Genomic DNA, 144179 nt, shown 5'->3' with positions numbered 1-144179 from the left:
CAAGCACTTAAAGGCAGCATTTGACCACAGTATTACTTAATCTGAAACCTCTGGCTTTGCAATTAACATCCCAGCCACAATAATACTTTGGAAGAGACAAACTTTCAGTTTGCTGGCTTCACCTAGTAATGAGATGGAAGTAATTTGCTGGAAATCATTTATCATTCTTAAGCTTCAGTGAGGCTGAGAGAAGGAATCCTCCTCATTTTCACATATGCTGTAACTTTATTACATCTACTCCTCCATGAGGTCCTCAGGCTTCTTGCCCTCATGAAAGCATGCTTTTCAGTATGTGACTTACAGGCTGCATTGGGTGATTACATGCATCTCACGAGATCTTTTTTCTATCTGGAGAAAAGAGAAGTACCTCACTATTTTAAGCCAGAGATTAATTGCTGACTATTGTTATACAGAAACCTTAGCACCATTGCTACATATGAAGGGGGTGTGGCAGTTTCTAATAACTACTACCCAAAAGTGGGTAGATGTGGAAGCAAGATGTGGAAAAAGCACCTGGGACTGCCAGGACTCAATAGGGTTGTGAATATATTTTTCAGTCTGGTGTGACACAATACCATAGCCTTAGCACAACTCCACATCAGTAAGATCTAGGATAGCCTGCACAGCAACATTCACAGTAAAGACAGCACGATACAGCACCACAGCTTATAGTGTTGTTGTCAGAAAGGGATTCAAAGTGTGTTTCCTGAAGATTTGTAACTTGAGGACAGAGAGGAAAAAATAAATCATTTAGTAAACATAGCTGAAGGATTTTCAAAGAGCAGCCAGTGTCTATTGTTTCTTGCTATGGCTATGACTACTAAGACAGCTTGGGATTCCATGTTGGCTATGACTGGAAAGACTCATTTACGCTGAAAATTAAGATATTCATGGAGTACATGCCACCTCTTTAAAATTATAAAAAAAATAGACAAACCAACTCCATTTTACAGGTATTATGTATCAGTGAAATAAGGTGGAAAAAGGATGAGGCTTTGGGTGAAACTCCAAGCCACCTGAAAGCTTCCACTGACTTAATAAAGCCAAGTATTTCCTTATTTCCAATTTTATTTTCTACTTCCCTTTGAGCACACAAAACTAATAAATGTGTTTTTATCACAGAGAAATAAGGTAGCACTGATGAAATCTGAAAGAGCAAATGGGCATGGAAATGCCTTTTTTCTTTAATAAAAGTTTTAATAAAGAGGTATATAGAAGCCTTGTAGCTCTTCAATAAGAGCCTGAGCCTGCATGTTGCTTATAGACCTCAACTTCCCCTGAAGTCAGTGCACTATTTTACAGGAAACAATCTTGTGCTGGCCCCAAGGCAATGAACAATATTATCTAATATATCTTTTCCATCTTGAGCCTCCACGATTAGGTTTTTAATTATATCAGTTGGGGAACGCCTATGAACACAGGAGAGCAGATACGCAGATCCCAGCTATTTGCTCTCCTGGTGCAAGATGGGGTACACGCTCCCTCCCAGCCTTGCACAGCGAGTGTTGGAAGGAGAGAAAGCTCTCGTGCTCCCCAGCCGCTCTGTCCCACCACAGCCCCAGAGCCAGCCTGAGCCCATGCAGCAACACATCAATTGCTGGCTCCGTTATAGGAATATGGCAGACAAGGCCCTGAGGGCCAACAGGTCTTACTGCTACCAGTGGTGCTAAGACCCAGAAGTCATACAATCATTTACGTTGGAAAAGACCTTTAAGATCATTGAGTCCAACTGTAAACCTAACACTGCCAAGTCCACCACTAAATCACATCCCTAAGCACAACGTATACACATCTTTTGAACACCTCCAGGGATGGTCACTTAACCACTTCCCTGGGCAGCCTGTTCCAGTGCTTGACAACCCTTTCAGTGAAGAATTTTTTCCTAATATCCCATCTAAACCTCCCTGACGCAACTTGAGACCATTTCCTCTCATTATCACTTGTTACCTGGGAAAAGAGACCAACACCCACCTCATTACAACCTCCTTTCAGGAGCGATAAGGTCTCCTCTCAGCCTCCTTTTCTCCAGACACCACCAAGTCCAACACCATGATAGCTAGCAAGTTTTTCATCAAAAATCGCAGCCTACAGGAGATGACAGTGTTTGACACCCTTGCATGCAGTAAGCAATGAGGACATTTTAGGAGGAACATTGCAAAAATAATTTTGGAGCCAGTAATTAAAAATTTTTCAAAGTAAAAGATAAATTAAGTTGATTAATACTGGTAACAAGTTTTCTGTTTCAAAAAGGGAGATTTGATAATTTGGAAGTACCAGTTAATGGAATGAACTAGGCTAGTTAGCTAGACAGAGAAACCTTGGGATCTGAATGCCTGCTTGCTATTTCTCCAAGGTCATAAGAGGCACATAAACTCATAAATTCACAGCAACTTTATAAAAGGCTTTATAAAACATGGTGCCTGCGAAAGCAAGAAAAGTGAGCTGCTGTGTGATTCCAGCAGACTTATCCTCCTCCCATTCCCCAAACAGTCCTTCATGATCCAGCCTCTTGAAGTGCATTCTCAAACCTCCTTGGTGTCCAACCACAAGCCCAAGCAGCTTGGGCACAGGTATCCCCAGCACGAGGAGCAATTCTGGCTTCAGGCCAGAGGAAAAGTTGGAATAAAATTTGGTCCCCTGTTTATGACTTCCACACATGCTCTGCTCAAAATGTAACACTAGAAGATTCAACTTGCGTTAGGAATTTTTTTGAAGCATCTTATTTGTGTTTGTACTCAAAAATGTGCTCAGAGTTGATTTACTCTGTAATAAAAAAATATCATTCCTTTGGCAAATATTACAACTATTTAGATATTCCACTGAGAGAATTGCTTTAGAGAAAACAACAACAGTAAGAAAAACAGATAAACAAACAATTTTCTCTGCCTGTTGAACTGTGACAACTACTTTGCCTCCTATCCACCCCCTTTAACAGTGGAAATAGCTTTCCCCAACAAGTATTTGTAATAAAAGCTGTAGGCAGTTCCAAGTTTGTGGAGATTAACACTTTGAATTTAATTGCAGATGTTTTCAGATGCATTTTAATAAAAAAAGTAAAAATTAAAAGTTGAGTGCTACAGGATGCATCCATTTAAAGATTAGACCAGACCAGCTATTTACCAGCAGAAGGACTGATTCCGTTGTAAGTCTAAGCCACATTTAACACCAGCATAAATAGTACATCACGCAGACTTACAGATCTAGAAGGGCAGGCAGGAAGCATGAAATGGAAACAGCAATTGACAGGAGATGGAATGGAGACACACCAAAAAAAAGGTAAAGAAAAGAAAGAGGAGTAAACTCTAGCTGTCATGTTATTTTTTCCTAGTAGTCTCTGACAAGACAGTTTTACTGACTGCCCTTTTCTCGAGCTGCAGGAGCAGTTGGAGGAGCAGGGCTGTTAGCACATGAGACAGAGAATGATGAAAATGTCTTTTAGTAGCAAGCCAGCCCAGACAGCTGCTGCTGTGTCACTCGTTCAAAGAGCCACGACAAAACAGGTACACTTTGGTTCAGGTGTGACACAGAAACCTGAAAATCTGTAGTTAGATATCCTATGATGTATCACTGTTACAGCTTGATTAAGGCATGGGAGAAGTTACAGAGACTTTAATTTCCAAGACTCAGATACATAACATGTAACAACACATATTTCCCACTTTCTCTCTTGTGTCTCAGGCTTACCATTACTACCAGGTAACCAAAATAGCTAAAACTGCACAGGGAACCCAGAACAGTTTTTATTAGCCTCTCCTTCTCCAACCTGACCAGTTTTTCAGACTCAGAGTTAATTCTCTCTTTTGATACCTTGCATCATATAACACAGGAATTGAGCAAGAGACGCCCTCTTCAGAACACCGGGCAACAGGGTAGAAGACACAAAACCAAGAAGTCTCTCAATTCACCAACTCGTTAGTATCTGTGCTTTAAAGCCCAATAGGTGAAATTACAGACAAGAAAATGAAAAGCATTGAAACACAAAAGCTCTGGCCAGAAAATATCATGCCATCACTATATAAATGACATCATGAATAGCCACACCAATCAGTGCACGAGAACTACAGAAAAGACTATTTGCAGATATGATACTGTAACTTACTTATCTTTTTAAAACCCAGGTTGCATGCAAAGAAATCAGAGTATTACATTTGGTGGTGATAACTCTAAGTGTTAATGATAAATGTTCTCTTAACGTTAGCCTACATTTTACATAAGCCTATTGCAACAGATTGTACATAACAAAACACAGATACGTTTAGCTACAGGGCTTTGGAACAGGGAAAACCACTCATCGTTAACTAGAAAAATAGCTGCCTATATATTCTATCTTGCCTGAGCTATGCACCAATTAAAAGACTTATCTACTGTCCAGTATAAGCTGAAAAGGCTGGTCTACTTTCTGATTACAGAATTTTTGCAACAAGAGTTGCAAAACCTCACCATCTAGGACATCCACAATACCCAGTTCATGCATGGGAGAATATTTGGGTCGCTTGTTGCTGTTTTTTTTTTTTTAAACACAATAAGCCAGCACACAGTATAGGAAAGGTACAGCAATTTTAGAAACTGTTATTGGAGGAGAAAAAAAGATTTAAAAGGCTACTTAACTGAATTGTCACCATCCTGGTGAGGCAAGCAGCCCCCACTGTCCCTGACCAGCCTTAGCCCCCAAGACCAGCCCCCTTTCTTACACCCCATGCTTAAATGGGCAGGGGTGTAAGAAAGGCCTCGGGTGAGGCTGGTCAGAGCCATTAAGACTTATTTGTGCCTACAGGACCCTGACCTAAATATCTCAGATAACCAGTCCTCCCACCATGTGGCATATCCTAAGATAACTGCAAAGGAACAAGTAGTGTATTCCCTCGTATTTCTGAAGTACAAAATCCACGCTGTATTACAACAGAGAAGTCCCTGTGTTCTCCTGATGTAGGCGTTTACTTGAGTGTCATAGTTAGAAAATAACACATTTTCACTTGTGTTGTGTGAAAAAACAGCCGTGATGATATACTTTTTCAGCTCCGGTGACTCACAGCAACAGGGACCGCAAGTGACGCACATGCTTAGATAATTTGGATCTTCAGAGCCACAGCAGCCAAATGAAAGGAAAATGATGCCCACTGGAGACCCAGTCCAGTAATTAATCTTTAGAAAACATTCGACATTTCAAGTCAATTTGATCTAGAAAGTGACTAATTTCTCAGGTGTTTGCAGAAGTGCAAGGACAGAGGAGAACAAGAACATGCCAGAAAAGAGGAGAAGTTGCTGGCTGCTTTGAGCAGAAAGACAAGAGAGGTCTTGGTCTCCCCATGACTTGACTTCCCCAAGCATGGACCTCCTCTGTCAGAGCCAGCCTCATAACATGGCCATCTCCCTGCTGCTATTTTTCAAATTTATATATGCCAGAGTCCCTGCCCTTAAGAGCTTATAACTGGAAAGGAGAAAACAATAGCAACAGGCAAAAGAGAAAAAGAACAACAACAAAACAAAACTGGGGTATCCAGTTCTGGCACTGCTGCTTTTAATTAAATCAGTGGAAAAGCTTATGACACAGACAGATTTCCATTGTGGGTAGGAACAGAAGACTGACTCCATGATCAAAGCCTCTGTTTGATGCCACGCAACATATACTTTTTTTTAACTGTGTTTCATTATAAAGCTAAAAGAAGCAGCGCGGGAGTCCAGGGCAGCAAAGGTGAAGGAGCAAACTGGGTGGGAGACGAGCGCGACTACCAGGAGAAGCGAAGTGAGAGGAGGTGGGCAGTGGGGGGAGAGGGCAGCGAGGGGCTGCCGCGGTAAGACAGCTGTAATAGGGCTAACGGGGACGGACCGCAAGTGCAGGCGAGAGAGAGTCTAATTCCTGAGGTCAGTGTCTAATCCCGCCAACTGACAAGCTCTTCACGGCTGGTTCGGATGCCCCCTTGAGAAATCCTCCGCATAGGAAGGTCCTTTGGCTGAAAGACCTTCTTTTTCATTTGTAGCGGTGGCAGCTTTCGAAAAGGCTTCTCCCAGCAATGAAGCCACACGTCTCGTGGGACGTGAAACAAGGGAAAGAGCCACACAGAGCTGTGGGGCCAGCCGCTGCCTGCAGGCAACACCCTACACAAGGGTCGTCAGATTTGAGTCTGGTATTTATACAAAATGGTGAAGACGACAAGACAGAGAAACATCCTGCACCTAGTCAGTAACAAATTAAACTAATACTTCATTCAGCGCCTGGTACAGTTCCCTCAACAATTACAGACTGCACCTCCCGCAGATTGCTGTTACTTAATAGAGAGCGTAGAATCGCAGATAGGAGATCATTCTGTGTTACTTTTCTGTGTAATCTTCACAACAGTCTGTAATGAAGAGCATTAAGCAAAAGAAAGAATCGACAGGAAAAAATGATGCTAATACCCCAGGTGAAAGTAGCCTATTGTAAGTGGCAAGAAAAAGGTTTGTATTCCTAGCATCAAGGAAGGACCCTGATCACAAAATTCATTTAGAGTCAACCCTACCCTGAAATTAAATTTGAATAGGCTTGGGAGAACCCTCCTGTGTAAAAGGGAAATGCTTTGAATGGACACTACAAGCTGAGCTGTAGTATCATGGATCTAGAGGTGAAGAAAGACTCTTACCGACTCCAGCTAGTTAAAAAAAATTTTCTCCCTCTTCTTCCTTACCCACCTACCACACCGACAGTCATCACCTCTGCAAATAGCTGATGGCTGAGTTGGGTAGCATGATCGAAGTTATCATCATCAGAAATGAAAATGCACAGATTTTTTTCTACTCTCGGTGAGTCTGACTGTAGCCTGAAAAGATTTGGACCAGACTTTAAAAAAAACAAACAAACAAACAAACAAAAAACACGCAATATATGCATGCTGGCATATATTATGTGTTCTTACAGGAATGCTGGAGAAACCTGGCGTGGCTTTCAAAGGAGAGACGTTAGCATTAGAGGAATCATTCTGAAGTTGACCATTGTATGTAAGGCAGACTATATATATATTACAAAACCATACTTTATGCAGTCGGATCAAAGAACATACGGATGAGCTGAGACAGAAAATCTGTGACATGGCAAGAATTTGAAAACAGTAAGACCACCAGAACAATAGGAAAGGAAGATAAGAAAAAGGCAGTTTCAAAAATTTCCATAAATTAAAAAAACAAAGTCTTCCTTTGTATGTATATTTTCATGTGACTATGAGTCCTCTAACCAGGCTATGAAAGTCAGTGAAGTGGAAAATGTAATAATGTATACTACAGGTAAGTTACATCAGCAGAATAATAAGCACAGTTGCAGTGATGTGGTCAATATTTCAGAATCACTTTAAAAGGGCCTCTGTTTCCAAAATGACATGCTAGTCTGATTAGCACACCTCACTGTATGTATGTTTTCCAGCATGTACAACAAAACTCTTGGAAGCAGTCAAGTATTTTATGTCAGCTCAGTTTCCAATTTGATCGTGCATGTCAAATTAGCAATCCATTTTGTTTGTAAATCAGCAGCATGCAAGAAATTAATTCCACACATAAACTCAACTAGTGTGACATAAAAGAGACAGTATAAGAAAGCTTTAATGCAACTGCATCCAGTGTTTGGGGAAACTAATTACAGAAAAGGCAGACAAGCTTCTTCACAAGAATTCAGCAAAACAGCACTTGTAACACTCTGACAGAATGTGAAGAACAGTATAATCTTCCTTCAGCTTGCTGGAGTGCAAACCAGCAGCATTTATTTTTCAGTTGTTAGAATTTCAGCAGCTGATAGTAAAGAGGCCTGGAAGTGATTTTATTTTTTTAGAATGGTAGAAGTTGTTAATAGCGAAATGGGAGTTTGATGAGAATGCTAGTGTCGAGGAAGTTACTGTCTCCACAACCAAGGCAAGAGCATATAAGAAAAGCCATCACAGAGCTCTGTAGTGCCATCCTGCAGCAGCAGCTCACGAGACAAGTTCTTCTCAGCTCTGCCAGATCTCAAACACACAACTGAGATGTCCCATTCAGGTGGCTCTACTGAGTGTCAGGGAGATCAGCAAGTCACCATAGAGTTCTAAATATTCCAATTACTTGCAGTAGATATACTCTGCTTATGACTTATAGTTTTTTTCCCCTCAAGATACACATGAAGCGATCAAGCAAATAGCTTCTCTCTCACAAAACAATCTTTTCCTTTGGAATTCCTAGAGTGAATGGGAGAAAGATAATTACCCTTTTAATAACAGAAGTGTATTTTTAAGATGTAGTGATTGTAGATACAATATTCAAAACCTGACAACGATGACCTACTGTTATTCAGAGGGGACAGTTTCCTTCAATAGCTAACATTTTCTCACTGATTTTTAGAAAAATTCTCACTTGATACCGGTAGTTACTTCTGCTGGAAAAAAAAAAGTTACCATGTATAATGGTTAGAAATAAACATGCCAAATCTCTTTTCCTTATTTGAAGGCACTACAACGAGAAAAAAATATGCTTCATTCTATATAGTTAATTCAGTGAAAAAAATCAGTACAAATTAAAATCTGTGTGGTTTTTATGTGAGCTATTTAGTTAGGATAAAATCTATAAAGGACATGAGAGTTTATATTGACTCCTTGACTGAAATGAAAACTGCCATCTGATCTGCATTAGGATTCTACCACCCAGTCATTCTGAAGTTATTTTTTTCATTAGCAAATCCACTGCCAAAGGGTTTTTCTCTCTCTCTGCTGTAATCTGCTTTACTTTGTCTCTGCCAAGGCTGTCAAACAGCTAATGATTGGTACATTTGTGTGTATGCTTTAGTTCAGCTCATCATTGCAACTGAACTGACACCTATTCACTTTTTGAACTAGCTGTTGGAAAAAAAAGACCAAAAAATTTACTGAGTTTGAAAACTGTCCTCAAATCAACTTTAAATTAATAGTTTTTACTCCCTCCCTGGCATGTTGCTCAATTTTATTTGCATGTCTTTGGATTGTTTCAAAAAGATAGGCTCTTGTAATCTCCCCAGTAATACAAGCCATGCATCCCCGTATCTACTCCAGCTTGATTCCACTTGGACTCCACCTTTCTAAACATGGGTGACTAAATGTGTACATAGTGTTTCAGGTAAGGACTTGCTGTGCTTTTTAATCGCATTAACACTCCCCCAGTCTTTAATGAAAATACCTGACCCAACACATCACAACTTTTATTTAAAGCCAAAATGTATCAGTGAGCACAGGCCGTGCAGCAGAACACTTGAGATAGTGAAGCTTAATATTCTCCTTTGAAGCACTTTTACATTTAGAGAAAAGGTATTGAAGCCTAATCCAATCTTTATTTTTTATAATATTCCTTCCAAAGTTTTCCTAGGAAAAAGTCGAATTGCACCAGAGGGGGTTGGCACATTATGGACATCAATACAGGCACCATCAATATAGCACTATGTTTCTGCGTGTTGAGATGCACAGGTGGAGAGAGAAGTTTAAAGGACAGAACTGCCGCAGAACCGGGCTGGTTTGAGCCATCTTTGATGCTACAGTCAACAAGTAAGCTAAATTTCTGGGCCTGATTCAAAGTGTACTCAATGTAGTGGAAGCATTTGCCCTGATTTTCATAGGGTTTCAATCAAGCCCAGGGAGAACTAAAACTTAGCCTCAGATAAGCCTTATAACAAATGCAATGCAGGTGTTTAGGAGCTGTTGTATTTCAGCTTCAGACACCTGTGAAGCTGTTTTTCAAGTAGTATTTCACAGAACATCTGGATTCTAAAGTTAAACAAAAATGAATGTTTTGAAAAATATTATTATAGCTTTGACGAGAAACCCTGCTTAAGACTTTTTTTTTTATTTGGTGAGGATCTGTATATCCTGATATTATTAAAATGTGTAGACTTGTTGTGTGTCAGAAACACCTTACAAGGATTTCAACTTCTCTTTATAAGGAGTTATTAGTTCACTTAAAAACATAGCCAGACAACTGTTCTGCATTTAGAGAAGACAAACTCTTTCATTCTTTCTCTCCATGTCTATCTTTAGAGATAAATCAGGAGTTTGGTCCTTCTCTACACTCAGTTCTTTTCTGCAGAAAGAACCAATATATTTTGATGCAAGATGATGCCTTCTTGAATGAGAACTTTTCTAAAGCTCTCATCTGTATTTGCAAAGAACTGCAAAAAGATAATGACTGGATGATTATCACAAACCCAGCATAAAATGTTCCCCCAAAATGCCTTATTTTTATGGCATGTGTGTTGAGTTCCCCAAAAAACCTGAGGCTGGGGAATACATTTACCTGTGCTTAGACAGGTCATTGTAGGAATCTTATCCCAGAATGACCTGGAAGCTCACTCTGCGGGTCACTTGATGTATCTAATCTGAAGTTAATGAAAGGATTTCAGGTTTATAGAGCTTTCAACATAATTTCTTTCACAAACAATAAAAGCTGTTTTCAAAAAAAAAGAAAAAAGAAGGATGTAGCAGACTTCTGTTTCTTTAATATTAAAAGATAATGAAACTGAAGGCTCCTAGAAACCTGGTGACTTATTAGTACCATTTGAAAGCCAGAAGATAATCACAGCAGCTACGCCAAAGAGAAGAGACAATCCTGCCTTGAATTGGACACCTTCACCTCTAAAATACATCAGCTGATCTCCTTTACCTTTGTGAAACCATGAGGAGATAGCAAAGTGGCAAAACAAGACTGTTTAAGGACAGGGGGAAGGAAGGGAAGGAAGGAAGGGAGGGAAGGGAGGGAAGGAAGGGAGGAAGGAAGGGAGGGAGGAAGGAAGGAAGGGAGGGAGGGAGGGAGGGAGGGAGGGAGGAAGGGAGGGAGGGAGGGAGGAAGGAAGGAAGGAAGGAAGGAAGGAAGGAAGGAAGGAAGGAAGGAAGGAAGGAAGGAAGGAAGGAAGGAAGGAAGGAAGGAAGGAAGGAAGGAAGGAAGGAAGGAAGGAAGGAAGGAAGGAAGGAAGGAAGGAAGGAAGGAAGGAAGGAAGGAAGGAAGGAAGGAAGGAAGGAAGGAAGGAAGGAAGGAAGGAAGGAAGGAAGGAAACTCCAGATCCATAGGAGGCAACTGGAGATCCCTAAACGCACCTCTGCCCTCCCTCTCTTCAGTCACATTTGGGCTGTACCAAAACTCTGAGCTATGGACCTGGAGAAGCTGACCTATTTCTATCAGCTTTCCATAGGCCTTTCTGCCTTGCAAGACAAAGACGGCTGTGTGTGCCTGCCCTCCAGTGTGTGCGCGTCAGAGCCTGGAAACGATGGTCCCCTGTTCCGCTCTCTAACGTAGAAACTGTACGTGCACCAGCGAATCTTCAAAAGACATCACAACTTCTTTGATAAAAGGTTAAATCACTGGTATCATGTCCCTTGCCCTAGTAGGTATTAGATTGTTAAAGGAAAATAAAAGGTGGCCAAAATTCATTCTCATATGGAAGACAACCGTCTAGAAAGGTGAAGGGAGTATTTGCTTCCTGCTGTTTAAGACAGTGTCCTGTTTGCTAAGAGAAATTAAGTGAAAATCCAGTGTAATTTAAAAGAAAAATCTTCCATCTCTCACTCTAACCATATGCTGATTTTGCAGATTGCAGGGTCTTGGTTGGAATCTAACCTGGTTTTGCCTAACCATAAAATATTAGAATTTCTGTCACTTCTCATTCAGAAAAATGCCACCTTTAAAATGTATTCTCTCAGCCATCTAATCCTTTCAGTTTATCCAGTGGTCATGGCATATTGCACAGGCTCTTCTTGCCATTATCAGAGCCAGACTTTTTTTCTAGACCAGCTATTCCTGAATGCGGAGCCCGTGTGCAACTGCCCCTCTTCAAGGAGCCGGCACTTTACAAGCAGCGGTTGCATACGGGAAGGAAATGGCTTTACGCTGGATTTTACTGCCTGTAAGAAGCGACATTTATCTGCGTAAATAAAAGAGCCCATATGCAGTGCCGAGTAGCGTGTAGAGGAGGGAAGACGCAAAAGCTAAAGAGCTCTTAACAATGTCAGTTATCAGAGAAACGCAGCATTTAAAACCCTGTCCAGATCTTGTGTTTTAACACCTGCCAGCCGGGATCCCAGAGGCATTGCCCTGCCCTCCCTGCGCCCGGGGGAGTTTGTGCCCAAATCCAGTTCTGGAAACGAACTTCATCGCTTAGGGGCTTCTCTGCATCGTTATAAACTATGCAGGTGAGGAATCTGTTAAAAACCTAAGGAGCCCCATCATACTCCCGTTTTAGTCAATGGGTTTTTAAAAAAAATGAGTTTAACAATCCACAGTGCTACGTGTCTGTGCTTACAGCTGCCTTTAATAACACATTAATAACATTAATAACTGCGCCAGTGGCAGCAGCACCTGTCTGACCATAAGGCTGTCTTTGCAGCGCCCTTCGCTGTCTATTCTCCTTCATAAACAGATGTAAACCTGAAACAATGGCTGTTCTATCAAATGGTAAATTCGTTGCAAGAACAGCACTCAAAGTACCAGAAACTTTGCTGCTTTTGAAAATCATTTCTTGTAATAAGAGCTTCGTTGCTTACATAATTAAGTCCCTTGGAGGCAGCATGCTCGGAATGGATTGCAAATTAAGACCTTTATTTTCCTCCGCATTTCTTCAGCAATCCTTCATACATCTATTTATATTTCAAAATTCTTATTTATCTCTGTTACTAATCCCATGTTTGATGGGCGTCGGGTTGCCAAATTTATATGAAGCTCCATCAGTCTCTTTATTAAAATGATAAGTCTTTAATACAGAAATGAAAGAATCAAAAACATCAGCAAAAAGGACTAAAATTAATGTGTTTTTTTCCTCCTGGCAAGGCCCTCCATCAATTCTCATGCCCTAGGATACGTGGGAAATAAAATTAACGCTGCAGCCATATTTCTAAAAATGTCAGCTGATAATACAGGACATTACGATAATTGGAAACAATAAATTGTCCTACATACAGAAAAGATTTCCCAAGGGGAAGATAATCCCTGTGGATTTCTTCTTACCACTATGAGCTTAATAAAGTGTTAGTTAATACACTGTTGCAATAATCTCACATTGAACTTCTCCACTCAGGCCAGGCTGTCCTTAAAATGAAGTCCTGGCGCTGCATCCAGCTGGGGTACCAGCACCCCACTGCCCCTGCCTGCCCCACCAGCGCCGTGAGCGGGTCCACGCCGGGCTGCCGCGCTGCACCAGTCCCTGCCCACCAGCCGTCCCTGCCACCCGCACCAGGGGCACAAACCAAAAGAAATGCTTTGCCGCTCAGGGAGGTGATTCTCCTACAGCCTCAGCCCAGCACGTAAATATTTTATTCTTCATAATTTGTAGCTTCGTCCTAGGCCGTATATAGGCTCTCTCATGTACTCCCCTATGTCTGCCATTAATGAACAAGGAAGTCTGCAAAATAATTCCCTGGTCCTAAGGCCTCTATTGCCTAACGTGTCATGGATTGCAATGAGCTGTATCATTAGTGTTTAGTCCCAGACATTGCCTTGTGTCACATGCCCCTTTGAGTAACTGCACGTTATCACAGCTGGGAGCCCTCAGCTTTCCAATCCTAGGAGGAAGCCACCACACTGCACAGAGAGTAGGCAGCCGCCCATACCTCTTTCTCTAAATTATTCAAATATAAATATCACTGGTTTATAAGAAAGCTGCAGATGGGTACATAATAGGCCCCAAGCCCTTAACCTTTCATTTGTGAAGAGTAAGACTCCTCTTCCCTACAAATTCATACCACTGAGGCTGAGTTCTTTCTAGCAGATCCACATATTGTGGTTCTTGGATACAAAGAATACAAGAAGATTATCATTATGATGTTAATGCAGCTCTTACAATATCCTAATAATAAGAAGTTATCCTAATAATATCTTTAAATCAAGAATCTTCTTTACAATTAATCATTTTCATCTTTAAAAACTGCATGTACACACTTAGTCAAAGTTGTTAAAATCGTCGGATACAAATTATACCATGCTAAGTGACTATTTTTGAAACTTCTGGCCAAAATGACCAGATAAGTATTGGAGGCAACTATCCTTCTAGTTTGTGCTTCTCACATCAACTCATAGTTTTCTAAGAAAAAATTTTGTTAGGTCTCAGACAGGTAAATAATCCTTTGCACGTAACAAATTGTTTCTCAGTCCTTAAAACAGGAGATGAAACACACCATCAAGTATGTGTTTCACCCTTATTCAATAAAGCTCTAAAATACCTCTTAACTGCTTTCCACAGGACACAAGACAAACAGAGACATCAAACTGTTAACTGAATATATTGTGTAAAAGACACAAAAAAAAGTCTATCCTCTTCTCCCAACATTTTGCCGTTAAAATCAGTTTGTGCAGCTGCATCCCTTAAATGCAATGGCTCAGCTTCTGCTGTGTTTCAGTAGGATCAGAAAGAGCCTCAAGGAGCATTTTCTATTCTCTGTGGGATCACCATCATCCACAGCCACACGGAACATGAGGAACTGTGCTGGGCCTTAGTATAAGGATACCCATTTTGCCTTTTGACATCCATGTTGATTTTTTTCCATCACCCCAAAGATGACCTATAAGCCAGTCACTGCAAAAGAAGTTTTTGCTACAACAAGAAAAAGAATGTAACTTGCTTAAAAAAACAACAACAACAACAGCAAAAACCAAACGGAAATCTCTCCTTGACCAAACACAGAAACCCAAATTTAAGTGCCCGTTCATTCCTACACAAAAGATCATCACCTAAATCTTACCAATCTGAACAGTATATGCAACCATATTGTAAGCCAACCCTTTCAAAGCTGGAATGGAGCCAACTATAAGGTAAAAAACAAAAACAAGCAAACAGCAAAAAAAACCCCTTATTATGAAAATGGAAATTTAGACAAGTTAAACAGCTATTACCACCATACTCTTAAAAACTTTACTGCACCTCCCTTGCCAGTTTTTTTAAGTCTGAGGGTTCTTTTTCCTAATAATACTGCTCTAATTGAATGGTAGCTAAGCATGGGGCCTGGTTTGCAGAAGGGAATGGCTTTTTTTCATAGTAGATAAGCTTTATCCCAGAAACTCCAATACTTTAAAAGTATTGGCTAATAGCCTAATCATCGGCTTCACACTTTCTCACATTGAAGACCTCTGCTAAATCAGTGAAAATCAATGAAATGAAATCCTAACAATGTCTCAGATGTTTTATTCTGTTATTCCATGTATTGTCAGGATCATGTGAAAATAAAATGTGTAGCCAAAGACATGTAGTTGGGCAATTACCTCCACTGTGTTCGTGGTGTGAATGAAACAGCTTAGAGATGGAAGCAAGCATTCAAACAGAAGTACTTAGCCAGAAGAAATACAGACATTAAAATAAAAGGCTGAAGAGAAAGAAGAAAAATATAGATGATGCAGAGGAAATTATATTATTAGGGAAAGAGATAAGATGACAAGAGACCAAATAGCGCTAGGCTAGAGAGAATGGCTCAGGCACTAGGCTTAGACATCGAAGAATGAAAGACTTCGGAAAATGAAATGGCAGCAGCTCTGCTTGCAACAATAAATGCTTTTATCTCCCTTTTTTCCTACCATTAAGTTTCTAGCAAAGATCTTGATGCTGGTGAAGTGTTCCTACAAGTTACCAGAGAAGCAAAACATATGAGAATGAAGGAGTAGTTCAGCATCTTCTAAGCCATGTTACATGGAGATTTTGCACCCTCTGCAGATTCAGGAAGGTATAAACTACAAATACACCCATCCTGTAATAAATTACAGTATCTGCAGGCATAGTTTCCACTTCCAGTAACAGTGGATTTTGTGGGATTTTTGAATGTGGTATTTATGGGTGCTGTATTTATGGAGGAATGGCTGTTTTCCCCCTTTCAGACCTTCCCGAGTGCTCACCTTCAAGAATCAAGCCACCTATAACATTTATTTTCCCTCCTCTGACAGAGTACAGAGCACTGCCCTGCTAGCTGGGCTCAGGGCTCTTGCAGTGACCACAAGCTTTCTTTAGACAAAGTCCTTTTGTTCACTGCTTGGAAATATTAGAAGAAAGGGGTTTTAAATGACCAAAACCTACAACATTTTTAGCCTCACCTAAACATAATAACCTTGTGCTTCGCTATATATTAGGTTAGACACTCTTTCTTCTTCATGTACTAGTTCATATTCTTTCTACTTCTCTGCATGAGAAGTTTTTGACCATACACAGTAAGACTGAAAAAACAGCAGCAATCATACAATTTCTTGTAGACACAAGATGATTTCAGGTAAAGCACACCTTTCCCAGTGCCGCTTTGGAAGCATTCAACAAAAGGATGTTCTGTATTCTAAAAAAAGGGAATATTGGAATTTAACAAATATATCAATGTAATCATGCAATAAAAATTCACTGTGTGAAAATCATTCAACATAATACGCTAGCACAAAAATCAATATAAACATATATACAAAATCAAATCAATGGAATTTTAACTTTATTTCCACAAAAGAGAGTTGTCCTCTAAAATATTGAAAGAGAAAAATCTTGACGGTGGCTGACAAAAGAGCAAAATAAATAATATTGTATTTAAGATGAAAGTGAGTTTGATGGATTTGATAAAACCAGTTATATATTACAATGCACCCTTATCTGATACATCTGCCCTACTACATGTTACACTGCAGAAAATATAAACAAAGTCACTGACTGATGATGAAAATTTGCGATGAAAAGACATGTTGGACTAGTATCAAGTGTATTGCAGGGAAAGACTGTATACTTCTTCTGATGACTTCAATGTGTATTTAAAACCGACAGCTGCTTTCAATTGATTTTGAAACCTCCATTGACGTCAATAAGAAAAGAATGTCAGCAAAAGATCTATGATAAAATACGATGAGCTTTAAGAGCAACTGCGTTTTTGGTTATTTATTTTTAAAGTACTTTGTTGCTTTCAGTGGGACTCAGATGAAAAACACATTTGCATTTGAAAACATGACCACCCTACTTTCCCTACCTTTCTCTTTTCTCTCTGCATCTCTCATTTTACATGTCTAATCTCATACCCTTCGCCTCCTACACAGAAGCCATTCCTAAGTGCTCCCCTGGTTTCCCCACCAGTTACGCTTCCACTTTCTTCCCAATTTATTGAAGATCAGCAATAAAGTCATTCTCTAAAAGCATTGTTATCAGGCTTTATAGAATACCTGACTAAGGAAGAATTCATTATTTATGCCTTTCAGGTACATAAAACTTAGAAGATAATATGGACTAGGTGTAAACATTGCAATTTAATTTTCATAACCAAAAGATCTAGAAGTACAATACTTTCTTTTTAAAAGTTCACTGTTAACATCCAGGTAATCCTAATATTCTATAGGGGCCACATAAATACATTAGGAAGGTCTGAACATTTCTTCATCTAAAGAAATCGCTTTAAGATCAAGAATAATTTATGCCAAAATTGAAGGAAGAAGGGCAGAACTTTCTGCCAACAATCTAGGGAAAGGTAGGACCTGTGATCTTCATTCCTTCATAACACCAGAGAGTTTTTCAAGCTTTCTTATACTGCTAACATAGAAAAGAAGCATAAAGCCACTCAAAATGACCAAGTAAAATAATTTCCTTGGAAAAAAAAATCCCAAATTCTCTCTCTTTACTTAAAACATGGTGAAGTTGGCTGTTCTTCCTAAAGCTATTTAAAAGATGGATTCAGTGTAATGGGATTTTTAGCATAGTCCAGTTCTGTTAATAATTTTATTTCTCGAATAAAGGAAAATAAAATTGTCATTATTCCATCCTGAATTGACTCCAGCATATGGTTATCTTCTCTTGCCAAATGAGGTTGTAAAATTACAGTTGGAAGATGATCTGCAGAGAGTCACAGGACCCTTCCTCTTTATCCATAAACACCAACCAAATTTAAGATTCTAGAAAAGTCTGATGTAAAAAAAAGTCTGTAGATGAAAAACAAAAATGTAAATTAAGAGTGTAACAGTGTAATGAAAGCAAATAACTCTGGTAACATAAACGTGGTTAACTTGTCATTTCCAAGTATACCCCCTTCTTGACAAAAATGGATCTATTTTAATAAGGCTTTAAATAAAAGACTGTCAGTTCTTTTGTAGCAGCAATGACAGCAATAAACCATCATCTAAGCCACTGAAAAAGAAATTATTTCCAGTTATTAAATGTAAGTATCTTCTCAGGCAATTTGTTGGATGCCACCCAGGCATATCTGATTTTTCATATTCAGAAATAAGCGCATGAGGCTGAAAGGACAGGTATCTGACAATCACTATCATCACTTCAGAGTGCGAAGAGCTGGATCGCTGCCACAACAGTACATCTCCTCACAGACCACAACTGTCCTACGCTCTCCTCCATGACCAGCCACCACCGTTCCCTTCATACTACTTAGCTCAGGCAATCAGAGCTGTCAATATATTTACCTGGATCAAAGATGCTGTCTCGGTTCTTTTCTAAACTGAAGTGCAATGGAAGATCTCCAATATTTAAAGGAGGAAAGGAAGAGGGAGAGGGCCCTAAAAGCAAGGAATACGCAGCGATCAGACTGCACAATTGTTGAACTGAAGAAAGCCTTCACAGGATTTAACCCAAGGTTCTTCTCTACACAATTAAAGTACATGCTTCTGGAGAAACATGACATACTTGTCTTGGGATTTGGTGGAGCTCTGGTGATTCAGGCCCAATGAATTTCTAACCCTGGCCTTGGTGTTTTGGTGAAAAGTTTCACTTCAGTGTTGGTAAAATTAGTGTCTTGCAACAACCACCCCAAAGTAAGTGAGTACTGAAAATCCATGACATGCTGCTAAATTTGTGTACTGTCCATTCCACTCAAGGAGGCGAGACTCAATCAAAGCATTTTAGATACGTCTGTCTCACATACCCAACTTTCATCGCCACTAATGTACCACTTCATACAGACATTGCCAGATCCATAAACGTGACATAGTGCAAATAAGACCAGTGGAAGTAGTTCTGTCTCAGTTATGAGCAGACATTTCCTGCTACACATTATTTGGGTTTGTTTACTTTTGTTTTTAAGGAAAGGCTGAGAGTATACAACAATTCAAAAACATACTGAAGACTGGGAGTGTCAGCGTGTAACACAGAAGAGCAATACTTTGGTTTCACTGACTGCCACCCTCATCCTACAGGAAGGCCACCAACAAATCAGTTGCTGGTGAACCCCCAGCAACGTGACAGCCACTCTTTGAACACCACTGCAAGAGAGGCAGCAGACATGGCTCAATCTTCACCCATACTGAGCATTGGAAAAAACCCTCAAGGCTTGTAGAGTCCCATAAAAAGCAGGTTTTATTAGGATATTTACAACAATATTTATTTTCTTCTATAGGGATAAGGGAATTAGGTAGAAAGGAAGTGTAAAGGCTTTATAAACAAGTTTGTGCCACTCCCTGCTAGCTCAGTACCTTTCTGAATTACATTAGATTTTGCGCCTTCATCCCTAGGAAGCACTTTCCACCATCCGCAAGGCCTGGCTGGCTGCTGGCCAGACCTTGCTTCTCTCCAGAGACGTGTCTTGCCACAATATAGAATCACAGAATCATAGAATAGTTTGGGTTGGAAGGGATCTTTAAATGTCAGGTAGTCCAACCCTCTTGCCATGAGCAGGGACATCTTCAACTATGTCACATCGCTCAGAGCCCTGTCCAACCTGACCTCGACTGTTTCCAGGGATGGGGGATCTACCACCTCTCTGGGCAACCTGTGCCAGTGTTTCATCACTCTCATTGTGAAAAATTTCTTCCTTATATTTAGCCTAAAGCCACCCTCTTTTAGTTTAAAACCATTACCCCTTGTCCTATCACAACAGGCCCTACTAAAAAGTCTGTCCCCATCTTTCTTATAAGCCTCCTTTAAGTACTGAAAGGTTGCAATAAAGTCATCCCCAGCAATGGTGCCCAATGCATTCCTGCAGCCCTTTTAGCCTGCCCCAGCTGAGCAGCCACCAAACCACCATCAGGGACAGATCAGCTCCACCTGCCTCCTCACAGCTCAGGCTCTTCTTAAAGCAATGCAACAGATAATCACCCAGAGAATCTTCACCATGGTCAACGGCTGACCTCCTTCAGGTCTCTCTGAATGCACACCAGAAATAGATTTATCTTACATGGGGAGAGGATAGAAAGAACTACTCTCTAGTTATTGCTTTCTGGATATCCTCCATACACTCCAAAACACCTCAGAGCTTGCATCACAAAGCTGCTCAAAATAAGCCCCCAACACACACTGCGAAGGGCTCAGCACTTTTACAGCGCCTATGCAGGTAACATGGCCAGAGAACAGCAGAAAGAACCATGCTCCCAAGGTCCGTGTCTGCTCCTCCCCATGGTCATTGCTTTAGTACCAAAGGCTTGGCCAGGACACAACTGGTCCAAATATTAAACAAGCAGGAGGAAGAGAGAGTTACTCCTATCTGGTACCATCTGTATCTGTGGGCACAGTGGAATCTTAAGAAGAAAGTGCACAAACAGGTATGATGAAACGCATTAGTTAAGGAAAGCAGCAAATTGGACTTTTTCCTGCTGGCTATGGGTGTCTTATGGGGTGAAACAGGGCTCACAGCAACAAGTTGTTGATGGCAGCTTTAACCACTCAGCCCCTCTCAAGGAACACAAGTTTGTTGCAAGCGCATCCATCTGCTGGATCCTTTCTGTTTTGGAGGCCTGGGATCCAGGTAGCTCCTAATGGCCACCTCTGTCTTGAGCAAACCCTCAGCTGCAGCCTGCACTATAAACAACCTCCCAGGGAGAAGTCCCTGCAGTTCATTCACCTTGTAGCTCTGAAACCAATGGTCCAACCTCCTCCTTTCCTCAGGCTACTTTGACATACACTTTTTGCAGGGCCCCTCTACAGGCCCCTCAGGCGAGCATTGGCTTTCGGGTCAGGAGGGCACTTTGAGGTGATTCAGGTGATCACCACCACTTGCGATGCCTCATCTCCCACCACCATGGAGCTGCCTTGCCATGCCCAAATTGGATCCCTTCAACTGAAATGAAACCAAAGGCTATTTGCTGCAGCAGATATGCAGCACCGTTTCTTAGCATGGCTTTAACCTGAGCCTCCATTAAATGGGCACCAACAAATAGTCAAAAGATTGTACAGGAGAATAAAAGACATTTGAAAAATACCAACAGCCTTGACTACTTTCGCACATCTCCTACCTGATCAACACTTGGTCCTTTAAATGCTTCAAAAGACTTTGCTTGAGATCCTGAAGGGTAAGGCGAAACATCATTCCTGCCACCCATGGTGCAGGTTTAGGAAGAAGGGATGGGTAAAATAGTTACAAAATAGGTATGATCCAAACTAAAAACTGAGCACGAACTCAAAGACTCCCAGCTCCACAGGGGCACGCGACACTCCTGCTACCTCATCTCCCATCTCACCTGGAAACCTCAGCTGAGCAAAGAAACACACAGAGCGGCACACTGGCAACCCAAAGCATCTCAGACCAGGAGTCCATGCAGTGGGCAGGTCTCTCAGAAGCCACCAAACCAGCAGAAAAGACATTGATCAAAAAGCCTCCCCCTGCTTCATTATGAACCCAGGAAAACTGGCAGATCTCTCAGCTTCATTCCGGAAAACAGGGATGGCCTGGCACGTCTCACCGCAACGTTCCCAACCCAGAGAACAGTCGAACGCAGCGGAGCGTGACTTGATATGGGGTGCCATGTCTACACCCACCCACAAAGGCCCCGAGGAGCCACTGCTGAGACAGCTTTCTGCCTGTCACAGAGAAAGAGCTTTGCAGCTGGAGCAGGGATTTGCAACGGGCCACTCCTTGTCAGTTTAGCAAAACTCATTCGTTGTTTTCAAACGAGCACAGAGAGTAAGGCTGCCGAACGCACAGCTGCAATGCCAGCCATGAGGCTGTGGCAGCCATTCTCCAGGAGAACAAGCTCAAAGCTCATTGCTGGTGATCACCTCTTGAAGTGACAGCCACGCTCTGAACACCGCTGGCATGTTTGCCGTTCCTGCAGGTAAGCCCCCGCTTGCACCCAGACGCTGCGGTGGGTGAGCGGGGCCGGCTGCCCTGGGAGGGCTGCCGGGCTGCCCAGGGCGCGACGGGGACGTGACTCGGCTAAAGCACAGAGGCGGATTGAGGTGAGCATTTAGGGACTCGAGCATCTCTCCTATTAGGAGAGGCTGAGAGAGCTGGAGGCTCTTTAGCCTGGAGAAAAGAAGGTTGAGAGGGATCTTGTCGATGTATATAGATACCTGAAGGGAAGGTACAAAGAGGACAGAGCCAGGCTCTTTTCAGCAGTGCCCAGTGACAGGAGGTGGGTCAATGGGCACAAACTGAAACAGAGGAAGGTTCCTCTGAACATCAGGAGACACTTTTCTACTGTGAGGGTGACCAAGCAGTGGCACAGGTTGCTCAGAAAGGTTCTGCTCTCTCCCTCCTGGGAGATAATCAGAAGCCACCTGGACACCGTTCTGGGCAACCTGCTCTAGGTGGCCCTGCTTGAGCAGGGGAGTTGGACAAGATGACTTCTAGAGGTCCCTTCCAACCTCACCCTTCTGTGATTCTGTGATTCTGTGATTCTGTGGGTATGTCTCAATCTTCACCCATATTGAATTCTGCAAAGATGCCTGGTAGGCTTTTAGAGTCACAGAAAAAAAACCCACCAGGTTTTATTAAAATATATATGGCAATTCTTACCGTCCTACTATTCATTATTTCATATTTGTAATTTCATTATTTTGGCAGTCAATACATTGCAAAGGAGAGTGTTGGACCACCTTTTACATTTCTCTCCGACACAATTGACTCTTCACATCTTAAAAAAAAAAAAAATCCACATCCTGAACACATTTTTTATCCCCTTCCTTTATTGCATGTGGCTGCTGACTTGTCAACTCTGCAGGAAGAGGCATTTGTGAAAGGCTCCTTAGTATTAGTTCAGGAAAATAACGCACATTCTGTGTCATCAGCAAACTGGCTGAGGCTGCACTCAATCCCACTGTCCACATTGCCGACAAAGATGTTAAACAGTGCCAGTACCAATACCAACTGCTGATGAATGCCACTTGTCACTGGTCTCCACTTGGACATCGAGCCACTGACTGCAACTCTTTGAGCGTGATCATCCAGCCAATTCCTTATCCACTGAGTGATCCATCTGTCAAATCCACATCTCTCCAATTTAGAGACAAGGATATAATGTGGGACAGTGTTAAATGCTTTGTACAAGTCCAGGTAGATGATGTCAGTCACTCCTCCGTTATTCACCAACAGTGTAACTCCATCATAGAAGGCCACCAAATTAGTCAGGCACAATTTGCCCTTTGTGAAGCTATGGTGGCTATGACAAATCACGTCCTTATTTTCCATGTGCCTTAGCATAGTTTCCAGGAGGATCTGCTCCATGATCTTGCCAGGCACAGAGGTGAGACTGACTGGCCTGTACTTCCCCAGGTCTTCCTTTTTTCCCTTTTTAAAAATGGGGGTTATGCTTCCCCTTTCCCAGTCAGTGGTAACTTCACTGGACTGACACAACTTCTCAAATAGGATGGACAGTGGCTTAGCAACTTCAGCTGCAAGTTCCCTCAGGACTCACAGATGCATCTCATCAGGTCCCATGAACTTGTGCACCTTTGGGTTCCTTAGATGGTCTTGAACCTGATCTTCTCCTACAGTGGGCGGTTCTTCATTGTCCCAGTCCCTGTCTTTGCCTTCTGCAGCTTGGGTGGTGTGGCTTGAGCACTTGCTGGTAAAGACTGAGGCAAAAAAGTCATTGAGTACCTCAGTCTTCTCTGTATCACAGGTAACCAGGTCTCCCATTTCCTTCCTGAGAGGACTCACATTTTCCCTAGTCTTCCTTTTATCACCAACATGCCTATAGACACTTTTTTTTTTGCCCTTGATGTCCCTGGCCAGATGTAATTCTATCAGGTCTTTAGCTTTCCTAATCTGATCCTTGACTGCTTGAACAATTTCTCTGTGTTCCTCCCAGGCTACCTGTCCTTGCTTCCATCCTCTGTAGGCTTCCTTTCTGTGTTTGTCCAGGAGTTTTGAGTTGGCCCAGGAGCTCCTTGTTCATCCATGCAGGACTTCCTGGTGCATGCCTGACTTCCTCTTTGTTAGGATGCATTGCAGCTGAGCTTGGAGGAGGTGGTCCTTAAATATTAACCAGCTTTCTTGGGCCCCTCTTCCCTCCAGGAATTTATCCCATGGTACTCTACCAAGCAGGTCCCTGAAGAGACCAAAGTCTGCTCTCCTGAAGTCCAGGGTAGTAAGCTTGCTGTGAGCCCTCCTTGCTGCCTGAATGATCTTGAACTCCACCATTTCATGGTCACTGCAGCATATACACACATATGTATCATATACCTAAAAATTTGATCAAAGAGAAAGAATGGTTTAGTCTGACAGATAATACTTAGGGCAAATCAGGATTTCATCTGCTTCAACTGATCTAAAATGCCAGACTGGCTAAGTGTGTAAAGGCTCAGAGCACATTTGCACAGAGAGGGCTGGCTTGAACATAAAATGAAGCATCCAAATTATAAATAATTTTTAATTGATCCAAACCAGTCATCACTTACCTTCTCCCACCAGTTACTACTTTTACAGAAGTAAATTATTAAAAAATGTTAGTTTGGAAACCTCAGGTATTAGAATAAAGATTTAGAGGAAGGAAAAGTATTGAAAGCTCTGTCTAGACACCTGGTTCAAAAAAAAAGGGCGGGACAATTATGTTTGGTCTTATTCCTTTCAGACCAGGATTTGATGTAAATAAAGGTAAGTTGTAGCTCAATCCCAACATTTTCTAGTCTGTTCTTTACATGGTTTCAGTCAGCTTCTATTGTTGTATGACCTAAGCAACTTTAAAAATAAATTAAGCAATAAGTGTATGTAATAGGCTTGGTGTAAGAGTTTGTCAATGTAATCAGAAGTCAGTGCGGAAGAGTAGTGTGGTCTTTTCTGGCCTTAAAATCAATGTACCATTACTGATTTTATAAAATCTCTACAGATTTGTTTCTGTCTTTTTTCTGTAGATCTTGGTCTCTCTTTTCTGCCAAATTCCTCACATCTCTTGCAGTAGCTTTGTTTTTTTCTTTTTTGGGACTTGGTTTGTTTGGGGGGTTTTTTTTCATATTTGTTTTCAGTAGAAGAGACCTCTGTCCACTGTTGTGGTTTGAGCATATTGGAGTTGTCATATCAGTTTGAAAATGTTGTTTCCCTGCCTACATTTTGCCTCTCTCTCTCTACTTTATATCTATTTCATATCCTTTTCATTCTGTAAAGTGTGATGACATTCAAGGCAACAGAAAGATGACAATAAAACTTGGTTAAGCCAATGGGTTGGAAACCAGACCAAGAAGAGCAGGAAGAGATTTTGTTCAAATATAAACCCAGAACATGAATCTGCCATCAACTGAAAATACTATTCTGTAAAAGCAGATTAAATAATGCAAGTGCACAAAAATTTTAATGACATCAAATATGGTGGTTAGAATGCACTAGTGGCACAATAATTCACAGTTGCCTCTATATTTTGATAGGCAAATGTTACCAGTCCAAGCATAAAATATTTCATTCTCCCTCACGCACTGTACAACTCACAAGAAGACACCAGTGGAACTTGCACAACATATAAACTGGTAGTCAAGGGTCAACAAGGACCAAGAAGGAGTTTATAGCAATATAAGCAAAAGCAAAAAGAAGACTCAAGAAGCAGAGAATCCCTACTTTGATAAAAACAAAGCCTAGGATCTGGGAGGTGTGAGATGCCTAAGGTAGGGTGTTGAAATTACATCATATTTTTAGTACTTTCCATCGGGATCCATGTGCTTCCTGTAAAAATAACAATAAAAACAATATTTTGAAAAGGCACAGGGCAGTAATATCAGCCTTTTGAACTAGACAGACGGATAAAGCTGTCAATATCTAATGAGACAGGCTCTAGAAAAGGTTAGGAGGGAATGGGGTTGGAGAGGAAAAGGGATGTTACTGCCATGATTACCCAGCCTCGCAGCAGCTGTGAGTGGGGAGGGGATGCAGAGCACCACGGACGCCTTGCTGCTGGGGCGTCACAGAGCAAGGAAGAAGCCGGGCGAGGGGCAGCGCCTGAGAGCATACAGTCAGCATTATCCCTGCAAGTCTCATGCTCCATGCCTGAGACCTGAGTTGCCTTTTTAATCGCCCCAGGAGACCTCCCTGAACCTTTTCCAGAGAAAAGATTTGTCCGGTATCTGCATCCATGTCTGCTTCTGTCCTTGTCTGAACTGGGATTGTTACAGAAATAAATAAATAAATAGATTGATTGATTGAAGTAACTTACACTGATGAGACACTGGTCTCTGTAATCGTGTCAACATACGCAGAATAGAAATGTGAGAAAGTGGGAGGAACTTAATATATAATGTAGAATTATGGCTGGTGTTGTTTAGAAGCTACAGCAAAATTGCATGCGATTTTAAAGGTGATCAGAAAAACTGTTTCGATAAACAAGATAAAGTTACAGTTAAGTTGCGCACCGAAAGCCCCGAGAGCGCGAGGGGCAGGCGGCCTCCTGTAGCCACAGGGAGCTAAAACCCACTGCAAAATGGGACCACAGCTTTGATGTTTAACATCAGGTCTCTGAACCCGTATTAACGTACTTAAACAATTGACGTCACTCTTGGAAGAGCTCAGCACTCGTACTGCCTATTGAGAGACATTCAGATACCACAGTGACAAGCACAGTACTGAAAACCTACCTAGCTGGAGTCATAAAAGTGAGAGTCAGGGTGAGTTGTTCACTCCTGTAGCAACCCTCCCATTGAGTTTGACGGCCTGGATTTTCACCTCAGCTTCCTAATGTGAAGCACCTTTTTCCATGAGATGGCTGTCAGCTAAGTAGCCCAGCCCCCCCAGGCTCTTGATTTCTGAGGCACTCCGTTCATGTGAAGTTTTCCTGCAGCCTTTAAACATCAGCCCTCTGAATGCATTTTGACCCTACATAAAAAGCACAGGGTTTATTCGGGCTAAAACACTGCCTGTAAGCAAGCTGTGATCACAAATCCCTTTTGCAGCCTCTGACACGCTACTGATGCTGGATGACATTTTAATTGAGCACAGGGAACCGGTGCCTTCACGCGGACAGACTGACAAAATGGTCCTAACGGGGAGCACGAGGGGAGCCCGCGCCTCCGCGAAGGCAGGGAATGCAGAATCTATGTAAAGGTAAGACCACATTCCCTTTTAATTAATTCCTCTGCAAACAGAGGGTGAACCTAGTATTTTTTCTAGGATAAAAGATGGACTTTTCGGTCCATTTGTCACCACTTGAGAGTAACTGAGAAAATCCTTCAACGGCCCGGGCACCCATTGCCCCACGCAGCAAGTCTCCTGGCTCCCGTCAGGCTCTCTCCACCGCAGAAGAACGAGCGCCAAGTCCATCGCTAAGGCATTTGCTTTTAGTTTGTTCAATGCAAAAACAAACAAACAAACAAACAAACAAACAAGCAATCTCCTCTCAACAAACAAACAAGCAAGCAATCTCCTCTCAACGTCAGGCTCCGGTAGCCAACCCAAATCTCAAAATCACGGGCGTCTGTTGCCTCACATCTAAGGAAGCCCCGGCAGGGGCGGGGCGGGGCGGGGCGGCGGGCGGGGGCCGAGGCGGGGCCGCCCCACGGCTTTCGAGCGCCGTCGGTGGGGCCGCGGTTGGGCACGCACAGACAGACGGACACCCACAGAAGCCATGGCGAGCCCCTGCGTGGAGCTGAGCAACAAGATGAAGATGCCTACCCTGGGGCTGGGCACCTGGCAGGTACCGGGGCGGGCAGGAGGACGTTGGTCCGGCGGACGCTGCGAAGATGAGAAGAAAGAAAAAAAGAAGAACTACGACCCAAAAAGGGGCTCCCGCCGTGCGGCGCAGGCGGCTCGGAACCCACGTCCCTGAGGGAGGGGGGGGCGGGCCGAGAGTCGGTCTCGTCGCCCGCGATCGCGGCCGCTTGTGTAACGGGGCGGGCTGCCAGGCGGCGGCGAAGGGGGGCGCGGGGGGGCGGGTAGAAAAGGGCTCGGAAAGGGCAAAAAGCAAAGGAAAAAAAGGCAAAAAATAAAATAGGAGCCGAAGAAGGTGGAGGGAGGCAAAAGAAAGAGGAGGGGAAGCAAAAGAAGGAACCAACCATAAAGAACCAAACGCAGATTGCAAAGGCAGCCTGGGTCGGCGCTGGCAGCTCCCAGCCCTGGGCGGGGGTCCCTGGCGGCGGGGAGCCCTGCGCCACGCAGCTGCCTTCGCGGGGAAGGTACTCCCAAAAACTGGTCGGGCAACGCCGAGAGCAAATAAGGGGAAATGATAGCGGGCATTACGCTGCTGGAAATGACAGAGTCAAAATGTCTCGCAGAAATGAAGTCCTTTCTGCTCTGTGCCCTTTCCCTACCAAAAGGCTGTTTGCCTGGAAAGTCGAAACTCGGTTTTATATGCAGGTGACAAGGAAACTCCAGCAGCAGCTGGAAAGGGAGAATTCACGGAGCTAACGCAGCAGCAAGTGCTGGCAGAAGGCCATGGAAGAGCTCATGGTTTGATTGTGTTTGCTTTCAGGCGCCTCCGGGAAAGGTGGAAGAGGTGGTGAAGTTTGCTATTGATACAGGCTACCGCCTCTTTGACTGTGCCTATTTCTACCAGAACGAAAAGGAAATAGGGAATGCAGTCCAGCAGAAGATCAAGGAGGGGACTGTGAAACGAGAAGACCTCTTCATTGTCACTAAGGTACAAGGATGGAGGATTACATTTAGCTTTGCTCGAAGAGAAAACCTTGTTCCATCTGTAAAGTAACCTAAGGTCTTATTCCTTCTACAATATTAATTTCATGGTTATCTTGTTGTGCACTATGAATTCCATCCTTCATTTGCATGCACCCTAGAAAGATCAGGAAAAAAGACAAGACAGATGTCTAAATTCAGAGGTACTGTGCAAAACATTTGAAAGTGGTGTCATGTACAAAATGTAAGCCTGAAAGGGAATAGAAATTAAAGTATGTGACTTCAATCTGAAGTATTTTCCATGTATTTACTCCATTCCTGCATCTCATCCACTTGTCTCAGCAATGTTCTTTACCAAAAGGTAAGAACACTTCAACTAAAGAATTTATGACTTGGGGTTTTCACCAGCAAAACCATAAAACACTGAGCAAAACTAAGCTTTTCCACATACTCTTAATTTTTTTTTAAAGAACAGGTTTTAATTTGAATAATACTTGCAAGTTCTTCTATTTAAATGACTTGAATTTTCATTTCAAAATTGACGTAAAATTGACAACAGTTCTCATGGTGGCCAGAGAAACGAGACAGAAGGAAGGTAGCTGATCTGCTCAAGACTCAAGAATAAAAAATCACTAACAGCTTTGCTGTGTCAGGTACACCTGGCAGTGTTACATTCAGTTCTGAGATTCTCTTTTCATAAGTAGGAGTACTGATTGTCCACCTTCACTATTGACTGCCTTATTTGTGGTATGTTTCTCTTCCCTTACATTAAAATATTGGCACCCATTAGATTGGCATCCATTCAGGGTGCGCTGGGTAAGTAGGGAGGGAGTTGTTCTCCCAGACCACCAAGGGGGAAGCTTCTGTCCCTTGGGCTGGACTGTGGAAGCTGTAGAGTCACGGTCAGGCTTTGTTTCTTCCCGCAGTTGTGGAACACGTTTCACGAGAGGTCACTGGTTAAGGTAGCATGCAAGAAGAGCCTCGCTGCACTGCAACTGGACTACCTTGACCTCTACCTGATACACTTCCCTATGGGATTCAAGGTAGTCCTGCTCTACGTTCCTTTTCTCCTTACCTGCCTAGAAACATGGTGCATTCTCTCACCTATGCTGTGACCACCTCCGTTATGCAGCTGGGATATGCTATGGTTCATTTGTCTGTTCCCTGACCCTGGTGGTAGCAAGCAGTCAGTCGCTAACTAGGTAGTGGTATGTTTTGGCACATGGGTCTGCCTTTCCACACCTGTTGGAGCGAGACAGGTGTGGGTACGAGCACTGCTGATGTGCCCCTCGGTCTTCAGGGAAACTGTAACCAGCACAGGATAGTGCACCTTGGGACTGTGGCATTCCGCTGGGCCAGAATGCTGTGAACATCTCAGGTCTTGGAGATGTTGGCTTCATCCGGAGTAACAAACAGTGAAAAATGAAGCACAGTGCAGAAAGAATGTGCTGCTTTTTTTCCCCAGTCTACACCTGTGTAAAATAAATAAAAACTCTAGAACAAGGGTGTGGGGATGTCTGCCTAATTCACTCACATAATTGCTACTAATCCTCACTCTTTGTATGCAAAGATTGATTTGTAGAATTATGTCCCTCATCCAAAAGAGAATAGTGATGAACATGTATAATTTTTAGTTATGCAATATGTTTAAATAACCTGCTAATTTGCTGCCTATAATTCCAGTCAGAAGTGTTAGTAAACAGTAGGAAATTAAACTCTTAAAAAAATATTCTATGTATTATCTGCATTGAAATAACAGGCCGGTGAAGAACTGCATCCTGTGGATAACAGGGGTATGAGTATCCCCAGTGATACTGATTTTCTGGACACGTGGGAGGTAAGTTAACGTTTGCTCTTTTGAGCAGGTGTCAGCACTAAAGATGGAGCAGAGATCTGCCTGCACGATGAAATTAAGGGATAGGTCTGGGTACGGCGGATAGTCACACAAAATTGTATTTCATGACCAGAAGGAACAGAGCTGCTGCTACCCCTTGTTTTGAGGAAGAAGAGGGGGATGTCTTTAATAAGACTAAAGAGTAGGAAACTATCAGCACTGTAGGTGCTGTCCCTAAAAGAATATTTGAATACACACAACGGTAGAACTGAAGCGTGGATTGATCCAGGTGTGGCTGTTAATTTACTGGGTGTTTCATACAGACAGGGAATTCTCACTTCAGTGTTGGGCATCAGCTTCTCATGCTGTCCTTCAACCCTCCTTGCCTCGTGGACTGAGAGGATTCAGGGTCTGCTCCTGTTGCCTGCACCTCTGTGATGCTACAGCTCAGGGAATTAATGGTTTTCTCTACAATAGCAGATTAGAGTTGCAAGAAAGTGTTTTGAGCTAACTGAGTTTAAGCTAACATCCTCCCTGCCGTGTTCTGCAAACTCAGAGGTAGTGTGCTTGCATGGGAGGAGGTGGAGGGGTCTCCCTTGCTTTTTTAGCTCTGGTAAAAAGACCCCCAAAGAAGCCAAAGCAAAAGATTTTGCTTCCCATTACAAAAGGTTTGGCCAAGCTGTTCTTTTTATATTACTTTCCCATCTGCAATAGGACATAAAGCATACAGATAATACAAGGTGGAAAGATTTTTTTTTTTTTGAGATTCTATTATTTAATGTAGTGTGGGTGATTTGTTGGTTTGTCACTAGCTTTAGGGAAATAAAATAGTGTAGCTGACAGTAATGCCAGCTCATAAACAACATTGGTTGTCCTTACTCATTAGGCCATGGAAGAGCTAGTGGACTGTGGTCTGGTAAAAGCCATTGGTATCTCCAACTTTAACCATGAGCAGATTGAAAGAATCTTGAACAAGCCAGGACTAAAATACAGGCCGGTAAATAACCAGGTAAGATTTTTATTTCCATTGATGTCAGCTAATCTTGCAATATTCCTAAATATATTCTTGCTACACTTCAGCTCTAAAACTGGCTTTTGCCATGACCTTTAAATAGTTTTGGTGCCATGGAAAGATCTTACAAAGCACTAGGTACCTCTGATTGTCTGAAAGTCCCTTCAAGTCAGTACTGCCTGCAATATGCAAAGCTTTGGTATAGTGTCAGTATTGATGGTTTTTAGCTGGCAGGGATCTCAACAGAAAACTTTCATTATATTATATATTATATAAATAAAATAATAATTATATATTATTATTATATACACTTAATGTGTATATAATGCAGTGGAGATTTGAGAACAATACCATACAAAACAGTATGGATTATTCATATCAAAGTAACGGGACAGACGAGAATATTTCATTTTTAGACATTGGAAAAAAGTTAAAATACCCCTTGCCTTGTATAAGACCTTGCAACTTTCTGCTACACATCCTCTTTCATACTCCCAGTGTCACAGCCCAAGTTGTCACAGGCACATTTCTGCCAGCCCTGGGATAGCCAGCAAGATCCCCCCTGCAAGCCACTGCACAGGCACGGGAATGTACAGGAATGCTCTAACTCATTCACTGGATTTATTTATTTTTCAACATAAAATAAACCATCTCACTAAACCTCGTTATAAAAAAGAGGGTTGAGTATACAATTATATAACAAATTCTCGCCATGTACCTCATAAATGAAATCAAAGGACAGCATCAGGACCTTCTGACTTTCTTCCATACGCGACTTCTTTGCACTCAGCTGAGAGTGACGAATGCCCATCTCCGCTGTCTTGGGGACAGCCAGGGAAATCCCTGCTCCGGGTCCCGTGCAGGCACGGTGCTGCCTGTGCTGTTGCGCTGGGCTTGGGGCTAGCGTGTACACCAGCCAGGCTTCGCACAACAGGGACACAGCACTTGGAAAGATTTTACTGAGGGTTACAAAGTTCTGGTGGGGATGGACCCAACTACCCCCATGTTAAAAGCTGCACCAACTTTGACCCTTTAAAGAACTTGGACTCCAGTTTGCTTCTCCATGGGTGTGCCTCTGCCACACACTGTCGTTACAGTCTGTAACTAGTCTAGCTCAGGGCTAAATAAACTACTGTACATGGATTTCATGTCCCCATGCCTGGTAGCAAAGCTATAGCATCTAGAAATAGCTGGGTATGTGCATGATGCCACGTTACGCAGTGTAGACATGCCCTCTCATCATACTATGGTTTGTGGCAAGTTGAGCAGCATCCCTGTGTAGGCTCCTGTTGTTTCCGTTTAAAGAACCCCTTGCCTGAATGGCTGGTTGCAACATGATCTGAGCTAACCTACGGAAGCTCATCTCCCCAAGCTTCTTCGGGAGTCAGGGAGACTCCTTGAGGAGAGGTTGGGTGACTCAGAGCAGAAACTTCAGGTGTTCTGAGCTGTCCCTCTGAAGATGCAGTCCTGCTCTCCAGTGGTCCAGGAAGACTGATTTCCCTGATTCCTGACACAGACAGCATTTTCACTCTTCTTATTTATTTCTCACTATCTTTGCATAATACGTAGCATGAGGAAGCCCCGTTCTCTGTGCCAAGCCTCTAGATATTGCTGTGACATGAATAACTTTTTTTTTATAAGACAGATTTTAATCATAATATTGGAAGTCTTGTCTTTACATTTTCTGTGACCCAAGAGGAATTCAAATGTTACTTATGCTCTGGAGCTCAGTGCAGTCTGCCTCTGTGTCAACCACTATATTTCTGTGCTTGCAGATTGAATGTCATCCATACCTAACCCAGGAAAAGTTGATCAAGTACTGTAAATCCAAAGGAATTGCTGTGACTGCTTACAGCCCCCTTGGCTCCCCTAACCGCCCATGGTAAGAAAGCACTGCAGCCTTTCTCTACATAAAATACATTCACAACTTGAATCTTTGAGAAAAATTATGTAAATAATGCAGGTATAATAATGAGAAAACTAATGTTGCTTTGTGGCAGATTATTTACACAAAACATCAGGCTTCCTGCAGGGAAGCTAATGCCTTTCTACCATCAATATCCTGGCTTTTATTTTTAATAGGGCTAAGCCAGGGGAACCTGTGCTGCTGGACGATCCCAACATTAAAGAGATTGCAGTTAGACACCATAAGACTCCTGCCCAGGTAAGTGGGGTTTTCAGGGAAAACTATTCCTCCTCCTCAGACAATTTTAGAAGCTGATGGCCAGTCTTAGCAGATACTGCCTTCTCTAGAGATACAGTATAATGGGGTTGAGCTGCACTTGGTTCTTCATACTGTCCCAGTTCTTACCAGCACTCATACAAATCATCAGCTATTTTCTGAGAGGTCTTGAGTGGTGAGCTTTGGGAAGGAGCTGATCAGCAGTGGTAAGTACTTACTTCAGGTGTCCTCCTTCCAAAAGAGATTTCTTCTGCTCCTGGAGAGAAGTGCTCGATACTTGAGAACCCCTTTCCTCTGAGATTTACTTACAAATCTTCAAGCCAACTCATTACTCCTCTCTCCAGCTAAGTTACCTAAGTGATTCTTCAGAGAAGCCCGGTAATTTCCAGACTCATTTGATTGCTCCCTGTTTGCTCGTGTTTACAAAGAATCATTGAGACCTGCTTGATTATTCAAGATGAATTTTTTGCTCTGTAAGTTGCTAGTCACATAAATGAGTTCTTGGCCAGGGTGTGCAGGAATTGCACTTCAAAAAAATCCACATGTTCACAAGCTATCAACCGTAGTCGTATTTTAAGACAGGCAGAGCAGGACAAAAATTTGCATGCAACAGTCCTCTTTTGAGGGGATGAAAACTTTTGAAATCTATAAAAATTGTTTTTCTTTTAAGGACTTCAAAAAACTTAACCTAAGTGAGGTACTTACTTGTGAGCCCAAAATAATCTGCAGTAGCACTATGCTTATTTGGTGGGAGCACCCATGTAACATAAGCCAAAGCATCATCGGTTTTCTCTCCCCCTCCCACCCTTAATGAAAACAAAACAAGTCCTGGAGAAGCTGGGGTGTAGAAACAATATAGGCGACAAACAATTATAGTTTGTCAGTAGACTGCAAGCAAACATCAAACTGGTAGAGTCTTCCAAAGAGTGAACGTGGTTGTAGAAAAAGGAATTGGTCTGTGCGCGGGGGAAAAAAAAAAAGGTAAGAGATAATACAAAATGCATTTTAACAGATTTCTTGGTACCCCTGTGTTCATGCTCCCCCTTGCCCTTTCCTAGGTTCTGATCCGGTTTCTTATCCAGAGAGACGTGATCGTCATTCCCAAGTCTGACAAACCACAGCGCGTTGAGGAAAACATCAAGGTGAAGTTTCTGTTCAGACTGCTGCCACCTTTTTAGACAGGGTAGGCACCCACACCCAGCTCCTCTGTCTTTCCAAGCAGCACCTAAGGCATTGGAAGGGGAGCACAGACATGTAAAGACCGGGGCTCAGCACTGCCTGACCATTCGCACTGTTTCTCTGGGGAAAAGCGTTTTGTTCCTGCCAGGGGAAAAATGTGTTATACCAGAGTGGTCCGAGCTCCGCTGCCCTGGAAAGGGAATCCCAGTTTTGTGCTTACCCTCTGGGAGATGCTGCGTGAGCCCCTCTTTAGGGTGTAAAGGAAGAGATTGTCAACACCAGCCTGTTACCGTTCGTATCTCACTTTGAGGCTGTTGTTTCCCTTGGCAGCCGGGTGCTCGCTCATAAAGCCTGGCGTCTTAGGTAATATTTCTGTGTTATTTTCAGTTCATGCTGCTAAATTCTGGACTTATTTCTCCTATGAACCCCCAGCAAGAATTCTTAGATGATTGATTACCTGCGAGACAACAATTTTCAGCTGGTACCCAGTAGCCCTCTGCTGTAGCAGAAATATTTACTGCTAGTTCCAGTATTTGTGACACGTTCGGTAATCCATCCTTGGCACCTTCAGTTTTCTGTCTGTGCATCACCGCTCAAACCGCAGTGGCGTTTGCATACCCAGAGCTGTAAGACATCGCCATGAACAGCACCTCAGAGAGAAAAGGACTATCTTGATTACTTCAAGGGTAAATTGATATTTGGCTGAGAAACAAGAGGATTTCTTAACTATGCTTAGTGTAGATGCAGTATCTTCCTCCTTCAAGTCAGAAATGCATGAAGGACACTTAGTAGCTAACTACTCATGAACCTAAGTAAAAAGGGCTTGCTTTTTTTGTTTTCCCCTGCTAGGTGTTTGACTTTGAACTGTCTGAAAAGGAGATGGACGTCATCCTCAGCTTTAACAGGAACTGGAGGGCAGTTCCAGCGCTCCAGTATGTTCCTTATTATCCTTATTACCCACTAGACCTATCTCTATGTGTCTTTTCATCCCCTATATCTTGAAAACATACACGATCAAAACCAGGGAGAGCTCATATCTTAAACGCTGGTCCCCAGGTAACGAGACATGGCCCAGAACTGATCTTAGGAGGGAGATTCATTCAGGGCATTCCCTTCAGCACCGTGGCGTTCCATGTGCTTGCTCACGAGCCTGTGTTCAAATTAACAGCAGCAAAACTTGAGTACGTTGGCAGTGGGGGAGGCAGACTGCAGTACAGAAATGCTGCTGAAGATACTTTCTACAATACTTAAATAACCAGTTGTTTTCTCTTCTCAGAGCTGTCAATCACAAGGATTACCCATTCAAAGCAGAATATTAACGCTAGTGGTTTCTGCAAGACCTCCGTCTAACTCCTTCCAGTTTAGAAGATGTACGCTGTAGCTTGGTCTTGATTTCTTCTTCTGTACTTGGCAATCATTACAAGCAGTTACTTGTCTTCCTTTTTTAGGAGACCACTAGCTGGTGTGAGAATGCACCAGTAGGGATGGATCTTTTGTAAAGCTGGTTAGCAGAAATTTGGTTTTGATTAATAGTAAAAAGACAACATCTCTTCATTTCCTTTTTCCCTTGTCTTCCTTAATTAAAGACATGTTTAACAAACCCCTCTGGTTACTTACACTGTTTTTCATGTTATTTCCAGTGCGGTCAGTCATACTGGTTCGTGAGTTGTTGTCAAGGAATGCTCCCTTTAATTACTTTGCTTTTTACATAGTTGTGATTTTTATAGTGTGAATCTCTAATGCTTTAAAAATTTATATGAATAAAGTTTGAATTACAACAAAACTTAATCAGTGTACTGCTTAAATTGTTTCCTACGATTAGTTATAAAAACATGCCTGGTCAGTTTTTTTTTTTTTTAATTTTAATACAGATAGAAATGAGCTTCTATAATTCCTGTACAAGGACAATACATAGAGATTACTTTGCAGCTTATGCATCAAATAGGCTTGTGCTCTAGCTAGAACCTAAAGAACAAAGTTGTACCTATTCATGTAGCCCTCCCTCTGAACTCTTAGAAATTGAACTCTTGTGTGATTAGTGATGAAAAGTTGAAGACAACATCATATGTAGTGATAACACACATCAAAATACAAAATCAGATGGACTTGCTCTGAAAGTCTCAAACACAAAATTAGATTTTTGCAACTCTGCTGGGAGCATTCAGAACAATATATCCAGATAAGGGTTGGCTTTATTTAAGGAACACGTAAAAAAACTTTTCATTAAAAACACCAAAGCAAACCCTGAGGTAGACTCACAATTTTCAGGTAGATAATGCTAGGCCAAAGCAAAGGCAGGCTTGAAAAAGGCTGTTTTGTGGCATTCTGCACAGTGACAAGAGAAAGTCTGGCTGGGATGCCAAGTAAGCTGCAGGAAAGCATCATCAGTAACTAAGGTGACAATTTGGTATTGTCTGAAAAATCATCACCTCATGACGGTACCAAAATGCCAAAAACACTTGTAGTGGTGCCAGCTGGTGGGAACAAACCATGACCACACCACATTACAGCATTTCCTAAAAATAAAGCCGATTGTGCAACATGCTTCCACTCTCTCAGAAAAGGCAATAACCAGGAGCAGAAGAAACATATCTACATCAACAAGGAAAAGCATCACTTCAGCACAGCTTGCAGAGAAACGTAGCAATGCAGTTGGGCAGTATGAGGCAGGAGAACAGGCACGCTTGCAAGCTTGCAAGCCTACAAGCTCTTTTCAGGTTAAATTAGGCAGCATCTGATTATTTCCCCCCTAGCAGTTCAGAAAGCTGTGCTTGCTGCAGCCTTCCCATTGCTTCCCGTGGAGCCGGCAGCGGCCGGGGGGGCCTCTTTTGGATGACCATGACCTGGTTAGAGCAGGGCGTTACATGCTGTGCTGCCCTTAGAGCAAAAATGAAGGGGATAGGAGGACGACAGGAGAGCCAGCGGCTCCCCAGGCTTGGTCCCGGCGATCACCCAAGCCTGGAAGCACATCCCACCGAGGCTAGCAGAAGAAACACAACAGCTCTCACACAGAAAACACTTTTCAAAGCAGGAAAGCAGACGCTGTACCGCTCGCTGAGCACGCTGACGTCTGGGCGATGCACAGCTCCCGTCTTGTACTGACAGGCACGACAATTCAGATTTCTCCCCCCGCCCCCCCAAAGAATATGTCAGTTAAAGCTGCTGATTTTGTGAGTTGGCTGTCTGCTGTAGAACAGTACATCAGGAGAGGCATCCTTTGAACTTCTTCGCGATGATACCGTATCTTACACCGCCTTAGCACGATTCCGATCCCCGTTACAACGGGTGGCTCATTCCTACTCATTAACAAACAGGGGGCTGCTGATGGAAATATTCCATTTATTGTGGATGCAGTTGCAGAATACATTGTTTGAACAAATCATTTTTATTGCAGCTATTGGATGTATTTAAAAGACTCAGAGGAGTGTTTACAAAACCCCCAAACAAAAAACATGACAATTCACAGACAATGTCAGGCACAGTTTCACCCCCTGCAGATAACTACGTGCATCTCTATATGTAAACAAGATGTTTCAGCCAAGCAGGGGAGCTCATCTTTGGGTTGAAATTTAACGTTATTCTTCTTTAGGAAGAAGTGAGATACTGTAAGAGATGGAAGCGGTGAAAAGGGAGATCCTGGCAGTTCCGATGAACAACAAAGCTGTTAACAACGTGCTCAGGGGCTACTTCGGTTGCTCAGTTTATGCCACCCATACACTGTAGAATGTAAATGCTAAACTGTATGGCATGTAAATTCAAACCAAGCTGACGTCTTATAGCCATGTGTTTACTATATACAAATGAAAACATCTGTAAATAAGATATTCTGGAGAGAGAGTTAAAAAGAAGCACTATAAAGATAGAGGTTTACTTCATTTTAGGTGGACTTAGTGTACGGCACTGATGGATGGCAAGATTTAGTGTACAGTCATTTGAAACAAGCTCCAACTGTGTTTAGGGTTTTTTTCTTTTTAATTATGGTAGTTTTATATAAATTAAACTACAATGTTTTATACAAGTGACCTATTTTTGACCCTCTATACCCTTACCTTTTCCTCTTTTAAAAACTATACTTTCTTTTTAATTACCCATCACTGGGCAACTGACATTTAAAATTTTTTAATACTTATCTCACCATACCTCTAATGGCAATTATGAAATCTTACTATAGAAAAGTGTGTGATTTTGTCTTTAATTTTTAAGCTGTGATATTGGCTAATTATGTCTGTTTATTACTAAATATAATACTCTAGCACGTATTAAAGCATTCTACCATTAGTAGTGCCTTCAGGCTAAACTTCGTAAAGCTATGTGTGTATATATTCTAAATTGCATTCAGTTACTAGTCACTAACATCAAAAAGGAATATCAGTACCGCTGTCAGCTAACATAGTCATCCAAATTTAGGTATTAACTTAAACTAGAATGGAAAAATTGATACTTAAAAAAAGTATAAAACAAAAAAAAAATTAAAACATGTTATTGATGCAGTATTTCTCATGACATGGGCAACTTACAGAAAATATTACATTGTCAACTAAAGATATTTCTTCCATGCCTTAGTCTAAAGTGCAGAAAGAAAGACTTCCGTATTCCAAAAGTAACCATTGTTTTTATCGGTTTACTGCACACCCTGCTTAAGCAACTTCACTTTACACGCATTTTGGGTTGACCTCTTATGCCAGCTGAAATCACTGTTCAGATACATAGTTAGTTACGCCTATCAGTAGGAGAGTCTATATATTTCACAGCATGGGTTTCTTTAGGAATAAAGGCTCTTGTGCAAAGGCAGTACTATTATGATGAATGTCTAGACTGATTATTAAATACAGTGCTAATATACATGGTTTTAACTGGGATAATGCAAAAAGACATTTTGGTAAATAAACATAAATATAAAAAGAACAATTTAGCACTTTTTCCTTTTTTTTTCCCCCAACCGATTGGTCCAGCGTCATTAGTAGCCTTCTACGGTTCTTTCTCAAATTGTCTCAAACCTGCTGAGAAAGAGAAAGATTAAAGATGGCTTGAAATAACCTGAATGCATCTCTCAAATAGAGAGGGCATGGCCCTAAGTTAACACACAGCATGTAAGAAGGCAGGACACAAGCTGGCTGCTGCTGTGCCTGCCTCCTGGGATCACTCAGAGGTGATACCCAACAGGATGAGCAGGATTTCACCACAAGACCGCTCTCAGCTCCGACAGCCCCAGGAAGCAGCTCAGGGAGAGCTCAAGAGCCTCCCACCCAGAAACGCGGGGGGTGTTGCACCCAGCGCTCCCTTGCCTTGCTGCCCCGCTGCCGCGCCAAAGCAGGCTCTGCCGCAGCGCCCGGCGCACGCGCCCCAAGTCCACGGCAAGACTGAGAGGCGCCTGCCGAGAGCCTCCTGCTGTGACCCCTCTGCTGAAGCCCTCAGCTCACTCGGTCTTAGAGAAGAAGCTCAGTGGTGTCCAAACCGCTCAGTGGGGGTTGGTCCTGGGGGCAACGAGTGTGACCCCTAACACCTTCCACGGGAGAGGAGCTGTGCCAATGCTGAGCAAGTCTGAAAGTCCCTCTCCTAACAGTTCAGTTTAAAAAAGGAGAGGAGGAGGAAGACAATTTCATTTTGCATAACTTTAAACTGGTAAGTCTACAGGCATACCATAACTCCGGCTTCAGATACAAATATGAAGAAGAATGTGTACACACTTCAATGTGTAGAAAACCAAAAGTTTTTGTGTATTTGATCATTTCATTCCTAGTGAACAGTCAAGGGATGTTGCAAGGCATCTTAAAGCTATTAAATTGATCAGTGAATTTCCATTCTGCCCCACTGGTCCTTAGGCACATATTTCCTTTAACTGGTTTTACTTGGAATGTTTAAATTAAAGTTAAAATAAAAAAAAAAGCTAGGAGGGTAATTTTGCTGATTTCTTTCTGTATTACTAGGTTGTGTTTCCCAAACTAGTAGTTTCAAAATGGTAGTAGTAAGACTCCTTTTGCCTTGACAAGTCACCAATGCACAGCTCCAGCAAAAGCAGTACTGCTGCTGAGTGTGTTTGAACACCAGTCCAGTCTGGGTATGCAGAAGCACATGAGACAACCAGCCAGAGGAATTGTTTTTAAAAACTAGAACTGCTGAATTTTTATCAGGCTTCACCATTACCCAGTGGCAGTGTTTAAAATCAGATGCAGGGCTCATTCTCAGTAGTACTGAAATCTTCCTTTTCTGCTCAAATACTGTTGCTGCAATAGCCTTGCTTTTTGGGTTCCCCTCTCTGCTCATGAAAGGCATATCCGTTGCCACTGCAGCCTTTAAAAGAGCCTATCGCAGATGCCTTGCATTTGCTGTAATTAGTTAAATGACCATCTCATTCCTTGGACATCACATAGTTTAATGATACTTTCCAGCTACAGCAAACAGCCTACACGTGTACACTCTAAATCCAGTTGGTGACCAGTCACAAGCGGTGTTCCCCAGGGCTCAGTTCTGGGGCCAGTCCTGTTTAATATCTTTATCAATGATCTGGATGAGGGGATCGAGTGCTCCCTCAGTAAGTTAGCAGATGACACCAAGTTGGGTGGGAGTGTTGATCTGCTGGAGGGTAGAAAGGCTCTGCAGAGGGATCTGGACAGGCTGGATCAATGGGCTGAGGTCAACTGTATGAGATTTAATAAGGTCAAGTGCCGGGTCCTGCACTTGGGTCACAACAACCCCATGCAACGCTACAGGCTTGGGGACGAGTGGCTGGAGAGCTGCTTGGCCAAAAAGGACCTGGGGATGCTGGTTGACAGCCGGCTGAACACGAGCCAGCAGTGTGCCCAGGTGGCCAAGGCGGCCAACAGCATCCTGGCCTGTATCAGCAATAGTGTGGCCAGCAGGAGCAGGGAAGTGATTGTGCCCCTGTACTCGGCACTGGTGAGGCCGCACCTCGAATCCTGTGTTCAGTTTTGGGCCCCTCACTACAAGAAGGATGTTGAGTTGCTGGAGCGTGTCCAGCAAAGGGCAACGAAGCTGGTGAGGGGTCTGGAGAACAAGTCTTATGAGGAGTGGCTGAGGGAGCTGGGGTTGTTTAGTCTGGAGAAGAGGAGGCTGAGGGGAGACCTTATCGCTCTCTACAACCACCTGAAAGGGGGTTGTGGCGAGGTGAGTGTTGGTCTCTTCTCCCAACTAACTAGTGACAGAACAAGAGGAAATGTCCTCAAGTTGTGCCAGGGGAGGTTTACACTGGACATTAGGAAAAATTTCTTTACTGAGGGAGTGGTCAAACATTGGAACAGGCTGCCTAAGGATGAGTCACCATCTAGTGAGTCACCATCCCTGGAAGTGTTCAAAAAACAAGATGTGGCACTTCAGGGTATGGTTTAGTGGGCATGGTGGTGGTGGGTTGATGGTTGGACTTGATGATCCTAAGGGTCTTTTCCAGCCTTAATGATTCTGTGATTCTGTGTCACTTGAACAAGGCTTTGCAAACATGGCTGGAGCACTGCTAGTCCTCAGTCCTCCTAGAAAGATGATTTAGGTTTATTTCTCAAATATTCATGTTTTGATGATTTTGCAATGGACCTTTTGAAAGGCAAAAGAAAAAAGGGGGTTTTTTTTGCATCAACATTAACAGCTGTAGAATCTTAAAAAACAGATATGCCTGTACAAAAATGTGGCAAAGTTACTGTTTAATATGCAGGTATATTATTAGAATTACTTACCATTAGTCTCTGATTTTTTCCCCATAGCTGATACCTGTTTGAAAAAGTAATAAACCATTACTAAAGTTGACTGTGGGAAAATATATCTGTTTATAGCAGGAAAGAAATCAACTCCATGCAAAGGACAGATTTCTACATGCAACACAGCCCTGCCAAATAAGAATATAAAAGTTACATGCTGCCCGTGGCTTTCTGCACCTCATTGTACTTTCTTTTATAGATAAAAAGGCAGGTTAGTGACACAAGACATGTAGAGGCTTAACTCCAACAGAGAGACCGTATGAAGGCAAATGGCACCTTCCCCCTAGAAAGCCTCCCACAGAGATAATATTTTTTTAACAATGCACTGAAGTGTTACCTTAGAAGAAGAAGCAGCTGACTTTTCAACTGACTGCTTCTCCCAGAGATTACGTTTGCCAGATACGTCTCCTGGTTTTAAATCCTGCATTTTTAGATTAATGTCAGAGAACAGAAACCAACATTAGTTCAGGTTTATTTTAATTTGTTAGAGAAAAAGTTAGAATGCAACTTTCTTGTAAGAAAGGTTGAGGAGCATCCACCAGTGGTAAATATTACATTGACTATCAATTATAAAGCTATTCAGAATGACACTTCACATAATCACTCCACACATATACATGCCTTTCAACAAAAAACAGTCCTGCTACATCTATTTAGCATTGCACAGAATGGACATAACTTATTGTGTTCATCCTAACAATACAGTGAAAAGTTACTGCACCATTGTGTTTTTAAGAAAGACAATTCCACTTTTTGCAGAATTTCTTTTTTCTTCAGAAATAGTATTTGTATTAGGGAAGAATTCAAAAGTAGCTTGTCTCAGTTATTTTAGATCAGAATCAAAATATTTAATTAAAAACTGTGGAAAAAATAGAGTAGGACTTCTAATACAAAAGAAAAACAGATCTTCCTCTGCATTCTGAAATACAGTTTTCAGGATTTAACACTGTAGTCCTTCATATCATAGAATCATAGAATCCTTGGGTTGGAAGGGACCTTTAAGGTCATGTAGTCCAACCCCCCTCCAGTGAGCAGGGACATCTTCAACTAGATCAAGTTCATCAGAGCCTCATCCAGTATGAACTTGAATGTTTCCAGGGATGGGGCATCTACCACCTTTCTGGGCAACCTGTGACAGTGTTTCACCACCCTCATTGTGAAAAATTTCTTTGCATTCTTAAAACCTTAGCATGTACTAATCACTAGCCTGACAGAAAAAAAAAAAAGGTGAGGTATAGTCATTAAAAAGTAATCATATTCTCTGAAAATTAGTGTATATGGAAAATTTAAGCAAAACAATAAAAATGTCAAGCTGCTTCTTGGGGAAAAGCAGGGCTACAAATCATGTTGACATATGCTAGACTAGTAGCAATGCACCTGCTTAAGGACAGCTGGATTGGTATCTACCTCTGTGGTTGGCAAACAAAAGACTCTTGAAACAATTTTGGACATAAGTATTCTCCTTTTCAAATGTGTTCAGGTCCTGCATGGTTTCCAGAATCTTATTCTTGCCATCCATAGATAGGTAGTTTTCCGCACAAGAGAATTTCTAATTTGGGATAGAAAAATGTCCAGTGATGAATGGAAATGTGATTTCTGCAAGAGGTATTTGCACCCAACAGAGATGCTCTAGAATTGATCATAATTTATAGCCAAAGAAGGTTTCTGATGGTTAAGGCTTTAAGTCAATTCTGTACTTCAGAAAGCGATTTTGGCAGTAACAGAGGAAGGAAGAAAACAGCGAAATTGCAGTGGACCTTATCAGAAAACCACTTGTGGTAGATGTTATCACAAAACCACTTCCATAATCCTGAAATAATTTGGGATCTGTGATTTAGGTCCACCATAAAACTAATTGAGATCTTTGCTCCCTCTACTTTTAAGTGACTATTGCTCCAAAAACCACAAGAATCTTGATGGTCACAAAAGGTTCAAACAATTCTTTTTTTTGGTGGAATGTGATGGGGGTAGGAAGTTATTTGCTAACTAAGAAATTCTAGGTTTCCCTTTGATTTATACTGGTTTAAAAAAAAAAAAAAAAAGGAAAAATCACACATTACAGATGCATTATAAAGAGGTTTACCTGACCAACTTAGCAAACAGACACCCAAAGAAGAAGAATGGGAGGAGGGCAGGTTCCTTCAAGCAGAGACATTGAAAGAAGAAAGAACAATCTATTGAGAAAGAGGGAAATGAAGACATAGATAGGAGTAGTTGGCTGAGGGGAAAACTAAGAGGTTAGTTTTATGCTGTCTGAAAGAGGTAACTTAGAATGAAAGGAAAATCTAGAGGCAGATTCTGTGCTGTTTTTCAGCAGCTGTGATTAAATACAGTGACCACAATGACTTCTTTTGGTTTTATATTCAGGATCATAAGGACACAATCTCTATGTAGCTACCATTAAATACTGACATTAGGGACTAACACTGCAAATTTCAAGCTCCTCTTTCAGACAAATAGGAGTGTGAATTGAGAAAAAGTTTGTCAGGCTGCATCTTTTGTAAAGGGCAAAGAGACTGGCAGAAAAATGTTACATGAGGATATGGGAAGAAACCAGTTCTTTAATAAAATCCCAAAGTTGAATCAATAACACCACGAGTGATGCCCTGCCATTCTCCAATACGGACACCTACAGCTCCAGTTCCTCATTCCTACCCTACCCCACCTCACAATTACCTGTTTCTGTTCCTTCCCACATCCCCACATCTGCTTCTCATATTCCCAGCTTATTACGTTTATGCATTTTCTGCTCTGATTCTTGCTGAAGTTATGGGCATGCTAAAGGGCCTTCAGTAGAAATTACATTTAGGCTCTTAAAGGATTAAAATATTTCAGTTTTGTTTAAAAATATACTTGGAAGATTTTTGTAGGGTAAGGACTAAAGCACAAGTGTTTCTTCCAAGGTCTATGGCTGTTAATTTCTAAATTAATGACAGGCCTTTCACAGGTGGTAAATTAATGTCCTTTTCTACCAGAGAAGTGTTTCTCTGACCACTGTCTTTTTAAAGCACCCCTAAGCTTTAAGGTGAGAACTTCCCTGTTTCATCTCTCTCTTTTCGGACTACCCAGGAGTTAGCAGCCAGAGGACCTCTGTGAACCTCCAAGAGAGGACATGCAGTAAGGCTCCTCCAAAGACCATCAGCTGGTTGAGGAAGCACCATCACCACCCTCTACCCCAGGAGAGAACCCACCTAACAGAAGAGATGGTTGTTGCAGGTTTACTTACAGAAGGTTTTGGAGCGGGTGATTTGTTGCTCTCTGGGGTCTTGGTTAACCACTCATTGATACGACTGGAGACACCAACCTTCAGGCCAGCAGTTTCCTGCAAAATAATAAAATCTAATCAGAATATTTTCAAAATAGCTTTTGCTATGTTTTCCATGGTTTAAATTTAAAAACAAAGCCAAGCCCAAGTTTAATAGAGAGGTCCTCACTGAGACTATGACTAGCTAAGAGTCGTCCTATGTGCTCTGAAGATATTGTCCCTATAAACTACACAGTACTATTAATCCAGGAATAAATGTTAGACATAAATCTGCTGTTTCTGTCATAACCCCAAACTCCAAGGAAAAAAATATTTAGCCTAAAAGAAGAAGAGACACCAGTCTAAGACTACATTTTTGTTTTGTTAACTCCTCTATTATATGCTTTTTTGAAAAAAAAAAGTTTAAGTGGCCTAAAATTTAAATCATTAAAATAAATCTTTAAAAGGTTAGAACAAATTACTGAAATTTCATGGCTATCTGTAATAAACCCCTTCAATCCCTGGCTCAGTTTTTTGGCTATGATGAATGCTCACCAACTCTCATCAATTTATAGAAAAGGAATGTCAATTTATAGAAAAGAAAGAAATGTTTCTTTATAGAAAAGAAATGTTGCCTTAAGTCTTTACATTGAAAACATAAAGATCTCAAAAATGCTTCTATGCATTATCTGTAAAACGTCATTATCTTGCCTATTTAATCCCCCTCTGCCCTGTCAAAAGAATCTTTCCCAATGCAAAGAATTTCTTTGTACTCCGCTTGAACTACCCAGATATATTTATCTAAGATATCTGATGTGGCTCTGGAATGTCTCATAACTTAGCTCAGTATGTCACTAAATTCTTCCATTATACTCAGTATTGCAGCCACACAATTCTGTGGGTTTCTGAGGACCTCAGGATCCTTTGGGATATTCTTCACCAGTGATGGCAACAGGAGCAGCCAGGCTTACTCATGGGAAGACAAATGGCAAGGTCAGGTCCATAACATAATTCTTTATAATCACTGTATAAAATTAAACACATACCTTATTTGGTGTTCCTGTCCCAGAGGGTGATGAAAAAACATTCCCCTTCTCCCACATGCTCTTGATATTACGGACACCCTCGACTGGAACAGGAAGGTCGGAGGCTGCTGGCTTAGCTGGTCTTGCTGCCTTTGTGCCCTGCAGAAGAATTGAGGCCAGTTGGTGTTTGGCAGTAAGTGCTGGAGTTGCAGGGTGGTTTGACCCTGGGGCAATGCTGGGGAATGCAGCAGCTGTAAGTGGTTCTAGCGATGATCATGCAAAGATGTAAAGGAGTACCCAGCTCAAGAGATGCCACTGAGAATCTTCCCCTTTTGATTTGCAATTGCACCCTTGACACAACCGGCTATGAAAACTGCAATCACTTAGATTTTTGCATCTGTTCCGTTTCTAAAGCCCATGGCAAGCCATAGCTCTGCACACAAGTGTTCTAAGGCTTTCATTTGTGCTCTTTCAAGTTTTAGCTTCTGCATCCAGGTCAGGCTTGCCAATGTGACACCCGTCTACAAGAAAGGCCGGAAGGAGGATCCTGGGAACTACAGGCCTGTCAGCCTGACCTCTGTTCCAGGGAAGATTATGGAGCGGTTGGTTTTGAGAGTGCTCACAGGGCATCTGCAGAACAGCCAAAGGATCAGGCCCAGCCAGCATGGGTTCATGAAAGGCAGGTCCTGCTTGACCAACCTGATCTCCTTCTATGACCAGGTGACCCGCCTAGTGGATGAGGGAAAGGCTGTGGACGTTGTCTACCTGGACTTTAGTAAAGCCTTTGACAGCGTCTCCCACAGCATTCTCCTGGAGAAACTGGCGGCTCGAGGCTTAGACGGGTTTACTCTTCGCTGGGTGAGGAACTGGCTGGATGGCCGAGCCCAGAGAGTTGTGGTGAATGGCGTTAAATCCGGCTGGCGGCCGGTCACGAGTGGTGTTCCCCAGGGCTCGGTTCTGGGACCAGTCTTGTTCAATATCTTTATAGATGATCTGGATGAGGGAATCGAGTGCTCCCTCAGTAAGTTTGCAGATGACACCAAGCTGAGTGGGAGTGTTGATCTGCTGGAGGGTAGGAGGGCTCTGCAGAGGGATCTGGACAGGCTGGATCGATGGGCAGAGGCCAACTGTATGAGGTTTAATAAGGCCAAGTGCAGGGTCCTGCACTTTGGCCACAACAACCCCATGCAATGCTACAGGCTTGGGGAGGAGTGGCTGGAGAGCAGCCCGGCGGAAAGGGACCTGGGGGTGCTGGTTGACAGCCGGCTGAATATGAGCCGGCAGTGTGCCCAGGTGGCCAAGAAGGCCAACAGCGTCCTGGCCTGTATCAGGAATAGTGTGGCCAGCAGGAGCAGGGAAGTGATTGTGCCCCTGTACTCGGCACTGGTGAGGCCGCACCTTGAATACTGTGTTCAGTTTTGGGCCCCTCACTACAAGAAGGATGTTGAGGTGCTGGAGCGTGTCCAGAGAAGGGCAACGAAGCTGGTGAGGGGTCTGGAGCACATGTCTTATGAGGAGCGGCTGAGGGAACTGGGGTTGTTTAGTCTGGAGAAGAGGAGGCTGAGGGGAGACCTTATCGCTCTCTACAACTACCTGAAAGGGGGTTGTGGCGATGAGGGTGTTGGTCTCTTCTCCCAAGTAACTAGTGATAGGACAAGAGGAAATGGCCTCAAGTTGCGCCAGGGGAGGTTTAGATTGGATATTAGGAAAAATTTCTTCACTGAGAGGGTGGTCAGGCATTGGAACAGGCTGCCCAGGGAGGTGGTGGAGTCGCCATCCCTGGAAGTGTTCAAAAAACGTGTGGATGTGGCGCTTCAGGACATGGTTTAGGGGACATGGTGGTTCTGGATTAATGGTTGGACTTGATGATCTTAAAGGTCCTTTCCAACCTAGTGATTCTGTGATTCTGTGATCCTGTAAGCATAGCTCTTTCAGAGACACTACTAAGGAAATCTTTATGCAGAGGAAGGGGAGAAAGGCTGCTCTGTCATCCATCAGAGCATCATACTCTGCTCCATCTGTCCCAGACAACTTAACCTCACAACTCAGGATTCTAGGGGTAAATTTCAGCAATTACAGTATATTTGGAATGAGGTATTTTTTAAAGAGTAGGGGGGTTGGAGGATTGGGATTTTTTTGGCAGTGTGTCTTTTGCATGGTTACCAAAAACACTGGACCAAACTACTCCTGTTCCTTCTTTTCAAAGTTCTTGTACATTTTACACAACACAGACCTGAGGAGAACAAGAACCTGTACGAGTTGAGGCTTTGCCTCTCTAGTTGCAAAGCAAGTCAGATTTGACAACTTTTGAAAAAATCAGAAACTCAGCAGAGGAATAATTTCAGGGCCGAGGGGAGCTGTATATGGCTGTGAAGCTGCACTGCCTGCCCCTTGCTGTAGAGTTATACTTTTTAATATCTAAACGGAGCATAAAAACTCAGGACCTTAACACAGCCCTACTGAAAATACTGGAGAACCTAATTAAGCTGGTGGGTGGGATGGTCCAGTGTTTATGGGTTGACAAACCCTGACTTCACTATGACATAAATTTCTTATGACAGAGTGAGCTTTAGCTCCAACCTGTCCACTCTCCTTAAGGGGTTTAACACCAAACCCCAGTGCCAAATTAAAGCCCTTGGTCACTCTAGGGTGCCTCACCCAGAAAAGGCGCAGACTGAAGTGGAAGGACAGAAGCTGTATGCTCCTATTTTGATGATATGGGGACTACTGGGTGCCTTGCTGACATTCAGCCCTGATGGAAGGGTTAGAGCTACCTTCAGCTTGGCATAGGTGCTGGTGGCAAGCCTGAACATTCAGCGCTGCCATGCCTGCACTTTTTTCTTCGGGAACTGACACATAGTATAAAACTGTCCAGCACTGATAGGTTTCCTAACAGAAAGGTTAAACAGACAGCAGTCACAGAAAAAAGACTTTGTTAATTGATCTTTAATTACTCAAGTTTCCTTTAAGTAAAAAGATAATAAAGCCTAACCAATTAATACCTTAATGGAATACCATGCTTAGACTCTATATGTGAACAAGAGGAGAAAAAAAATCCAGCAGGGAAAGAAGTAGTGCTAGACCTCAATCACAGCTATCAACATAATATCCCTTTTTTATACTATTCTATTCCCATGACACTTACCAACCCAGTCCAGTTGGCCTGCTATATTAACCAGTAGCTTTCACATCGCCTGTACTCACTGATTTATAAAAACAGCTAAAAAAAGCCGACAAAACAACAAAACAAAAAAACCCAAACACCTATTTTTCCTTGGACTATGAAAAGAAAAAGCCCTCAATTCTGGCTTCAAGGAACATTATTAGCCACTACTTGTCAAAATCACCTGGGGTCAAATTCTGCATTTTATTTTGATTCTGTTTTTCTTTTGTCACTACTTCACTCCCTGGTTCACTAAAGTGTCTTTCTTTGCCAGGGAACTTCACTCTGAAGTGGCAGCCAGCAACACAGGCTCAGTTCCTTGCTCTTCTAAATAAGCTGCTAAATCAGCTTTGCTAAGGATGATTATCAGCTCTCTGCTGATAGTACTCTCATCAGCCAAGAGGAGGATGCAACTGTCACTCAAGAGATGCTGACTGAGTCCTTCAAGAGCTGCTCCAAGCTTACAAAGCAGAGTAAATTGTAGCATGAAAGGGAAGACATGAACCCAAGGTTTTGTTTAGCTCTATATCTAGATGTTGGTTATAGGTGTGCCTTAAGCATTTTGTTCTTGAAGTCACATTGAAAAAGAGTTTGTGACCAAAAAATCCTGCAATTCTTGAACAGTAAAACAAAGGCTGATTAAAGTCCAAAAAGCCATTAGTAATTAGAGCCATCATGACCTTGAATTAACGTACCTCGATTGCACTAGTGTATTGCTCAAGTCTACTGTCAATCTTTGAGACGACTGCTGTCGTGTGGGTGGGTTTCATACCACTGTAGGAAGTCAAAAAAACAGAGAAAGAAATTATTAATCCCTCCAATTAAACACTGCTGTTTTGACTCAACATATTGTTTTATTGCTTTACCTCTTCTGAGCGGATTTGTTCAAAAATTCTGCTCGCTCCTCTATCTAGAAAAGAGAGAAATAAGACCTGTAAGTTTAAAGTTAATAAAAGCGCAACCTGTACAAGGCCAGACTAAAATGTCATTTTAAATGTCAAAAGGTCAATCTGAAAGAGATGCATTCCGACAGAAATCACCACAGACACACAGAGAGATTTTATAGTTAGAAGTCTATTACACTACAGATTCATAAGATGGATATATTTTCTGCATTTATGTTTGCATCCTGCTTATTTCTTCTGTGCCTCATTTGTAGTAAGAGAATAAACCACCAATATAGAAAGGAGAAAAGGGGGGAAGTTTGTCTTATGAAAGGGTTGATATTCACAAAATTTATGTCAAATTTCCTCCTATCTCCCACATAAGAGCAAGTATGTATCTCTTGAGACAGACGGCAAATTTAATAAAGTTCTTCTGAGTTGAGGCATCAGATTAGGCCAGGTTTGGAGTTCAGCCACATACCCTCTCTCATTTTTTGCAGGGCACTGACAATTTAATTTGAGCTCCAAAAAACCAATCAGACTGTAGTCTGCTCATGTTCAGCAGGGTCACTGCTGAGTCAATATCTACCAGCTGTTATTATAGAAACTGGTATCTTACAATTCATCATTATTTTCTACTCTGTGTAGGAAAATATTATAATGTTTCCAGGGAAAAAGAATCATGAAGGTCTCATAAGACTTATGCTAAATCTCTCTATAATTTGAAAACAAAAAGGCTCCATCGCTGAATAAAGTTTTAAAACATTTCACAATAGCAGGGTGTCTATTTGCATTCTGGGTCAAGAAATACTTTAAACTTCCTCATGTCTCTTCCACATTGCATTGTTCCACTTCTTATCCCAAACTTTACAGTTTCACCCGAGAGTAAAATATACACAAGCAGCTCCAGGGTATAGAAATGACTACTAATCAGCCTGGCTGGATTGCTGGAGATTCCCCGGTCTCCATGTGGGTTGTCAGTTTTCAAGCTACTTTAACAGTGACTGCTGTTGCATTCATGCCTTTAAAATAAGGCAATGACAGCCATTCCTTTAGACAGTTCTCCTCGGTGTCCTTAGCATCCAGGCTGTACCAGAATACTAAATCCCACAGTAATCCCATCAAAGGGCATGCATGTTTTATTTCTCAAGCCCAAATAAACAAAAACTCAGGCAGTTCACTTCAGTGCAGAATTTTACAAACAAGCTCACTGGAAGAACTCTGGCTAGCATCAATCCAGCTCAAAGGCACCTCTGAAGCTCTAAAAATATATATATATACAATATACAGAGTAATTTACATTGACAGTTTTAGTTGCCAATATATGATCTACACTGAGTTGCTGGAGCATGTCCAAAGAAGGGCAACTAAGCTGGTGAAGGGTCTGGAGAACAAGTCTTATGAGGAGTGGCTGAGGGAATTGGGGTTGTTCAGTCTGGAGAAGAGGAGGCTGAGGGGAGACCTCATCACTCTCTACAACCACCTGAAAGGAGGTTGTGGTAAGGTGAGTGTTGGTCTCTTCTCCCAGGTAACTAGCAATAGAATAAGAGGAAATGGCCTCAAGTTCGGCCAGGAGAGGTTTACACTAGATATTAGGGAAAATTTCTTTACTGAGAAAGTGGTCAAACATTGGAACAGACTGCCCAGGGGTGTGGTGGAATCACCATCACTGGAAATATTCAAAAAACGTGTGGACGTGGCACTTTGGGACATGGTTTAGTGGGCATGGTGGTGTTGGGTTAACGGTTGGACTTGATGATCTTAAAGGTCTTTTCCAACCTTAATGATTCTGTGATTCTGTAAATACCGTCCTAAAGGAAAAGATGGGCTTTGCTCGTCTATGTACCAACTGTTTCAACGCACTCTTGTCACAAGGTGGCAGCAATACACCAGGCAGGAGCTGAAGAGCCATGCGCATCCATACTGGTCTGGAGCTGCGGCTCTTCCTTGCCCAGCCTTTACGCTTAGTTTCTCACACAGAGGAAATACAGTCGGCATTGCCATAAAACGAGCAAATAAATCATTTGATTAAAAGTGACTAAACAGATCTATCACTGTAACTTTAAACACATCACCTCACCTCGACTATGGTATAGTAGAAGTTTCCCACCATGCTGATTTCTGGGTCATAACCCGCAATACATCAAAATGATGAGTTAGACCAACAAGAGCTGCTGGCTTCTTCCCTGCTCTGCATCAACTGGTAATTCCCCGACTGCATCAGTGAAACCCTGGCTGGCACCAAGGACAAACAATACAGGCTATCTCAAAGAACCGGGACTCAAGGTAACCATCTAATAATTAATTTACAGTACCTTCTAGTTCAGATGAACTGAGATTCTACTTGAATTCTTACAAAAGGGGCAGATCTTAAAAGATGCTTAAAAGATGCTAACAGTAGCATCTTTATAGTCTTCCTATGTTCAGGAAGGAGAGATGTTTCTACACAGCAGGAAAACTTGGCTTCAGTAGGCACTGGTGTAAGAGAGGGATAGGTTGGGGGGAAGAGGGACATGCATTCTTGGGGTAAAAAGACATGGAGTCAGTCTTTACCTGTTGGAAACAGTGGTTGTCGGAGGACCTGCTGTGGTATCAGGAATAAGTCAGGGATTGTTCAGAACAGGAGAGTGAGGAAGCAAACCAGAAAAAAAGTTAAACAGGAAAGCAGACTTAGGAAGCAGCCCTCAGAGCTGAACATGGTCCTCTTCCCAAGTAAGCAGGTGCCTTGTGTGGATGGATAACACATTTCCTGCACATTTATATGAGAATTTGTTCTAGAGCATCTTCCTCAAAACACAGTATGCATGGAACAGAAGCATACGTTGAATACACTTAGAGTACAGACACGTATATTCAACTTATAGGTCAAATACATTTAGACTGCACAGCAACATCTAAAGTTCATTTATCCACTGCACACCACACAAACTCCATGCAAAGAATTTAGAATGTTTGGCACATACAGTAAACAGTATTACAAAATAGATCTGTAAGAGAAATAGGCAAAGCAAGGTGGTTAGCACAAAATCCAAGATATTACCTCAGTTTGGGACCAAGAAATAAGAATAATCTTTTGCTGCATTCATCATAATGGGATCTTATTAAATAGCTCGGGAATATGTTTTGCCACCATGGAATACTTTCCAAAGCCTCTGACACAGAACACACAAGTACTACAAAGTCAACCTGCCAGCGTCTAATTAAACTATGAGCAGAGAGAAAGAACATGGGATCGCAGGCTGCATCTCTCCCACCTAACCTCAGTTGCTTGGAAGTTCAGCATTTAGTCCAAACTACTCATTTTGGTTCCCTCTATAGTCAGTGGAGAGACAGAGGAGCTCACTTCACCCTAGGAAAGGTGGGATTGCTTGTCCACTGAGGGTGGCTCTCACTCTCTCTAGTAACTACCGAAGCAGCTTAGATTGTACAACAAAGTGCTTAGATGTGCACCTACCCTTCTGCTGGTAAAGTCAGATGAAATGAAATCAATGGACATAAATCAAAACCATGTGGAGTCTCATACCTGATTAGGGCCTTACTCAACGGAGCCAGCACATACATTTGGCGAGGAATAAATTAAGCAAGATGTTATACGAAGATATATGTATGCATTTATCCACATTCAATACTATATAGACATGTTTTGTTCACTGAATGTGCAGGAAGTTTCTTGCCTACTAAAAATGCAGTTAAAGTGTGGGCGTCAAAGCACACTTTCTTCCATCTGGACATCATCCAAGAACAGAAACAGAATGGAAGAGGAATGAGTTAACATACAATTTGAGCCAATGACTTGGGAAACAAAAAACATCTGGATATTCCCAGCAAAACCTGTTTCATACAAAGGTATTAAATGATTCTTAGGAATTTTAAGTTGTGTATTAGATACTATGCAACTGAAAGTATTGCAAACCGAGATATAGAAAAACTCTTCTGAAAAAATGGATCAAGGAGGAAAGGGAATAAGAAATGCATGCACAAAACAGAAATCCCTGTATTAAAATTTTGCCTCATATCCAACAGGTGGAAGAACCTGTTGGAAATCCCTTTTGAGTGGTAGTCCCTGGGAGTGAAGTAGCTTCTCCTATCTTCCCTGAGTGGCTCATGCGCTCTTTTGCTTCATTAAGCACAGTTAGGGTTTTTCCTGCTTCAGCAGCATCTGTGCAAAGTACACTAATTTACTCCAGTTTACCTGCCAGACAAATCCTGTTCTTGCCACTCTGTCTCCCCTCTGCTGCAGAAGTAACTCATCTAGAAAGAACTGATTGTGTGGAGTCTAATCCTGTCCATCACTGTTCCAGCTGTCAGGTATTAAGAGCAATAATAAGATAGGACAGGACAGGTCTTTAAGGAAAGAAAAAAAAAAAATCTCAAGCCCTGAAAAGTTCTATCTTCTGGCTTAGCTATCAGCATTGCCTTGCAGAGAGTGCATGTTGCCACATCAGCCCGTGTTTCCCAGAAGACATTTTCTGCAAAGACAGGAGATATCCCAGGCTTCTGACCTCCTGCCATTGCTTCCTTCCCTCAATGCCTAACTGCTTTTGTCTTTCTGTAGTGGTGGAGCTCACCCCCAAGAGGAGACTTAGTATTGAAATATCCTGTTCTCTCCTGATTAACCTAGAGAATAGTCATACAAGAAGTCAGTAACACACCTTCCCAAAGAAAACATGAGGAATGAACTTGTCTAAAAAGGAAAGTGAACAAAGATTATGCAGGAAATCTCATTCTTCTACTGCAGCACAATTTGTGTGAACTAAACTAGGGAAAGCATGAGCTAGAGTGGGATGGAAGAGCAGAAGTTGTCGTTCCAGTCTTTGTCCTCATTAAAAAAAAAGAAAAAAACAAACAAGAGAGAGGGCAGAATCCGAACAGAGGTTTGGTACTGCCACTACTGTCCACAAGCTGCTTCTGTCCCTGAGCTAGTGATGAACTTGGCCTGTATTTATTTTGCATGCTTCCTCTTCACTGTCCCCTCAGAAAGGACTAGCCCTGCTGCTGTCACTGGGAGGACTCCATGCTGCCGTAGCAGTTCTGCTGAAGTAGTGTCTCGGGTTTCGGGGAAATACTGTATTTAACAGTTAACAGGATTTGTCAACACTGTGTAGGCTGAGATTTATTAGAAGCCAGACTAGATAACCACAGTAGTTCTTTCTAAATATAAGTATGTATGTATATTATGTCTGTGTTTGCATACATACATTTATATGTGCATCCATGAGCCATGTAATACATGGACATGAGTTGCACACTTTGGTCTCTCAATTCTGAGTCTGCATGTCATGTTAGTCCATGCCTTGCCTGATGGATAAATGCAATGTCTGTAAGATGGTGATGTGCCACGCTCCTTTTCAGTTTATCTCCTTTCTTTCCTTTGTTCTTGTAGTTCGCTTGGTAAACAGCACGCCCTACTTCCCTCATCAAAGTCATTCCCAGGAATTTCTTTTTCTTCCCAAAAACTTATCACATGAGGAAGGACAAGGAAGGAGAAAAAGATGCTTTGCCATTGTTGTCTAGGAGAAGTTAGAATGTGCACATATATCATTCAGTATTTTAATACTGAGCCACCCTTTTTTTATTATTAATTCCAACCACCCACAATTGTTCATTTAGGGTTCTCACATGACTCATGACACATCTAACCAGATGATACATTTATCAAGGGAGAAAATGTGTGCCAGATGCTTTACAAGTCAAAAGACAATGTGGGCAGTGCAATGAGAAATCTGTGTACCAACCAGGTTAGACCAGCCTGAGAAGTCTGTCCAAATGAAAGGTAACAAAATATACTGTCTTCTAAAAACTGGAGTTTGACATTAAATTTGACATCAGGTTATTAAAATGAGATTATTCTCTCCTCAGCTATTGCCCACAGAAGGCCAAGAAACTGTTTAGGATGTGAAGTTCAACAGCATTACATACCTACTCTGGCCACCCACAGACACTGGACTGGAATATGTACAGTATTACCAATGTCTCAGAGAGAGAAACCAAGTAAGAGAAAAAATGTGTAGAGAGTTGCACATATCAGTTTTTGAAACAAACAACTTCTACCTAACAAGCCATAAAACCCAGCAGCAATTATCATCATAAAAAATTGGACCTTGAATGCTTAACGACATTTGGAAAATTCCAGCTTTCCTCTAAAAATACACTTAGTAGAACAGTGCAGCATCAGTCCAAAAGTTCTCTGAAAACTATTAACCTCCTGCCAAATCCAGTGTTTTTTCCCACTCTCCCCAAAATTATGATCTATATCTTTCTATTATGTGTTTTCAAGTATAACTTCCTCTCTTCTGAGTCATCTGGGAAACTAAAGCTCCAAATGTATGTCATAAAAGGCATCCCAATAAACAGAAAGAAGAAAAAGAAGCCCTCCCAGGAGAGCTGGGAAGAAGCTGTACATTTATAGTGTCTGTTATCGACATAGTCTTTTGCAACCAAAATGGCAAGACCAGGTTTATCTAACAGGACAAAGTCGTGAAGCTTGGCAGGCTTTGTTTACAGCTGTATGTATCCTGTCCTTGTATTTCAAGTTCAGAGGTGTCTGAAGTCAAAGGTAAGTCCGGTCAAAAGCATTTGGACACTGTGTTTGCTAGAACTGGACCCAAAACAGTATAGGGCTGAAGCTCCAGATGGGTTCAAAGTGTAGCTCTCTGTGAGCAGAAATGTAATTTTGACTAAATGCAGTTTGTCACTCAACAAATACAGCTCTTAATCCCATGGAGATCCACTTCATGGCCCAATGAGCTCCTACCTGATAACCTCCTGCCTGGTTCTTTTCTCTCCTAATGCCCACTAAGGGGCCTTTTTTAAACAAACATTTGGGATTCTTAAATGACTAATGACACAAAATACAAAAAGGAAAAGATAGTTGAGGACAATCAATAGATTTGTAGTTTGAGCTTCAGCTGAGAAAGTAACAAGACTGTATACCAAAACAAAGCTCCCAATAATTTCTTGGGGCCAGGATTCCTCTTCAATGCTGAAAGGCCATTTAATTGATTTATCTGACTTCAATATAATAAAGGCCACAGAAGACCACTCAAATCCCTGCAGCAACAGAATGTTTTGGTTTTTTCCTGTTATGTAAGAAAATGAAATCCAGCCCAGTACTTCTAGATGTTATTTTTAGGGGGATTAGACATAAGATAGAACTCCCATATGGGGCAGTTTCAATTAATGATGATTAGGCTGAATATGCTTAAAGACAAAGTAATCTGGCAAGGAAGAAAATAATTGTGGATGTGGAAGGAGAGAGAGAACATTTGTGATCTTTATCTACTGCAATTCACAAAGCACTCCTGTAACAAATTAACATTGAAAATCAACACAGTAATACAGCTCTAAGTTTCCAAAATAATTTTCTCTTGAAGGTGATCATCCTTTTTGGACATTTTTCATCAACAAGAACAGGTAACTCCCAGTGTAGACTCTATTTTTAGAAAGGATCTCTAATTTTCATTCATCCCAATGAATGAAGTCTTTCATCTAAAGGTTTCAGGTTAAGGTCTATTGCAGAGCATTGCCCCAGGTCTGATTTCAAGTATTCCCACACTGCTTTGGTCTTTGGCTGTTGGTTTGGACTGCAACACCCATTATGTTTTATGTACTATATAGATGTTAGTGGGGAGGTTACCTTAAGAGATGAACCTTTAGGACTGAAACATTTAAATGGCTTCTTGTCTTCAGATATGCCATCTTCTGGCATCTTTTGACGTTTCTCAGCAGCTTCAGCCCTTCTCCTTTCAATTTCTTCCTTCATCCTCCTCTTTTCCTCCTTAAAAAAAATATGAATGGTCACTTATTCTTTCAGAAACTATATCAACTTTACAGGGCTTTGCAGTCCTGCAAACATTTACCAAATTTGCTAAGAACAGATTCTTATGCCAATCAAAAAAGTTCAGTAACCTATCTGAAATTCAGAAACATATTGCTCCTAATCGATCACAGTGTTAAGGAAGAAGGGAAGACAGATAGTCTGTGCTGCTTTAGTATCTCCTCACAGTGAGGTCACCAGATTTATTGCCATATAATGCCACTTAGAGAGAAAAAAACACATTTATAAAAATACTCAAATTCAGTTTCTCTGTATCCTCCTCTATCATCTTTCTACTGTTCTTCTGTCCATCTAGTCTGGCACTTATTGTGCCAAGGTTAGTATTTCACAAGGAAAAATCAATAGGTGCCCAAAAATAGTGAAGATTAAGTGCTTACAGTTTTTCCTCCAAAGAGGTAACATGAGTTTTTAGTTCATAAGCTACGAGTCAAACCAGAAGCCTTCAAAGCACAACACAATGGTCTGACCAGCAAGGTATTGCACAATCTCAGCATCTATGGATTTCTGCTGTAAAGAACTTAGTATATTAAAGCAATTGGCATTCAGCTGCCAAACACTATTATTATTCATCTACCATTTGTTTTCCAAACAAGTAAGTTTCCTAAATGACGCACCAGAGATTTGGAAATCCTATTTATAGAGTCCCTTGGCAGAGGAAGTACAAGCAAACAGATGTGCTTGGGTACTCAATATTTCAAAGACAAGAACATCTTCCTAATGAGATCTAGCCCATCGTAACTATATATAACATTAGCATTCCAGCTCATCTACAGCAGATGAATTTTGACATACACTTTGTAATTCAATTTGTGTAATGTCAAAAAGACACCCCAAATAAATTAAGAACTTTGTGGCTATAACACTGTCCCCAACACTTTGCATGCCCAAGAAGATTAGAAATTCACAGCTATCGCAGATGAAATCCTGACTTGTGAAGACATTTATGGGAGCCTTGTCTTTCCTGAGGCTAGAACTGCAATGTTTCATTCTACCCTGGATGGCTGCACGTTTTACCTCGGGTCCGCACTAGAGCATCTATGTGATGCAGTCACTTGATATCAAATATGGCATACTTGCAGTTAAATCTGAAGGTTAAAAAACAGGGTGGTTTTAACACTGGGTAACATGTTTGAAATCACGACGTGTTGCAACAGACTATCACCCAACAGATGCTAAGAAACAGCGATGCCCAGAAGAGCACACAACCCAGAGGGCCCAGAAAAATGATGGAATTTGAAGCAAAGCCACAGCAGCAATTCCCCACAGAGCAACATCAGGTCCAAGAAAGAGAAACACACTTTGGCCATACGCTTGGGTTTGGTCTTGCCTTCGTTGTTGCACACTCCTTCCTCACCTATGAGCCAGCCTCCCATGGCCTCATTCTGCCCTGTTGTTGGATACAGACCCATCGACCTCCAGCCCCACCAGCATCTTTGCCTAGAAGTGTCTGTGCAGACACTGCTGTAAAGAGTTATCAACTAATGCAAGGCCAGTGGAAGTAAAGTAGTAACAACAAGGGAATAAAAACAGAGTCCAATACTTCATATTTTACACTTACCTCCTCTCTGGCTTTTCTCTCAGCCTCCTCCTGCTTCTTCCTCTGCTCCTCTTCCTCCAGGATTTTCCGGCGCTCCTCTCGCCTTTTCTTCAGTTCGTCCAGCTCTGCCGCCGTCTCCTGCTGCTTCTCCTTCAGCTTCTCAAACTCCTCGTTCTCACCTCGACGACGACGCTGATCTTCTAGCCGCTTTCCAGCCTCAACCTGAGACCCCAGCTTCACTTCCTCAGCATTTGCGGTCCCTTTCAAATTGGAGCGTCTGGGAAAGAAATGAAAGGGAAGGCGATGCACCATGAGTTTTCCCTTCCTGGCTAGAGCCACCCACTGCCACACACTCACACCAGCAACATGAGAGCTCAGAGATATTGCCTTATAACAGCTTTTTCTCCTTGCAAACCCCAGCAGGCCCAAAACATTTTCATCAGGAGTTAGTAGGCTGGGTTACCACAAGGAGCGCCTCTCCCATCCACTGCCAGTGAGGAAGGAGTCTCCCATGTGCTTGTGTGCACAGGAGCTGCACCACCCTGCCTGAGAACTCAGGCCACCTTCATTTTTAAGAGAATTCAGTAACTGAGCTTGAAATAGTTAACATCTCATGTAACTTCAGCAAGAGGTATCATATCTCATCACCATCTTTATGGCATACAGTAAACTGTTGCAGTTTCACGCCTCTGCTCTGCAGTTTGTGAACAGAGGAAACACTTCCAAGAGGATATTACACTTTAAGCAGAAAACAAAGCAATGGAAAGCCATAACTAATCCCTCTCTGTCGATTTTAAATGAGATAAATTTACATATAAAAAATTCATAGCAAAAATATTATGTCCTGTGTAATAAAAGATGCACTAATCCTTTGCTTTCAAAAGCAAGTACTTTTTACAAACCTTCTAGAAAAAGACAAGCATCTTTGGGGACACAACAAATTATTTATCTGGGGAAAACAGAAGGAGACAAGAGAGGGGGGAGAACAGCTTCAACTGTGTTTTAAAAACCTAAAAAGGTTCCTATCTCATCTATAACACCTATGACTTGAACTCTCCCAGCCTGTATGAACATCAGATCTTTTGCTGACATTTTGCACGGAAAATATGACTTTTTACTAAGGAAGTGGAAATTATTTATTAATGGCACCTTTCCACAAGAGAAAACCAGAAGTTTTCCAACCATCTGTAATATATGAGGCAGAAATAAAGAATACACCCCCCCCCCCAAAAAAAAAAAAACCAAAAAAAAAACCCCCCAAAGAATTTGCATAGGTGGAGTCCTTACTTTCAACAGAGCCAGATAGCATCTAGTTAAACAATTACCATACCAGTGTTTAGACAAATGTCTGCTCCCTGACTGTGTCCAATATTACTGCTGATAAGGAGATAGATACCTTAGAAGTATCAGTGTGCTATTCACAAGATACAGAAATGGAATGTGCTTACAGATTATTTTTTTAAAAAACTTTCTGCTCTTTTCTGTTGGCATTTAAAAAAGCTGGATATTAATGACTTCATTAATGCAAGTTTTATACTCTTCAGAGTTTTGCAGAGTATAATACCACAAGGTGGTACAAATCAAGCATTCCAACAATAACAATAACTGTTAGAGATGACAACATGAAGAACAAATATCATAAATTTGCAATCCGGGAATCACACCAAATCCTGCAAAAGTGCTCTTCATTCAGGTAGATGCCTCATCTAGATGGAGTTAACCATACAAAACAGGCTGTAGGACCAAAGTTGAATTATCTGTGGTTTCAATATCACAATAAGACAAAGTCCTCTGCCCCAACATGATCTTACCAAATTGCATGAAATTCAGTTCTAGCACGGCATGCACGATTTAGGAATTGTATCATTAAAAAACATATGGCAAAATAGCATTACCAAATTTATGCTATTATGTGAATTCAGTCACTGTACTTCATCTGTGCAAGTTCAACACTAAAGTAGTAGGACCTGGCACTTATTTCGCAATGTGTTTACTTGGTTTTAGAAAGTCTTTTCTATGTAAGAGCGTAACATCACAAAGCAAAGATAAAGAAAAAAAATGTCCCAGAGGTCTGTGAATGTATGTACCCTCAGTACATTCTCATACCTGATTTTTAACCTAGAGTTACAAATATATAATATATATTACCCTAATATCACCTTATAACAATCCTTTTCTGCTCCAGGCCCTATTCCTGAATGTGTTTTTGCAGTGGAATCGCTTAAACCACGAAAGTAGAACCACAAGGTCACCCTCCACCATAAGTGTCAAGTGGTCACGAATAAGGACTTGCACCAAGTAGTGATGTCTAATTAAAAAAAGGAACTCATGCTTTTTTTAATGAAAAAATCATACACAATTAACTAAAGCATTGTGAGGAAACACTGGAAACTTTATTTGAAATTTCATTTAGCCCTTTCAAAAACAAAGTGAAGACCAATACCTGAGGTGTGAGGTATGATTTTGCGTATCCAGCCTGAAATACCTCTGATTCAGTTTGTAGAGGTACTGGGAAACCAAAACACTCCACAAGCCTCTATAAGGCACTAAATATTTTAAGGCTTTCCTGCTTCATTGCAAGGTTGTAGCCTGTATACGAAACATCCCAGGAACCTCACTAATTTTTTTTTTTTTAATTTTTTTTTCCCCACCCCTCTGTGTTGCCAGCCCACCCAGACCTGCAAGCTTCAGGCCCAAAGATGATGCAAGTGGTCACTTTTGATAGACATGATGATATCCCTGGCAAGGGCAAATACCCAGCCCTCAGAATTAACAGAACTAAGAAAATAACATTTGCCAAGATTCTCTTAATAAATAGTCACACTGTTTTATATCAGCACAAGAGCAAGATTAGTCCTCAGTGACTTCAGTGCAGACAGCCTCAGTGAAATTAACAGCTACTCTCAGATTTTAACAGGTAAAAGCCAAAGGTAGATTCTAGTCTTAACATTCTTGTTTGGAGACCTCAGGTGACTATTTTGTTCTCCGTACAAAGAAGGACATTTAAAGTTTCTAGCTTATTTTATTCACATGCAGCCTACAGGACTTCCCCTACTGGTTCTGCATAATCCAAATTAGCTAACAATAAACTGGCAGTAGTTCTCATTATTTTCCTCCACCTCCCAAACTCCTCTGGTTTCAACAGATTCTGGGAATCTCTGTTCCCTACTGTTGACATTGGGAAATCAGTACTGAGATGCTGGGTGGAGGAAGAGTTTCGTAAGCACCTCTTTGGTGCTAAGAAATGAAGCTAGTTGCCAGCTTTCAGACAAGGAGGAAAAGGAAAGAAGTGGTTTGTGGGAGCCAAAAAAGTCAGAACAATGTGAAAAAACATTTTGCATCATATTTAAGACTTTTGCAGTCTTGTATGAGAATAAGGAGGAAGGCAGGTGGGAGGGGAGGTGGGAAGGGGAAGCCATAAAATAGTTTTTAATTCTGTATTTCTCTTACTGACTGACGTAGACAAACAAGACACAGATAAGATTTTTCTTTAGCTTCCACTACCCTATATTATTTTCAATCCTTACCGCTGAGAGTTAGCCAAGTTACATGCTTCCTAACTAGTATCTGATACGTTCACATGCAAATAAGAAGAAAGATGGTTCCAAACAAAGCCCAACAGTAGAGGCAGTTCATCAGGAAATACGCCAAGAGCCTTAATTCATACCTAACAACCCAACAAACACCAGAGCCACTGCTGATGTTGCCAACCCAAGTCTTCTACTCAGCTGATAGAAGGCTATTAAACAGGCTTCTTCCCACATTTGGGAAATAGTAGAAGAAAAACAGAAAGAGAAAAAAAGGAGTGGAAACTCAAATCTACTTGTTGCCACTAAGGCCTGTCTCCCACAGGAAGTAAAGCAAATGAAAACACAACAAAAATATTTTTAGAAAACCATTCTCGTGTTATTGATAATGTGACCCAAGTCATGAAACAGGACAGTTCTGAACAAGGCCGATTTCCTGCTATTCCATCTCCATCTCTGTCTGTCTTTTGGCCTTAGGTCAGGGTGTCTCCAGGGACTTTTGAACTGCATTTTATTTTGAGAAAGTTTGTTTTTCCCGGAAGAATCACAAGGGGAATACTGAGATATAACAGCAAATCCCATCTGCCATGCACAGATTTCTCAAAGCGCCTGGACAGCTTAACCTTTTCTTTGCCTGTGTCAATGTAAAAGAGGGAGAGAGGTGCAGAAGGGAAAAAAAAATCGATTTCTAACCTATTCAATTCCTGGTTTTCTGCTAAAAGGAAGAACTTCTGCTCTGCTTCATATATCCCCTCCTTTTAGCAGGCAGAATCCTTTTTTAATAAACGTTTCACTAGAAGTTTGTTACCTTCATTGAATTTCCCAATATAACCACAACGCTAATATTTCCTTGAAAATAAAAATTAAAATCAAAGAGTAATATAGCTTATAAAAAGACAAAAAATAGAGTATTTTGGCTAAGAAAGGTTTTCAGCTAAGCAATAGGTCACTTTTCTAGAGAAGCCATTAATTTCAAGGTTTGCCTTGAAAAAAAGAGACAACCTCTTTCAAGAGCTACCAACTGGATTGTGCTCCATACTGATATGCAGAGTCTGATTAAAAGCAGGTGGGTAACTGGAAATAGGTTACTTCAGTAAAGGTTGAGACCTGACGTAAAAAATTATAGAACACAAAATCTGGGTTGTTGTCACTGTTGGCCTCTGTGCAGATATTGGAAATAAATGTCCTTCAAGGAAGAAAAGCCCCAGCAGAGGAAAAATAAGCCACTTGTCTCTGCTGAGGGAGCAAGGTTATTTACATCTGCTTTCTGTACTTCATTATGTTGCTGCAACAATGTGGGAGCAGTTCATGAGAAAGTAGACCAAGAGCCTTAATTCATACCTACAACCCAATGAATGCTAGAGCCTCTCCTGATGTTGCCACCCCGAGTCTTCTACTCAGCTGCTACAAGGCTATTGAGCGGAGACCCAGAGATGGCCCCTGCTCTGCTATAACATAAGCAAGCCCAACGCCCACTTGGAACTTACCCAAAAGCATTCTCAGTAGATTTAAGTTTTGGGGCAGTGAGTTCACGTTCTCCGTTCTGTGTCTTTTGTTCAGGAACTCCCTTCTTACGATCCCAGATACTTTTCATTTCCTCTTTAGGTGCTTTTCCTTTATCCTTGTCATCTTTTACCTGCTCAGGAAATACCATAAATCACAGAACAAAAACAAGAAACAAACAAACAAAGTTGTCACAATGAGGCATTTTAAATAACAGCTGAGGAACACAGATTTCTTGGTATTAACGATTAACTAAGCAACTGTCTTCAAAATGTTTATGTGCTTTATGGCAGAAGTAGTCTGTAAAACTCTAAACTGTGACCAACCACCACTCTGTTATCCTGATCTGAATTCAAGATGAAAACATGTTGAATAAAATTTTCAGTATTCTGTGAAATTTTGCTGCAGCCATGGGACTATGCTACCACATTTCTTCATTCTACAGCTGCACCCCACTGAGGCACCCCAGACCTCTTCCCTATTGAGATTCTGGGTTGCAAACTCTTTGGGACTAAGGTTGTTGATACATTCTTGGTACAAGTTTTAGGGCATTGGAGCAACAGAAATAACACATAACCTTCACCAACTGTCAAGTTTGCACACTTTCCTGTGTCATAGCAGATGGATACTTCAGTATGGCAGGAATAATGGGCAAAACACAAAATTATCTTTATATCAGAGTAAAATACTCTGACAAAAAGCACAATCAAACCACGGGCTAGTCATGGATAGTGTTATCAAACATGAATATTTAATCCTGTGAAAAAGCATAGGATATGAAAAAAATCTGGAATCACTAGAGCAAAAATTCCCTCTATCCTTACAAAGCTTTGTCCTATAATTCTTAATAGTAATCAAGTATATTTAGTGCATGGATTTCACTCTCCAGTATTCCTTCAGAGTTATGAACTTGAAGTATTAATCAATACCACAGATGGCCTGATCTCAGAATGCTGAGTCATGGCTTCATTCTGAGAAGAGGAGGAGGATATGGACTGATTTAAGTTCTTTATCCTCAGGTGGAATTACTCCCACTCAGCTAGTTAGACTACCAGCCTAAATAAACTTTCAGCAGCAGCAGATGAAACATTTACCTCCAAATTTTTTTTTTTCCCCCCTCAGGTCTACCATGTTGGAGGAATATTCTAGCTGGCAAGCAAGAAATACCTTCTGTGAAAAATTCATAATGAAGACCATTAGAAAAGAGAATACTTTTGGCCCTTGGAAGCCTGTTGCCATCCCATTTGCTAACTAGAAAGAAAAAGAACTTTCATAACAATCTTGTCTGCAACACAACTGCTTTTATGGCATTCCAAGCTGCATCTTGAAATAAAAAAACTAATACACACATCCACCCTCAAATCAAATCAAATTTCTATCCTTCCTCATCAAAGAAGAACTTCTGGAGATGTAATATCCTTACCAATAAAGGATTAGTTCAGAGTCTTCAAACTCAAGAGGTGTTGAATTAAGCTGCTGAGTGAAGACCCAAAGTTAGCCTCTGACTTACCTGAGGCCGGTTTTCTTGCTCACAGAAACCGATACAAAGGACAATGCTAAGGTGGCACAAACTACAAGCAAGTACTGGATGGTTAAACTACTCGAGCAAGTTTGCCGCTGGTGAGGGATGTTGGACACAACACACAGAGGCATTTTCTCTGTCCTGAGAACAGGCAGTGGCAGTGCAGACTTTCCCCACCCCCTACTGCCAACGGGCTTTAGCCATGACCAGGCAGAAGCACCCTGACAGACAAGAAGGAAGCTCAGTTTCCATGACCATGCATTCTTTGGCCATGATGCTGTAATTGCTAGCAAACAAGGCCACTATTACCAGCAGCCTCAAGGAATGGTTTTCTGTTTTCTAGGAGCTGGGCTGAGACAACCAGGGCTATTTATTGAGCCTCATGAATGCCATCAGACAGTTACATCTTTTGCGTGCTCCCAAGTCTGGGCAAGATTGTAGCTAGCGATCATGTTCACAGCAAAAATCTCTGCTGCCTGTTAGGAATCTCCTAAACTTTTAGTCCCAGTCAGGATGATACTGAAACCGGCAATGTTGATTGTTGCAAGATTTCGCATGCCAGGATGTCTGTGTTGGGATTTTGAGAGCATAGGATTTCCTTTGCTGAGATTTTCATCAAGACCTTTCTAAGTCTCATTAAAAAGCCAAAACTTCCAGCTGCCTGATATATTGAAATCCACTGGGGAGGGTCATATCTCTTACATCTTAATTGAAATCACTGAGAAAACTAATATTAAAACAATATAGTTTAAAAATTAATAGGTTAGGAAATAGCATTTCAGAAGCCAGTAAGATTTATGGTAACGTGTCTGCATTTGAGAAAACCATGAATACAATTTGGCCTCTTCATTCAAAAAGATGATAAAACAAGATATTACAGAAACATTTCACAGCTTTTGGGCCCAATCCTTCTCCTACTAATTTTAATGTTAAAACAGAGATTGATTAGCACAGAAGCAGAAACCATTATGTCCCATTCCAATGTCAGGCAACAGAAAAAGTACTTTCTTTTGTCTTAGGGCTTCCCTAAATTACAGGCTAATTCAGCTTCTGCTGAATTTAGTAAAAAGGACTACACTGACTCTAGTTGGAGTAGGCAGGTGGTATTAGCTGAACTGAAAACAGCTCACATGCTCTCAAAAATCTTGACCATCAAGTCAAGATAGAACATGACCAAAAACATGTTTAGCTCATTACCAGTTTTATTTATTCATATTTTAATCTTTCTCTACACAGCTTCTTTCCTCTTAGGGTGTTATGATAATATTTGAGAGTTGAGATTCCTAAATCTAGAGTCTGAACACCTTCAGACCATAGTGAATCAGTTACTGAGGTTGGGGCCACTTGGCAAATTTGATTCCTTATTTGGGCTCAATTACTTGGTGACTTAAAACCTGTGAGCATCTGGGTCTAGGGGTTCCATTTACAGCCAACTATCATACCCAAATACCATGAGAAAAGCAACTGTTGCGGCACGTCTAGCCAAACTGGAAGCAGGAAATACCAGGAGTCTCACATCATGAGAAAGCTTGTTCTTATGAACTTTCCAGGCCGCTTTTGAGAACCAAAAATTGTGGGGCTGTTCAGAAAAGGAGACAGATTTTGCCTGCTAATTTGATCAAAACCTGAAGTTTGAGGGCCAGATTTTCATCACAGTAAGAAAGGACACATGCTTGTGTTGCACAACTGCAAAAGCAAAATCTGATCACGTAGATACAATATTCCTTCAGGATCTTGTTCATGATACACTGCCATCCTCTTAACTGCATATATGGTTCGGAAATAGGCCTCATTGAATTTGTATGTCCTTGATGTGGGAGGAAGGAGTAGAGATAGGAGCCTGATCTTAACTTGGTTTGGGGTCTCAGATTGTAAATTTTTCTTCACAAGCCAAGAAGCAAATTGAGATTGTTAAAACTGAGTAAAACACTTTGAATGGTCAGCTTGATACAAATGCAAAGATTTACCTTTCAGTGGATGGATATTGCAATAAACTAAAAGCAGGACTCTCTTAAATTGTCTCAGCTTGAGCATCCAAAACAGGAAGCATTAACTTTGCAAGTCTTTAAGAGTCTTACCAATTTCCTGGAATAATCTAGCCCTGTGGCTATGGTTTAGAAGCATGATGAGAGCTCCAGTGAGAGTTGACTGAGCTCCACATAAACACAAGCAGGACAGTTGTGTCTCAAATCTGCCCCACCTCCAATCAATATTTGTGGCCAGTTACAGCCACATTTTTACATTTACTTGTAATATTCAAAGATTGTGTGCAATGGTGAATGTTACAAGCTGATTCTGTTTTATGAAGAGCTCTTAATATAATCCATCCCTTATTTTTTGCACAGCTCCTCTGCTTTCACAATTGGGTTAATTTAGAGTGTTTAGTTTTTCTAGTCCACTATTCTGAAATATCTCCATTAGATCTCATTAACTCTTCCCCTTTCTAGAATAACTTACTCTAGTATTGCCAATCTCTCTCCCTATTCATTAGGAACCTTTCTTATAACCATCTGCATCACTTCATTTACCTTTTCAATCTCACGTGCACCTTACTCAAAATATCATACCTTGGATGATCAAGCCAGGCAAGTGGACATAAAACCTTGTGACATGATTTGCCTTCATCACTCTCTAAGGGTGAGCTAAGCATCTACACCATGTTTTGAATTAATCCAACAATTAAAGACCCTGGACTGGACCCTCTACAACCCTCAATGCTCCCAGGCAGCTGGAGAGGCAGCAAGCTGCCTATTACCAGACCTTTGTGCTGTGGCTGCCTTTAAGCCACACAGACCTGGCTGAACCCAAATGGGTCCAAACCTCCAAGGCCCTGACCAGTCTCGATGTCTGATTAGAATCAGGGGGTATTCTTGATACCTGTTACATTGAACCAAATGCATGGTTGCTACACAACATTGGACACGGCTCCCTATGTCCAGCTGTAACCTAAAGAGTAAATGGTCCCCAAATCTTATTTACTTACCATACAGTAAAACACCATGGCACCAGCTCCTGTGTTTACAGTGGAAATGCAATGCAGTAAATTTTGGAGATTTTCTCTTTAAAACAAAAGAAGAATCTTGGGTATGCACAGTTTATATCATGGGACATTGCAATTTGGGGGAAAATCATTAGTTAAGGCAGTCAGATGGCCAAAGGGCCTAGATGATGACGATGATTATTATTATTATTATTAGAGTAGGTCTCAGTCATAGGGAAAAAGTTCACAGTAAAGTGGGAGGAAACCAGGGAAGGATGATTAGTTGATGCAGTCCTGAAAAATTCATCCCTAGGGTGCAAACCATCATTGCATTATTGACTGAACTGAATTTCCTGAAACATTTGTTCTAAGACAAACAGGACTTCGTTCTAAAGCCCCAAAAGAACAAAATACCTAAGCATTTACTTCATTTTAAGCACATAAGTAGCTTCATCCCTATTTATTTCAGCAGGATTACCCACGTTCTTGAAGTGAAGCACACGCTTAAGTACTTTGCTGAATAAGAAACTTTCAGTTACAGGTCCCTTATTTATTTTTTTGTGTTGAGTTTCCCTACAACATATGAATCAATGGTTTACAAGTTACCTGATCTTTTTTGGAGGGAAGTCCGAGCTTCTCATCTGGTAACTTTTCCTTTTTAGCTTCCACTTTAACCTCTTTTTCTTCCCCCTTTGTTTTTGGGTTTTTAATATTTTTTTTTAATATGAAAACATCACATCTGTTTGCATTTTTTTTTCTCCACACTGTGTTCATGTACCAGTCCTGTGTGCAGCCACATCTCCATCATATGCTGCTGTGCCCACATCTCCGTGTGCAGTGGTGCTCCCTCCACCCTCTCCAAATGCTCCCCGTACCCCCATCTGGGCCTTTCTCCCTTGCGTGGCATCATGCTCACATGTCCCAGCAGAGAGCCCTCTCTTGTGATTGCATTTAACACACGTGTTTCTCACACAATTTACTAGGTGCTCATATATTTTATGCCAAGATGTGTCTGCCTCCACCTCATGTGTTACTGCAATAGGCCAGTTTATAGCAGCTGAGAAAAAAGGCAGCAAAAAAAAAAAACATGCAGAGGTTTGAACATGCAAGGTTTTCTTTGAACAATGGAGTAAGGTCAGGCATGTTGTGCACTGCATTATTGGTAAGCAGAAGTCAAGAGCTTTCTTTTCAAAAAGAGAAAGCAAGAGAGAGAGCATGAATATTAGTCATTTTAATGCAGGAATAGATCTGTGAGGAAATTCCAATTCAATCTTTTTTTTTCCTTGCATTACATTTCTCACAAACCACAGGTGTCTTATTTTGGTGCAAAATGTTTACTGTACCTGTTTTCTTAGGAAAGCTGCTTGAGGTTTTTCCTCTTGTACTTTCTTCTCTTTTACCTGTTTATCTTCTATTTTCTTTTCTTCCATCTTTTGTTTTTCCTTTAATTTCTCTGCTTCTACCTTAGCCTTTTCTTCAGCTGCCCTCTTCTCCTCTTCTGCCTTAGCCCTCTCTCTTTCCTCAGCTGCCCTCTTCTCCTCTTCTGCCTTAGCCCTCTCTCTTTCCTCAGCTGCCCTCTTCTCCTCCTCTGCTTTCTGTTTTTCCTCAGCTGCTTTCTTTTCTTCCTCTGCTTTTAACCTCTCCCTTTCTTCTGCCTCAAGTTTCTCACTTTCTTCTGTTTTCTTCCTTTCTTCCTCAGCCTTTTCCTCATCCCTAAGATTCTCTTTATCTACAGCATCAGTTATACTCTGCTCCCCTTCCACCATAGCATTTGTATCATTCTCTACTTTGTGTTCCTCTGCATTTATAACTAGATTTTTTGTTTCTACTATCTCTTTTTTATCTGTGGAGTTTTCTGCTGTCATATCTACCTGATTTTCCTCTACAGGGACTTCCTTTGGTTTCTCCTCCTGTACCTCCTCCTTGTCTTTTTCTTCTTTTTTTTCCTCTTCTTCCCCATCTTGCCTCCAGTTGTTCCTTTGGTATGATTTGATAACTGTTTCTGTTTCCTCAATCTCATAGCGTCCTCGGCGTGTTTCAGACTTTTCCTCTTTCCCCATGGTCTCGTTTTCTTCCACATCGTTTACTTCTCTCCTGCTGGGCAGTGACAAGTTCCCATCTGTGATCGTGGGGTCAAATTCCTTTTGACGTTCCAAGGCTTCCTGTAGACGTTTTTGGCGTCTCTCCTCCCGTCTTGCCAGTCTCTCCAACAATGCAGCTTCATCATCTGTTCCCCCTGTGGTTGTAGTACGTTTGGTTTCCTCTTCTGCCACGCTACATAAAAGTGATAATTGTGCATTAAAAAAAAAAACAAACTTTCTAAGAATGTATGTGCTTAGCTGTTTCTAGGAAAAAAACCTTGCTGTAACATCATTCCATGGTTTGAAAACACAACAGGCTGCATACTTCAAAATTTAGCAAAACGGTTCTGGGGATTAATTTTGGCATTTCTACATGTATAGGAATGTGGTGTTTCACAATGTCAGAGCCCAGAAAGGTTCCCTTCTAGGCAAGCTCCAACAGCCACTGAAGTCCCTGGGGGTCTTACTGACCTCAGTAGGCACTGGAACAAGTCCCTGACACTTGGGGCAGCTGAAATATGAAAAAACTTGAAAAATTCATCCTTTCCTTCTGCACCCTGCAGCTGAATACTTGGAAGACCTTAGCTTGCTTTAAGGCCCTCTTCAGCTTGGCCTGAGGCTTACATGTCCTATGCACAGTCTTCCCACCAGGCAAAATTTTTGAAGATGCTACACAAGTGAGACTTCAGGGAACCTCTCTAGCAACATGAAGCTACTCCTTTTCAGCAACAACATCCACAGATACAGTCCATAAAATGGGATAGGCTGGCAATTCAGGGTGCAGTGAGGTTGTGATTGTCTGTAGAGGGGCAATAATCTGTTAGAAAATGGAGTGAGCAGAGCACTTAAATTAAGACATGCTATTCAACAGCTGTTGGTATAAGGACTGGATCTCGCGCTCAGTCCCTGGAGGGTTTTTGACTACTTCAAAATTCAGCTGTTTAATTCTCCTATGTGCAGGTTTCTTCCCTCTTTCTACCTTTCTTTTTTTCCTCTATTGTGGAAGAAGATTATAATCTACAATCAGAAATGTTGCTGGTTTACTACCTATATCCATTCTCCTTGTGCTACTTGTGCTTAGTATCTGTTTAGCTTGATATCACAATGTTTATTTCTGGTGTCTACTATCAATTGTATTAGGGCTACTGGAAATCTGATTATATTATTTGTGACTGAATAAATGATGGACAGACTGGAAGGACAGCTCTGCCCACTATAGCTTGTGACAAGTAGCGCTTCGCTCCATAAGCTTTTCTGCTGTTCATAGCTGTATTACCCTGACAATGCGAGACAAGGGTTGAGGTCTAGCATTCACAACTAGCAGCTTGCAGGCATGTTTCATCTGCAACTTGAGGCCTGGGTGCCCGCCAATGCCATGTGCCTTGGCCCCATGACACCATGGCCCCTGTAAGCAGGACAAAAGATGTGGAGGTTTGTGAGGCCAGACAGAGTCATGCCTGAGGGAATCTGACAGCAAGATGCATCAGAGGTATTTACTTCCCTGAGCCCCAGCTGAGTTACCCCACAGACAGCCCTAAGGACACCCTGGGAACGAGTCATGAACATGGCCTCAAGCCCAGCTTCAGTGATGCTCCCATCTCACTGTGTAGACACAGGCAGTAGCACTCCTCACAGTGTTAGGTCCTCTTCAGAGCAAGGAATGGCCAAACCTAGTGCTTAAATTCTAAGTAGCAAAATAGACCTCTTCAAGATACTTCTCTACTCTGAACAAAATTTGCTGTTGACTTGTCAGTAAACAACATCAGAAGTTTACCTGTTTTGGGCATTAACTTCTGATTTCTCCGTTACTTCTCCTGATAGATCTCCTTCTTCCTTTTGCCGCAGCCTTTCCTGTCGAGCCCGTCGGCGACGTTCTCTGGCGGCTTCTTCCTCGTCATCATCGTTTCTCTGGTAGGACAGCCTGCAACAGAGCATTAGAGATAGGGAAACAACAGGGCTATCGCATATAGGACACTGTGACCGAAAAATTACAAAAAGCAATTGACCAGAGCACAACAAGCACGGCTGCAGTGGCTGGTGATTATAAAACAGGCTGTCAAGTTGAGATGTGTAGTTTCAAAGCTTGGTTTTGTTTTCTTTCTCAGACGTGAACTTGACAAAATAATCATAGTGAAAGGAGCAGCCACACCTCACAATCAGTTGGCTCCTAGAAAATACCAAGACTGTAAAATCCCAACTCTGTAGCTGAGCAAACGTTCTGCTAGACTGCACCACGATCCTGCCAGAGTGCACACAACAGTGTTTGAACAGACTATCGCTCAAGCCCACCTAACTGGAATTTGACTTAGGCAAGCAACTTTTCATTAGCCTCCTCTAAATATCACACACTTAAAATGGTGACAGTATTCCAAAACTGAAAGACTAGAAAAGGGGGAGACACAAATATGACAACAGCTCTCAGTGCTAGTTTCTGAGTGCCAAACATCTGACACCTACAAAATTTTTGTGAGCCCGGAGCCCTGCCAGGCCAAACCATACAAGATCGCCGCTGTGATGAAAGCCTACAGCTGAGAAGCCATTGTGTTTATCTGACCCAACAGATGGTTACATTCAGTTTCATCCTACTTGAAAAGGAAAGCAAGAAATTACAATCCTAATAATCCCTCAGCCCATTCAAATCTTTGCTGAGATGCATTATTACTGAGTGAGATAAAAGGAAAGGCCTGCATTCCTCTTATGTGTTTGTGCAGGGAAAGTGAAATAGGAAGCTAACATGTGCCAGAGCCAGTCAGGGCATTCATTTGCTTTACTTCCAGCAATGGTCTGATGTGTGATAGTTAAAAAGTTATCCTTCCTTATGCAGTGACCCATTTAAGTTAGTTGTACAGCAACATACCTAGAGATAAAAGAGCTCTGCACCAAGTAAAACCAAGCACAGTTAACCTTGCATTTCAAGGAATATTTTAACATTAAAAGCAACTAAACCATTTTTATTTAGTTATTAACTGAATTCTTTGGGTCTCAGCCTCTCCCAGTGCCTTGTTCTGGTACTGCTTTCCTCCTTTGCTGAAAGAGGAGTGGAAGTATATGTTCAGCAGAGATTCAACTATCCCAATTTTCCTTTAAAAATTGAAAAATGGAAATTAAAAAGCCAACACGGCTGAGCCACTTGCCAGACCTGGAACAGTATTTTCATCCCATGCAACTTTTCTTGGCCTCAGTGCCTGAAGGATTTGATTTGATATTTTCATGCTCCACTTCAAGAGCTTGCAACCTTTTCTTTGTAGAAACAGCTCCTCTCAAACAGGGTGAAAACCATGAGCAGCATGGCCATGAAGGATCACAGTAGGGGGAAGAGGAAGAAAGGAAGGAGAAGGATTAAAATCACTAGAGGTGACACAAGGAACGCAAGGAAAAACACTTCCTGTCATTTGTAGGCAATTGAAAGGGGGATCAACATTTCATTTAAGTCTAGAACAGAAAGCATATGAATACAATAATAAACAAATGAGGTCTTTAATTTGCAGAAGAAAAAGACTCTTTCTGGAATAAAACTGCATTAGCAAACTGATGATAGAAAGCCCACTCATCAGTAAGATGTTCTGGCTGCAAGAAACCTATGATCTTTTTAGCTCCGAACTCCAAATGTAAGGGCTCAGGGAGAGGGTATGCTGCTTTTGGCCTGTGGCAGCTGGATAATGGCCATGACTGAGTCAATGCCCAGTGCCTATGGCTCAGGATTTGTCTTTGCAGTGAGACCACAGGAGGATGAAGTAGTTTATCCTGCGCTCTCTACCCACACAGAACACTCCTACAAAGCAAGGAGAACAACCGCTTTTAAAAACCTCTTTAAAATGCCTTTTTAAAACCACCCGTTGCTCAGAAAACTAAAAAGGGAAAGAAAAAATTAGCCTAAGCAAAAAAACTGCCACCAATTAATACCCATTAAATAAGACAAATGAAAACAGAGATGTATTTCCTGTCCTGGGAAACTTATCACACAGATCATCTGTTAAGAAATCTGAAAATCTCTCTCAATATCCTTTTAAGCATATCCACTGCCTTACTGCATACCACAGTGGTTTCCTACAACAAGCAAGTACACTAGATATGGGCTCCACCCATAAGAACCACCTTTAAGTATTCAATTCTGTTCACCAGCACAGATGCATGAAACATCCCCAATAATCTGGAAATAGTCATATTGTCAAATAATAGTATTTCATAGATCTGTATCATATTTTGTTTACAATTATCTTAACACTACTTTCCAGATTATACTTTTACAGGCTGTTTTTCTTGCCTCGGAAATACAAGCTTTGCTGGAGTGCACCTTGGTAGCCACCACAGACTGACAGTAGCACAGGCTGAAAAATGCAGGTTCAGGTTGGCAATGTTAATTAACAGACTAATGAGTATGCTGTGCACAGACTGGCAGCAGGATCATTTATGAAACAATTCAACAGTCACCCTGACACTGATTTTCCATGAGAAATTCAGTCATAGGAAAGATGGTGCGAGTTAGACAAGTACCATTCTGCCCGTGAAAAATGCACTCTTCTGACTACGGTGTTCCTCTCGCAATTCTTTCAGTTCTCATGCGCTGAGTTCATTCACCTTGACTCAGCTGGCTCATCACTCTCTTCTCCTTAGTCATCTAAGCAGCCGCCTCCTCTCCTCTGCTGCCTGGATGTCCAACTAATTTAACATAGAAAGTAAAAGACAGGCAGACACATGAATTCACGTGCTAGCCACTGTACACTGATTCATTTTTAGATCTCAGAAAGACTGACCCTCACTTCTCGCACTGTTACAGCTCTCCCTATCTACCTATCACAAGCAAAATCAATTTGGGAGCTCTTCAGAGCTTGTCTTCCGCCTGCCTACATTTTTTGACGTTCTTTAGACCAAGAGTAAACAAACAATGAAGTACGAATGCAGCTCTGTATATCAGACAGATGGAAATCTGATGATTCACATTAGTCTGCATTATTTCTCCACCCTTGGAGAACAGCCTTACTGCCCAGCATGCATAAACACCCCACAACTAAGTTAAACTAACCTTATATCCATTTGTCACCTTCTGCATAACTGTTCAAAGTCTTTGCAGGCCCGTCCCCCTCTCCAGTTAGCTGTTCCGGCTATCTCAGGCAATGAGAGCACAGCACAGCGTGCTCTCAAAGAAGTATGCCAAGCCTTCTGATATGCTACACTTCTCATTAAATATTCAGAGTAAAAGAAGATGACTTGAAAACCGTACTACGCCTTGTTACCAAAGATAACACAGTCTTGGTCTAAATGACAATTAAAAGAAAAAAAAAATAATAGCAGAGTGTTGGTTGCTTCTCCTGTTACCTTCTCTATGTTTCTGAATGAGAAAAAGCAATGTAACCTCCATGCATTATTGGTAAGTCGTTCTGGTAAAGCATTAGTGCTGGGTCCATCATACTTCCCACGCAGCGTAACACAAGTACAGGAGACCAAGCATCGCATCTATGCGAGAGGACATTTCCCATCACGGTAGGTAGGGATAACAAGTAACAACAGACATTCTGCCCTCTTGAGTGGGCAGGACAATTGTATACCTCCAGGACTGAAATCCCAAACCTGTTGAAGTCAACAATAAATCTCCTACTCATTTCAGTAAGTCTAAAACATTAGCCTCAAACTGAATGTGGGGACCCTACAGCCTAGAGCGGAAAATTACTCTGCTGGACTGGGAATATAGATGATGAGGCCATCTGCCTCACAACTTCAGAGAGATTCAGCACCCTCTGAATTTTATGCCAAGCACTGAATTTGGATAAAGTTATAGGCCAGTAAGACATTTAGTAATAGTTAGCATGATTATGGGGCTGAAACCATTTCATAAAATCCAGCTTCAACTGGTTTGCACTTGAAACCGCAAATCAGTCCAAACATTATCCAAGGCACTTTGGTTTTAGAGTTTCATTACCAGTGCTACTGTATTATTATTACTGTCTGAATTATGACAGCACTGAAATTTCCTGATCAAGCTCAGGAGCTTGCTACGGTAGGCATTTTATAAAGATAGGGGAAGACATGGTCCCTGTTCTACACAGTGTGTGTTCTGATTAAAGAGAAACTTAATCATTTGTAGCACTACCTGCCCTCAGTGAGTTGTAAGCTAAACATGATGAATCTAAATTATTTTTCATTTTTCACAGGATTAGGAAAAAAATATGTTTAATTTAAGCTGGATCACACTTCTCCATTCTAGAAGAGAAAGAAGAGCTGTGAATCTGAGCTTTGACTCCACCTTAAGGGTGTCAGAAATATGTGAAAAACTTCCAAACAGAACAAAAGCTTTGAATACTAGATTTTTAACTTAAACAGGGAGCCCAGATCTACCTCTTCTTTCCCCCGTGTTTCACGTAAATGCCAGTCTGTCTTCCCATTCTCCTGCCTGCAAAAAACACCTTGCATTCATAGCACTGCCCTCCCAACATGTACCTCAATTAGATGCAACTGTACCTATTCAGCAAACTCTTTCCCACACAATTTTGTTATCCAGAAGTCTTTACATATATTACAGATTGATTTTCTCTGTGGTCCACCCCAAGAAATGAGATCACTCATCCTGTATCAAACTGCTGCACCTCCACTTGCAACCTACCTACTTCTAAGACCTTCACCCTTTATTACCTAACACCACAGCAGTTGAAGTGACATCTGTTGACTTTTACATCTCCAAATTGATGGCAGATGGAGGACGTCAGTGAAACGTCCTTGACGACAAATTTCACTGCCAGACTCAGTCTATAGAAGCTACATTTTTTGGCCTTCTGCGCTCTTAGAAAGCTTTTCTATTTACCCAGGCTCTTCCGGAAAGGATGGGTGGGGTGAGAATGGAATCTGTTATAATACCCACTGGGGAGTGCTCTCTGTGTCACTGTTGATATCCGGTCCTGTTTTATTTATGATTGCATATTTTTTTAATTTTTTATTGTTCATTTAATCTGCATTATGATAGGCACACTTCAAAATGTGGATACAAACAACTGATCAATCTTCACCTTAAAAAAGCGTAACAAAGGCACATGCTTCCAGAGGCTTATGCCTCTGTCAAGCTTTGCGTGTCAAATGTCGGCTGTATTTCATTCAAGTCATATCAAAAAGTGTGGTGAATGGTGGGGGGCAGTTGTGGGGAAAACTGTTTCTTCTAATCATTCCTCCATAATTCAATGAGAGCTGCCAGCATTCTGCTCAGACCTGCTCAAAAAGATTCATTTTTATGAGAGAATGAGCAGAATCTCAGTCCAAAATCCTCATGTTTCAAAAAGATGTAGTGAGTGAAAACAGGGGATCATGCTGGAGACATGCAGACATGCCACCACAGTTCTCAGTCCAATGTTGTGCATGAATGCTGTTATTAACACCCATATTTTTCACATATTTCTCAGTTTGACATGCACCATTTTCTTTCACATTGAATGTAGGAGACACAAGTGGGTAAAATTAACCAATGGTTGGAAATTAAACCCAGACAAATTAAAACTGGAAATGAAGCACATGTTTTGAACAGTGAGGGTGACGATATACACCAGAAATGATGGAACTTCCATCTCTTGCATGTCCACATTGAGATGGATGCCTTTTCAGAAGTTGTACTACAGCAAAATAACAATTCTTGGGCTCATTATAGGCACAATTTAATGAAGTTCCATTATTTCTTAGGTATGGAAAGTTAGACTAGATTATACGGTGGCACCTGCTGGACTTAAACACTACAGCCTTCCATTTACAGAAGGTACATGCCTTCTCATTCTGCTCATAATTTATCTCTGTTTCACAAATATTTTTACTCTTTTCACCCACACATTCTGCAGAGCTACACAGCCTATACTCCTGAATGGGCAAATTACTCAGATATATACATAGTTCTTTGGGTAAAATATAGAGTGACACACGTTTCAAAGCATTGCTTTCTCATTTACATCCTTTACATACTGTGTATTTCTAATATCCTTTCTTATTTTTGACAGCTCCAAAGAGTTCAAGGATTACTATTTTTCTGCTGGGTAACCGCTTATTCAATGGTCTAGCAGAAGAATGTTCTTTCTGTCAGATCTGGTATCCTTAATTTCCTACCATACTTTTAGAAGCCTTTCTCCTACTTTAAACCTCAATCTAAAATACCTAAAAGATAAAACAATGTGCATTTTAACAACTAATTTTTTGTTTCAGCTAAGGAAAATCTTTAGATTATTTACATTGGTTAAGGATCTGGCTGTGAGCTTGTTATTTTGTTTGCATGACAAAACAGTTAAGTACGGGAAAGAAAAGGTCTTCTGAGAGGTCCAGCTTGTGTACATCCTTATTTATTGTTTCTTTTCTTTTCATGTTTTTGACACTTAGTTTTTTTCACAGGTAAGGAAAGCATAGGTACACTCATCCCTTTAACAGTATCATTCTAAAAAACTAAGGTGCAAGCAATCCACATGGAAGAATGAAGTATAAAAAGTGTAATGCAAGCCAATAACCACAAGGGAAAATTACCCCATACTGATGACAAAAATACTTGGTGACTACCAAGTAATTCATGCCAAAAGTAGTCAGAGATTTTATTTCATTGCTGAAGATGACACTGAAGCCTCTACAGCAGATCCTGGCTTCCCAAATTACTGGTTTCTGTGGCAAACGTAAATTTCAGTTGTGCAGACACCCGGGATTTCCAATGCCTTGTCTCATTGCTTGCAGTTTTCTTCTTATAACAACACTGTTGCTTTGGTTTTAGATTCAAGCCCTAAAACCTGGGCCTCGTAGTCAGAGACAGTCTGTAACATCACTGCATCATTCTGCACAAAGGCAGAATGACTCATGCATGCGCCTTTTTTTTTTTTCCTTCTTTCCTCATGGCTGAAAACTGATGATCTGTTTCATAATATGAAATGCAAGCAGATTCTCCAACCACATTCAAATAACTCTGGTAAATCGCCTCCGAGTACCTCAGCATAAATCGCACACAGGGCCGCTAACGTGAAGGGTAAAAACCTTCAGCTACTGAAACAATGTCAGATTTGCCTCCGACATACATTATATTTAGATAAAAGCGCTTGTTGGAAACATCCCAGGGAAAAGCATGTAATTCTCTCAATATGTGAAGTCTGTAACGCTCTGCAGTTTTACTTCATCCACTATAGACTTGACATTGACCTGTCGGTGAGCAGTGCAGTATATTTAACCTATTTTAATTTAGAAGTTTCACATGAAAAGAAAAGAAAAACGTAACTGGGCAGAAAACAATAATTGGCCAAGTGCCTTCTAGCTGATTACTATTACTTTTTTACTGCTTTCCTTGAAGTTTAGTGGAATTCACCCAGAAATCTGTTTCCCTGGCAGATGACAAACATACAAAAAAACCTGTACAAAACAAGTCTACTTTTTCAAGCTTAAAAAAGTGGGAGCAAAACCCATCGCTGTGCATACCACTGTGGTTGATGTGGTATTTTTTGACTCCGTAGCAATTTGCTTTCTGCTTGCTGCCACCACCTCCAGTTTCTAGTGCTTTATTGCATATAAAATCCAAAATAATTTACGCCACAGCCTTACCCAGTAATATTTCAGGCATATGACTTGAGAATAATGGGCATTTTGCCTAGCTGAGGCATAAGTAAGGACTTACAGGATTGGCCCCAGAATATACAATCCACAATTGCTACAAAGCCAAATCAGAAATTTTCTTTCTTGTGGTTTTGGGCCCCTGTACTCAATATGGCTTTCAAGGCAGTTTCATACCTCAAATTGCTAGCTTACTGAATGTATACAAAGTTAAGATCTGACTCCTCCTCTTTTTTATTTCATTGCAAGTAAAACTCCAACTGAGATGATTGAGAGATTTACTCAAGACAGAAGGAATTAAAAATGAAGACACACACGAGCATTTGTAACTTAAAAAAGCTCCCCTGCATATTGAGAATTGTGGTCTTCCTAGAAAATATGCAAAAGATTTGAGCAATGAAACCTACATTTTCTTACAGGCATCTTTAGGCAAACTTATGTCTCCAATGTGTCCTGCTCAAGCTACAAAGTTTTGTATTTTCTCCAAGCATCTTTTTAACTCGTACAAAATTCATGTCATCACCTACAGTATCTATCAGAGATCTTTAAATGAAGGCAAGGGAGGGAAGGCAGGCATGAGGAGGACTTTTGTTATTGGGCCATTTTCTCATCCTACACAGTCATGACATTAAACTATGACACTGAGGTAGGTATAGGTGGGGATGGACACCCCATAAGATAGCCTGTGGGTAATCTGGAGCAAAAGCACTCAAGGAACTCTGCAGCCTTGTAGGGAGGAACCTGAACAAGAACACAAGACTGTTTTTCATGGCCCAACAGCAATTTTTCTCCATATATATTTTATATGCATACATATATGGGGGTGGACTAGATGACCTTTAAAGGTCCCTTCCAACCCAAAGATTCTATGAAAGAATCTATGATACACAAAAGATATATTTTTTTTCTCAGCAATGAATATGAGAAACCATTCTTTTTTCTATTTAAAAATAAAAAACTCACATCACATGCAATATATTTTTTCCACCAGAGGCTGGAGTGGAAATTGTGTTGCCATTAGGAAGTGGAGATTTTTCATTTATTCAAGCACAATAGTTATAGTCCATTTCAAGAAGATTCCCAATTACTGTTGTTCACTTTCCGTATGCCTACAGCAATGGTCTGGTTTTGCCAAGTTTTCTGATGTAACCAACCTCCCTTTAAATGCAAGAGAGTGCTATTATTGAGCAAAGCTGTATCTCCTCCATTTTGGACTCTGGAAATGCAACTCAAAGCTGTAGATTAAGCAGAACAGGGTCTGTCTTACTCCTGTACCTGCAGGATACACTTTGAGAGGGGAAAGCTAATGAATAAAAAGGGCATAAAATACAATAGACTCAGCTTATTTGTTACAATGATAAAAGTACCTTCCAGCTGAATTGCACTTTTGGGTTTCTTATACTTGGTATTAGGGTAAAACAGCAACTTCAACATTTTTTATGCCAGGCTTTTTACAGCATCGCAGTGTTTCTTCCTAATGGCTCAATTCTGAGGGCAGCAATGGCAAAAAGCAAACTTTCCAAACAAGCCTTGCTACCGTAAGCACCACCTCAGCTCGGTGAGCTAAAACCAGACTTACAGAACACAGTGCTCAGAGTACAGACTGCCTCCGCCCTAGTGTAGCTGACAGCAGAGACAGAAACAAGGGATATTTTAGCAAGGTTTTGCTATAGAGATGAAGGCAAGGAGACTGGATGGAAGGAGAATTGGCTTCCACGCTTCTCTGCTCACTGTCCAATTTAGCCCTGCAACTGCAGCAGGTAATGTTTTCTGAGGGAAAAAAAAAAGTTTAACTTTAAAAAACAAATATTTTTTCTGGTGGGTTTTTTTTTTGTTCCAGAACAGCATGCTGCATCCTCCCAAATTAGCAGACAAGAACAAACCTACGATTTCAGGAAAGTACAAACTGAATTATTATAAATTATGTACGTATCTCTACCCTGGAAACCCAGCCTTTGATTTAATCTGCTTCTCTACTTTCACCCTGGTTACCTGCTTTGAAGGCTTGTTTAACACGGCACACTAGGAAACAGAGAGTCTCTTAATAAACCAACACTTGCATTTCGTTCCCTCCACAAAGATTAATAGGATTGCTGCATTTTAAGAGCACCGCATTTTAAAAGGAAGTGCAGGACCATGACGATATGTCTCATACATGGCAAGCTGCTTTAGGTTCAACTTCTACCTCTTCCACTAGGATATAAGGATACATGTAAGGACAATCATTAAAAAAGTTAACTCAGAGAATCACTGGATTCATTAACATCCAAACCAACCTCAGTCACACACTCTAATCCTCCCTCAGCATGCCCAATCTACTCACAATCAGCTTCCCGCATATATCTATTCACCATCCATCCTGCCAAAAGAAGACGTGAAATTTGAGATGAAACATGGCTTTGGTTTTCGAAGATGACAAATCTCTCTGAGCAGAATCCCCTCATGCTTTTTGTTCGCTTGCCTGCCAGGTTTTGCAGGGTGTAATGAGGAGCCAGGGGCCAGGACTCTACAGTGGGTGAATCCTGAAGGGAAGAAAGTTCATGGCATCACATCGATTGACATCAGGCATAGCACACACCCGTAGCGCTGGACCTATCTTGAAAGGAGTTATTTCATCTATCACTGAAATGCAGCTGCGCCTAGGGTGGATCAGCATGTAGGCCACAGCTACGGCCCCGTAACCAAAACATCGGTCTCTGATTTAGGACTGACACTGAAATTGGTTACGGATTTGAACAAGACTGAGGCAGGACAGTGGAGCAGAAGAGAGGAATGCGGAAGCAGGAATCAAAATTCACCTCAGGACATGGTTTAGTGGGCTTGGTGGTGTTGGGTTGGTGGTTGGACTTGATGATCTTAAAGGTCTTTTCCAACCTCACGATTCTGTGAAAAAGGCACCAGGGCTGTAGAAAGGGGCCTGGAATGAGATGTCTCCCTGGGCTGGGGAGGGGGAGAGAGGAGTGACAGACAGTGGCGATACTGGAAAAATACTTGGAGGACAGGGAAGAGGGAAAGAGATCTGCTGGGGAGTAGCAAGGACAGCAAAAGCACTAGGACTGGATAAGGGGCTCTGCTGTCAACATCCAGCATCGAGCCAAGTTCACACAGCTGTCCGGGGCCTGGAAAGCCAAAACCCAGCGTGACTGACAGAATGGAAACTGTAAGATAGCAGGTTGTGATTACCCAGACTACACAACGCTCAGTAACTCCTTTGGCCTTGCCTGAAACGCTATGTGATCCGATACGCCTACAAACAGTCAGAACCAGCTATTTTTATTGCTCGATTTATCAAAAGTATGGGTGTTAGCATTAGCCTGGGCTCTGTGAAGCATCAAAACTTCTCTGTATTTCCCAGGAGATTAGAGATTGTAACTAAATGACTATTGCTCAGAGCCAGAGAGGTCCCTGAAGATGTCTGCTGGAGCTTTCAGAAATCCAGCAAAAACTGTGCTGCACGAACAAAGTACAAGGCATGTATCTGCGCACAGGGAGCCTGGAAAAATAATTTTACCGGATAATCATTCAGATAATCATAGAATAATCTTTTTTTCATCCACTCTTCCCGACACAAAATATGCAAGAGGAGGACACAGCCTTAACATACCGTGGCAGACTAAATATTGAAATAAACGCTGCAAACAGGAAAGCAGCTGAAATATAAGAGCAGAACACGCACCAAAACAGAGCAGACTGTGAAGCCTCATGCTAACTGAAATAAACCACTTTAGGGGGGATACAGCCTTACAAATACATTCAGTGCTACAACATATGGTGAACAGGGAAAAATACTAATGAAAATCAGATGTCTCAAAGTTTTCTGGTACCGATTCCCCATGCACACAACTCACGGATGCTGTGCAGGTGCGGATTTGGTTTCAAGGAAAATTCATGGCTGTCCGCTTTTAACATGGACAAGCATTTGTCTCTTTCTCAGGTGTTTAAGAAACCTACTGTCAACAGCCAAGGTGATTAGGAGACTTTTTCAGTGAGACAGTGGAGGAATTACGAGTGCAGGTCCTGTCATTTGCTAACAGGATTAGGGGTAGATACATTCCATGCATCTCTCTGAAAGCTAATCCCAATGTGTCTTTCACCTTCAAGAAAGGTAAAAAACCCTTCCATAAAACAGGCCCGTACAGATATGCAAGGTCACGTACAGCACTTTGAACAGCACACGGATGTTAGAATGATTTGCAGACATTGTATAACAGCACAGTGCAATTTAAACAGTTGGAAGTTTGAAATGCAGCCATTGCAACTACACCCACATAAGCACAATGTAATACCCTGGCTTTGTCCTTTCAATTAGTGTTCCCTTAGATGTGCCTGTTCCCCTTACATTGCTCCAGTCTGATCCTTATTCCAGAAGTTACTCGTAAGAAACTACCAAACAACTCAGTGTAAACTATTGGAGAAAGTCTGGAAAGCTGAGTTCATGAGAGCTGATCAATCACACTGAAAATACAAACCTAAAAGCCACTGTTCTTTAAATAGGGTAAAAAACCCCCAGCTTTTCACAGAACTCTAGCGTCCAACAAAAACCTCTCCCATTTCAAAGTTTCACTAATAAATAATCTACAAGTTATAAGTTATTCATAGAAAATACCCAGATAAAAACTAGGAAATGGAAGAAAATAAGAATTTCCTTGCCCTCAAAGTGCCCACGGTCTGTGGACTTCCAATGAGACATAGGCAGCTGTTAGAGGCATAAGGCACCTAACCCAGAGAAACGGCCCTGTGGAGATACTGTGCCAGACTAAGAACCGGTTTTTGGTTTGGGGGTTTTTTTTTAATTTATTTTTTAATTTCAATTTCATTCGGAATAACAGTTCCACATAGGGAACTAGTCTGTAACAGCTGTTGCAAAATGCTTTATACTGTAGCATCGCCACACAGATGAGCTCTGCATGGACACAGGGAGCTGAGTGGTAGTGCTAGTTGTACGTTCACAGCTAGTTATTGATCAGGTTCTTTGGCAAATCTTCCACCGCCAAACAGCCATGCTTTGCCCTAACTGGTCAGCCTCGCCCCAGTCCCTTCTGTGCTTTGTGTTCATCAGATAGCATAGCTGGTCCCAAGTTTTCAGCCCCTTGTCCCAGCTCCAGCCTGTCCAACAGGCAAAATACATTCACAATCCTCTCCCACTGGGACCTTGGTTGCAGGAGAGGGTGAGCAACACTAACCTGGGCTTGATCTATGAGGTTTGGGTTGTTTCCAGATAGTGATGAGTCTGCCCTTGTTGGAGACCATGGCATTACTTCGCATTGTGATTGTCCTTGCCTCTGCACACCACAACCAAAACACCAGTCCACAAAACATCGGTTTGATGCCACACAACACATACTTTCCTTTATCTGAATTTCATCATACTGCTAAAAGAATTGACAGGTGAGTCCAGGCCAACAAAGGTAAAGGAGCAAAGCAGATGGGACTAACAGAAGAGAGGAGTGTGACCAACAGTAGAAGGAAAGTGAGAGAAGGTGGGCAACAAGGTGAGGAGGATAGCGAAGGGCTGCCATGGTAAGAAAACAATAAAGCTAACGGGAAGACTGCAAGTGCAGGGAAAAGAGAGTCTAATTCCAAATGTGAGAGGAGACAAGAGATGATAAGTTTCCACCACTGAGAAGCAAAGCCTTTTTACAGATTCACCTGACATTTTTAAAGAAAAGATAATAGAAAAATTCATCATTAAACACATACACACAAATGCTTAAGCCAAGGCTCCTGGTATAATCCACTACATTGCAGGAGTGAATGCAGACCAATGGTTATTTTCCTCACATTTTTATATTAGTACTTGGCACTTGCTAACTTCTTTCCATCAGAAGATCTCAACTTCTTCTGACTGCCGCGTGGTGGGTATTATTGCAGCTATAATGCCAGTTTATGGAATGGAAAAACAGAGACATAGATGAATGTACTTCTTTTAGCCTAAACCATGCAGCAGATAAGATTCTCACTTTGGCTGCACTCATTCACACCTACTCCAAACCCTGTTGAAGCTACGAGGAGCTTTTCCAGCAACTTCCAAAAGGAATTGTTACAGGCACATGGTACCCCTCCTTCCCAGGCCCATCTCTAACAGCTGCACCGTGTTGACTTCCATCGCTGTGCCTGAAAGTGTGTGAAAGCCACTGGCAGAATTGATTATCCTGGGACTTTTTTTGCTGGCATACTGAACAAAGAAACATCCTGCCCTGAGCGCTCTCTGAGCAAGTGACAGCCTGCCTCTCTTCTGCATAATGCCTTCTGTTGCTAGGTAGTTCCAAATCAGTAGTTTACATTCTAAAAAGAGTTGTGCCTGCTGGGAGATGGGAAAGGAAGGGTGAAAAGCTAGTTTAGCCCAGGGGATCTTGTGGCTGTGTCACTGCAAAAGCACCTCAGGCTTTGCACAGGGGTCAGCATGCCTCAACACAGCCTGGCACCTTTTTGAAGGTTCACTGGGTTGTGAACTGAGATACACTTAAGTGCCTGAAAGTACGACAAATGGGGTACAGGGTCCTCACTGTACCATTGGGAAGCAAGGAGTTAGCTTGCTGCCAAACACTTCTGCTTCTCAAGCTTCAACAGGTGCAGAAAGCCAACTTGGTGTCGTAGGACTCCCAAAAGGTGATTGAGAGTGAGAAAACACCAGTTCTACACCAGAAAGATTTTTTGTCCTACAGAAACTGTAGACGACATCACATGGAAAGGTTTCTGTGCACCACAGCTCTTGCTGCACCCTCTTCAGTCCTACAGTGTAGGTGCGACTGACCTGAATGTCAGCCAATCCTTCCAACACTGGCTCTTGCAGGACTTCGTCTTGATTCAAAGTCAAAATGTTTCCTGTCTCACCTGCACTGCAAGATAGAAGAGTGTTTTAGGAAGCCAGTGAGACTCCTACAACAAGGCATTTGCACAGCAGACAGATCCTTAGAAGTAACAACACCGGAGAATAGACCTTGTACTTGATCCAAACATGCCACAGTTCATCCAAGTATCCTCTTCCCAGCAATCCATAGTAACTATTCATATTCGCACATCAAGCCCATTGCAAGACAGATGCAATTCAATTTACCCTTTTATGAAACTTCCCACTGAATTTAAGTCATGCATCCTGAAAGACACAGGGAGGGGCCAAAACCCAAGCACTGGATAACAAATCTATGTTTAATATACTTTTGTGAAAATATAACATTCAGTAAGCAAGGATGTGGCAATGTAAATTGCAGAATATGTGGCACAATAAAGAATTAGGACGAGCATAAGAGAATTTTAATTCCTGCTCACAAAGAACGTGTTACCTTTTCCCTATACCTGTACCTGTTACAACAACTCAATTGACTAAGATTACTGAGTAAATAAGAATTTCATAATCATCTGTCTGAAGAAGATAAACTTTAGCAGCTATGAGGTAACAAAAGGGTCTGGGGATCAGTGATTCTCCAAATTGGAAAAATAAGTTAAGTCTGCTTTTAACTCAAGCTAACATGCTGATAGTTAAGATGCTAAACATGGGATTTAGAAGGCTTCATTTGACCCCTCTGCTACAAGTTCCTGCATGAGATGCTTAAACTCCCTCATGCTTCAGTTCCCATCTGACTAGCACACAAGAATGTTCAGTAAAAAATCATCCATTTGGGGCATCCAGAGACTAGCATGATGGGCATTACCTACATCAATAAGGTATTGTAAGACAAATTGCTCTAATGCAAACAGAGGCATAAAACTTAACACTAGCAATCCTCTACCAATGAGGTGATCCTGCATGTACCTATTGGCACTTCTGCCAGCTCAAGATGAGTATGAGACAGAGTAACTGTCTTTGCTAGTGCATAGCTATAAACATATACAAACAGTTTTGCTGGACCTTTGCCAAAAGTTTGCTCAAAATACTCCCACAAAATTACCAAAGATTTGGGGAGCTCCAGGGAAGGCACCACTACTTACTTTCCTATGTTATAAAGAAAACTCCAAAATGGTTTTCTCCTCTATTTCAGCTCCCCAGAACCTTTTTGAGTTCCTTCTCCCATTTCTTCTCACATTCCAGGGAGCTCCGGTCACTCCTTACCTAATGGCATTTTAATGGATGTCTCCATCCTCTTCTTCCATACCTGTGAGCCCTGAGCCTTAAATTCTCCCAAGCCTGAACCTCCCTACTACCTATCCTTGAAACCCTTATCAGCCTTTTATGGACTCAGGCTCTCACTGAAATGATGTCATGCATCTTGAGGAGGGCTGGAAGGGACCGAAAGCCAGGCACTAGGCGCTAAACCGCAAAACCTCTGCTTGCTATAATCTTGTGAAAACCATAATTATATCCTTTTTGATGAAACAAAACACATTGGTATGATTGCCGGGGCAGAACAGCGTAAGAAACAACTAGCACACAAAGAATGCAATAGAAACAAATGCTATTTCATAGTTCAGAGTGTTCACCTTTCTAAGTTCAGAGGCCATAAGCATAGGACTGAATGGGAGGTACCAAGCCAGACTTTGTCTCCTGCCCAATCCATCCACAGGGTGTTAGATGATTTTGAAAGAGAGAGAATAATCCAGGAAATCAAGTAAGGAACTAATGTCATGGCTGTCTGCAAATGACAAAGGACTAAATGCAGCTCTCAGATATGCACAAGACGGGAATATTTGTCCTCAACTGGATGGGCTGCAAATTATCGCTAATGCACATGCTGTCAGTGGGAAGCTTTCACAGCCATATAGATAAGGACTGGCAGGAATACCAAGATAGCATTGCTACAGTGTTGAGAGAGCTTTTTAGCATGTTGGTAAACCTTGAGAAAAAGCTGCATTTGCAGAGAAGTTTAAAACTGCTTTGCTACAGCCTTTATGGTAAATGTAACAGAGGAACTAGGAGAAAGTTAGTCCTCAGCTTTAACCTAACTAAAGTAGAAGTTTAGCTAGCTTTGGAAGCAGATGTGACCTCTGCTAATCAGGCTTTGGGGCTTTTTCAAATCATGAGGAGGAAAATTGCTGACACGATGTGTCTGACCACTCCTGTTCCAGGAGGAGGCATATGACTAAGGCCAAGATGCACAACGTCATTGTACACACCCAGAATCCATGCCAGTGATTTCCCTCCTGTGGGAGAAGCGCAATCCTAAAAATCTCCTGCTTCACAAAGGAAAGATGGGTGTTATGCAAAAAAAACCCACAAGGCTATTATTCAACACTAGTTTAGAAATGGGAGGCTACTGTTGAAGAAATTAGTATGCAAAACATTATGGTATGGTTGGAACACATTTCATTTGGGCTTTGCAAAATACCATGTAACACAGTAGCAAGAGAGAGTTGAAAGAGAAGAACAAAAGAAAGAGGGAAAGGAAGCACATGGCAAAGGAGAGGCCACTGTAGCTCATGGGAGCTAGGAAGCCAGGAACAACCTGAAAATGAACAGACTGTAAAGGTTCCACCATGACCATGTCAGGGTGTGATGACGGTCCACATCATTTGTGGATGCTGAAACCTATAGTGTATTGAACCTTGTGAGGCTCACCCATCCCATGATCTTTCTGCTGAGTTACAAACTCCACTAAAAAAAACCCAACTGACAAACAAACAAAACAAAATCACAAAACACAAAAAAACCAAACAACCTTTAGTAAGGATCATGCCAGGACAGCAACAGTTGTGATGCTAGAAGGTACTTCTCTAATTACACTGAAGCAACTCCAGTGCTGAACGTACTGCAGATGGAATTTGGCAAGCCAAAGATCTCCTGTTCAGAAACATGTAATATATTTTTATGGTTAAAAAAACTGCAGGTAATTTGTCTACAACCAACCGAACAGAAGCCAAAATCTGATGTCCTGTAGTGACAAGCGCATTGGTGTCAAGGACACATCTCTAGGACAGGCCTCCACATTTCTTAGAGTATCAGGGGAAGGAAAACAAGTGCACAAGGGCTGCTTCCACAGGTCTGCTTCCTCAAATTTTTGAAATGGACAGCACACCAGTTAGGAGACATTTTCATGCCAAGTTCTGCTAGAGTCACTCTGGCTCAGGAGAATCTAAATATTTCTCACTGTTGCTTAGTCAAGGTATGTGAAGAAGTGGTGGATGGAAAGTAAAAAAAGATAACAACAAAGTTTGCCAAGTCCCTGATCTTCAAGAGAAATTCTGACTTTGAGGAAGAAGGGTCTGAATACAAATAAGCAACCGATGAAAAAACCCTACCAAACCCCAAAAAAGTGGTTGTGCAGCAAGATTTTGCGAGTAACCTACTCCTAGTAGTGCATCTGTATGTTTTGTTTAATGCGAACTGGTACACCCAATCCCCACTACTAATGCTGTTTATTTTTCTTTTCTGCTTTATTATCATCCAAGTTTATCTTTCACATCCTTTGCCTACAGTAAGCTAACCTCAACAATAACAGGATATGTACTCTAGAATTACTCTGATAGGAGAAAAAAAAAAAAAGAGGAAAAAATTGCTTCACAAGTGACACAATAAAACTTACAATACTCATTATAAAATAAATGAGTGACATAGAAAACTGGGCATTTAGTGACTAGGTTAGCCGTTATTCCCCCTACAGTCACAGAACCGCACCAGAGGACCAGGTGGGAAGGGGGCAACCACTTTACGTCACTTTTGGTCTCCTGGTGTAGCACAGAATGAACCTAAGCAGAGCCGACACTTGGCTTGATATTTCAGTTACCAAGAGACAGAGACTGAGGAAGGAAAGAATTTAAATACTAGCTTCTGCCCTTGCTTGAAACTTTGCTCGTCATAACTCAGTTTAAAGCCTGAGGAACTATATTGACCTAAGATCTGAAGCCTGTATTTAAGCCTGGGATGCGTTACTCATCTTTGGAATTCAATACGAGCCTTCAAAGCAATTTGAAAGAAAAACAGCTGAGCAACTTAAAGCATCAACTAAACCTTGTAGTTAGTACTTTTCTTCAATGACAGATTTTTGAGAAGAGAGAAATTGGATCGTAATACCTTGGACTAAAGTGTGATTTTTCTGACTACTTCACAAACTGTTTAAACACTTTAGATGTAGAACAACCCACATGGAAAATAGCTCCAACACACCCACTGTTCCTGAAAAAGGTGATTACAGTATGGTACTGGTAGACTAGCAAAAACTTCTCATTAGCACATCCAGTTTGTGTGTCAGAGTGAGATTTCACTGCAATGCTGAACACTTGTGAAAAAGAGATGGAAGAAGAGAGGGAAAGGCAAAGGGAGGTGCGGGGGAAGCCCTCCCTAACTGTCTACTCTGCAAAGGATTTGAACTGCAGAAAAGAGGAACCATGTCAGCAAATGCCAAACCAATGCGATACCTGCCAAACCGCACCTTATCCTTCTCAATCAGCAAAAAAATTATCCGCTGCCTGATTTCTCTTACCTCACCAATAAAGGGCTAGGGTTTTTTTTCCCTTATTAGGACAGTCTCCATGCTGTAAAATTCTGGCTCTAATAAGTGGCTTTAACAATATGTGCTGCACATCAGCACAAAAAGAAAGCAACTAATAAAAATAAAACACAGGAGGAAAATAAAAGGGCTGAGTCCTAAATTAAAAGGAACTACATCAGCTTAGTTTGGGCTCCAAAATTTGATCATAGATTTTATGAAATGGAGAATTAAAATTGGAATGGATGAATGTATGAAGGCTAACATTATACAAATATGTAATTATAAACTTGGCCCTGCAGCTACTTATACATGTAAGCAGCCTCACTGAAGTCAAGGATACTTTTTTACTATGCTTAAGTGCTTACACGGCTCAAAACGTAAATAGTATGTCAGTACATGGAAATAGTACAAAGAAAAGGTTTTTAATGTTTTCTTTAATAAAATAAAATGAGAAAGGAGTGAAAAGTTACAAAGTCAGTTAGGTCTTCATATTTCAATTATTTTCATGATTGATGGAAGTATTTTGCTTGGTTGGGTTTTTAAAAATATGGCTTTGGATTATCTAGTTTACTGCATCTATATTATATGGACATATATGCACATATATAGACAGAAGAGCACAGAGGGCCTAAAATAATCACCAGAGAATTTCCCTCGTTCTTTTGAACCTCCTTTTTTTACTCTGAATTGGGAACAGGATGGATGGGGAGGCCTGGGACTGCAGGTTTGGCAGGAAAGGGAAAGGCAGGAGCATGAAGAAGCAGTATGAAGTTCTGGCATCCTCGTTCCACACTGGTTGAACACCTATGCCAACAGAGTGACTCTGGAGGAGATATCTGGATTTAAGATCTGCACTAACAATGAATTTTCTAGTTTTGCTGAAGCAGAAGAAAACACCCTTGTCAGAGTGAAGTGATATGGAAAATGTTCAGGGCTGTTTTATTTTAATTCAGACTGAAGCAAGAACACAAATCCTTATCTAATTTTTTTTAACTTTTTTCTTTAAAATGTAGGTCAACTTGAATCAAAAGATTCAAAAAAGATAAGAATATTTTATTTCAAAAAAAAAGTTAAAAAGATGCAGCCCAGTAATTTCTTATTTAGAAAGTGTCAAAAAAGCATTTTAATTTTAAAAAGTATTTTTTTCGTTTAGACAAAGTTAATCTCAGAAACCTGACATGAACTCCCAATCAGTTCTTCTCTGCCTAGAACCCTCCCAATTCTTCTTGGTTTTGCTAAATTTACCTTTCATCAGAAACAATTCTCACAGCTCATTTCAGGCATTTTTTTTCCCGGACAGCAGTACCAGGTTGAGTCTGATATCTCTCACCACTCTCCCAGCTTGAACCAAGGCCTGGACAGGGTGGACAATTCAGCCCAGGGTTTTCATGGAACTCTCCAGAGTCACTTGTTCTCTGACAAAATCTTAGAAATTTGATTCTCACAGAATTACATGACTTTAGACTCAGGTGGATGCCCAAAACTCCACACAAATTGATCCAGCTTTGTGCTCCCAGTACCCAATGCCTTGTTTGTGCTGGATGAAGAAAAACATCTTTCACTAAGGGAAGAAGGCTGTGAATCTGAGAGATGTTTTCTTATAGACCTGTCCTTTCTCTGCCACAATGTTTCTTCCACTAAGGATAATCTCAGTCAAAAACATTTCAGCTCTTCCAGTAAATTTCTTCTGACCCACTATGAGGAAAGTTCCAGATAGAAAATCTTGAACTGGACATTCATTCTTAAATAGCCACTGTCCCTGTTGATGTGTAAACCAGACACCAACCACATGTATTTCATTCAGGTGGTGACAACTAATATGTGAAGCATGCTCTGTATACACAGAGTATTATTACCACAGTGTTTGAATATGTGGGTCCACTCACAGATAAGTATATTTGCATCAAAAGCAGTCACCTACCATCCCAAGTGTTTTGGACTTCATTCCCAGACATCAGGCACTGAAGTGCAACTTGGATATAAACACTGCAGCTCACAAACGGACAGGACGTTGTAAGAAAAATGCCTATTAGAAATAGGCCCATGGTACACTTGTCACTGCTGGGCAAAAGCCACATTCAGAGGCTGACTGGCATTCTTCGCTTTCAAAATGGAGACTAATAGGCTCAGTACAGACTAACATCTTTGTGTATCTGGTGTTTAGTTACATTATGTTTATCTTAGTTTACCTCAGTAATGTAAAAAGGCTTTTACAAATTAAGGATTCAGGCCATTGCCCACTGGAGAACAGGAACGACAAACATGGCCAATACAGAAGACAAGAAGGAAGGAAAGAGATGGCTCCAAGTGCAAATGTGCAGCATTGATTTTTGGAGCAGAACTAACCAGATAACATACTGCCACCAACACTGTTGCTGTCTGTGGAGAAGTGTCTTCTTCCGCCCTTCTCTTCTCTTAACAAAACTAGCTGATTATCTGTCTTGAACATCCAGTCAAGAAACAGAAAAGATAACCTACAACACAAAGAACCAACCAGAAAATGCTGTGAAAGAGTGAACTTTCCAACAACCAAACTGCCCATGAACAACCTGTGAAGTTTGAACAAAAGTTACACTTTGCTGGAAGAAAATGTTCTACCTGTTGGCAAGGAATCCTTCTGCTTTCCTTAGAAACTCGCACAGTAAACACTTATTTCAGTGTCCAGCAAAGTAAGCCAATTCAATCCCTATACATTTACTAAGCAGTCTTCATTTTCAGGCCAACCGGAATGATTTCTTGGCTACGATGCGAGCTTCTGCTTTTAATCTCTAGCATATCAAATGTTAACAGGATTATATTCAGCTATTTAGCAATTACAAAATTTTCTACAAGTATTACAAGTAAGCTGAGAGCGTAGCGAGTATCTTTAAACGACTCAGCTGAAATGATCATATAAAGGGGCCATTAGAGGACATTTGCAAGAAGTTAAAAATCACATTGTACCTCATTGAAAACAGTGCAGTAACAGCTGCCTCCTTTTCCCTGGAGAGTCTCCAGAGAGTTGAATTATAAGGATTTTAATACTCTTTTTCTTTTCCATTGCAATCTCCTGAGAAGACATGAGCACTTGGATGATTACGTTATGCCTGAGCCTGGGAAGGGCAGTATTTCATCATGTATTTCATTGAGCAATGCTTTGAAGAAGCCTTTGTGGGTAATGCTAAAGGTGTCTTCCCCGTTTTTGGCCTGAGGTCACAGAGATGTTTGTTAAAGGGGAATAAATCAGTTTTCAAATTTTGGCCACACATTTGATTTCTCTTAAGAGTCCTCACCAAAGAGAGGTTTGCTTTTCTTCCCCAAATATGCTACTGTGAGACTTGACAAAAGAAAACCCATGTCTGGTTGTCAAGGTGTGTCTGCTCTTGTTTAGCAGCTGCTACAGGATACAAATCTCTCAAGATACAGGAAACCAACAGTATAGTAGCTAATCATGCTTCAAGAAAAAGGGATCGAATTGTTTTCACTCAGATATAATTTCACAGACTTCAGTGAACTCACTTCACATAACATAATCGCGGGTGCTACAAGGTATGCAAGCTAGGACATCGCGCTCAGCACTCACCCAACATTTCAGAGATACACCAGGCATAAAGTTAGCTCACTCCTGGTTCCCTCTCTCACCCAAAGGGGAGTGGAGTAGAATCTCTCTCAGTAAGCATATCCAATGATTTCTATTTTTTTAAGCAAAACAGCCAAACATCTAGCTAAACTGGCCCCAATGCAGACCAGTGAAGGTCGCCTCAGAGGTTTCAGCCTGGGTCACCACACGCAGGGCCAGCTCCCCACAGTAGGTATCAAGAGTCAAAGTTTAGTGCCGATGTAACTGGTTGAAAGTGCCTAAATCTCACACACTTTGCTCTTTCCCCTTCACGCTGGTTGCAGAGAAACTGGTGCTCCACCACGACTACTCCCCATTCCCGTATAGCAGTACAGGAGGGCTGGCCGCCACGGCTTGTGGCTGTTTTCCACCACAGACCAACACAAAACAAACCCATTTGACACGGTCTTAGTTAAATTATTATTTATTGCCCAATTTCTGAAATCACGATGGATTTCAGATTCCTGGAAGGGACTTCTTGGAGGAGTTGAATTTCAGAAATCCCTGACCTCCCTCTTGCTCCAAGAGCACAGGGTTTCATGCTGGAAACACTGAAAACAGGCACCCAGAAATCCCAATTGCTTTTCAAAACCTCTCCCAAATTTTAAACAAAAACCTGATATAAATCACAGTTTTTCAGAAATATAGTAGTGTCCTGTTTCCCACCCCTCAACATACAAAGCAGACAAACAGAACAACAACACAGGACACAAACACAGCAGATCATTTCTTTGGTGATATTACACATGCTAATTGATTTTCTTCTCTCGCTTCCCTCCCACATTCAGGGATGAATGTGCCATGAGGACTTTATTTACTCAGTGAATTAAGCAATCTGAATTATCCGAAAGCTTTTTATGAAACTTCTGCAAACTTCCTATTAACAGAACTCCGATTAACAATAGTCATTCCAACATATTCTTCTGCCACTGAACAAAGCAATTTAAATTCTGCAATTCAGGTAAGAGAAATGCATAAATGCAAAGACTTTTGCTTTAGACATCAGAGTACAACATAGCAAAAAAAGGAGCAAAAGAACCCGGTCTGTATCCAATGCTTATTTCGCAGTTCAACCAGCTTTCCAACTTGTTCCCTTCTGTTCCCCTTTCCCATTGCCACCATCCAGCACTTCCTACACAACACCAAAAGGCTAAATCCATACAGATATCATAATAAATCGGCAACTCACTTGGAAAGGCTTGACAAGTTCTGCCTGCAGTATGATCTGCTGATCATGTCTGCAGCGTATGAATCAGTGCAAACTGCTGCCAGCTCCAGGGAGCAAATGGACGGATGATCAGGGCGTGGAATGAGATAATAAAAATGCCATTATCCTTTTAGGCATGCGAGACTCATTGGATGCTCTTTCCACCCCACAGGTTAACCATTTGGTCGGTCTTGTAGCTCCCGTAATGACACTCTCTATTTGCTTATTGTCAGGCTCATTATCCATATTGTATCCTCCTCCCCTCCCTTTGCCCCCCTCTGCTCTGTAATCATATGATTTTTTTTTTTTTTTTTTTTACTGTATTCTCTCTAATAGATCCTCTTTGCTATGTCTGGGCACCCAGTTGCAGAAATTCCTGCAGATTTCTTAGCTGCTCAGGTTGACTGACAAATGCCCACTTCCCATTCAGCTTTCACAAGAAGCACTTCTTTTTAGGAGGCTTATCTGAGCACCAAGCACCCTGAGCACTGCACAGAGGTGCCTTCACAGGTATTTGCTTATAGGAAAGTCACATTCCAGCCTGCCAAGAGATGATGAGGGGAGAGGACCCAAATATAAAACAATGGTCCAGGAAACAGTCCTCCCTTTTGATCGTAAATCATTGCCTAAGTATTTTGCAGGCACTTGCATCCAGTCTAACTTGTGAAAGGTCAAGCTGGATCAGGTAGCTCAAAAGACTGGAGGGTGACTGCCAAACAGGAACAAACATGGGGAGGTGGGAAGTAGTTGCAAGCTCAACTGCAGTCAAGGTAAGACCATCTTGTGTTTAGCAAAGGGATTAAAAACAGGGCTGGAGCTAAATCCAACCTAACAGACTCTCCTCAGTGTTCTTCCATCTAATCCAGTGAATGAGGCAGGAAACAGAAATGCAAAAAAGTGATTTAAATGGAGGCCCACCAGTTACTATGATTTCACATGCTTGGCTCTCATATCCCTTTAAGCTTGCATATGTGAGTAAACTGAAACAGCTTACTGTGCAGTCCTGCAGCCATTCCACCCCAGGCTCTGATCTTGTTAAACCTCATAAATTACAAGGGTGGGTGTGGATGGATTAGTACTCCAAAGGGAAATCTCTACTGCAAGCTCGCCCTTCGGTGGGAAGGAGCACGTGGGTTCAGTAGGTGGCACTCTTACCTTGGAGTGAGCACCGAGGCACCCTTCTCTGCAGGAAGCCGTGGAGGATGCCGGAGGTCCAAGGAGGCATCAACCTTGACAGTTGTTTTTTTTTTTTCTCAGATCTTACAAGAAACCAAGGGCTGCCCTTTGCTTGGGGCATTGATACTCATTTATGTTCTGCTTAAATCCTGCAGTCAATAACTGCATTTTTTTCCTCTCAAAAACTCCCTCTACAGTTTCAAAGAGATAGATTTTTGTGAAAAGGTAGCAATTCTGTGCTTTATAGATAGGTGAATGACTCCCATGCAAGAATGTACAAGCTCAGGAGTTTTTTGCACACTCCGAAACAGGTCTGCAATACCCCAAGAAGTTGCTATTTCTTCACATACAACTTCTGCGGACCCAGCCCATTGCTCTAAAGTACACATAAAAACCTCATCTTTTAGTGTATAAAATATACTGGAACTCTGGTCTGGAGCAAGGAAAGACCAATAGTGCTGACTGGGGGAGAAAGGAAGGGAGAAGGAATGAAAACATGGATTCCATTTCTGTGATTTCAGAGAGATCTGCAAATGAGATGAGGATGCAGCAGGCAGGCCATATCCATTTCTTTTACTCTGACCTCAAGGGAAAGAGGGCAAGTAAGGCAGTGTGAATGCATAGAGTCCTTAAAAAATGCTGGCGAGAAGGTAGTCATTTACTCTTCCTGGAAAAGTTATTTCTAATACTGGGGAATTACAGAAGCAGAACTCTTCCTTCTGGAAGAGCATTAGTTAAGCAGAGACTGTATCACTGTTCTGCCAAAACATACATCTTAATCAGATGCCAGATGTAAGGGTTGATGTTTATGAAACTATAAACTAGGTTCCAAGGCAGCCCTACAGATTTCTAATACAGGTCTGTATTTACTACTGTGTCACAGAAACATTTTCCAGTTGAGTTCTACACCCTTTTCAATCTATGCTGGAATAGTTAGGTTACTGCAGTGCTCAGAAACAAAACTGTTTCCACTCACGATAAAAATAAAAGTAAATTGACTATCCTCTAAAATATTATACTCTACATCTTCAGAGATTAGTTCCAGATTTTTCAAAAATCTGCCCCTACTGTCATGCAGATTCTGGCTCTAGATGGCAAATCTGACCTATGTGTTGGGTCATTAGGAACAGGGGAAGCTTCTTGCATTTGTAGTAGACCCCAAAACTGTTTTTAAATGTCCTCCTTAGACTCGGACGGTCAGAAGAATCCAAATTTCTCTTTCTTTTCTTTTCCAAATAATGTTTTGAATTATAAAAATCTGGAGGAAAACATCATTCTAGATGAAGCACAATGATTCACATGGTCAGCCTATTTTTTATTTGGAGCAAGACTTTGAACACTAAATTGCATCTTCTTGCCCATACCTCTGCAGCACTACTGAGACTAGATGTCATTTGCCTACTGATTGAGCAATAAGCAATGCTGGCACACGAGTCTATCCTCAACTCATGCACCATCTTTGCCTGCAAATGAAGAATGGAAGATAAATAAGTTGAGCAAATCCTGCTTCCAAACAGTATCAGTCTCTCTGCCCAACTGTCTGTAGTGTTAATCTGTGAGAGGTATCCTTATCAACAACTGCTCAAAATGCTCTGCAGATTGGTGTCCCACATACCAATTTTTAATTTGACAGCACTACTGTTGATTTTTTTTGTTCCATCCATAAATTTCTACAGCCATGATTTGTCACACTTGCAAAGCTGCAAGATCAAATTCTGGACACATGTATGTTAATCCACTGTGTACAGGCAATGAGCATCCTGCCAAGCAGACCTGGGCTAACCCACATGAGCAACATACTGTTGCACTGGTGAGCACCCACGTGGCTTCACCTTCAGCTGTCCTCAGAGCTGTGCCCATAATTTAAGTCATAAGGCCCATTCAGCTGAGGAACATCATTTTTTTAACAAGAGCTACAGGGACATTTTGTGATTCTGTTTGCAACACAAAGGAGGGCTCTACCAAGGCCAATGTGTGCAATTCCAAGCATTCACATTCAGTTGGGTGCGGACCCAGTAGCTCCATAACTTTACAGCAATGCAGAACTGGTTCCCCTGAAAGAGGCTGACACAGCCGAGATTTTGCCATGCTTGCAACCCCTTTAAAAAGAAGTGGGAGGAGGATCTAAGTCAGTTATAGATCCTTGCACTTAATAATTCCTTTATTATTTTGAAGCCAAACATTTGTTGTTTACTTCCTTCAGTTACTTAACTGAGAGGGATACTCTCAGTACAGTGGCCCTGAGGTGAAGATCTTGCATATGGAGCAGCAAGAGGCAAATCACCTTTCCCTGGATCATTTCAAAAATTCACATGGTCATCTAACACATGAAAAATGATGGGGGCAGGAGGTGCATGTCTCAACCTGCTTTCCTTGTATGTTCTGATGCTTCATAGATTATTATTTGCCTTTAGGACACCAAGACCCCTAAGGGAGACACTAGAAAGAGAAAAAAATAAGTAAACAAACACTAACTAAACTTGGGCACTTGAGAGGTGTCAATTCATGCCAAAGAACTTAAATGAAATGGCTCTATAAGAGTGTAGGCTCATCTATTACAACAATGAAAGGAACTACAGGGCCTTTCCTAGCTTCTCAACATTAAAAGCAGCAAAATGAGGAGGAGGAAGGAGATGTGAGAGCTTTCCAAAAGGAAATTATTACTGGGAGGTTCCAACATGTACTCATACTAACAATAGGAATGTCCAGAGGTCATCCAAAGAGCCACTTAATATTTTGTTTGTTATTTTTACTTTAACCATTCCTGCATGCAAGGCAGAGTTTTCAGTGAGCTGATGACAATAGCCTTTTTCTTTTGAGATTACACTGAATTTGGAACCCAACAGAGGCACACACACCATCCAGACCATGCCTTTTCATATGTAGTCTATTCCTTTCTGTACCTGCTTGTCGACGGTGGATTTGCTGTGCTGCTCACTGTTCTTGTCCTGTTATTCAAATATCTTCATGTTTCTTTAGCTCTTTGTTTAGCCCTTTTCCAAGTTGAGGCACTTTTAAAATGGGTAGGCAAATAACTTACAGAAAGGTATCTGATACATTTCAGAGACAGTGAATAGCTCACCCTGCACCACCTCTCCTCTGTGCCACTAGTCTGGAGTAAGTAGGCAGACTTGTAGAGAACTTTGCAAAGCTACTGGCATTTTGCAAGAGAAACAGAACTCTGTATTTTATGGAAATCTATTCTAATGACATTAACATCTGCTGCTTGTTTGAAGAATATTTTTAACTGTTCCCTCCCTGGGAAAATGAAAGATGCCACAGTCTCTTTCATGTTCTCACGGAGTAGACAAACTCTTGTTTTTTTTAAGGTCTGTTCTGAAATACTCCAATACAGTTCACTGCAGGGAACTCTGTGTATGCATCTCAGGGGGCAAAAAGGATCTGTATTCACCCTCCTATGAGATTTCACTCTAGGACACTGGCATGTGAGCAGGAACTTCATTTCACAGATGAACAACACTTGGTGTATTGAATCATATGCAGTAGGTAAACTTAGCAACCCATGCATAAGGTCTTGGAGTAAATCTCTTGAGTACGCATAAAAACAAGGCTATGTTTTTTATCATCAAATAACACTGAACTGTCTGTTACTATGTGGATTTTTTTTCCAGTCCAGTTTTAAACATCTCAAGTAATGGAGATTCTGCCACTTCCCAGTGGTAAGTCTTCTGTGATCTTATAGGGTTCAGTACTAAGAAACCATCCTATGGCTATGACATCTATTCCTCCCCTTATTTTTTAACTGTAACACATAGTTATATCTACCTGTATGCCTATAACAGCAGCCATGCCAAAAATTTTAACGTGTTCAGTGAAACCTGCGAGTAATGCTTACCCAGCCATTTAAGTGGATACATGTATTAAAATACATACTCGGATTGGAATATGTAGTTTTGGGTTTGGACAAATGTATGTGCAAACCATGGGGGCACATGCAAAGAGAGTTTTCACACTCACATGGACACATTATCATGTAGCTAATACCTTAGCAGACAACTGAATTATTTGCATAGACAAGTTCTGCAAGACTGGGAACACAACCCTCTATATCAAAAAGCAAAAGCCCCAAGCCTGAATTTATAAACATTTGCAATAATATACTTCCAGATACTCAAGACCCGGTATAGAGTCCATGCAGGACTCATTCCTATCTGATGCCAGCTTTGCAGGGACTGGCTGGCCTCAGATAATTTGGTCCTCCGCAGGGAAGAGAATTTCATTTTCTCTGACTGTCCTCAGTTTTTGAGGTATAATACTACCCTGCTTCTCACATGGAAAAGTTGCTGACTGCATGTATGGCTGTAGCAGTAAACAAAACAAACTCCAAGACAAGTGTTGAAATGATATTCCAAGGAGAACTTCCACTGTAAATTGAAACTTGATTAGAAAAACATATTTGCTGGTGTTTGCGTTCTCTATCAGTTACTTATGGGGCAATGCACTATTCAGAAACAAAGCAGCATAATATTTCACAGGTGCGACAGACTATTTCTGCCGAAGCATAACTTTTGTTTTATGTCATGTTTTCACTGCTTTCAAATAAACACTAAGATCCAAACAATAGTCTCTATATAATAGCCAGGATATAGCTACCTTCTGGTCATTTGAAGAACTGAAATGGTGGAAACCATACGAGGGAAGCATTCACAAAGGCTATCTTCCCCTCCTTTCCCTACACGCTGGCACTGTCACTAGCGAGGGACAGCTTCAGGTCCCCTCCTGCTCTGAGCAGGAGCCCGTTTCTCTCCAGCTGCCAGCAGCAGCAGAGGGAAGGGCCACCGTTTCCCCATTCACTTCCGCACCCATTCTCCTGTGCTTTACGCGTTTCAGGGACACGTGCCAATTCTCACAGCAATAAAAAGCAGTCTATTCTTTTGGCTGGCAAATTTTAAAATTTGCTGTCTCTCATTTATACCTGAACTGTAGCTTGCTTGGAGCAATAACTGCTTAAAATAAAGTTAGGCTTTAGCAGTAGAAGCATAATACTCAAAGCCCAGAAACATGTGACTGGACTTGTAGGACTTCTGCCTACAGCCATGTAGGATAATACTCATGGAGTCCACAAAACAGAAAGCTGAATAAGCTGCCAATAATGTAGATACAAGTTTTCTCCACCCCAACTGTTTCTGGCAATAGTTAATTTCAACAACAGGTTTTATATAAAATTATTGTTATTTTAATATATTAACAGGCATGCTCCAAACATTACTAATCACTTCAAACTTAGCCACAAAAGCCAGAAGGAGCCACAACATAAAGGACACATGCATCTCCAGCCAAAATAGGTTATGCCTTGATTTTACCACTGAGCAGGCTTGGGTGGAAGCCTAAGCCAAAGCGCCTTAATAGACACACCAACATACAACAGTAAACTCATGAAGTGTGAAGCATGGGATCTATTCACCCTTGAGTGCCACCACATACCAGTGAGAGCATCCACTGCCTTGCTTCAGTCTGAAGCCATGGTCCAAGCCCAAGCTTCAGGCTTGATCCTTCTCTGCTGGAAGAGTTTATATGAATATGTGCACAGGCACACACGCACACAGCTCTGGAAAGAGAAGAGCATTTCCTGCTGGGCCAATTTATGGAGACATTACTGTACCAAAAGCTCCTATCTTATGATACTCTGAATTTTACTGGTGAACAACATCCAAGCCCCGGTCAGGATCTCGACTTCACAAACAACCCAATAAATTCAGTTAGCAAAAGTCATCTGAATTCCACCGAAGGCAGTGACTGTTCAACAGTGTATGCCACTTGACTAGCTCGGAGGTATTCGAAACCCAAACCTCAACTAGAAATGTTCAGTTTGGGCCTTTCTTATCCCTGAACTTAGCTTAAAAACATGAAATTGGAGCCTCAGACCAGGACCCTGCCTCCTGCGGGTTAATGATCAGTTATACCCCTGCCTGACTGGACCACTCATTTTTAATATCTGGTAACGGCCCTTAGGTGTTTTGGCTTTATTTCACTAGCTGCACAGGGATTACTAACTAACCGGATGCTCCCAGGAACTTTCAGAGAGCAAACAGTGTCAGTTTATTTAATAACTTTCAAAGTGAAACTAAAATCTTGTCCAAATCATGTCTCCTCTGATTTAATTAAAACGCGCCACACATACTGCACTGCTCTGTTAATCATTAACAAAGTTAATTGAAGACAGAAGATGAGCCTTTTCTTTTCTTTCCTTCAAAAGCCTCCAGCCAGTGGAAAACTTCAAAAAACATTCCAAAAAAAGACGAGTACAGTATGATTTTTGTTAGAATGGTCAACACGTCGGTATGTTTTTTACCCTTCTGTATTTCTGATTCCTATAGGAAAGCATGTTAAAAGAGAGGGCTTTTTTTTTTTTTCTTGCTTGGCAAAATACCTTTCCCAAATTTTCTAATTATTGTCTGGTATTTGCGTCAATGTGACAGTCATTGGGTTTGACAGGAATCAGATTGCTAAACCCACACAAAAATGCTTTGGAAATTAGGGGCTAGTTATACATTCAATTTCATTCAGATCCACTTCAGCAAACTGGCAAGCAGTGGATTTGAACCATCCCCATTATCCCTTCACTTCTGTGGTTCACAACAGAGGTTTCTTCAACACACTGATCTCTGTCCTAACTTTTAGACCCACTCACAACTCCTGCTGTCTGCTAAATCTCCTCTACTCCTGTCTCAATCCATTTTCACTTTCCAAGATGACCTAGCAACCCATGAAACTTATTCTCCCTGTGCAGCAAACCTTTCCAACTTCTTCAAGGGAGGAACCAAATAGGAAATTAAGCAGTGTTCAAAGTGTAACACTTTGTGAACTATTCAAGAAACAGGATACATCCAACATCTATTTTTTCAACAGTTCTCCTTTTTTGAAGGAGACCAAACAAACAAAAAAACAAGGTTTCTTTCTTCATTTTCTTCAGGTCTTAGGGAAATCTAAACATGAAATCTTCCAGTTTCATTGGTACAGTTGTTATCTAATGGGATTTCCCTTTTGAAAACAACAAAGGGTCAAGGCTGAACACTTCCACACGGCCTGTCATATCAGATCAGGACGACACTCCATCAAGGCTGGATTCTTGCCTCCAGCTATGGCTTATGCCTAATGTTTTAGAGGAAAGCAATGGGAAAAGAAAAAAGGCAAACCACACTGCACCTGGTCCATTGAGCAAAGCTCTCCCCGCACAGCAAAATTCCTCTCTGCCTCTGCAGGCAGGTGGCTGGGGCTCTGCCACGTACAGGCTTTGCTGTCTGCACTGCACAGTCTTTAAAAAAAAAAAAAAAAAGATAATTTATTGCAGGGTAATACACATAAAAGGGTATCGAGGAGTTAAAATGAAATTACCATAAATGTTCAGTATTCACATCACAGCATATGTGCATCAGGACATAATGATCTGGGGACTTAAATTACTCCAGTGTAATAAAAGATCCAAGTATATTTTTTGTTTGTTATTTCTCTGCATTCCCAAGTGCTAATACTTATTTCTGCTCTGAAGTACCTGAAATCTATTGTAATTTAGTAACAACGGCATGTGAACAACTCTTTAAGGCATTTTGTATCTAATTCCTAGCTTCTTCTGGAAAATGGTTCTTGGGTCACACCTTACACTAACAGGATAGGCCAGGTCCGAGCAAACTCTTAAGCCCATAATTTCTTACCATCTATACTGTACACTCTCAAACCCATGTTAAGAGGCTTGACATGTCTGCAAAAGGACAGTCCAATGTGCTTGAGGCTCCAGACCTTATCCACAAACTGCCACCCCAGCTCAGCACCTCCTGACCACAGCCCAACATGACCAGCAGCAGGCACCATGGACAGGAAGCTTTGGGCCACAGGTCTAAACTCTTTAGCATCTGAATCGTTCACTAGCCAGGTAACAGCATGTGAAGAAAGCCACTCAGCTCCAATCATCTGCTGAGCACGCTCAAGCCTCCAGCACCTATGCATAGCCTTGGGTCCCCCTGGTCAGCAGAAAACCGTGAGCTGCCTGGGAGGCAGACCCAGGCAAGGAAGAAGAGGGGCAGCTGCAACCCCTTACACTATACGTGGGTTGTTTGGTTATTTTTCTAGGTCTGTTTTGGGTTTCATTTTTAAACATCTTATACGTTAAGGTATCCATGAAGAAATGCATTTGTAAACAAGCATCTGTGCAGTGCTCTCCATCTGAAGACAGAGTCTGTCTCAACTCTCCACCATTGTTCATGGACTTAGGAAAGCATCCCCATGAGCCCAGCAGCCAGCAGCTGAGGGATGAAGCAGCATCATGTGGGTGACAGGTGAAGTACCCAGGCTGCAAGACTGCAACACGGGCATGCTTCCCTGTCATAGCAGGGTTACGTCCTTCCTTCAAAACCTACCCATCATCACAACGCCCTAAGGATTTCTTAACACTGATTGGAGAGATGAGTCTTATGATGAGACAACCTCAGAGACACCTGAGCAAGTATGGGGTGACATGCATTCCCCACATCTGTTTTCTGAGCTTGCATGAGGATTTTAACCATGTGCCTAGGTTAGGCATCCAAGCAGTGTGTCAGCCAGCTGGGCAACAGAGTAAGAAAAGCCTCATAGATCTGAGAGCAGAAATAGGAAATATAAGTGGTTGTCTATGTTTAAGGGAAACCGATACATACAGAATTATTCCTTTCCTGCAATCTTTAAAACCCAGTTATTGGACCACTTTCACAAGGACCGGCATCCCTGTACAATTATCTTGGATCTCCCATGTCACTGCACAGTGTGCTTTGGGACTTGATTTGGGTACAAAAATATATCTTCCCCAAAGCTGCACTACCCAATAAAGTTTTTTGGCATGCTACAAGACAGTGAAGAAATGGCCTGAACCTCAGCTCTTCTTTCACCAGGCAAAGAACATACTTTGCCACTACTGAACATAAAAGAAGCCCTTAGCTCTCACCGGCTAGGATGGTCTTGCATCCTCTGCAATCTGCCACTAGCCAATAGTCTCCCATTTCCATTCAATTCCTCATACTAAGATGGAAACACTGTCAATAAGTGCCTTAAGAGAAATGTAACCTTTTCCCAAAAACAGCTGACAGACTTGTCTTCAAGGAGATTTAAATAATGTAGCTATCAAAAGAGTCAGTACCAGTCCAACCTGCATAGAGAAATATTGACCACTGGCTACAAAGAAAAATAATTTTCATTTTCAGTGGCAAACCTCCCCTCCAGATCTGCCAAAAGTTGCAGTGTGAGCTCTAGAGTTGTGGCTATAGTTTCATAATGATATTTTGTGCCCTGAGAGAAGGCTTCAGAGCATCACGTTTTATGAATAAACTTCATGGGATGGGAAGGATTCCAGGAACTCCTCCTCCATGGGCTCTTACGGGATTTAGACGTTCTGGAGAGATTAATGCATATGCAGTATTACAACCTTCCTCGAAAAATAAGTCATTATAACAGGAACCTACCCTTCCAGTCTAAACAACTTATGTTCGGAAAGTGAGCATTTTCTATCACTCCAAAGTGCAGGCAACTGGAGACAAATCCATTCTTAGAGCACCATCTTTGCACTTACAGATCTTCTGACCAACATTTCAAGGTTTTCATAGTAATAATTAGCAACAGCTCACTAAAATGGCCACTAGAAATTTTAATTCACTAAAACCCTTCAAAATTATTAAAATCATGTTTACAATAATCATTTCCAAAAGGTATAGAAGAGAGAAATTGGAAGTATTTTCAGAAACTTGTCAGAGTTTCAAACACTTCTAATACTTAAGAACAATTTTTTCTCCTTCAAAAAAGGTTTGCAGCTTTTTCATCAGCATTCATTCATTTACATTGAAACAGCTGTGAAATTCTGAGCTTAAAACTAAGCAAGGACTTCAGGATTTGGCCCTGTAGAAAGTAGAACAATCCCATCAGCTCCAAATACCAAGGTAAAGCCTAAAAGCAGAATGGAAGCATTAAACTGAATTTGCCACAGTATGCCAACAAGTAAGTTAAGCAACTATTGATGAGATGTTCTGTGATAAAACTTAGCTTTTTTTTTTTTTTTTATGTTGAAGCTCTTGAAAAGACTGTTGCAGGCTCTGATAAGCCAGATGCTATCTCAGCAAGGGCTTCTAAAGCTCTGAAATCAATCAAGGATCTTTGGGCTTTCCCAGCGTGTTTAGAAAGGGGAAGGGAAGCCAAGATACATACATCTGATACGCTCATTAAAACCACCCAGGACACCGATACTTATGCAAAGTACAGTGCGTAATCAAAGCCAAACAGATCTTGGGTGGGTGCTTAATGGGTTCATGTCTAGCGTTGTGACAACACAGTATTCACAACAGGGGAGTGGGGTCCTTCCTCACGGTCAGGTCAGGAAGCCTGTCCAAGGGCAAGTGTAACTGAGGTGGTGATCCCAGGTCGATGCTGTCCACAGGACATCCTGCTCCCTTCCACCTTGCCCACATGTCCCACTCACCCATCTTCCCAAGCAGGGAGGACTTGGCAGCAGTGCGTGCAGCCCGCGGGGCAGGAAAATGCCACACTGACCCCACACAGTGGGAGCTTGGGCCTTTATGCAACTAAGACAAATGGGAAATACACAGCTGGGAGAAACACTTCTGGTTGCATGGGCTCCACCCTGCACTGTGGCTCCAGAGGCCTCGAGCAAGCCCCGGTGGAGATGACACCTTAAGCCCCGGTGGAGATGACAGCTTTCAGCTATGGGGAAGGGACCAACAGCAGGTCCTGCCTCTCCAAACACCTTTATAGACGAAGACTCCTTCTGCATTGCTTGACAGGATTTAAATGAACATCTGCAACACTTAGTATCTTATACAAAACCAGCTGGCCTAGACCAGTTCTGAACCCAAGGAATAGTAGGTAACAGACATTTTGGGATTGTAAGAAACTGTACAGAAAATAAACAAGCATAGTGTGATCCTTCACTGGTATTTTATTCCTATCAGTATTTTAAACATGCATTCCTCTTAAACGCAATCCCTTTCCAAAACCCAACTTTGTCCACACCCTACCATTTGAATCCCAAATACGTTTCTTAAAAGTGTATTTCTCAAAAAACAAAACCTAGACGATATACCTCTCAAATAACCCAATCAAATTATGGATGTTTTCTTTCTCCATTCTTCCTTAGGAGGAAAAATATGAATCATAATAATCCCTAGACAGGAGAATATTTTTATATTTACATATTTATAATTTACAAAATCAAAATAGGGCCACTTTTTGAAACATTGTAACCTTTTTTTGTTATTTTTTCCTCTAAAATATTCCCAGAAAAAATCTCTCATCTATGATAAGACATGACATGTAAAATTTCAGGGGATACAAAATTCTTTGAAGAAAGTCAAGGGAAATTGATTCAACTGGGAAGATAAGCTTGATCCTTAACTGTGACCTGCCTATTCCTGATGCACATGACAAGGCTTAAGAGGTTAAATGTGGTTGTGAGAGGAGTACGGTGCAGTTTTTGTTTTTAGAAACTCTACTTTTAATTGAAATGAGAGATAAAGAACATGATCCTTTGATGAACGGGGTCTTGGCTTTAGGCATTTTCTTATCAAGATGGCCACGTTCAGAACCCACCCACCAACATACCAGAAACCACAGTTGGCAAACGCTACTCGCAAAGGCATTTCCTGTGTTCTAACTTTCTAGCTGAGGGCCAGATGCTTCACAATCCTTCCTTAAAAGCACAGTTAAAGGAGTGGGCGTTCAGAGCCTTGCCCGACCTTGCATGGTCTATGTAAAGACCAGGTGGCATCCCAACCATGTTCTTGGCATCAAACAGGCAGTGATCTCTTCCCTTATCCTCAGGAGTTCCCTGCCCCATTGAAGAGAGGGCCACAGGACTACTTTTTCTACCCCATCACCTTATAAGTTATAGTTTATAACCTAAACCTGCTAAATTAAATAACAATTATTGTGGTCCCCATCTGTGTGATGTGCCAAAATATCACAATGAAAGGAAGAGCAAACATTATTTTAAAAAGTAAACAGCAGCTGAAGGGCCTAAAGAGAGCATTGTGGTTTACTTTTACCTACAGCATGCTCTACCTACACCACTTCCAACATGTTACTTCCAGCTTTCTCTCCTATTATCTTAAATATATAATAGGATAATTACTTATGTGAAATTCTCCAAAAGCACTTACCTCACTTAGAAGTTAAAGATTGTTTCAAAAGTAGGAGTTAGAGCCTTATATAGGTTTTCTGTCCATAAAATTTCTACAGGCAAAAATTCTGAAGGTTATAAAAAACATTCTGTCCCTGCCCAACAAAACAACCAGAATGAAAATAAGCACAGGTTAGTAATTTCAAGCCTGCTAATACTGAATAAAGAAGGGTAGCTTTCATCCAGAGGTGAAACACACAAACCTCAAGTGCAATTTGCATGTGCAACTATCAGACAGATCAGAAATAATTGTACAGTGTGGCTGGCTAGAGATATAACAAGCTTTCTCTATGTACATATACATGATCCATGCTTATAATAGTAGCCCCTGCACATACAAACCATATTTTTTTGTGTAAGTCTGGTATATGTCATTGCACATGCCTGTCAACAAAAATCAAGCACAGAGCAAAGGAGAAAAACCTGTTTTGGTAAGAATATGCCTTCAACATGACAAAATCAGATTGCCAGGGCATACTTAATTCTGCAATCTTGGCCCTATGCATTACAGTCCTCTTCTACCTGATGAACCGAGATATATGCAACACAATGGATTGGAAGAATCAGTAATAAGGGAAAGTCACAGCCGCAGTTCCTCTATCCACTGTCTTTCTATGACAGTGTCATTTAGGGCAGTTTTTTTCCCAGAAATCACCCCAAAGCAGCAGCTTTTTCCTATAGACTTTAAGACAACGCTGTGATCAGAAAATAACGCACTCTAAACAGTGGCAGACAGAGATCTTGAAACTAAATGAGGAAAGCCTATTGAATTCTTTAACAATATAATTAAACTTCTGGTAAGGAAACTAGGAACTCTGCATGGGAAAAAAAAAATTATTTGTTGCCATCTTTTGTATGCATCTAAACCCCAAGATTTTGGCTGCATATTGTCACAGCCAAGCGGCGGATGCTAAGGGAACTACCTGCGATAAAGAGGTCACTTAATCGTTACTTATTTAAGTGTCCTTAGTTGTGGGAATTGTGCCACTGAAGTAAGATTAAAGGAGACAGGAGCAAGATCTAAACAATAAGCATAATCTTTGCTACCTTATGTTAAGAGTCACGCCATCTGCTTTCTCATAAGAGGCTCAGACGTGTCATATAAATTCAAAAAACTTCCAATATTTAAAATGAGATTAAACATTTCATTTCTCTGCATTCTGCTTTACCTTTCTTCATGTGTGAATAGCTTACAAATACAGGTTGGAAGAGAGACACTGCTTGAGTGAATCAAAACAAATTGCCACCTATCCCTTTCCATGTGGTGTGGCTCTTCCCCAAAAAGGTAGGCTACATAATGGCATTTCCGATCCACCTCTCCACAAAGTGATGATAACCAGTCAGATGCCATGCCTTATTTCTATATGTGTGCACTACTGTATTTGACAATAGCTCCCTTTAAGAACAACATACCTAGTTCAGGTAAAAAGAAAACCACCAGATACATCTCAAAACTTAGCACCTGATGTTTGCTTGGACTATTTACCAGCCGAATAAATTTACGACACTAAAAGGTTAGGATATCTTCACACACACATTTTGTCCCAATCAGTCCCAAAGCTCATGTTTAGAGTCTGCTACACACTCTGCAGACTCAGACTAAGACCTAAGAATAGCACCTGGATTTCTCTGGCTCTTTGCATTCGTGGCAGGAAGAGCAATGTTGCCAGCTGCAGCAGAAGCAAGCAGAGGGATGGCCTCATCACCCACAAATATGCACATCAGCTCAAATGCTGCCAGCAATGGTACAGTCCCAGGTGGATCAAATTCTTCTGTTTTGCATGATAGATTTTATCACCTTCCCAACAGCTAGCCTGAAAGAGCACAAAAAGGATTTTATTAATTCCCTAACTTCCGTTTATTCCACCAAATGCAGCAATTTCTCTCAATCTGTTTTAAGAAGGTATAATTGATGTTGAAGAAAGTTACTCCAGTTTGGTCTATATTCCACACCCAGTGGTGTCAAATCACCTTGCAGTAATCAGGTGCCCAGCTCTTATCTATGGGTCTCTGAGACACAGTTTAGACCAACCATGCTCCTCTATTTATCCAGTCAACCACATGCAGTCCACACACCCAGCACACATGATTGCTACCTCCAAATGGTATTCTCAGAAACAAACATCACCTGGTGTCTCTATTCCCCCTGAAGATGGATGAGAAATGTACCCAGAGTAAATATTCTGGGAAGCGTACCCAAACCTGGGATCTCAAATCCCTGGTTGTGTTCATTTGCTTTATTTTATCTGCAGCAGAAAGAGAAAATTATCCTTCCTCTTGCTGCTTTGGCTCTTTTTTTGGCTAAAGTACTAGCCAGACAAACAGAACACTTTATGATGGACAGGCAGACATTATTTCATCACCGGGTTTTGCACATATCTGCCCTATACTGATCTTGGCTCCAGCCATGCTATAGCATGAAAAAAAGTTAGGAAGCAAGAGTTAAACAAAAATTCTTTAAATACTAGCAAAACATTTAGGATTCAGCCTGTCATTTGTGCCCTTTAAAGCCATTATTTTAAAAAATGTTTATGCAGCAGAGGCATTTCTCCTACACATAAAAGTTCATGAAAAACAGGAAAAGGAAATGAATGCTTCTTTCGAAATTAACCACTGTTGGCACAGTCTTGACTCTGTTACTGTGATACTCTACTGTGCTTTTACCTTTGTCCATATTTGCAAGGACCTGGATTTAATTTTGAAGTTAAGCTACCCATAAGCTTCAAAGGCAGAATAAAACCAAGCTTTTTTACTGCTGTCAAACACATTTTTAAAATAATTTTAAATTACTATCAAATTACACAGAATGTTACAAACAAATGTAGTCACCAAGACTGTATTTTCAGAATTTAATGCAGAATTTTAAGAAATTTGCAATGTCTCACCAATGCCTACGATGGCATAACCAGGCATTCCTTCAACACAGACCAGTTGGCAAAATTTCTTTTGTTCTGGCAGTGTTTCTATTCTCTAGCAGTTTCCATCCACTACATAGTATGCTGCCACCTCGCTGTTTTATGGGGGAAGAAGACTCCTCACACCTTACACCTCTTCTAGCACACCTGTGCAGTGCCAGAAATCATATGCCCTCCACACTTTCATCAGTGGAATTAAATAGTACCTGTTGTGATCAAAACAAGCTGAACAGTCTAAAACTTAACTCTAATCTTGTGCAGATTTCCTGCAGAAATGCAAGGGGGCACTTCAAAATCATTCAGGCCCCAACACAGCAAAGCTCTTTGAAACTTCTTAAATTCTGCTGACATCAATGAGTGCGTACATGTCCAAGTGTTGTAGCCCACATAAATGGATTAGGAGCCACCATATAAATTTTGAAGGCATCCTTACCCAGGGAAAACATGGTAATGATATTGACATTTCACAAACACAGCAATCCAAAGATGCACACATCTACTTCTGCTATTAAAGTTCTGGTATTTTTACAAGAGTAAAAAACTCAATCTGGATTAGCAATAGCAGTGAAAGACTTCTAACAGACTGTGCTGAAGGACCACTGCCATGTTGGCAGTGGGGACACAAAGGACTGCAGGGATAACCACACAGGCTATTACAGCTCATCCTAAAGAGATAACACTAGCCAAGTAAAGGACTTCCGCTTCGCCTTCCCCACATAGACATAGACTGGGCACAGCAGAGTATCTGTAGCATAAATTCTTACCCTACAAAGTGTAATTATCAACGATTACCAGCCCTAATTGCTCCTGAAGACTCTAAACAAAAAGTTTGATCAAGGAGTGACTATATTTTGTGAGCTTCTATGTGTCTGCTGAAGTCACCTTTAGTAAGGCACTAAGCAAGACTGTCCCTGACAAAGATCAAGCCAAATTCAATCTTTGTGCAGCTTCACTGATGACAGCACCCCCAGGCAATCATGTTCTGTGTTTACTTTCTGAGAGGGAGCCCATAAGCAGCGAGTGAGTGGACATGGCTCTTTGCTTACAATGTGCTTTTTTCAGTACATTGAGGACTGAGGACTTGCTTGTATTTTCATGCCCAGAGGACCACGTCTCACTTGAACAGGAGGTCCCTTTAACAAGTTCTTCTTTCAGTGAAACTGCACCAAATTTGTTGTCCTGACATTCTCTGAAAATAGTCACATATGGCCTCACAACCTTCAAAGACAAAATAGATTCCCAGCCTTCCTGGTTAGAGGACAAAGAATATCAGATTTAAAAAAATATGAATGAAGAAAATGCCATGAGTTTTACAGCTGGTCAGCTTTCCCCCAGATTGCCATTCGTCCACCCACAGTGAAGGCAATTGAAGCTTTTCCTCTGACATGAATAATTCCTAAGAGGGTGATTGTGAACTGGAGATGGAGGACTGTGGTGCTGAGAAGACAGTGGGGAGGAAATAGAGAGAACACAAGGAAGGAAAGCACAGAATATCTCCGAGACGACCCTGTACCCCTATAGATATGCTAATTTTTTATTTCATGACACTTTGGATTCAAAGCCCTTGAAGAATGTGTGTAGAACAGGAATATCAAAGAAATTCTGCAGTTACAATGTTGTCCTTTATGCTCTGAGAAAACAGCCCAAATGCCTTTTATTTCTACCTCATAACTAAAAAATTTAAGATACGAAACTGTGCAATGCAATGGGCCTAAAGATGGTGTCGTCTTTCCTGGATCAAGTCTCATGAATTATGTGTGCAGTAGCAAAATCCTGCAAAAAAATCCTGCTGAGGCATTTTCATTTCCATGAGCACAGTCCTACTAAGTAAAACGGACTCTGTTATGATTACTGTGACCTTGAATATTATATATCTGCAGCCTAGGAGAGACTTTATTGTTGAAAAAAACTTCATGTAAAAAAAAAATTAAGCTACTAATGTTCATGACAGAAGGGAGAAATTTGATCTGGTCACATTCTAGACAACGGAGAAAGGAGAAAAATACTAAGATGGAATAAAGCCATGGTTTCATCAGATAAGAAAGGCAAGGTAACTGCAAAAGAAATCATTTGACTAAATCCCATAAACTGAGAATGTGAGAGACTTGGTGGTCTCCAGCCAGGTTTTAGTGGACACATTACACCTGGCATCCTTGCAAGCTAACTCAGCAAAGCTGCTTCTCAGTCAAGGTTATGGCACATGCAGAAAACTTCCATTCATGACGCACCCTGACATCTTTGGCTTGGGAGTCGAGACGTCAACGTGGTTGCAATCCATCACCTTTTTTCTTGCTGACCTCCAATGATTTCTGGCTGCCCTGCTAGAATAGCATGACCAGTAGCGACCCTGGGGTAAGGCATGACACCAAGTCCTGCATCCATCTGGTTGCTGCCATTCTCCCAGGGTTTTGCACACCCAGGGCACTAGCCCCTCTCCAGGGTAGCTGAGTTTGCTGCATACTCATTATTGTACTTCCCAGGGCTCTTGCCCAGGTGGATCATCAATGATTTTCAGCAAAGACCTTCCAAGACTACAAAAATTTGCCTGGGATAGGTCATCAGATGCCTTTGGGCAGAAGACCCTAGTCCTTTTGCCTGTCTCCTTGACATATACCACAAACAGTTTCTCCATCAAGGCATAGCTGAGCACTCAGCCTCTCTCCAGTCACCAAGAAACAAGCATGTTTCCCTAACATTTACATAGTTTTGAAGATCAAATTTAGTAGTCATGTTTAATAACCTGTGATCTTCAGGCAAACAACATTAGAGATAGGAAATTAAACACTGATCTTTGTGAACATTACATTCCTCACTCAGCAGGTCAAATCGAAGTGCAGTCTGCACTGAAAAGGGTTTGCCTGAGTTTTCCTGTCCTTCCAATTTCTTCTCTCTTTTCATTAGCACAGCGAGCGAGCTGTGTGGTCACCAGCCCTTGCCTCAGACAGAGCAGCATTTCAAAATTGCAGGGTATGCGTACACATCTGCCTACGTATTTATGTGGCAAACACGAATATAACAGCCAAATTGTTAATTTTGGCTGACAGTAACACGAGCTGTCAAAAACACAAACACAATTCCCATGAAGTCAACAGCCCTGTTTTACGAAGAGGACAGGTGATTTACAGGCTACGAATCCTATTCTTTTCATCTCTGCAGAGAAAGCGAGGCTTGAAACATCCATCTTTCACCTCCAAAAACACAATCCCTTCCCATAAGGGCTAATAGGATGCTCTGGAGCTGCTGGCAGTAGCAGGGAGCTTGGGTGACATTTTCAAGAGTGCACAGAGATCAGCTTCTGCGGAGGTCCATTAGTGATTGACAGAGATTTCAAAGACAATCTCACAAGATACTGAAATATCTTTTAAAATCTGACCCTCTGGATGGGACACATCTCACCTAATTTTAGCTGTCAAATAATTAGCTAAAACTTCATACTGAACATCTAAGCTTCTCCTTTCTGGAAGCTACCTAATTCCCATTAACTGTGAAACTTTTCAGTCTCTTTTAAGATTAAAAAAAATCTTTAAAAGAAAGCCTGACTAGACTGCGTAGCTGTTCACAGATCAACTGCAAACTTTTCTCAAAGGTTGCAATTTGTGTCAGCTTATACCTGCTTTGAATTTGGTTCACATTCTCAAGATCACACAATATTTGACTGTTTTGTAGGTTGCAACTATTTATTGACTCATGTGGCAATGGGCTTTGCTGGGGACTATATTTTTAAGTTACAAGTATGGTTCAGCATAATACATTTTTCTTTTTTTTCTTTTTTTTTTTTTTTTTTTTTTTTTTTTTTTTTTTGTCCAGCATTAACTTGAGTATTGGTACAAGTAGCAGCTCTCACAAACTTGCCAAAAAAAGTGGAATACTTTCTGTGGGAGTATAAAATAGATTGGCCACTGTTATTCTAACAAGCGCATTAGTTCCATGTGCAAGAGAAATAAAGTGCTCATTCATTACCCAATTTGCGGTGACAGCCTAGTGAGATCTCTCGTTTACATTCTGATAGCCCCATGAAATGAACTGAATTCCCACACAGTCGCAAAAGGCCAAAGTTAGCATTTTCCTTAAAAAAAATAATAAACTCAAGTCTGCCTCTGGAGCAGATTGGCTGTAACCTTGAACCTTAAAGGAAATGAGAGGGAGAAAGAAAGAGCAAGGCAGACATCATAAGAGGGGGTGGAGAAAAGCTAATGGCACCGGGAATGGAAAATGTGGGCATTAAAAGAATTTCCTATTCTAAACAATGTGCAAAGTTAAAAATACCTTCTCCTGAGATTATCCTCAGCGTAAATACTCATGATGGCTATTTATAGCTGTCTGGTAGCCTACGACAAAGATTTTTATTCCAACAAAGGAGCTGTATGCGAATGCAGGACCTGTTTAAAGAGCTATTAAAATGGAAAATAAACCACTCTTGCGTCAGCTAGCCGTACTGGTACCTGTTTCCAATGCAGTCTAAACACTGCTTTCCTGGATGCTGACAATTGAGCATTAAACCCTGAAGGGAGGGAAGAAAAAACCCGTGGTACATTTATCACAAGCCAAATACCCATTGTCATAAAGGCCAACACCCAAGCGCCTGCAAAGCGAGGTGCTGAGCTGAAATAAAGAGCGTGCAAGTTGCTTAACACCTCTGTGGGTGCCCAGGGGCTCCTGCGCAGCAAGATCCCGGAGCTGGGGTTGTCTGGGACAACCGAGACAGGGACTGTGCCAAGGCTCCCACGCAAGCCAGGCACCTTCAGTACGATCCTCTGCCATTGGGAAACCACCCACGGCAGAGTCATGTGGCATGGGTTGCCAGCAACTCATCACATGGGAGATGCTTTAAAAATTTATTCTTTTTCCCAGTCCGTTCTTCCACTTCTAAATCTTTTCACTAGTGTTGGTATTAGGGGTTGGAGAGACTGAGGAATATGTGGAACATGTTTAATTTAGAAGAAAACAGAACCCAAACACCACACATTTTCAGAAAGGTGAAGATGGCCGTGTAAAAGCAAGCAGCTGCTGGCTCACACAGAGGGCTTTGTCCCTTTTCAGATATCCCTATAAAGCTTGTCTTTCAGTGCAATCACTGTGCCTGGATCACATTTGCTAATGACACCACAGTTAATTAGTTGAGTTGTGACCACAGTTTGTGTTATCTGTAATTGCCTGACTGTATGTTCTGCCACTTCTCTGCCAATCAGCTGTGCGCATGCTGTGTTAATTAAGACTGGAAGAATTTCAACGCAGAGGCCTTTTTCTTCATTACATATGTGTAAGGGACTTTGCAGTGCAGTTCTGATCATAAAGTTCAACTAATGTATATTTTTCAGCTCAGCTTTGGTTTGGCTCCTTCAATTCAAGTTAAGATTTGAATTAAAAAGAGGTTTTTTTAAAGTAATGATTTGGACTGAGCTACAGTTCAAGAAAAGAACAACAGCTTAAACACTCAGTTTAAATTTTTGGTGCTTGTTTCTAATTTGTGCCTCCAGATAGTGCTGAAACACCACTGATTTGAAGTTAAGTACACCTAACAGTAAAAGAGGAGTTGCTAAGCTCAATTTAGCTAATGCAGAGGAGAGAAGCCAAACAGCAAAGCAATTCACGCTGCAGCAGCGCATGTTTCACGGTGATAACATCAACCCCTGGACCCTCCACCAGAAATAGAGAGCATTTGCCCTGCTCCCCAGCCCTCTCAGGACAGACGATTCACAGCTCAGTACTAGGATGCAAGACCTCTACCCTTATTTCTTAACGGAATAATTTACCACTTCAGAGAGTGTTCTCCATCTGGAGAAAACCAGAGCTGCTCATTGTCGCGTTGCAGGAAATGTAGAACTTTCCCTCCTTCCCCGCCTTCCCAATTTCATTTGTAAAAAAGGGTTTGGGATAAATTTTCCCAGTTTTCAGCACTCTTTTCTAGCTCCCTGTCACCCAAAGTTTCTACTAATGCAGGTTTTCATGAAAAACAAGCATGCAAACCTTTAACTCATTTTGTGTAAGGAGGAAATCAGTAAGAATTTTGTGTGAGGAGGAAATCAGTAAGAATTTTTCTCACAGAAGGAATAACAAACAGGAACCTTTGACTGCTTGAATGATAAGTCTCTCTTCACTTGCATGCAACTCTCCGTGGAAGCAGAAGAAAGTTAGGGCAGCAAAACAAGCCGTTTTGAGACATGGAGTTTTAATGGTAGTTTAATCTGTTGCACACAGTTTAGCGACGTAATGAGGAGCCTATAAACCACACAAGTGCTACAGACTGACATCCACATTTCAGTCATAGTATATGGTTTTAGACACAGCAACGACCATAGCTGGATAGTGCAGTACATTCTGTTCTACCAATGGCAGCTCATCAGCATCATCTACATCTGACTCTCATTCTTTCTGGTATCCAGTATTATGGCTTTTGGAACAGGATAATAACTATTATCCCACCCCCTCCCCAATTTTGTGGTCAGCAGTTCACTACTCCTAGCATATTTAATTGATAAATAATGGGGCGTGGGGCTAGGGAAGAGAAAGTCTAGCAAATGGAGTTGAGTTACATAAGTGACTCTTTTTTTTCCTAAAAGTCTTAATTTATTATCTGTTCACAATGTTCACTAAATGTACAGGCTCAACTCCACGTTCCCTTCCTCTGCGTAAACAAGGTTGTAGGCAGTTCTGTGTCTTTTGAGACTCATACCGCTCTTGATTAAAAGGTGAAGTTGCATTTGCCCTCGTTTGTAAGATGCCTGAAGTACATCTTGCAAGCAAACTGCAGAGCAGGCTGCTCTGTGAGAAGGCTCACAGCTGTGCTCTGCCTTAGAGAGACAATGTGGTCCCGTGGCTGAGACATGGCTTCTATTCCCAGGTCTGCCACTAAGTGATTAAAGATGGAGCTTGAGGTAAAATGTGTTATGACAGCCTAAACCCATGATGACAAAGGCACATTTACAAGAAACAGGGACATGGTTCTGGTTTAAAAAAACAAAAAGACGACAAAACCGGGAAAAAAATAATAATCTGATATGGCCATAGCTGCTATCCCAGATGGTGAATCCAGTTCACAAATGACAGAAGAGTACCTTCAGTCAAAGGGTCTGGTATTGCTCCTGCCTTATTTTCTGATTGCTTTCCTAAAAAATCAGCATTGTATTTGTTTGTTTTGGCCAGAACAAGTCTCCAGATGTCATCCACATCCCTCTCACACACAGAAGCTCAGCAATACATTGAAGTGCCCTATCAACTGACCATTCAAGATGCGACCCTAAAGCTTGTACAGGCATTTGAAAGACTCTTCAGCCTACCCTTTAACAAAAGCTATACCAGCTGAAATCTCACAAAATCCAGTGGAAAAGGGCTACAAGGAGGTGCTGTTACTTCTCTTCAGCTTCTGGAAGCATTTATCAAATTAAGAACAGAGCTTCTCCACAAAAACCCTATAGGCTATGTAAATCAGCTCACGCCTTCTCAGTGCCAGCCACCCAACAGCAAACAAGTCCAGTATTATCAGGCTGTCACCCTAAATATCCTTCCTTGCCAGGGGAAATCACCAGCACATGCACTGCAATATCTACGTATCAACATCCAAGAGTCAACTGCAAGTGAGTGGCAGAGAGAAACAAAGGCTCTGCATCCAATTTTCCATGCAATAAAATATATGTGGAATTCTTATTAAATGTGATCAACAGAGGTGAGCCAACCTCTAATCTAATGACCTTCAAACTTATGGAGGAATATTCTCGAAGTCTATTGCCAAAGCTGCTTTTCACGGCTTCTCCTTCTAAAAATGGCCCGTACCAAATTGATGGTGCTAAAAACTGTGGACCTGGGTGATTTCTACATAATTCTCCAAATTCTGCAACTGCAGCTTGGAGAAGATCTAATAAACAAATAGGCAAGCGAAAAGGATTCATACATCCCCTCTGATAGGTGTTCGGCAGTGCCACTGAGTCCATCTTCACTCCCTATTAGCAAAGCTAAAGGAACAGCACTACCATGTTACAAGGATGATGAAGAGATAGACACATTTAGTAAATAATTAACCAGATCTCAGATACTCTGGCTATGGGGATGTACAAAGCAGCTTGTATTATGAGAGAGGCACTACAGTGCTAAAGGAAGGAGTAAAAATAGTTAAAATAGGCATTACTATTCCCAACAAAAGGAATCACTTTCAGCTACCTTTCAAGCAGTCTCCTCTGGTCAAATGTCTTTATGTTTATGCCCTTTTACTTACATCCTTACTTCATCTAATTAAATACTTAAGGTTTAAAGAGTCTGAATTCTAACTAGCAAAGAGATTATCCTATTTTAAAAGTCTTCATTTTAAACCCCTTCTGAAACTCTGTTTGTCCTGCCCTGCAGAAGGACAACTTGAAGACACTATAGAAGTGGGCCATGAACCTGCAACCCATCCCCTGTAAAAGCTGACAGCTCAGATGATAATAGCTTGCATTTACAGAAGCATCTTTGACATCAAAGGTGCTTTACAAACTACACATCTCTAGCAAAATCCAGTTACCACTTGAGTAAAAGGTGGCAGCCTACAAAATAAGGACAAGGAGACATTTTAGCTAAGAACACTCAATGTCGCCCATAAAAATGGCACATTCTTTACCTCAGAGCAGTGGAGACCTCAACATTTACCATATGTTATCCAAATAAAGACAACACTCAGAATATTTTTATTGAAAACAATTGTCTTTAATACAAACGGCCCAATTTACAATATGTTGGGTAGCTGCCGGATGTCGATAGAAAATGAACACATGCTGTAAACACAGTGCTTCGTAATTAGGAAAATGTGCATGTTTCCCAAGTCTGCTTCTCTGTAGGTAGGACTAAAGGGCAACATTATGTCATTTCCCTTTGCGCAGGACTCCCTATTGACTTCCATAAAGAATTTGGCTTAAAAACTGATGACAGGGTACAGCCCAAGTTGAGGGAAGAACAACCAATAAACAAAGGAAGACGGAGTGGTGACGGAAAAGTCTTTTCTAGTCACCAAGACATCTTACCAATATTCTCTTCCAGCAGTATAATGAGGACAGGATAGAGGATCTCCGTTCTCAGTTTTACCAATCCCTTCCATCCAGAGTAATTGTTAAACGTGCACAACCACTGAAAATAGGATTCAGACTGGAATGGGTGAAAGCAAGCCTTAAAACACTGAACACAATGTAACATCAAACAGCTATGAAGGTATCACGCCACCTGTTAAATGGGTCCTCTGAGCTTATCTGTGGGCCAACCCTTTCCTCCTAGATCTATCCTACTTTAAAACATATTCTTTAATAATTGTTTCTATTCAGCATTCTTCTGTTATCAGCAAGCATTGACAACAGTTTAAAAGCTTTCATCAACCAAACTGCACGTTTTGTGATCTTTGCTCCACTTCTGTGCATTTATGACTTTATCTCCTCAAAGCAAGACGTTTTATCCAGAAAAACCGTACAGCCAACAGACTGAGAAGTCACATTCCCTCCAAAGCCAGCAAAATCACAAGCATGCAAGACCTATAACGATATCTAAGTCAGTACATCAGGATCTCATTGTAAATATGATGTGAGCACAATAGGTGAAGTCAGGATGGAGCCAGAGAAGCAACACAGAAACAGATGAAGAAAGTTAGACTTTTAAGATGTGAGTCACCAAAAGAGCACCTTCAAGCGCTTCCCTTTTCTCAGTGTCAGAGCTGGTGACACAGTTAAAGTTTTTCATTGTCTTCATGGTTAATTAGGTACTGTATTAGTCCATCTGACAATAATCAGTAAATGAAAAATTAAATTACAGACCCATTGAATATGCCTAAACATTTCTGGTTTGCCTTGAAGACATATTTTCTTCATTCAATTTATGTATATCCTGTACATATATTCAGGACTGACAAAACATGATGAGATTTTCATTACTTAGTAGGGGGTTTTCTCATATTAAATTAATCACCAATGTATTCTTTCTCTTTAGAATATTGAAATGACTCATCCATTCCATGAAAAATTTTGGTGAGAAATAAGACAACAGCCCTGAAGGAACTTAGGCAACCCTCCAGTATAAGAAGATGATTACATGCTAATGAGAGAAAAGACTCACTAGCTGTACAAGAGAAAAGGGGGGGGGGGGGGGGGGTGTTAAACCTTTTGCTTAAACAAATTCATCTTGTGGCATTCCAGTACAGACAACCCCTCCAGCCATCATAACTCACTGGTTTGAAAAGGTCATTAGTACTCTATCCCATTCTGCTAGGAGAATGAAGAGCCAAATTCATGGTCATGACATAAAAATTTGCCTTTGGTATTACTGTGGGATGACCTGAACCCTGAAAGCCTACTGAGCAGTTTATTAGGGGTGTTTTTTATGAAGTATCAGTCCAGAAAATGCACTCATATTCTGTACGTGGTATTCACAACTAGGTCCTGCAGCCACAGTGAGCACACCAATAGCATCAATATAAAACACAGAGCACTTCAGGCTCTTTTTCCCCCTCTTTCTACATTTCCCTACCCAACTATTTCATTCTCCTTCTCAGAGCAGGCTGAACATATGGCACCAGACACACGATGCCTGTGCTCAAAAAGCAAGCTACAGTGGGAAGCGCTTTGTTATCCGTGTCGCTGACCTCCAGAGGAATACCCCACTGTGCAAGCTGAACCATAAAAGGAATCCATGTGTAGCCAGTGTTTAGAAAAGCCATCTCCTTGTCTTTCCCAGCTATGGTGCTGCCTTATTAAGACACTCAAGTACTAGCCATGGGAGAATCTCAGGAATGTTCTGAGCAACAGCGCCCAGAATAAGCTCATCATTTTGTATGGGCTGAAGATGAACTTGAAAAAGCTGTGAGGACTCCTCAGCTTACCAGTTGCAGCCTAATAAAAGAAACCTATTCTAAAGAAACTACAGTCATGCTATTCCTGTGGAAATATACATGATTTTTTTTTTTCTTTCCTCTCAATCCAGTCATAAAAGTTTTCTGCCTGAGGAAAAGGTAGAAAACCAGACTGGATGTTAAGAACTTCATGTCAAGGGGTGGCATGATGTACCATACAAATGCAATGGTATAGTCATCTCATGAGGGGGCAACAGGACAAAAATCATCTTTGGACAGTGGATATATGGACAATGAGAAGGGCTTTCATCTCCAGTGTGCTCTGGTCCCCTCACAAGATGATAAGCACTAAGTGGGAGGAGTGGAGACATGTGGTCATTGACTTTCTAAATGTAAGCATTTTTGTGAAAATCTGATAGCTAGTTTTTGCTGAAAAGTTTTGAATTCACATGAAGGTCACAAATTTATGAGGTTTCTTATTTTTCACCAAAAGATCCATTTCACTAAAAGTCATTTATACCACTTCCTTCCTTTTCTCTGTTCAAAAATACAGATGGAAAAAGTTTTATTCTTTATTAAGGAGGCATTCTGCTCTGGGGCCAACTTCACCCCTGTATATTTCTCATGTCTGTATTATAAGAAGGTCTTGCAGAAATACCCAGGATTGACACACAGAGTATCTGATTTTCTCCTTATCACTAGAGGGCTAGCAATTTTATAAATGAAACCAGCTTGCTCCTGTAAGCACTGTCTGCTTGCTGAAGTCAGAAATTTGCTCAACACACACAAACACGCCCCCAACCCAAAAAGACAGATTTCTGAGAATTCAGTTATTACACATAGGAACCCCTCTTGTGGTAAGAAGCTGCATGGCTTGTGAAGCAGTAACCATACATGTTCTCAGTCAGTGCTTTTCTCACTTTAAAAATGATGTTGCTTCAATTTTTCTTTCTAGTCTCTCTCTCTATTCATCTTTGCAGGATGGTCCTTTGAAAAAGCTAAATGTAATAGTCCAAGCTATTGCAGGAATCCAGCTGCCAGGACCAGGAAGAGCTGTAGCCATTTGCTGACTCCACACTGGCTTGCAGTGAGTCCCTAAGCTCTCTGTTTCTTCACATGTGGTCAGTAGCAACCAATGGATGTTTGTAACATCTGATTCACCCATCTACTACCAGCCTTCCCCTGGTCAGTACCTGACCTCACGTAACATGTAACATGAAGGGATTGGAGGTAGGTCAGTGTCGGAACTTTCCTGTCTGTCATCACCTGTGCCACCCAACTCTCCACAGAGCCACATTAAGCAGCAGAAACAAGCAGCTGTAAGAAGAGGTAGGATTTGCATGGAAAATGAAGATCAACAGAGATTCCTCATGAGGGAGCGCAGCAGCACAGCACCAACGCGCCTCAACACAGTCACAAAATCCTTGTCTGTACAGAGAAGTTGCAGAAATTTACCTCAAACCTGGTTTGAAACCAAGTGTTTCAAATCTACCCAAACTTCCTAGTCCAAATGTAAACAGGCTTACCCTCCTACGCTGTTTAACAATAAGATACCTCCCTTGCAAGAGGCTCAGCTGACAAGTCATGATAATTTGGTTACTTTCCACCGTGTGCACTTAATCGACTTAAACATTTACCATGACATACATCAGGTTTAAATCATACAAAGAGGGCTCACAAGAAGGGAACACTTGTTCAAGTGAATCGGTTTAAACACCAGTAGACAAGATGTGGTCTCGTGCTGGTGGAAAAGGGAAGTACTAGTGTGGAAAAGTAATTTACCAAAATCATTGAGGAAGCCCTGCTTTTGAGTACTAATTTCAGCACCTCAGCACAGGAACATCATTGTCTGCCTAGACAATAACTTTTTGCTAAAGCAGTCCTTGTTGCTGGTTTAAATGATATCCACATTTAAAATGGGTCACAAGCTACCTTAAAGGAAACTGAGGCATGTTTTCAGCAAATGTCAGAGAAAAAGAACCCAAACTTGGAAAAGGAAAGATTTAAAAAAAAAACACAAAAAGACAGTCACAACTAGCTGTTGAGTTACAGCCTTCCCTTGATTTTCTACGTCAGCATAGAAACTTGCTGGTCTTTTTTCAACATACAATCCAGCAAAGACTCTTAATACACAAGCTTATTTAGTCCAACCAACAGGTTTAGACACAAAGGGGAGAAAAACATCTATTTACATTTTCTTAATGTCAACCAAAATGAGGCTAATCTTTAACTGTCAAATACAATACCCACTAGTTTATACTTTCCAATAAACAAAAAGAAAAGCATCCTGCTTACTTTTCCACTTAGAATCATAGAATAGTTTGGGTTGGAAGGGACCTTTAAAGGTCATCTTGTCCACCCCCCCGGCAATGAGCAGGGACATCTACTAGATCAGGCTGCTCAGAGCCCTGTCCAGCCTGACCTGGAATGTTTCCAAGGATGGGGCATCTACCACCTTTATGGGCAACCAGTGCCAGGGATTCACCACCCTCATTGTGAAAAATTCTTCCTTAGATCTAGTCTAAATCTACCCTCTTTTAGCTTAAAACCATTGCCCCTTGTCCTACCACAGCAGGCCCTGCGAAAAAGTCTGTCCCCATCTTTCTTATAGGCCCCCTTTAAGTACTGGAAGGCTGCAATAAGGTCTCCCAGGAGCCCTCTCTTCTCCAGGCTGAACAACCCCAACTCTCTCAGCCTTTCCTCACAGAGAGGTGTTTTATCCCTCTGATCATTTTTGTGGCCTTCCTCTGGACCTGCTCCAACAATCTTTCCTGTACTGAGCGCTCCAGAGCTGGGCACAGTACCCCAGGTGGGGGGTATCAGCAGAGCAGAGGGGCAGACTCACCTCCATTGACGTGCTGGCCATGCTTCTTTTGTTATAGACCAGGATACCATTGGCCTTCTGGCCTGCAAGCGCACGTTGCTGGCTCATGTTCAGCTTTTCATCCACCAGTACCCACAAGTCCTTCTTGGCAGGGCTGCTCTCAATCCATTCATCCCCCCACCTGTACTGATACCAGGGTTTGCCCCAACACAGGTGTAGGACCCTGCACTTGGCCTTGTTGAAACTTATGAGTTTCACACAGGCCCATTTCTCAAGCTTGTCCAGGTCCCACCACACCCACAGCTAGCCAGGAAGAAAAAGGCTCAGCTGCAAGGCTGACACAACTGCTGCTCCTTCTAATCTGTAGTTGTATCACTTCAGTTAACCCAACCCTGTGGTCAGGCTGCATGCCAGCATTCTCAGGGACTTGGCTGTCACCAGACTTCTAAGGAGCAATTGCCCACTGACTTTATTTCTGGGCAGGAATATTTCTTGAGCTGGGAGATGATGAATTATGTTGCCCAAGAAGCACAGCCACCTGATGCCTCCCTTCATTATAAGACAGACCTTGATCACCAAGGACAATCTGCTGGCAAGAGGGATTTTCTTTGTTTAGCACGAGCTCATAAGTAGGTTATGATGAGAGAAATAAAGCTGCTTATAAACATTTATCTTCAGTAATTAAAGCTTTGTTTAAAGGCACAAAGCCAAAAATGCAGGAACTAATTGACTAAAGAAGATGCTTCTGCAAGTTGAAATCAGTTTGGAGTTTCATTTGCAAATCACATTTTTCCTCTATAGTTCTTTGAACTGAGCTGTGAAAGGGTAACTTTGCCCAGGCTGCCAGCAATTTGATAGTGTTTACATACTATACTTATTCACATGTATAACTTGTTAGCATTTGACTTCACTTAATCTATTATCTCTGCAAACAAATTTGCCTTAGTTTTTTAAAGGAAAATCTACTCTTCTGATTATCTGGTTTAATTTCAGATATTAGACCATACAGATGTTAATAAAATGCAAACTAACACTGAGAAGCAGATGCTCCTAGAAACCCACTGGCTAACCTAATTTTCGTGTCACTCCTTAAAGAGTCTCACAAGCAATAACCGCAGTTTCTATCATGCCGAATAACTTTCACCTTTCTGAGCCTAGAATGACCTGAAGAACAGTGATACAATTAAACAACAAGTTCAGCAATGCTCTTATTCAATAAAAAGAAGGCATTGCAATTTAACAACTAAGAGACCATACCCATCCAAATCTGGAAATATGAAGTTTTAGAGGCTGCTTTTAGTTACTCTCTTCTGTTTAGAGCAAAAGAGCAAATTAAACACCCTCAATGTTTTCCTTCCACAGCAGCCTCTGCTCAACACCTCCTCCAGACACAGTGTTTTGTCACCACAGGCACAGGGCAGTTCACACCTTGGCAGCTGGGCTCAGGACCCCCAGTCCAAGTCCAGCCCTACAACCCATAAGTAGCTGCTTAGCCTCTGGGTCCAGGGTGCGGGTGCTGCAGCAAGAAGCAGCGTGGGGCAGCCCTGCTCGCTTCGCTCCCACCTTCTCTCTTAGGCAACAGCAAGGAGGGCTGCACTAGTGATCAACCTGCGTGGCAGGGGCTGTGAGAAGTAACCAGCTGTCTGAGCAGCACTTGGTCCTCCACCCAAAAAAGCATCAAGACCCCATATGGCACATCTTAGTGGGCAGCCTGGACCACCAAGACATATGCCATCAGCCACTTGCAACAAGCACATGCAGGCTATAGAATATACTATTGCGGATGAATATATCAATGCACAATGTATTTGCCTGAAAATATTTTTTCAACTTTTTTTAAGATATGGGGATATTGAACCATCAGCTGCTTTTGTTATGGGAGCAACACAACATTCCTTTTGCTTTTCTTTAAACTAAATGAAATTTGTTACAGAGCATTACTAATAACACCTTTTTTTAATCAAGAGAGGAAGGGTTGATGTAGAATTTTCAGCCAACTCACTTGTACACATATACATTTGTGTGATGAGGTATGCGCAGTCCTACAGCCTGAGAAGGCTTTGTACAATGAAGTAAATTGAGTCTGCCTCTTGTGCTCGTTGTGGATATCAGGGATGTGGAAGTGACTAACCAGCTGCGAACTCAATAATATACTTACTGTCTAGAGAGAAATACAGATCAACTGGTTTTATTTATGAAGAGAGACTGGGTTAGGAATCTAATAAGACGTAGCAATGGTTCATGCAGGTTTTTCTGACAGGTGACACTGGCTGTCCAGATCGATGAAGATGGGGGACTGCCCTGCCTAAGAAAGAGTCTGACAAAAGTAGACCCCTGGACCAAGAGCTGAACCTCCTTTATTCTGGTTTGGTTTAGGACAGTATCTTTGGTCTCTGTCATTCTGGGTTAACTGAAGTCAACCTATGTGAAGGTCTGATGTACTCCTTGCCAAGGGACAGAAGATCCTGCTGGGTAAACTGAAGTGCCAGGCCTGCCTCCGAGGGACATGTATACTTATAGGCACAGGCACCACACTGCTCTGCTGTGTGGTACAGGAAGCTTGAAGGCTTTGTGCCTTCACAAACCTTAGGCCAATGTTCAGCTAATGCAGCTTTTTGCATTTCAAGTTTCTGAAGTCTTTTGTATGAGAAAATTCTGATGGCAGATATGATTTACACCATTTAGAGGTACAATAACAGATGAACAGATCTGCAAGAGCGTTGCAAGGCTACCCTAGCTTAATTGACTGCATACTGCAAATTTGCACAGAAGATATTAAAGCGATGTTATTTTTCAACATAAATGTGACAGGACAGCCATTGACACTTATTGGTACTATACATTCCTTCAGTCTCATGATTTTCTTTGCACTATGCCTATGCTTCAGTCTAATTCTGAAAATCATGATAAAATACCATGTTTTATTACTCCTCACATGGTGACCTTTTAAATACGCATGCTAAAATTGTCAATAACAAACACTAAAAGCTGTGCCTCAATGCTCATTTTTATGAGGCATTTAAATAAGATACACTTCATCAAGGACTTTGGCCTAGTTAAAGCTAATAAAAGTACAGGAGAAAACAGAAGGGCAGACTTCCCTTTGGTGGTAGGTGAGTTACCTCGTTATAGGCTTGGAGGGGTGCTTTTCACCCAAGAATTTCCCAAATTCTTTGGTGCTTCCAAAGCAAACCTGCTACTCTTGAAAGAGGTGAAAGACGGGGCATTTTGCCAGCTTTCTGCATGCTGGATTTGGACTGTCCTCCTCAAAACTTGGCTGGTATAGTAGATGTAGTATAGAGATTACAGAATGATCTTAACATACACATGGGATTAATATCTGAAATACTAAGAAGATCTTTTCGTTGCCTGTTTAGGAATGGCAGTGGGGTTAGCTCAGTAAAGTTTATATTCCCTATGTCTAACTATTTGGAAGAACAAAGCTTCTTTTATAAACAACACCTCTGTAAGGACTTTAAAGAAAATATAACCTGCAAAACATACAATGGCTGTAAAATTAAGTGGCAGGGTTCTACTCAGCTTTGCATATGTTTGGCTATTTCCTCCAGGGCATCTGAAATGCTGCAATAGCAAAAATTTGTATAATATCCACCCTCACTTGAGAGTGGCAGCAGTAAGATGTGCTTTAATGGATCGTGATTTTCTGTCTAGGTTAAGAATGATCTCCAAGAACTGCAGGAACAGCAATTAATGCAATGTGAAGGGCCAAACGCACATCCACAGTCCAAATATGTCCTGTCAGTCCTGGAATTCAAGGTAGCTGTGAAGACAGGTTAACAGCTGGAGCATTTTGCCTCAATTTGTTCTCAACCCTCAAGCACGTCTAATCTTATTTGTTCGTTGTCTAAATATTTAATATTTAACTCCTGGGCAGGAGATGTCATGTCTCAGCTCTACCAACAGGTATTTTATAGAAAGACAAGCAGAAACCTTCAAAGTATTTGGAACTTCAGGATATATGAACTTCATGGAGAGAAAAAACTACTGTAGCTCTTGTTTTAGTAGCTTAGACCAGACAAGGGCACAGCCCTCAAGAGGACAGAGGCTGACCATTTTTTGAAGTACTGTTCTGAAATAAATCATGAACACTGGGAAATTACATGTTAGGCATATGCAGCCAGCTTCTTTTAGGTTTAAATATGCATGTCCTGAAAACTTGTATTAAGATCATATTCATCATTCCATTACACAAGCCTGAATCAAAGCATGGTCTCTGAAAACTCTTAATGAAAACATAACCAGACATTTGGGAACAAGACATGGGTAAGTCCTAGTGTTTCAAAAATTAGGGGGTAATTAAAAAGGAGCCATCTATATTCATTTCTAAACTCTCAACGCTGTTTAACACTTGTCACTAACATACACTCTATACCAGAGATAATTCCATTTCAGGAATGAGAAGCAGTTTCAAAAGTTATTTGTGGTCATTCAATGTTGATCTAACATGAACACTCACTTATGATCACTGTCCTGGACAGGAAAATGGAAATTGTCCACTTTCTGTGGCTGACAAAAATGACCTGTCCTTGCTCCCCAGAAGCGTTAAGATGCTATGGCAATAAATGTGTCCTGTCTTAACCACTCGGAAGATAAGCAACATGCTTCTCATTAAGTCCTGCAAAGATGTACCTTGTCTCATCCTGCTGTTTTTTTCCTTCTTAACTTGGTGAATCAGCCCTTTGTATGTTTACCCAAGCTACGCCAGCCTCAACACAAGCACTAGAACAACACTAGAACTTTTACACTAGTAAAAGGCATATTAAATGCCTTGTTGGTTCTGTACTTACCTTCACAGGTCTGGACTGAAATTCGCTTGACTTCTTTTTCATTTGTACCAAGATAAGTTTTTGGATTAACCATGTGTCCTCTTTTAACTGAAGTTGAATTGAGCAAGTTACCACCCCAGGAAACTTTCGACCTGCTGCAGGCTGCTACCATCCCCAACCTGCAAGCTGGGTCATTTCTATGAGCATTCCCCAACTTGCATCCATGAACATGAACCACACTGCCTTATAAAACTGTTTAAATGAGAGGTTGGAGAGAGTTCGTGATTGAACTGTTGGATGCTTTTTTTAAAAAAAAAAAAAAATAATCAGCTACTGCCTTTAGTAATTAATCTTATCAGGAACCATAAAGGTTAATGGCAGTGTTTTTCTGTACACTCTACCCACTTACCCTTTTAAGGTATGTTTAGTAATATCTTACTGGTCTGTAAGGAGATGAGCCCTTTAGTCAGGACAGCTGTGGCCCCTGTCAGGAGATCCTACACAGCCCACAAAGTAATATGGTAGTTTTAGAGAGTCTTTTTAGTGTCTCAATGCTAGAGAGCCACTTCTCTGCTGTATTTTTACAACAGGATGACCAATACCTCTCCTTCCCTGTGAAATGACCTGCAATCCCTTAGAGAAGAGCATTACACAGGGCAAAGCTGTGGTTCAGATTCAAAGTTAAGCTTCAGCTAAATGGAGCCCAGTTTGACGATGACCCTAAGACCTTCCTGAATTCTGCAATAGTGATGGTACAGCAATGAAGAAAATAGGATCAGCTTCCCAGTATAATTTTTAAAACAGCCCCAACACCAGGGAGAGGTGAAAATACATTGCTGGGGCAATGGCAAGCCAGCCAGTGGTAAAATTGTGGCTTAAGTGTTAAATAGATTAACCTGAGAGCTATTCTTTAGAAAGTTCAAGGGGCCAATTTTTGCTCTCAATTATGCTGAAGTCAAGGAACTATGTCTATTATCACTTCAAGAAGTATTTCACCTCTATTTTTCACTGCAGCTGCATGCAGCTGTGACAGACCAAAGTGCATTAGCAAGATATTCACAAAGCACCACCTCTCCGGACACACACACACAGTCTACCCAGCCCCAGGCTAAATTCTTCCAGTGTCAGTTACAACATCAAAATGACAAAACCTGATGGTTTTGTTCAAGAGAACATCTTTTACTGCCCAGGAAGAGGCACAAAGCCACAGGTGGCATTTTTTTTTTTCCTTGTTGAAAGAAGTCAATCCCCTGTGCTTCAATTATACATGGGATTTTTCCCGTCAGTTAAGTGCAACCCATTTCTGTGACAGCCCAGGTACTCCAGCACGGTATGTACCCTGTGGCTGGGAAGGCAAAGAGTTCATCCAGCTCCTTCAAGGCTGGATGAGACTGTCTCGTAAATCATCTGGCTGGAATAACTCAGGTAGGGCTTACTCCAAAGCCCATTGAAATCAGCAGAAATCTTCCCACTGACTTCAGCCAGCTCTAGATCAGGACCTCAGGGCTTTACACAACCACTGTCCCAGGCGCAGGACTCCCGCTGCCTCTGAGGAGCGGGATAAAGCCTTGGCTTTGCTGCAGAGCATTTAGAGATGTGGCACATCCCATCACCCAAATGACTGGTAGGGTCCTATTTTCCCTGACTTGCACATGATCAGTACAAACCACATGCAAAAAGTTAGCAGACGGGCCCAGTTAATGTTGCCATACTTTGTCCCAGGTTTCCCAGCCTACGCCTGAAAAGCCTTGCTCCCCCATGAGGTACAAGAGCTGTTGGGCCCTCACCAGCCTGAGCATGTGCAATAAAACTGACAACCTGGGAGAAAGCTGGACAAAGCCCCATACACCTGCTGTTAGCCACATGTCCCCTAGACAGGTCTATGCTGCTACTCCAAACATGATTATAGGCCTCCGGAGATACCAGACAAATATGAATAGTCAAAAAATTCTGGCTGGACAACATTTCGGGGCGGGTACAGCAAGCCCATATGGGGAATCCAGGACATGTGGGATACCTTGAAATGATAAGAGCTTAAAATGCAAAAAAACCCAACTAGTTTTCCGAGTTGGTGGCAATCTATATTTGAGTTGCCACAGCATGAACTACTAGCCAAAGCACATGCCAGGGGTGAACCACACTGTTGAGTCTTTAAAAGACAAAGCCAACACCTCCTCAGGATCGATCCTAAGCATATCAACCCAGAATGCCAGGGCTACATAGCACAACAAAGCATCATTTCCAACAGCTTTCTAATGAGGTGAAGAAAAAAAAAAATTTTAAAAAACCCACAAAGCCTAACATCAGGCCTCAAGGATTGAATTTGCACTAAACATCTCCAAAAATTAGGCATAAGTGGCTGGACATCAGTGGCTCCAGCATGACAGACACTTGGGAAGCACATATATCCTGACCAGTCCTCACATGGCCTCTGGCCCCTGGGGAAGACACAATAAGGTCAAGTCACTCCCTCTCGGGCATGTGATACATGAGTCCATGCTGCTACAAGGCATCTTCACCGCTCAATCTCTCTTGGGCACAGGCATCAGGCTGGGAAGACAGGCTTTTCATGTGCCTTTTTCCCAGGAAATGGCAAAATGCGTCACTGCAATTGGCTGCGTTACAAATACTGTTTTTTGATATGGCTGCTTGCACTTCTGGGTTTACTGTTAGAGAAGCCTAAACAGTGTCTGGGAGACCTAGTGAACATGTTACAGCCTACACATAATCATCCCTCTGTCCATCTCCCAGCAGAAGAGCTTGCAAGCAGCAGCAGTTTCCCCATGGCAGGGGTACAGCCCACTGATGGGAGGGTGCAGGGAAATGCCCTGTGCCTAAGCAGCAGGTACCAGTGCTCAGAGCTGACGGAGCAGTTTCAGCCTCCATACCACTCTTTAGGACTGCATGATTCACTTGGTAAAACACCTGCAAGTGTTCAGACAGAGGGAGGTCTGGCAAGCGGATTGCTGTGGCTTAAGAGATGTACACAAACATGTTGTAGTCGTTCTTCGAAAGGTGAAGACGATTCCCCAAATCCCTAAAAATATGAATTCACCAAAAAGAATCCAGCATGACATATTCATTTGTTAATAACTGCCCAAATGCTTCTGCCCTCAGCTCAACGTGAGCAGTGCAATGTAATGGGGGAGGATGCTCAGCTCCTCTCTGGTGTTGCCCCTCTTGGGGCAGGTTTTGGGAGGTCCCACCTCCCAGAGTCACATCTGAACTTGAGAATCAGGCTCTGTTATTGTTAAGGCAAACCAAAAATAAAAAGGCCAGACTAAATTATTTTTAAGATCTCAAGATTTTTAAAGCAGTCTTGTGACTTTTAAGGGGTCTGACTCATGATACTTGAATGCTTGAAGTTGGCAGCAGCAGAGGGAGTACAGCAAGATTTAGCATACAGTAATTTATTGCTAACAGCCTTCAAATGTGTGGGAAAGGGCACGAAGCACTTCTTCAGCAATTCGGCAGAAAACAGGGACATGGGGCCAAGCCCTTCTCCTCCAGCCAGGCTACCACCAAGCTTGCCTCCTCCACAAAGTTTACCACACAAAATCCCAACAAAGCCACCCCAGACATGGCAAAAACACTTCCCAAAAGCAGGCGTGGGTGGGTGAGTGGGGAGGGGGCCGTTCCCCGTGTCAGCGGCCATCACTCTCTGGTCCAACCCCTTGGCTTCCCCATGACGCAGGAACCGGGGCAGGAGCAGGTATCGCCATCGGTCTGCAGGCCTCCCCAGAGGCGACTCCTTCGAGGGTCAGCAGCTGGCTGCACCTTTTGCCTCCCCAGGGCTCTGCTTTCCCCCTGCATGACCAGAGACCGAAGACAGGCCAATGCATAAAAGCACAGGCCACACAGGGACTTCGGGATACACCCGAAGTCCTGGATTTCAGCTTCCATGGTGATGAGGGCAGAGCGCCTCATCCCCAGCCCCTCGCAGCTGTCACTGCGTCTACAAGCCAGCCACACCATATCAGCAACGCGAGACCACCCCACCGCTTCTGCACGCTCCCGGAAGGCCTTGGATGCCTTCACAGGGAAGTCCAAGTGACGTTTTTCCACAGCAGAAAACACCTCCAGGACTACACCCCTCAGCATCCTCCACAGGCTGCCCAGGGCCTCTGTTATCAACAAATGCTAAAGCCTCGGCCTTCCCGTAACAAGATTTTCGTACATCAGAAGTACGCTAGATGTATATAAATACCATGTGCTATACCGTGCACTGGCCCGGGCTCTGCAGTCCCTCCCACGCTGCCCAACAAAAATATATCACCTCAGGCCTGGGGGGAAACCTGCTGGGACGAGAAAGTAGCTTAGTGCCGTGGCACATTTGCTCCTCTGCTTTTTGGGGTAGGTCGCTGACCAGGCGATGGCTGCATTTCGCAAAGGGAGGCTGCCGCCTCGTTTCCCTTTGGCCACCAGGCTTTGTGTGAGCTCCTTGATCTGCGGGCGACGCTGCTGCTGCTCGCCAGAGCTCACCGGTTCAGCCCACAGCCTCGCATACGCAGTTCCGCATAGCAACGCTTCTTTCGGAAAGAAAAGCGGCCATTGCTTCCCATCCACCTGGAATCCCCCCGCCCCAGATATCATCAACGTCCATCAGAGAGCTCTGCTACGTAAAAAGCTCAAGGCAGGTATACAAAACACACTTGGTATTGCATTCTGCTGACTTCCATTTAAAATTGCTTTGACAATGGATTTTCTCCTACAGCATTCAGAACCTGAAACACCACAGTTTTGCCAGCGCATGGGCAAGACCAGATACAAAAATGAAGTCCATATTCACAATATTCAAAACGAAATACAAAAATGAGAACAAAATGGGCTTAAACCCAGGTCCTATTTTTTAAAAGTCATTCCAACATTAATAAATGAAATCAGATCTTTGTATCAAAGATGACATTACAAAAATAAATGGAGCCTGACTTTCTCCCTGCTTACTCCAGTGTAAATCATGAGAAATTCCATTAAAGCAAATGGAACTGTACAGGTGTAAAAAGGGGTTAGTTAATGAAATGTCATTCCTAGTATTGCCATGCTGCCTCTTTCATAAATTGACATCATCGTACCCACATCAAGTTCTGTTCTCGTTTGCACCAAAGTATATCTGTAATCTCTAATAACTGATAGCAAATGCTTCCCTTGTAGCCCACATAAAGTGGTTGTAAATGAATAAAAACCGACAGACACTACAAATACAATAGCGATTGCACAGTAATGGCAGACAATTCACAGATACGCTATGCTACATATACCAAGGGTATTTCAGCTTTCAATTGCTATCTTATCATTTTAGCTCTGTATCTGAAAAGACAACAAAATCTTTTCTGTACAGCAGTCACTCACATGGCATCTGAGCATGAGTTTTCTTACCAATAATTTCACATGGCCATAGTCTGCCTTCACTGCTTACATTCATCCATATAACAAAATAACGAGAAGCCAGGGCATTTACAACAGCCTAAGGGAATTAGGCACTAGACACCCCTGACTTCCAGCCTCTCCTACAGTAACTATTAGCTATAAAGCTATTTTACAACACGTATCATTAGCAAGGACTCTTTGGTTAGCTATAGCATACTTTGGAATTTAAGGCAGAAATCCTCAAAGCCACTGCTAATCAAAGGCAAGCCACCGGTACCAATTCCACATGTAATACCTCACCTCTCTGCTTCAAGGCGCATTTCCTCACGCTTTTGCCTCCTGAGCTCTCTGCGGCGTTCAAAGTCATCCATGGTGGGTGTTCAAGTGTTCAGAGCTCTGGAAAGATCCAAATCTAAAAAGGGAGATGACCACTTAGATAAAAGAGAAAACACAATGGGTGCATCTAACCAACTGAGTCCATTTAGTTTTGTTTTGCTTTCTTAACTTCGCTGTAACTATTTTCTTTTTCCATCAAAAAATTTAACTTCCTCAGTATTGTTGAGATAAACAAGATTAATGAAATGCCTTGTAGGATAAACATAGACCATGCCTGCTTTTAGTTTCCTAGTTAAAATTAAATCAACATGCTTTAAGTAAGGACTGTATACATCTGCTGGCCGCAGACTAGCTATTTATAACGTCACAGGTCTTTTCTACAAACAAAAGCAACAATTCAGCAGGATTTTAACTTTAAGCTTCCAATTTTTACTGGAAGCAGTAAAAACGCTACACAAGAGATTTCTTATTTTCTTTAGTTGCACAGATAATTAAAAGTTCTGCAAAAGTTAGTCCCCATCTGTCCGTCCCCACCCCCCCTTTCAAAAAAAGGGAGAAGAAGAAAAGAAAAGGGAAAGAAGAGAAAAGGAAAAGAGGACAGAAGAGAAAAGGAAAATAAGCCACAGCTTTTAAATACCACCCAGGAGGAGCCAAGCTGTGTATGAATCCTGCTCAAAGAACCAAAAGTAGCAATTATTTTTTTTTTTTAGCTTAATCCACGCGTTTTCCTCGTGCCCTACCTTCTTCTTTATGATTTAGTCCATGAAATAGTTTCCCCTTTACAGTTCTTCATATACAAAGCCTTCCCAGCCTTGGTTTATATCCCATCAAGCCGAGTATTACAGAATTCCCCTGCAGCCCCCAAACCAAAAATGACTACCAGAAAAGGGAAAGCTGTTCTCTTTTTGTCCCTGCTTTGTTTACAGAGCTGTCAGTGGTTAGTTAAACTCTGCCTGGAATCTGGCATTTAAGGCCTGCTCTAAGATTGCTTCCTGTGCAGGGCTGGAGGCCTCAGCTTCCTTTGCAATCCTAGCCTGGGCGCTGCGCTCAGAGGATTTCCACCCCCCATATTCCACCCCCCCCCCCCAAAAAAAAAACGTTTTAACAAGACCAGCCATTTAAGCCGCAGAGAAAGTCAGAATGCAGATGCAGACTAAAATTCAAAGGTGGCTTATGAACTGTTTGCAATTTAAAAGGAAACAAAGCCAAGGTGCATTTGTAAATTATTTGAAGTGCTCTGTTTGCAGATGTAGATCTGTCTCGCGGCTTTATATTCCTGCCCGCCGGGGCAGCGTCCAAGCGCCCTCCCCGTAAAATCACCAGCAATAGCAAATCTTCTCATAACTTAAGGGAATCCATGGCTTTTTCTACCCTCTTTTTTGGATTAAAATGCTGCTGTGGGCAGGGATTTTGTGAAGGTTATTTTATTAGTTTACTTTTCCTGGGGGTGTTTTGCTTTCTGATTTGTTCCTGGATCAGGGGATTTAATATTTTGTTGTTGCTGTTGTTGTTTGGCTGGCTGGGGTTGTTTTCTGGAGGTTCAAAGGGAATGTTAATTTTGCAAATCTGATACTGACTTTACCATTGCCGCTGCTTTTTTTTTTTTTTTAGTGCACAATTAGACAGTATATATAAAAAGCAAGTTGTAACAAGACTTTTTTTTCAAATCTTGCATTTGTTTTCTCTTACCACCATGTACCCCTTGAAGACTACAGAACAACAAATCTGCCGTTTTCTCCCGAGAAGTATTTTCACCTCAGCCTATGTGTGCAGCTAAACCCTACCTCAGTTCCTTTCCTAGAGGGCCCGTGAGTTGCAGGGCTGATGTGGTTCCTCCCAGCTGGGAGACGAGGATCAAAGGAAGAACGGTACGCTACAGAGAGCAAGTCTGAAGCAGCATGCTGGGTTTCTCTGCACAGAGGGCAGATGACTGTGTGCGCAGGAACTAAGACTGCACCAGGCAGCAGCATTTAGTCTGTGGGGTAGAGTCACCATCAGGAATTTAAAATATAAAGAGCTGACTGTCAGGCTGATAACTTGTGTGCTAGAACTGAGAACCACAATTTTTTTTTTTCCCCCCACTCTATCTCCCCAAAGCAAATTTATTTTCACCTTCATCACTTCTTAGCCAGCCAGGTACTTCCCTCTCCTCCACCTCTCCTAAGGTACACTCTTTCCCTCCCCCCAGCTCCAGACGCTGGGCACCCAAATCTCCCCCAGCCCTTCTCCAAATGTCCCAGCCAACACCTCCACCCCTTCCCTTCCTACGTAGTCCTCAGCACCATCTCTCATCTCCAAAAGTTCAAGCTCTCTTCCTCATGAAGAGGAAGCTGAGGAGGATAACAACAACAACCACACAGAACTATTTCTGTTCTTCCTCCCCTCTTTCCTTCCCAGGAGCACAGGGGAGATTGCACAGCAGTCAGGAGAAGTTCCCTGATGCAACTACCTTTCTCCATCTACAGGGTGCTTTTCTGTTGTTCGATGAAAAACAGATGGATGGACGTCTTGAGAGGATATCTAGAGTTTATGAGAGTACAGTAGGGAAGTGATGGTGCCCCTGTACTCGGCACTGGTGAGGCCGCACCTTGAGTACTGTGTTCAGTTTTGGGCCCCTCACTACAAGAAGGACGCTGAGGTGCTGGACCGTGTCCAGAGAAGGGCAACGAAGCTGGTGAGGGGTCTGGAGAACAAGTCTTGTGAGGAGCGGCTGAGGGAACTGGGGTTGTTTAGTCTGGAGAAGAGGAGGCTGAGGGGAGACCTTATCGCTCTCTACAACTACCTGAAAGGGGGTTGTGGTGACGAGAGTGTTGATCTCTTCTCCCAAGTAACCAGTGATAGGATGAGAGGAAATGTCCTCAAGTTATGCCAGGGGAGATTTAGATTGGATATTAGGAAAAATTTCTTCACCGAGAGGGTGGTCAAGCATTGGAACAGGCTGCCCAGGGAGGTGGTGGAGTCACCATCTCTGGAAGTGTTCAAAAAACGTGTGGATGTGGCGCTTCAGGACATGGTTTAGGGAACATGGTGGCGCTGGATTAATGGTTGGACTTGACGATCTTGAAGGTCCTTTCCAACCTTAGTGATTCCGTGATTCTGTGATCTCAAAGGACTGAGGACCATCCACTTCATGTCATTCAGATGACTTGCAAGCCAAATCCCTTTTTCAAAAATGAGGCAGGCACTTGGGAAATAGAGGTCAGGTCAACAATACGACCTTTAGTTAGCAAAGCCATATCAGTGCAAGAAAACGAGTCATCTGCTAGAAGGTCCACTTGAAGAAGTGAACTATTCAGTGCTGTTCACTATCTTCCCCCAAATTATTTGTTATATTTCAGCCTCTGAAAACTACTAGACAATAACTTCATCAATCTCTCTAAAAATATTTCTTATTTCTACAAAAAGAGAGTATTAAATCAGTTTTTTTCAGAGTGGTCTTGCCTCTCAGAAGATTTGAAAATCTCTTTGCTTATAGATGAAGGTACCAGTATTTGAAGAATCTTCTACAAATCATTTTCAGGAACATGCACATTTGATGCTTCTTTTTTAAATGAAAATTGTTCATGAGTGAAAACATCCTGGGCCAAAATATTACACTCAGCTCCACTCTAGAGCCTGCCTTCAGAACCAAATGTGAAAATGTCTCTCTGTGTGACCTTACCAGATGTGCAAAGAAATGTTTTTCACTCTTTGATTGCATCCTTTTTTTTTCCTGTTACAGATATTTAATAATTTGGTGTTAGACGAAAAGAGTTTAATTTTTCTGAAAAGAGGAAAATGGTCCCCAAGAAAACCATTTCAAAGCAAAAGTAATGTTTCATTCAACCTTAAAAAATAAAAGAAAAAGTTCTTTGGTTTTATTTTAAATATAAAAATTTATTTTTCAAAGTATAATGGAAAATGTTTTGATATCTCAATTTTTAATCTGAATTATTTCCAGGTATGTTTGTCACCTAATTTAACCAGAAGTCATCAATAAATTTTAAAGAAGCAGAAATACATATATATATTTAGCAAACAGAAGTAGCTGTCAAATTATTTGACCTGTTCCATTCCCCTAACATCCACATATACATGCAAGTTGCTGGACTATGGGCTACTCTTACACTGTGAAAGGGCTAAAAATAACTGTAAAAGGGACACAAAAATTATTTCTACCTCAAAACAAGACCCTCAACACCTTTTTAACCTGTACACAACTGAACTTTGACCTTGCTTTTTTTTTTTTCAATAGCTCTCTCAAACTACTGAAGAGAATTCTTGCTCAGGACATCAGATTTTCCACAACATCATATACAAAGGTCTTCTCAGGGTCCCTATCTCTTTTGATTCTGAGACTGAACCTTGAGATCATGGGATCTCTGATGAACCCTATGGTCTTCCTGAAGACATGCTAAGACAGACTAAAAAAAGACAGATGAAATAACTTGCCTACAACATTTACCAGCATTACCACATTACTTGAATCAGAATCATAGAGAAGTCTGTGCCCTGCAAATACCATGTGCCCATAAAAATACTCTTTATTTCAAAGGCAGTACCAGTCTCTCTCTCTCCTTTTCATTTCTGCACTTCACATAATGCCTTTGATCTTCAGTTGACTATGGTTTATTGCTAAAATTTGTTGAGTTTTTCATTGTCTTGCTAAAAAGTGCTTCCTTCGAGGACAGCCACATTTAATCCCTCCTGGTACAAAATACATGCATGCAAATCCCACTCCTCTTTATGTCTCATCCCATGAAAGAGTTTAAAATTTTGCCTTTTTTCAGTTTTCGTCAAGGTGGAAAATCAGAGGAATGCACAGGAATTGTAAATACATGACAAAATATTTTAATAGCAATTAATGGGAACATGCTCTTTGAAAGCAAACAGTAAATAGGCTAGGTAGAAATACACACACAACCACATATGTGTATAATTCCAGTATGGAGAGCAAAATAACCTCTTGCTCTGGCTCAGATTTAATACTCTCCTCACCCTATTCCCAGCACTGATTTCAGAGACAACTCAACACCCAGGGGCCTTAAAAACAGATGAGCTAGACTGGTAACAAGCAAGTGAAAATGCAAACTGCTACTCAGGTCTTTAACAAACAGAAACGTCTGTCTTTCAAGACCTGCCAGTCACCTTCCCATTACACTGAATGAACTCCCAGACTGTAATGTTTGTGCTGAACCTTTGCATCAGCTTCAACGTAATTGAGCCAAGAAACTTCAAGACAGAGCATATTCCCTAATATAGCACGGCTGTGTATAGCATGGGGTCCTACGCTGGCCACAGCTGGTGACAGCATTGTGCAAGCACATGCCATCTTGCTTCCCTCCCAGTACAATGAAATAATTGCAGATCTCCTCTTGGTGACCTTCAGGCCCAAAAAGGCTGAAAGCCATACCTGTTCCCTTAACATGGGATCACTCACTGCTCCAGTGTTGTGAACGCCCAGGGCAAGCTGTGACAGCTGCCCATGCAAGAGAGCATGGATCGGGGCTCTTGCCAGTACCCCTCTCAGCAGTTTGGCCTCTTCTTCATTAAAGAGTGAGGGCAGAACATAGTTTCATTCACCTGAAAGGGAGCAAGGGAATTTGGCCTTCAGTTTCTTTGTGACAAGAGGTTTTCTGCTAAATTTCCTTTCTTTACCTAGCTAAATACATCTGCATGCACAGTGCACCAGGTATCTCCCCTTCCTTAGCCCAGCAAGACTCTCACACTGGTGACTGAAGTGGGGTGCCAGCACAGACCCATCCTACACTGTTGTAGAACCCCAGTTCTGTGGGGGCTGGTAGAAATTTTAGGACCCACAGGAAGCACGGAAAAGGGCTAGAGTAGTAAAAATGACAATACCAGGTTTCTTCACGAAAGAAATCACGACCAGTTCCTAGCCTCTCCCTTCCTCCTTTCCTCCCTCCCTCATCCCGAGCAGCTGTAGGCAGGAACAGTGCAAAGAGAAACAACTTCAGGGTTTCCAGGAGAACTCGAATAACACAGTGAAGAAGAAGGAGGTCAACAGATATCATGGCCCAGCGCCTAGCATTCAGGGTTAACCCAGCAACTGGGGATACTCCTGCTTGGTTCTACCTCTGATTTACTTTTTGGCCTTAGGGACTGAGCCTTAGTCAATTTTGTGCCTCTTCTATTATCCCCACCAACTGCAAATTCTTCTCACTGTGCATTTGCAGAAGGCTAAAGCACAACCAGGCCCCAGGTTCAGTCCTGGCCACTAGATGTAACTGACAT

At 41.7% G+C, this 144179-nt stretch overlaps 2 protein-coding genes across 5 annotated transcripts; one reads left to right on the top strand and one right to left on the bottom strand.

Moving 5' to 3' along the window:
• Positions 1 to 27473: 27473 nt before the first annotated feature.
• LOC309405835 (aldo-keto reductase family 1 member B10-like) lies at positions 27474 to 36169 on the top strand (the record flags this gene model as incomplete). Of its 2 annotated transcripts, XM_082000739.1 has the most annotated exons (10): positions 27474 to 27708; positions 28483 to 28650; positions 29570 to 29686; positions 30403 to 30480; positions 31364 to 31486; positions 33265 to 33371; positions 33572 to 33653; positions 34730 to 34813; positions 35700 to 35782; positions 36127 to 36169. In XM_082000739.1, the coding sequence occupies exons 1-10, from the start codon at positions 27640 to 27642 to the stop codon at positions 36167 to 36169; spliced, it is 954 nt and encodes a 317-aa protein (XP_081856865.1). In that variant the 5' UTR covers positions 27474 to 27639. The 2 variants fall into 2 exon arrangements, with proteins under 2 accessions (XP_081856865.1, XP_081856864.1); XM_082000738.1 differs by lacking the exon at positions 36127 to 36169 and having other exon boundaries at positions 35700 to 35852.
• Positions 36170 to 39818: 3649 nt separating this feature from the next.
• On the bottom strand, positions 39819 to 137980 carry CALD1 (caldesmon 1; the record flags this gene model as incomplete). 3 transcript variants are annotated; one of them, XM_082000708.1, is made up of 14 exons in its annotated part: positions 39819 to 39850; positions 42536 to 42569; positions 42894 to 42977; positions 45783 to 45878; positions 46847 to 46984; positions 50684 to 50762; positions 50855 to 50898; positions 58509 to 58649; positions 60268 to 60523; positions 65261 to 65409; positions 70385 to 70468; positions 71122 to 72052; positions 73634 to 73780; positions 137910 to 137980. In XM_082000708.1, the coding sequence occupies 14 exons, from the start codon at positions 137978 to 137980 to the stop codon at positions 39819 to 39821; spliced, it is 2286 nt and encodes a 761-aa protein (XP_081856834.1). The 3 variants fall into 3 exon arrangements, with proteins under 3 accessions (XP_081856834.1, XP_081856835.1, XP_081856836.1); XM_082000709.1 differs by lacking the exon at positions 70385 to 70468 and having other exon boundaries at positions 71650 to 72052; XM_082000710.1 differs by lacking the exon at positions 70385 to 70468 and having other exon boundaries at positions 39819 to 39847; positions 71650 to 72052.
• Between the last annotated feature and the right edge of the window lie 6199 nt (positions 137981 to 144179).

The sequence above is a fragment of the Phaethon aethereus genome (genome assembly GCF_964289735.1).
Source record: "Phaethon aethereus genome assembly, chromosome: 1".
Lineage (NCBI taxonomy): Eukaryota > Metazoa > Chordata > Aves > Phaethontiformes > Phaethontidae > Phaethon > Phaethon aethereus.
Note: the sequence above shows the minus strand (reverse complement) of the source record. Positions and strands in the feature narration are given on the sequence as shown.